Source organism: Haliotis cracherodii, unplaced genomic scaffold (assembly GCF_022045235.1).
Source record: "Haliotis cracherodii isolate W230 unplaced genomic scaffold, xgHalCrac1.p SCAF_5, whole genome shotgun sequence".
NCBI lineage: Eukaryota > Metazoa > Mollusca > Gastropoda > Lepetellida > Haliotidae > Haliotis > Haliotis cracherodii.
Window position 1 is genome coordinate 64,032,774 of NW_027266308.1, and position 117,014 is coordinate 64,149,787.

A 117,014-nucleotide genomic window follows, 5' to 3' on the forward strand; every position below is an offset into this window, starting at 1 on the left:
GTTTAGCATCGAGTTTGTTATTACAAAATTTTAGTTACGTTTCTTTCTTTCTTTCTTTGTTGTTGCACGTCGCACTAAGCAATATTCCAGCTATATGACGGTGGTCTGTAAATAATCGAGTCTTGGCCAGACAATCCAGTGATTGACATCATGAGCATCGATCCACGCAATTGGGATACGATGACATGTATCAATCAAGTCAGCGAGCCTGACCACCCGATCCCCTTAGTCGCCACTTACGACAAGCACAGTCGCCTTTCAAGACAAGCATTGGTTACTAAAGACCTATTCTACCCCGGATCTTGATGGGTCTCCAGTCACGTGAGCCTGTGGAGGAACACATATCCACGCTACCAGGTCAGGCTTTGTAACACCCGATCCATATTTGATAGGCATTTCCCTTTCGGTATCAGGCATGTTTCTTAGACATTTCACCACAAATCTCCTCTGTTCAACACGTTCATTTCGACATTCGGATACCCTTGTGTTCAAAGTGTTCTCTCGTCATACTGAACACCCGATGGGTACTTTGTGTTGTCGTCTATGGAGGACCATGAACATGTGTTACTGCATCTTCCCGAGGCAAGGGCGTTAACTGACCATAAAAGTCCAGTTTCCACCCTTGCCGAACAAGGCTAAAATTTCCAGGCTCGATCGCAGCGTCACCAGTGGCCATTACGTGTTGTGGCGCTATTATGTCCCTCCTATTGACCAATCAGATTCCTCATATCTCTCATATCACTTGCATTAATTTTGCTTCAAACGACGATCTGATCGATAAACAAGATCTATAATGTTATAAAACGGGTTTTACCCCGTGACCTTCATCAAATCAAGTGAGTACCTTGATTAAAAACATGAAAAGATTTGCAAAATATCTGCACACATGCTTTTCAAATCTAGCAGTCGACCGAAATCTGCACGATGAAATCCATGTTGTTTACGAACCGGTTGTCGAAATCGTTACGCGATTTTGATTTGACTATGCATAGACTCGTTAGTCCAGCCAAAAAGTAACTACGGAATTAAAGCCTAGTTCGCCATGGTGGAAACTGGACTCGTGTAGTCAGTTAACGTCCTTGCTTCAGGAAGATGATGTTACTGGTCAGCCAGTCGGCCTAGGAATTCACAAGTGGGAATGACCCACGAAGTCGTATACTATTGTGTTAAGAAACGTGTAGGGCTATACCGGCAGCATGGAGCTATATTGTGTTTCTGTAGGACCAGCTGTTACCAGGTGTGGATGTATGAAAAGATACATTGTCTACGTGGTCCTGATGCAAGATGTCCATCTCCAATTACAAAATGCACTGTTCCAGGCGCGTCGAGTACAATGCTTTTCCCGCTTCAAACTACACGAAAATGACAATGTATGCTATAAGGAGATTTATATAGATAAACTTTGCAACCACAATGCAAATCTTATCTCTGCTCAATACGTTATGGGGATAAGTTACCACAGTGTTCAGTGTTAATCTTTAAAGACGACAACTGCAGATTACAATATACATAGCCGATGGAGCATTCGAGTCACCAGTTCACGTCTCTCGTTCTGTTCATTTAGTACTTGAATGCATCTTTTGTTCAGTGAATATCATATTTCTTGGATGGGACACAACCTATTTGTTCACAATTCGGGATCGGAGGGTCAGTTTGAATTACTCTTGTGCTGAAGCTGTGATGTCGTTAATGTCTGTATGCTAATGCTGTCCCGTCTGCCAAAAAAAGCCTTCCCCCATGACATGGCCGACAACTGATCTGGCAGGAGATGGTGTTGAGATGCCTTGAGTAAATCCACCGTAAGAGCTTACACCGAACCCGAGCCGTTAGCCAGGCCAGTGATCAAACAGCGGTGTCTGAGACAGGGTGGGTACGACAGAACTGCTTATCTCATCAAGGGTATGACGAAGCACGTTAGCGAGCTGACACTCACCGGCGCCAATTTGAATTTGCAAATTTTGTTGTGGTGTACCATGGGGTGAAGTTACGGGTACATCCACCCTCGGTCGCTAGGATACCCGGACAAACGGGTGTGAACCCGATGAAGCTTTTTCACGTGGCTTGATTTGTCTTGAATATACGGGTGAAAACAACCGTCTTAATTCCGTCTTAATTGTATGGTATCAAATAGTCGAATTTGTGATATCACTAATTATTTTAGGATATCATAATTCAAATTTATGATATCACTAATTAATTTTGTGATATAAGTAAATGCATTATGGATGTAGAAAATCAGAAATAAATAGTAAAACGGCGCCTCATAAGGAGTTGCATCTGTTCATGCATGCCTATAGATAGGGGGGGTGTCGTGGTCAGCGCCGATTGTAAAGCCCAACAAATATGGACGAATTAATGCATGGACAGTCGATACGCTCACGTACGGGATCCGTTTTAACAGTGATAATACAAATTCAAATCCAGTAAGATGAAGGAACTGAAAGTATAAAACGACAAATCTGTTTTAAGAGCAAGTTCTCACGCAACAGAAATGACGAGCTCCGCGGGCCTACTGAGTACCTGCCGTGATAACACAACACGTCACGGGTGTGGCCAGTTAAATGAGGTGATTTAACCAATTAGAAGTAAGTAAATTAAATTAAAAAGATTTTAAAGTAACAATTTTGTAAAGGTGGAAGATTCCCCTTGCCACTCAGAAAAGAAAAAATGCTGTTACATCCACGATATACACGATATATCGTAGATATCCTAAAGCTAAGAGATGCAATAGTGAAGGGCTAACTAACTCTATTTCTTAAAGATGGTCAGCTACTCGAACGTCTCTAAATAGAGCAGCCAAAGAAGTTCAACCAATTTCTAAAACAACAATTTATATCAATACGAAAATTCAAATCTTATCGATACAAAAACAGAAATCTCATTGATACTTAAAATACCAACAGATTATGTACCTTACCACACACAAAGTGGGACAGGCAGAAGGCGACCTCTTAGAGGCCCCAATGCTATTATCGAGGCCATATATGCTTTTGATATATCGAACTAATTATTTTAAATTATAAATTTACCATCGCGCTGTTGTTTGCCGAGAGATACGAATTTAATCTCAGTTAAAGATATCGGTGATGTTAATATAGAAATCTTCTGACTCATGAAAAAATGTACATAAAATAGGCATCAGTCCGGACTAGTACAAGTAGCCATACGCATGCAGGCATGCACTTCGCTATACAAGTGCAATAATCTAGGACGCGACATTAAACCCTATTTCACCTCACCTCACAACTTATGTAGGTATATAAACAGAGGGGGGGAAAAGAAGGTATCAAACAAGAATTGGTTATTCGATGGCAATGTATTTGATACGAGTATCACACATGTAGTTGTGGTTTGGGCCTTAAGTTTGACTGTTTTCAGCTTAGTAGGGCGGTGGGGTAGACTAAAGGCCCAGGTTCGATTCCCCACATGGGTACAATTTGTGAAGCCCATTTCTTGTGTGATATTGCCCGCCGTGATATTGCTGGAATGTTGCTAAAAGCGGAGTAAATTCCAACTCACTCACTCACTCACTCAGCTTAGTAACGTTTTGATAACGATTATAATTTTTGGGTCAAATCAAATTTTCATGTGTTTAATTTCTTTTTTCCCAGGCAGTTTATATAGATCACGTTTCTCCCATATCCCATTTTTTATATTGCTCATAATGAAATCAGGTTTACGACTAAAGAGGTTCACAGAATGTGTTATACGCGCTATAACTGTCTGACGACATACGACTTACTAAATGAAGTACAAAAGTGGACTAATCCCTATTGAGTACGATTATACGATCACATTACTGGTCTGTTTAGTAATATTACTAACTCGACGATCAAATAATATTATTATATGATATATTTTAGTTATATTACTGAATCAGGTAAAATTCAATTGATACCAAGGACTTAATTCATGCAGCATATTCAGTTCCAAATGCAATTTTGCGCGTTTAAATCCTCGGCTACCTAGCTCTATATTGAAAACATAGTATTTTTATCTTCTGAATGCCTAACGACAATGATTGAGAGAGAAATACATTTCTATCAAAATAACCTTCCGCGAAGATGCGGCCGTCATTTTCAGCTGCTTCAATAAGAGGTGGTTATTGTAATTTGAAACCTCTGATTAACCAACAGGATCGCACTTTCCAGATGTATGGTATAATACCCTATATCAGTGTCATGGTATAATACCCTGTCGTGATAATGCAGGAATATGCCCCATCTTAAATACTCAATCTTACTCTTCTGTCGAATGCGCCCGTAAAAGAAGAAAACTTCGAACACAATAACGAGATACACAGGTGCTCGTTGTTTTGAATTGTTGTGTTTAATGCTAAATCAGGGTGGATAAAGTGACACCCAAACACTAATTCGTCTCTGATACAATTTATTGTTCATGACAAGATATACTGTTGTTTGCAAATGGTGCTGCTGTCTTTATATGATTGACACGCCATCGTGAGGGAATTCGGAGATTTTACAATGCTTCAACGGAAGCGGAAATAGAGAGTTATCTCCCATTTTCATAGACGGCGCTGTGTGGTGGGAGTAAAGGAAGTGACGTGAATTTCGCGATGTATTTATGCCTCTAAAAGACCATTATTAAATCTGTGATATATTAAGATAAATATAGGGGTAACATTGACACAGTTGAGCAGACAAGATGGGTGACGCAGAACAGAAAGGAATTATGTTGATGCAGGAGGCGGAGAAGAAACAGAAAGGGGCGAAAGGTTTCTTGGGAAATTTGTTTGGGTAAGGCGATGAACCTCGTCACATCTTCATCTGTCACTCAATCACGTTTTTTCGTGATATGTATGTCTTCTTCAGTGTGTGTTTGTTAACAGAACTGTCACATATTTGTTTATCACAATATGATAATTATGTGATGCTAGATAAAAAAAAAACCCATGTTGTCATAGACGTGGTGTCACTGACTCATACAATGTCATATGGGTATCCAAATGATACCATGGGATATGTCAAATCCAGGTTGCTACTGACTGATCTTGGCTAAGCCTGAAGGAAATCGAATTTAGCTATGGCACTGGTGAGCATAAGATAGAGATGAAAGTGAGACATGAAAAAGAGATAAACGAGAAAGGAGAAGACCGTCCAAAATGTGTTATGAATGTCCAAACAAATTGGTTCTTTTCTATTAAATTTTGAATGGAGGTAAGGGTAATTCCACTCCAAAAACATTCCAGAGACTGTATACTTATGAGTAGCCGTGACATACCACATCAAGTCCTCTATTTGATCAAGCAATGAAATATCGAGCTTAGATTTGCATAAGTAAACAGGGGTGTGGATATATATATATATATATATATATAGAACCTGTGATAATATAGAGTCATACTATATACCCCAAACTTCAATTAAATGCTATAAAAATAAATACATATGCAAAGTGTCTCTCTTTATGATATTTCCCTGCATTGAAAAAGCATGTTTTAGTTTGTTTGTTTGTTGTTTAACGCCGCACTCAGCAATATTCCAGCTATATGATGGCGGTCTGTAAAATAATCGCGTCTGGACCACGCAGTTGGGATCGATGACATGTATCAACCAAGTCAGCAAGCCTGTTAGTCGCCTGTTAGTCGCCTTTTAGGCAAGTATGGGTTGCTGAAGGCCTATTCTACCCCGGAATCTTCACAGGTCTCATGTTTTAGTGGGGTTGGTGGGACTGGCAGTGGTCTTTCCAACCTAGTTTTAATCAGGACTTCAGGACAAACTTTTGTCTTTAAAAGTGTCTGGATTGACAACTTCTTTCAATTTCGTCTGGATTGAGTTTGGGGTTACTCTGATATTTATGACTTAATTGAAGTCTGTTTCATCATGTTCATTCCCCATGTTTGAATACATGGCATACTTTCCCTTTCCCTTTGGTGATGATAACATTAGGAAATGTTTCTGTACATATAATGTACTACTTAGTAGAAGTTAATGAACACCCAATGTTTTGAAAATATCCAGTGTTCTGTAACTTCTATTGAGTAGTATATATTCGATGGTGAGTAATAGGCTTAATAAGATTGATGACTTGATCATGTTTATTGTGTTAAGTAGTTAATTATCATCTTGTTTAACGATGTTGGCTTGATCATAGAGGTCATTGTTAGCTTGACATCAGTTTCAGTGTCATGACGAGGTGGTCATTTGTTCATTCTCTGTTTGTTAGTGGCTCAAGCAAGATAGAAGAAGCAGCAGAACTGTATGTGCGTGCAGCAAATTCCTTCAAGATGGCCAAGAAGTGGGCAGGTAATCTTGGTTGATTCCTCATGGTGTTTCAGAACATATACTCATGATTAATACCGGTAGTATTGCTAAAGAAATAATCAATCAGTCGATCATTCTGGAAAGTTAAGAAGATTGTTGAAAGGTATAATCGATGTAGAATGTCGTATGAAATAAAAAACACAGTCGTCAGGGCTGCAGTTACACTGGGCATGATTCAAACATGTCAAATACGATTTAATAGTTATACTAAATACCAATTAATTACGACAGATTCCCATGATAGGTTGCAACCGTGGTTACAGTGCTACTGCTGACTCATTACAACACTAAGTGTTGCTGATATCCCTGTTTGAAGCTTCAATGATCTCATCTTTTTCTATGATCCTTCATGTATTATGTTTATATTGCATCTTTCATAAGTGTGTCATTTATCATGTTTATAGTATACATGCCAGACATTGATTATCATAGGATTGCGGTAGACAGAATCTACACTGTATCTTGTCAGGAAATGATAGTTGACAGTTTATGCGACTGTTATGCTGGACTTTGTCCCAGTTGCATTATGTTGACAAATGGGGCGCTTGTTATGACCATACAGAGCAAGTAAAATTTAGTTTCAGAGATCAAGTGGTAGTTAGCACACTTAAGTGGTTGAATGACATTTAGAAGTGATGAGGAAGAGAATTTATGGATGTCAACTTCTTTATCATGTTTATCATGAGGAACACAACGTTTCTGAGTATATATACTTACAGTAATCCATCATCAGTATGTATGTACCTGGAAGAACAACAAATGCAATACGATAACAATTTATAAACAAAGGTGGAAACTTAACAAGGGAAGGGAAGCTAACAGTTAATTGGTGCTGATAGGTGATAGTGATGGACAACTGGAAGCCAGGACTTAAATTAACACTGAACAAACTTAGTTCAACTTTGGTGAAACAATTTTGATAATAGTTACTAGGCAGATACCAATCTGCCCCTTCTGCGTTGCTGTTTTCTGTAAAAAGAAATGTGTAATATACACAACAAAATACAGACTGTCATGTGTTGGAGCAGGGCATTTTATACAGTGAATATGGTAATCAACGCTTGCAAGAACTGTAGACCAGGTTCCCATTAGAATGGAATACTATCAGTTTCAGATCTATTTGTTTGGCATACAGCTAAGAAAAATATTTTGCCATCTCATTGACACTTTCTTAAAGAATTTGAGCAGGAAGGTTTGTGATCCAAATAAGTAATATCTAAGGTTGAACTGAAGTAGACTTATTGCTCACTCCCCATGGGTAGCCTAGTGGTTAAAGCGTTCGCTTGTCACGCCGAAGACCCGGGTTCGATTCCTGACATGGGTACAATGTGTGAAGCCCATTTGTGGTGTCCCCCGCCGTGATATTGCTGGAATATTGCTAAAAGCGGCGTGAAACCATACTCACTCACTCACTCACTCACTTGACAGGGCGTCACACATGATCCATGGCGTTTCACAGATTCAGTCCAGACCAGCATAACTGATTCTGATAACTGGTGTCCAGGGTATTTTGCTCCGTGTACAGCAGGTACAGGGTACAGGGGCACTTTGCCAAGATTCTCTCAGTAAAAAAAGATGTCTTATGTTTGTTTCAGCTGCTGGTGAATCATTTTGCCGAGCAGGCCAACTACAGATAGAACTCGGCAGCAAACATGAAGCTGCCACACATTATGTAGACGCAGGAAACTGTTACAGGAAAGGGGATCCTAATGGTGAGAAGACACATCGAATACATACAGTCAACACTAGGGCTGAAACGATACATTGGTACACCGGTGCATTGTGGGTTTTCATGTCACGATACAATACATGATACATAATTTTCTGTATCGATACAAGACGAAACACTTGCTGAATGAATTTACTTACTACTGGTATAATAACACCCAAAAATTTTGTCAGGTAAATATCGCGAAATGTGTTGTATTTAGGGCTTCACATTCACTACTATAAATAGCCGATACGAACATGTGTCTACAGCTAGCTTTACCTTTTGAAGCTGCTCAGAAATATTTCTTGTCCATAAGTTTCCACGTGATTTGACATAAGTCATATTGTATCGTGACCTATATATCGTGATATGTATCGTATCTTGACCTTGCTGTGTTGTTTCACCCCTAATGAAAACACTGTGGATGCATATTACAGTACACTAAATGACCTGCATGCTGGGTTGGCTGAAAAGTTCTGAGCCTAATATTGAAGGATATCAGTTGGCATGTATTAAGTACACGTGCTTACGTGCAGCATTTGAACCAATTACACAACCAGGCAGCATATTTCTGCAGGCATCAAGGTGATGAGGTATTCTCTGTTGATGAATATGGACAAAAGTGGGTAGAATCCTGTCATCAAGTATCTCCAACTGAAAGGATGAGTGCCAACAGTCATCCATGCAGACAATGTGTCATTTAGCCTTGCTCCAAGGCTGCAATGAAAGAAAAGTCCATGGATGTGTAGTAATTCTATCCTCCTAATAGGCAATTCTAGGTATGTGGACAGTACTAAGGCCTCCAGTCTCTTATAGGGACAACTTGTTATTATTTACATAATGTAGAACTTGATTTAAACATAATTATTGCCAAGACACTTGTGCAAGTCTAGGTATTCTTTGGCAGAAGTATGTGGACCGCGGAGGGGATTATGTTGAAAAACAATCAACACAGTCCATCACAGTGTGGCTCAAAACGTTTCAGCCATCTCTCATAGTACTATCTGCCTGAAATTCAATATTCAGATGAAAAAGACAACATTTGGCCTCAACTGTGAGTTCTGAAAGTTACTTTTAATGTATGTCCATAATATTGGTATGATTGAGGCTAATGACCTCATTATATAATGTGTTTCTGGTTCTTGGTCACTGTTTGACACTGACCATAATTTGTCAGTGGTCCAAAGGACCAGCACATGGAAAAGTGTTCTGGTCTTGTTGGGCCTCTGACCAAGAAAGGTTTTTAATCTCAGATGCTTATCATGTTCATACAACAAGTGAAATTAGATTGTGAAACCAGTCAAGAAGGTAACCACTACCATGCAGGGTTGTAAGGCTGCTGGTGGTGCTTAGAGTTTAGAGTCAATCCATTGCTGATTTAAAATACATGCAAACTTTTACTCCCAAATAACACAAGTCCACTGGACCAGCATTTATTTTATTTTACTGGGCCTTAAGGAAATATACCAGACTCCTACCAATGTTAGTGTCACTGTTAGTGCACGGGTGGCCAAGTAAGTTGCCATCTTGCCAGAACCCTATGATCATGGGTTTGAATCGCATATTCACCCGATTATGTTTCTTGATTTGTCAGTACCATATTATCTGTACAAAAGTGGGGACAGTTTGTTAGCCCAGTGGTTAAAGCATTTGCTCGTCACCCTGAAAGCCTCGGCTTGATTTCCCATGGTACAATATGTGATGCCCATTTCTGGTGTCCCCTGTCGTGATAAGAATATTGCTGAAGGTGGTGTAACTATACACACTCACTCACCAAAGTGGTGAACACCTAACACCTGCATCACTTATGGCTTCCCTCCCTGACCAATTGAATGACAGACAAGAAGTCGACATTGGCCAATCAGAATGGCTAATAGATGGCCTAGATTGTATGGCTTCAGTGGTAGAGCCACTAACTGGCATTCTGAATACTCTGTGTTAAATTTTTCAAGGTTGCATGATTGGAAAACATTTTCTGACTGTCACTTTCTTGATCCGGTAAGCCATGCTGTGATTGGTAGGATAAATGGTCATTCTGACGTGACCCGCAATAGGGTGTCCTCAGGTCTGTGTTTAGTGGTAGCGAGAATTAAGGTTTGATTTAAATGATATTGGGATTTAACCGAAATACTGTCCAACGTGGAGGCATTATATTTCTGCTCTAGTTTAACATAAATTATACCATGTGTATACTGACACATTTTTTCACACTAATTATGTCATTGGAACAGTCAACTTGATTTTACTTACAATATGACAACTGTAAAATATTTTTTTCTTTCAGAGGCAATCAAAAGTTTACATCAAGCAGTAACAATCTACACAGATATGGTGAGTGATGAAGCCAGTAGAATGTCATGTAGACATTCGTGAAAATGTTACCATGGCAGTTACCATGGCAACACTTGACAGTTATTTGATGTTTTGTGGGATGGAATGTATGTTTATTGTGTGATAACAGTGATTATGGTTATGGAATCCTGTGTGGAATAAATATGTCGTAATTCATGGAACATGTGACATGCTTTGGCTTACTCAGTGTGGAATATTCATGATGTGGATAATGGTCTGGATCTAGTTAGCACTAACCTTTTATGTACGTTTCTTATGATTGATTCACAGGGGTCGATTAAACTGTTGGCCCTTTGGCCTGTGGCCAGTGCAAATTACAAAGGGCTTGCTAAAACGTAAAGTAGATGGCCGGTCCGGCTAGTAAAAATTTCACCCCTTCTCCATGCATGTTTAATTTTTTTAATTGGACACTGCTCTGGAATTTGTTACTTCGATGAGAAAATCTTAGGGGGGATGAGGTCATGTGAATGGTTCACTCAAAGAAAGATATATGTCGATCCTCTCGGTAGAATGACAGCCAACTGCTAATCTGTAATGTTGTGTGCAATAATATCTATATTTGCTCATAAATCAGCACGATATGAAGCAAATGGAAGCCAAGATTTATTCTCAGAGTGTAGGAAAAGTCGTTTCAGGGCGGGGAGTTTTAGAATGTTCAGAACACTGCTAGGTGGTATAGTGACCTCAGGATTAGCCACTTTGCGGCCTCCGACATTTTGTTGTAGGCCAGTTTGGAAAAGGGCCAGTTACCATGGTAACTGCAGGCTACATATAAGTTTGTTGTTAAATCAACCCCTGATCCATGTAGTGATGTACATGTTATGGGTTGTTATTGCACTCTTTGATCAATACAAAGTCAACACAATAACGTAACCATGGAAACTAGGCAAAAAGTTGTCACAAGTTTTTTTATCACAATGTCAGCTGCAGCTGCAGGGTTTTGATAGACATTTGATTTTTGCTTCGTTCTTCAAGAAACTACAGTATCTGAATATGTTGCCATGGGAACTGTGTTGGTATAAGCTTACTCACTGTTTTTTCCTTTGGCCCATAGTTTCACAGTTTCACCTACTGTACGTACTGGTCGTGCTGATCATGTATGTTTTACCTTGAGGTGGAATAAATATAAATGCTAGTGCATTCTAGGTTCACTCTTTTTTTTTCTCAAGGTTGTCACCTGTGAAGATCTGGTTTAGAATTGACCTTTAGTGACCTGTGCTTGTCGTAAGAGGCGACTAATGGAATCGGGTGGTCAGGCTTGATGACTTGATTGATGAATGTCATTGTATCCCAATTGGGGTGATCGATGCTCATGATGTCAATCACTGGATTGTCTGGTCCAGATATATACCTGGAATATTGCTTTGTGCGGCATTAATCAACAAACAAATTTTTTATCTGATATTCTGACAGCTATTCAACACATTCAACAGAGTTGTCTATTTTACATTATTTAATCATTGTTAAGCACCTCATTTTTTTAAAAGAGTCAAATGTTAAATGTTTTAAGTCATTAAAAGGCATTTTAGAAGCTGTAGTAACAATGAAGATGGATGTCAACTTGTTATATCGTATTTCAGTACAGATGCTCATTCATCAACCTGTTTGCTAAAGGTACTAGCATCTGTACCAAAACATTGCTTTGAAACAATAAAAGAAGTAAATCCATCACCTCTTATTTATTAAGTTGATTATTCATCTTGTTGATTCATTGTCTAAAAACAATCCCAATCTCTCCTAAAAACACTGGGCATTCTTTAACATGTTTGACTTGTTTTGAATAGTATATTTTGGATAAATGATTCAGTGGGGGTGGGGGGATGGAGTATTGGTGACCCAGTCGTCTATGATTACTGGTTCGAATTCCGGTTCTCCATGATTATGTTTCTAGGTTTGTCAACACCATTACATATTTGGATAAATGATAGAATGGAAAGAAAAATTCTAATTTTTTTAAATACTTTAAGGGGGAGGCATTGGTAACCCAGTCATCTATGATTACTGGTTTGAATCCTGGTTTGCCACTATTATGTTTCTAGGTTTGTCAGCACCATACCCATGCTTGTGGGGTAAATATGTAAGACCTGCAACACTTCAGGCCTTCCTCCCACATCAAGCTGACATGTCATGATATAACTGGAGTACTTTTAAAAGCGGTGTTAAACCCAACTCACATAATCACTATGATACATGAATGGGAACAAAATCGGTTAGCATTTATTTTCATGTAACATTTATCATGTGTATGGTAATTACAATAATCTTTAATGCTTTGACCTGCTACAGTCACTGTCTGTTTGCAGGGGAGGTTTACGATTGCAGCCAAACACCACATCACCATTGCAGAGATCTATGAAACTGAACTAGTCGATATTGAACAAGTGAGTTGATAAATGGATCTTTTTCTTTGAATTCAATATTGGGTCGTGTTAAAAGTATCAATTGATTTGTCATAGCTCACATTTCAGCATTAGCCCGAATAATTCACAAGACATGTGTCTTCATGTAGTTCGCTGTGACTGGTGGTTGTGATTCTACAATAACATGAGAATTGGAAAGAAAGGTGTCAACTTTAGTCATAGAGTAACTCTAAGTTGATGGTTAACTGTCACTATAGATTAGGGCTGTTACGATTCATTCGCGTGGTCGGTGAATCGAACCGTAATCATTCATGAATTGAATTCGTTATTCATGGCCACTAGAATCGAATATTTATGAATATGCAATCATTTGCATTCACATATCCTGTACCTAAAAATATCCATAAGAACATATATGCATAGATTTCTTCAAAGATAACACTCATATAATATTTAATTTGACAGTATTGTGGTCACTGGTCATTGTCGCATTTGAGCAGATACTAGTACCTGGATAAGTGCAGTATATAAATGTATAATATATTAATAGTTAACAAACCATGTCATATAATTTATGTTATTGTTTCACTGAATATAACAAATAATACATCAGCTGCTGACTTGTTATTGTATTTGTGAATTAATATTCATATTCGTTACCCTATATTCATGATATGAATCATATTCACCTCATAGTGTATTCGTTGCAGCCCTACTATAGATAGATGTTCGCACTAACAACACAACATGGTTCCATAGTATACTTGAACTTGTTGTTACTGAAACCTACGTTATCAACACACCACAAAACTAAAATAATAGTTATAGCCTTTATTTCCGTAATACAACGTCACCAGAAAGTCTATAAACTATACATTATAGAATCAAAAGAAATAGAACAAAATGCACCAACAGGAAGTGACGTCAGCAGAAGAAACGTATTTCTTCTACTGATAATTATTATTTTGTGGTGTGCACTAACTACTGTCAGTACTTCATACCTTTGTTTGCTCTACAGTGGTTAGGCTTGCACAAGTCTCTAAGGCAAAATTTATTAGTTTAAGTCATAATTTCTAGATTATATTAATAATAAGAGCAAATTGCCTCTATAAGATAATGGCGTCCTTAGATGAACTGTGCGCTTATCTAGGCTTGCCTATCCTTAAGATAGAATTATAAAACATCCATGGACTTATCACTCAGTACAGCCTTGGAGCAAGGCTATACTGGTATGTTGCTCCTTCACCTATGAATACATATCCTCTATGCGGCGTGGCAGTGACACGTGTCTATTTATAATCAGCTGAGGAAATAACGATGTTAACTTCAGTTGTGACCTTTGTGCGAACCCTATCTTGACACTAAAGCCATGTGTTTAAAGGCGGCCACAAGGCGGCCATAGCACTTGTTGAGTACATCCTGAGAACAGTGCTGTGTGAGTTATGTAAGCTGAGTGCTCACTGGTCTGAGCTGCAACCAAATGATCATCGTGGCTTGATTAGTTGGTTAACAGTACAGATGACACTTCATAGCGACCATGTATATATTCTCTATATGATGGAGGAACCTAGTGCAAATGTTACAGTCAGCGTGTAAAATGATGAAAATTTTCTCTTTGGTTATATACAAAACTCCACAACATTTCAGTCATCATTTTTTTATTCATTATATTATGATAACGAAATTCCAAACATTTTATGCTCTATTTCATCACCCAGTGATGGGAGTGATAGGCTTAACAGAAAACGAAAGTCAATGTATATTTTTTTTAAATAATTTTTTAATCCTATCATAATCATGATTATAAGTCTATTGTGATGTCTTAGGCCTTTTGAACTTATTAATAACTTTATTTACAAAACTCCACAATATTTCATTCATCATTTTTTTATTCATTATATTTATGATAACGAAATTCCAAACATTTTATGCTCTATTTCATCACCCAGTGATGGAAGTGATAGGCTTAACAGAAAACGAAAGTCAATGTATATTTAAAAAAAATAATTTTTTTAATCCTATCATAATCATGATTATAAGTCTATTGTGATGTTTTAGGCCATTTGAACTTATTAATGACTTTTAGTCAATCTGACGGAAAAATAATTGTCAAATGACTGAAATAATTTAGCGTTTTGTAAATTGCCTAAGTGAAAATTTCAGTCATTTTACACATGGACTGTAACATATACAAGCCCAGAAAGTATTCTATGATGACTTGAACTGCTTCATCCGCTGATGTTGTGAGTCTGAGCGTTGTGTTTCTGTGGCAGGCCATCGCCAACTATGAGCAGGCTGCTGACTACTACAAGGGAGAAGAGTCTAACAGGTAACATGGCCACCTCAAATAGAATGCTGTTGTCATTTGTCATCAAAACCTTAATTATCCATATATATTGATAACGACACAGCAACAATATTTTTTTACATGTAATTTTTCTTCTGCTATATACCGGGTATGCATGATATGCAGTTTATACCTGAAATGTATATTTTTCTTAAGCAAGTTTTAAATCTAATGTAACAGGAGTAAGAAAGTATCAAAATAAAGAACAGTTTAACCTGTTTCCCCGTTATTATCAAAGTGTCTGTTTGTCTTTCAGTTCCGCCAACAAATGCCTATTGAAGGTTGCACAGTTTTCAGCTCAATTAGAAAATTATGAAAAAGCTGTGGAGATTTATGAACAGGTAGGTTGTGAGATTCACGCTCCGTCTCCCCAGCTGTTATATAGCCGACTAACGACATTATATATCACTTCCTTGTAGATCCAATTAATTGATCATTGCAACTTAATTTGGTTAAAAGCATATGACAATATCTGTACCAAGATCTCAGGAAACAATAGTGTAGCACCTCTCTGTGGTACTGATGCCATTGTGTTGTCATGGTTACAGGTTGGCATCTCGGCAATGGACAACTCTTTGTTGAAGTACAGCGCCAAAGACCACTTCTTCCGTGCAGCGGTGTGTCACATGTGTCTGGACCAGGTCAATGCCCAGATATGTATTCAGAAGTACGAGGACATGTTTCCAGCCTTCTCTGAATCAAGGGAGTGTAAACTTGTTAAGGTAGGAGAATGGCTTACATGTTTGTTTCTGGCTGGCCATGCTTAATAGTTTGGGTTTACAGACTGTATGGGGTGTACAAATGACAGTGAGACAAAATAATTCTTTTCCTAACTGCTAGTTTGATGTTTCTGATATCACCCTTGGTTATAAAGCTAGTTAACTACGGAATCGGAATTAGTGTCCAAAATACTTCTTTCATTGGAGGGGGCACGAGTGGCCCAGTGAGCTATCTGTTTAGTGATTGCCTCATCTATTCAGCTTGTGAGATAGGACAAATAAATGTGTGGGCAGTTCTGGTTTATCACTTCCGATAACAGTATGGTCTGTCTATTTTCATTAGGTCCGGGGGCCAAAGGTGGCCCAGTCGTCTAAGGCGCCGCGATTCGCTGTGCAGAGTTGCGTCCCTTGGGCACGCCAGAAACCTATGATTGTGGGTTCAAATCCCGGTTCGCCCCGATTATGTTTCTAGGTTTGTTAGCACCATACCCGTGCTCGTGGGTTTCACCGAAGTGGTAAACGTCTTAGACCTGCATCACTTCGGGCTTTCCTCCCACATTAAGCTGACACGCCGTGATGTAACTGGAATACTGTTAAGAGTGGCGTTAAAATCCAACTCACTCACTCACTCTTTCATTGGATATTAAAGAAAGGTTTGTATTTAGGGAAATAAAATTGATGCTGTTCTAGTTAGTTTTCCTTCAGTTACTATTTTTAGAATCAATTGATAGTACAATAAGAAATAGAAATAGTTGACCTGTAGGGATTGGAGCTATATATCATAATATATATCTATTTATGATTGCGGCACTAGTCAGAAGCCAGATTCTTGTAAATAACTGTTCAGTCTACTGGTCTAATAAAGCAGCTTATCACAGGCCATATAAGGGACTAGTCATATATTTTAGGGGTCAGAAGGAATCAGGGAAGGGTCACCAACAATATGACTCTCTAGGGGAGGGTCATAAAAAAAAAATACATGTATTTGGAGAGGGTCATGAAAAAGATCGTCATTTTATGATAAAATATAAAGTGCTTTTGCATTTTGTCTTTTCGGGAGGGTCATGAAAAAATGTACAAGGACATAGGGAGGGACATCCAAAAATAGGACAAGAAATTCAGGAGGGTAATTATTTTTAGTATATTAGTCTATCAAAAACCTCTGCCCCAGACCCTAACAACACTAAAATCTGGGACTTGCTATTGATACAGATCATAGAGATAGATAGTTGTTTACTAATTATCGATAAATATCGGAGAAGTAACTTTGAGCGAATATAAAAAAAAACGTCTGAAAGAAAACAACATATTTCACTCCACTGGTGAGCAGTAACACATTTATGCATGGATGCCTTTGTGGACATTTAAGATACCAGAAACAGTTGCTTTCCGTCTTTGGCAATTGACATGATGGACAATAACATGGCTGTTTTGGTGAATCTAAAATTTATTCATCACAATAATTCATTTAAGATATTATCGATGACACAATTTTCATATCGATAATCGATAATATTTCTTCCCGTAAACGATAACTCTGATAAAAGGTTGGGGGTATATAGTTATACCAAGGTTCCGTCCGTCCTTCCGTCTGTCCGTCCATCCGAAAACTTTGCCCGGGCGATTTCTCTTTAACTGTTCAGTGGATTCATCTCAAACTTAGTACATATAATCTGTGTCATATAGAGGGGTGCAGTCAAAAGAAAAAAATTGATTTTATTAATTTTCCATTTTTTTATGAATTTTTCAAACCGTAACCCTATCCATTATTCAATTTGAAACTACTGACACACTAGGCGGGTTGGGGGTATTAGTCAGCCACGCAGATAATGTAGATATGGTAATCATCTATTCCAATGTAACTTTCCTGCTTGCAGTCGCTGTTGAAGGCGTGCGAGGAGGAGAATGTGGATGCATTTACCCAGTCTCTTCAGGAGTTTGACAGTATTTCCCGCCTCGACCAATGGCTGACCACCATGCTCCTCCGGGTCAAGAAATCAATATCAGCAGAACCTGATCTGCTCTGAGTGAAGAAACATGGCCGTGGTGGCACCCTGATCATGCAATATAGCCCAGCATAGAGAACTATTATTGTTACATAGGTTAGGTGTCATCGTAGACCTATAGCCAATGTCTAGCACACAGCTTCACATAAGGGTGTGCAAGGGGATCATCTGTTTGGGGTGTAGGGGGTGTTACTTAATGATATCAGGATGAACTGCTGCAACGCAAGATCCATGTGATGGCATGTTTGCAACATTTACTGATTTATAGTCTGCAGAATTAGTTTGATTTTCTGTATGTTACTAGGTTTCTTCGGTGGCCCTATCATCTTTTAACTTTAATGGTTGGGTGTAACTCAAAAAAATGAGTTTGATTCCCTACCAGTTGCAATATGAGACGCAAATGCTTGGTGCTCGTACTGTAAGTATGGCTTCTATTTTGCTCACAGCATTAAACCTACATTCTCACTTTAGTTTAATCAAATCTGTTCAGTTATGAGGTCCCATGTGCACCCTTGTTTGTCTTGAACATTTTTGTCCTCTTGGATAAAACCCAAGATTGTCTCAACACGAGACTTTGTTGTCACGAACAGAAACATTTCCAAGGAGGGTCGTGTCAGATGGTTATTGCTGATCAGGTTATTGTGTTTATTTGTATGATTCTGTGAAACTTTGTATATAATCTACATTTCCATATTGCTGTATAATTTATTGATCAGGACATTCATTGCTGCCTGTCACAGGTGACTGTTTTGTGTGTAGATAGATTAGTTGCGTTGAGATTGTAGACTACAGTAAACAAGTACACACTTTGCCATAGTGTGAGTCAATACATTTTATATTGCCAAGTCACGTCTTTTCTTGAATTTGTTGTCTTGCTCGGCACAAAAAATGAAACTGCTGATATGGCAAAACAAACGTGACAGTGATTAATTGGCATTAGTAGAAATCTTTTGACTCAGCTTTTGTTTTTACATGGCAAGGCCGTACTAAATCATATTCTTGTTGTACAGTCCTGGCTCATCTAAATTTTTAGAAAAAATAATATAGGAGTGAAAATGTGTTTTTAAGGATCTTTTTGTTCATATTTTTGTGAAACACACTTCAGGTAGTATAAACATGCAATGAACTAGACAACATGTTTAGTTTTGTTTGTTCTTCTCCTTTCTCATGGCATATCGACCATGTAAATATGTAAAACTAGAAAGGTATTTTGGGTTGGCCGAGTTGATTCTTTACATATCGCATGTACATGTTGTGAAATGTTCCTGTTGGGTGTGCCAAGTGCAGGCACTCTATTTTTGGGCCTTGTACCCAGGTTTAGAATCACATACTTCTACATGCAGTGGCTCAGCTCTCTTGCACACTGGATCTTTGAGACATTGTCCATAAACTATATCACCAAGTGTTAGCCCTTGTAACTCTAGGTACAGATGGCGGATTAGCTCGGTTGCAAGTGGGTCATATGTATAGAAACAGTACTGAAATCTTGCTGATAATAGTCTTTGGCCATTTTCCTCGTTCTGCATGGATTCAACTGTGTTACATGAAACTGTTGGTTAAATGGTAATGTGTCAATATTTCCTGAGGTGGAACGACTCCCAGATGCACTGATACATGACTCATGATATGATGCAAAGTTTTGTGCATGGTGAGATGGTAATAAATTCTTAAACTGTTTCCAGCTCATTTTCACATTGTCCGTTATTTCCTTTCCATGTTACCTGTTGTTAGTTCTAGCTATTGTTCAGTTTTGGCTGGCAACCAACTATTCGGTATTCCAATAGTATGTTTGCTGTTAATGTCAGTCATTATCAGGAGTATGTATCACTGTGGTATTGTGTCCTCAGTCAGATATAGTCCCCAGTTTCCCTGTATTGCTGCAGCCTACTGTTCCGGTATGAATGCTGTGGAGAGTGGTGCCCATGGAAACGAAGGTTTTAATTGACTACGTTTGTGATATTTGATGATCATTGTGATTCGTCTGTAATTGTTATTGAGATACCGTTCTTTACACTCCCATTCCTGACATTGTGAAATATTATAATGGATCATTTTGCATTTTGATATTGATGTAGACTTGCAGATAATTCTCCATCTAGTTAATTCCTCAACGTAAAGAATAAACACTTAAATCTTGCCTCGTGTTTCCAATTCTGTCAAACAGGATGAAGACGGCACTGCAACATTTGTAATTTCTTCACAAGAACATGATATGAAACAAAAGTTTATGAGCAAACCAAGGTTATAAGTCCCCCCTTGCCTGTAAGAGATTACTATTGAGGATGGTTGGTTTGTTGTTTTACGCCGCACTCAGCGATATTCCAGCTATATGATGGCGGTCTATAAATAAGCCATTCTGGACCAGACAATCCAGTGATTGACGACATGAGCATCGATCAAAGCAATTGGGATAGGATGACATGCATCAACCAAGTCAGCAAGCCTCACCACCTGATCCCGTTAGTCGCCTTTTACGGCAAGCATGGGTTGCTGAAGATCTATTCTACCCCGAAATGAGGATGGGGTGCTGACCTATCCCTATGTTTGTTGAGTAATGCCACACTCAACAACGACGTCTTGTAAATAATCAAGTCTGGACCAGACAATCCAGTGTTTGATAACTGTAGGGCTAGTCAACACACAGCAACATTACTGAGCAACTTGTGAGACTTGGATAATTAATACATTTATGAAGACCTTCCTTCCAGTCGCCCTGTAAAAGACACACACAGCCTCGTTTCCTCCCATTTATTCAGGACCATGCAGTACATCATACAATATCCTATACATGATAAGACTCTTGGCTCAGGGTGTACACTGATGTACATATTTACAAAGCAGACATAAATATGTAATTTATACATGACATCTGTACATAATAGTGCAATGGTATTTACAAGTGTTGCCCCCAGGGTCACAGATCACATGGTAGATATCCGACTATTTACAGCGTGACAAGATTCCAGCACATCCCTCCCACTTGTGTAAACCCAATAACAGGAATAATAAACAGTAATGTCTTCATCATAATCATCATCAACATCATAAAATATGTCCACTCCTAGCATTGCCTGTATCTTAAGTTACCTGAATAAATGTATAAAAACTAAGACAGGAAAGAGTTGCATATTTATGAACAAATACAAATGTTACCAATGGTTAAAAGAGAAAACTTATGAAACAATGCACACGATATGCTTACACTCCTGGCAGCCTGTCTTGTAAATGAGAAAAACAGACATGTTTAGTCTCAACCTTGTACAAATTAAGTAAATGAGATATATACTATTCTAAAGAAAATGAGCCATTGTGTGAATCTCACCTCTTGTCCCGTGATATCAAATATATCAACATATGTCAATAACAGTTTAAAATGCAAGGGTGAGACTCTATTTATCATCCAAAATCATTCTTCAACATTTTTAGTTTGTAAACAGTAATAACTTATTATCTTCAGTGGCAGAGATTAGTGATGTCATTTGATTGTGACATCAGGGTAACCGATGGTGTCACAATGGTCTGCAAAGCATTGTGATGCAATTTCATTGCTGGATATCTCCTGCTTGCCATTTTAATCTCTTCCTGACAACAATGGCCTGAAAAGATCTACTATTCTACCAAGTTGTTTTTTTCAATTGCTTAATATCAACTGCCCTTTGAATTTAGACATATTGTTATACATTCTGATGGAATAAGGGCACAGGAAGCAGGAGAATGTTAACTTTTACTTGTGTGTCACAACCAGCCATCATCAGGGTAGAGCACAACGTCATTTCAAATACATGCTTGTTGACACTTGTTCCTCCATCAGTATATACATGACACATTGGGTCAAAGTATTTTTAATGTTCATAAACCAACCATCGACATGATCATGCCAATCTGAATTAGTTTTACAATTTGTGCAACCAAGTCAAAGGTCCCCTATTGTGCAGCCAAGTGAAAGGACCCTCTTTATAAGCTACTAGCACCACCCTACTCATTATAGTGAGTTAAAAATGAATGTCGCATCAGCATTATTTCAGCCACATAGCGACTTCTTATAGGTGAGCTGCCCATAACCATGCATCAGAGGAACATCCTCGTCCATCAGTGACAGCTTACACTGCCTATGGTACAGTGGGAGCTACCTAGTGTTCTGTATCAAGTAACCTTGAGCTGGTACATCAGTGCCTCCACAGACAGTGTTAGTATTAATAGATGTTATAATAAACATAGATATTCAGAAAAATATTACTGATTGAACCTACATCCAGCAGTTGGTTATGTCACAAGCATGATTTGGGATTGAAGATGCTCCGTCCTACTACAAGAAACAGAATTAAATACATTGAAGAATAATTGAAGATGGGCATCTTAACTGGAATCTAATTTAACAAAAAATATACTGAATATGTTCTCAGAATATTCATCAGAACTCCATGTGATCACTGTCCTATGTCTACAATAAAATCTATTTCAGAAATATTGTAATCATTGAATATTTTCTACAAACTGAATACGAAGGTGGAATTAAGGGTTAATCAGTCTGTACAACCCCAGATGAGCACCAAATCACATTAGATCTAATATAGTGAATAGCTGGGAATAATAACTAATTGGCTTCTAGTTGCATTGAACAAACCAGTCTACAAGCTTTGATTGCTCACTGACACGTCCAGTGTGAAGACCTATGGAAGCAGACATTTCAACATGTACACATGCACAAACACTCACTGACCCACACACATTCAAATTACAAGTGACATGGCAAATACTATACAACAAAATATATCTTTTGATCTCCACACAATACATTCCCAGTTATGCATTACTCACATGTCTGTAATTATTCACATGGTACCCCATAATTCACATGGTATCCCGTAATTCACATGGTATCTTTTAATTCACAGGGTATCCAATAATTCACATGGTATCCCGTAATTCACATGGTATCTTTTAATTCACAGGGTATCCAATAATTCACATGGTATCCCGTAATTCACATGGTATCTTTTAATTCACAGGGTATCCAATAATTCACATGGTATCCTGTAATTGACATGGTATCTTTTAATTCACAGGGTATCCAATAATTCACATGGTATCCTATGATTCACATGTTTTATAATTCACTTGATATATTATAATTCACCTGGTATCTCATTATTCACATTATATCATATTATTCACATAATATCTTATCACTGACATGATACATGATACAACTGTGGGTCCACCAATCAGTATTCATTTACAACCCAATAGGTTCCCAATACTTGAAATCCAGTGTCACATGTTCTGATGCATGCGGTACTTCACCCCTTCCAAGGGGAGAGAACTTCAATAAGTTACCAGAAAAGGGTGAGGAGAGAGGTGTTTTAGCCGAGTTTGTTGAAACTCTTCACTGTCTGCCTCATGTGAACTGTGCCTGTAACTTTGCAATGAATATTTACACACCAAGTTTCATAACATCATAAGAAAGGTGCAGAAAGAAACATAATGTTTCTTTAACCTTTGGACAACTTGTGCCACATTAGTAAATCAGAACAACTGAATACGGCAGTGCAGGTCGCGACAATTGTCACTTCAAGGAAGATCACAGTCAAAACAAAAATGAAGTTACATAAGTTTTGTTAATCATTGATTGAACAGCAAGTCTCATTATCAAAACAATGCCTGAATTACAAGTATAGTATAACAGTTTGAAATGAATCTGTCACTAATACAGCAGTCTAAGGGCTAATGATGATGACCTAAGAATGTCATCTTTTCATGTCTTGACCTTTCTTGCTTTGTCTTTACAATCTAGCACAAGCTGAATGTCATAGTTACCGAGCAATACTATCACTCAGCACATCAGGGTACTGGGAGGCTTAAGACAACAGGCACGCTGCATTAGTTACCACGGTTACGGAGCAATACTATCATTCAGCACATCAGGGTACTGGGAGGCTGTAGGCTTAAGACAACAGGCACAGTGCATTAGTTACCATGGTTACTGAGCAATACTATCACTCAGCACATCAGGGTACTGGGAGGCTGTAGGCTTAAGACAACAGGCACGCTGCATTAGTTACCATGGTGACATGATAAGTTTGAACTGTACATCAAATGTAGAGTAGTCGTCTCTCAGGTCTAGGGGTGTCAGAGGAATACATGCAGTGATTTATCAAGACCTGATCGGAGGCCAAATCTGCCCCACGTCTCCTGTGAATGTCAGTAAAAATTCCCAATTTCAATGAATAATTCCCAAATTAAAAACATCCAATACTTAACAATATCACAATGTTTTCCCAGTTTGCCTGCCACTGGCACTGAGTTTGGAATTCAAGATAAATCCCTTACCAACTCCTGGGTAATGGGTCGTCCCCAAGTTGGAACAACAGACTTTTGAACACTACCTGCATGAAACATCATGATGACTGAAATACCAAGTGAGAGCTTGCTTCAAAGTGAACTTCAGCCTTCAGCACACGATAAAATATGTATCCAGAGTGTTTTCACACACTGATCAATATGAACATAGAATGTCTATATGTATCCCTCAACAATTTCATATCTCCCAAATATAATTATCCATAAACATCTACAACAAGCTGAATGCAAGAAGCCACAAGACTACTTCCCTTGCCACTGTTCTTATATGAACAGTGGACATAATATGACCACAGGGATAACTGAGTCCTGTGTAGTACAAGATGATGTGCCGGATTAGGATTAGCAGATACTTTGTGCCTGAGAATCAGTATGTATCGGTGGTCAGTTAACTCAGGATTTAATGGGGTTTACACTGGCAATCCATATGAAACCTTGGCAGGATATTTTTGTGTTAAAGTATTATTTTCAAGAAATTTAATTCAAACATCTCATATTCATGATATGTATGAAATAATAATTCATATTTGAATATAAACAAAAATATTATAACAAGAGAATGGACGTTTTTATGTACACTTCTGAGAGTATTATTAAGATGATACATTTTGTGGGAAGATTTTTAAGATGATACACTTTCTTAATAATATTCTCAGAAAGTGTATGATCTTAATAATATTCTCAGAAAAGGTATCATCTTAATATTCTCAGAAAGTGTATCATCTGAATAATATTCTCAGAAAGTGTATCATCTTAATAATATTCCCAGAAAAGGTATCATCTTAATAATATTCCCAAGAAGTGTATCATCTTAATAATATTCCCAGGAAGTGTATCATCTTAAAAATACTCTCAGAAAGTGTATCATCTTAATAATATTCCCAGAAAAAGTATCATCTTAATAATATTCCCAAGAAGTGTATCAACTTAATAATATTCCCAGGAAGTGTATCATCTTTATAATACTCTCAGAAAGTGCATTATCTTAAAAATATACCCAGGACATGTGTCATCTTAATGATATTCCCAGAAAGTGTATCATCTTAATAATATTCCCAGAAAGTGTATCCTCATATAAATACTTTTAGAAAGTGTATCATCTTAATAATACTCTCAGAAAGTGCATCATCTTAATAATATTCCCAGAAAATGTATCATCTTAATAATATTCCCAGAAAGTGTATCATCTTAATAATATTCTCAGAAAATTTATCATAATAATACTCTCAGAAAGTGTTTCATCTTAATAATACTCTCAGAAAGTATATCCTCATAATAATACTCTCAGAAAGTGTATCATCTTAATAATATTCCTAGGAAGTGTAATATCTTAATAATATTCCCAGAAAGTGTATCATCTTTATAATATTCCCAGGAAGTGTATCATCTTAATATTCTCAGAAGGTGTATCATCTTAATAATATTCTCAGAAAGTGTATCATCTTAATAATATTCCCAAGAAGTGTATCATTTTAATAATATTCCCAGAAAGTGTCTCATCTTAATAATATTCCCTCTAAGTGTCAGTGGATGCCTCTGTTAAGAACAGTATTCCCCTGAAGCCTGTGAACTTCCCTGTGGATATCACAATAATCACGATCAGTCTACCCTGCACCACTATAATCTCCAGGTAGAAGTCAGCAGTGTCTCAGTGGGGGACTTCGTCCGGGGGTTTGGGCTGGTAGTCCGCTCCATGCATTTCAGGCTGATAGGTCAGCAGAACAATCATCACCCACAGGTGCAGTATAACCTGAAACAAAGTCTCACAGTCAGTTTCTTTAAACGTCATATCATTTTCGTGATGAAAACAGTAACTTTGTCAAAGTTAGTTGTCCCAAAATCATTAACCAAGCCATTTCAGCAAAAACATCTCTCACTCCATATCTTGCTAGCTCTAGCAATGAGTACCGATACAGACTTAGAAACTGGCACAAGTCCTGTAGTCATAGTATAAATTTGCCATTTTTAAGGGTTTTGCTATATGGTATCATTATAAGGACTAGTGGACTGAGCTGTAAGTTTCTAACACTGCAGTAGTGGTAAGTTTGTGTGTCATTTATAAGGAGTAGTGGACTAAAACTTAGTTTCTATTGCTGCAATAGTATCCACAGAGAGAAATGTTGAGCTGGTCCACGGCAATACAACACCACCAATGCACAGCTCTGTACAAATGCCAGCACCGTACTGGCGTTCTGTTTGGCTCAAAGGGAGGTTTGTAATTACACACCATGTGATCAGGCCTTGATTACATGAATAAAGGTTTATCTATGGCATTTATCAAAATCTACATCCCCTTGTAGTTGCTGTGTGCAGAGAAAGGATCAGCTGAGGCTTAACTGCGTTCAATCATCCCTGAAAGATCATCCTCAAAGATACAAGACAAAATTTACACTTTCTTCTATGCAATGCTTACTTTTCTTTATCATAATACATGTCATCAGCACACTAAACATCTGCTAAACATGCAAACATTTATCATATTATTAATGAGAGAATAATCTTTCAAAATTCATCAAGCCTCAATCATTAATTTTGTGTGGCACACCGCTCATATTTCCTTTCTCTTCTCAGAGTGATATATGTGTAAAGAAGTGTCATGTGACCATTTCACTTCATCTATTTTCCAGATTTTATTTGCTCTGTGTCATCATAATTATACATAGAGACAGCTTATTGCAGGGCTGGTTTTCACATATACTGTATAATTATTGTATCAAAGAGATACCGATCACTCTAGAGACCTGGACATGCTACCTTGCACCTGAGATCATGTGAGAGTGGGTTACCTCCCCTCAAGATAATTGTCCTTACCATATATACAATAACAAACACTCTGGCAATAGGATACCTCCTCAAGAAGATGCCAAGACGCACACTGAAGAAAAGAAAAGGAACATTAGTGTAGAGATGGCAACCATGTTATCCGAGATGGTAACAGTATTACTTAATGCTACCGTTGCAAGGCAAAATGTGAGGTGGTGAGGTGAAATGGGGTTTGATGTCGTGTTCAAGATCTTTGCACTTATATAGCGACGTGCATGAATGTGTGCTTGTGCTAGTCTGGACTAATACCATTTACCTATTGATGAAGTCAAATGGGGTTTCATGTCGTGTTCAAGATTATCATGATTATTGCACTTATATAGCGAAGTGCATGCATTGTGCTTGTGCTAGTCTGGACTAATACCATTTTCCTGTTGATGAGGTGAAATGAGGTTTGATGTTGTGTTCAAGATTATTGCACTCATCACAAAGAACTCATGGAAATTCAACTCCGGTGTTTCTGGAATTTCTGGACTGACAACATCTTAGGCTAAAAACACAATTGGTTCTCAGGCAATGGTTTTCAAAAATACAGTGCACATGGTGCAGGCAGGCGGTGTTTTTTAAAAAAATATTTTGGTTGTTCAAACTATAATGTAACCAAATAAACAGTTGTGTACAATCAACCTGGGAAAGGGCCTCCTCCCAACATATATGTATTCCTTGTATTCCTTTCCATATTAGATAGCACTGTTTTTAAATATTGTAGCATTTCACTGCCGGGGTCGTGTGTACGAGAGAAAAAAATGAAACATGTGGCAGACTTTATGATGATGTGGGGGGTGGCTGAGAATCAAGACTATTACTTTTTTTAGCCTGAACATAAAGAACTCCATTAATAAAGCGTCACTGGAACACATGGATCCCATCTCCTGATATTGTACTGACCTGAACTTGTCAATGACATTAGCTGCCCTCTTCATCCTCTTGGTCATCTCGTGGTCAGCTGGGCCCTCCCTCATGAAGCCCGGCAAGCGCTGGCGAACTGAAGAAAACAACCAGGTGTTGATGCAATACATTAAAGAAACTGAAATATTTCAATGAAGAGCATGTCACGTTACATTAATGCAGATATCACCAGACAATACACGATGTGTCAGTGCTGACAACATCCCTCCCCCAAAGTATAAATAAAGACATGTTTCAGTAGTGAGAATGGTCGATCATCAGCAAGCAAATATAGACAGACAATACACAAACTTGAATATTTCATTATGTCCCCCGGACACTTAATGTGGAGCATGTCCCTTCCCTTCATGTGCAGATAAAGTCTGACAATGCAAAAATGTTTCAGTTATGAAAATGTCCCTTACCTCAGCATGCAAAGAGAGACAATTACAAGCATACAGATAAAATCTGACAATACACAAAAGATTCAAGTGTAGACCATGCCCCAACCAAAGCATGCCGATAAAATTTGACAAGACACAAAAGTTTCAAGTGTAGACTATGTCCCAACCAAAGCATGCAGATAAAATCTGACAATACACAAAAGATTCAAGTGTAGACCATGTCCCAACTAAAGCATACAGATGAAATCTGACAATACACAAAAGATTCAAGTGTAGACCATGCCCCAACCAAAGCATGCAGATAAAATCTGACAATACACAAAAGTTTCCAGTGTAAAGCATGTCCCATTAAAAGCATACAGATGAAATCTGACAATACACAAAAGATTCAAGTGTAGACCATGTCCCATCCCATCCATGAGAGAGGGGAGGTAGAGGCTGAGTCAGAGAGGGGAGTGAGGCGGAGTCAGAGAGGGGAGTGAGGCGGAGTCAGAGAGGGGAGATAGAGGCGGAGTCAGAGAGGGGAGTGAGGCGGAGTCAGAGAAGGGAGATAGAGGCGGAGTCAGAGAGGGGAGTGAGGCGGAGTCAGAGAGGGGAGTGAGGCGGAGTCAGAGAGGGGAGATAGAGGCGGAGTCAGAGAGGGGAGTGAGGCGGAGTCAGAGAGGGGAGATGCAGGCAGTCAGAGAGGGGAGATACAGGCAGAATCAGAGAGGGGAGATAGTCAGAATCAGAGAGGGGAGATAGAGGTGGAGTCAGAGAGGGGAGACAGGCGGAGTCAGAGAGGGGAGATAGAGGCAGAGGCAGAGAGGGGAGAGACAGGCGGACAATCTGACAATAAACAAGTTTCCAGTGTAAAGCAAGTCCAATCCCAAGCATGCAAACAAAGATGGACAACACACAGAAATGTGCTGAGTCCTCCACCGACATGCAGATAATGAAGTTCATTGTTACCTATCTTACCTTCCTCATCGTCATTGACATTGACGACGGTTGGAGTTGACCGAACACACTCCTGTATGTCCCGGTATTGTTGCTGAAAATATAGCAGTGTATAAACCACCATCCCTACATAGCGAGCATCGGGCAAACAAAACATCCACAGACAGGCAATATTGTACCCTTAGTAATGTCATGATGACAACATGAGCATCCATCTACACAAGTGGGATACGTTGACAAGCATCAACCAAGTCAACCAATACTAACCCAAATCTCCACAGGGTCAACATTAAAAAAAACACATAAACATGGTTGTGTCTGTTACACAAGATTTGGTTGGTTTGTTTGTTGTTTAACGCCACACTCAGCAATATTACAGCTATATGACGGCGATCTGTAAAAATCGAGTCTGGGCCAGACAATCCAGTGATTAATATCATGAGCATTGATCCATGCAATTGGGATCGATGACATGCATCAACCAATTCAGCGAGCCTGACCACCCAATTCAGTTAGTCGCCTCTTACGACAAGCATAGTCACCTTTTACAGCAAGCATGGGTTGCTGAAGACCTATTCTACTATTCTTCACAGATCTGTTACACAAGAAAATATGGCAATAGGCAGAATGCAGATTTTCGTCCTGTCTTCAGACATTTTGGGGGACATTAATCTGTGAGACAAGTAATCAAATTGGTCCTTATGTCTATACCTTAGTTTTAACCTCACAACACTGGCATTATGTGTGTGAGTAACGTTTTACCGCTTTTAGCAATATTTCAGCAATATCATGGTGGGGGACACCAGAAATGGACTTCACACATTGTACCCATGTGGGGAATCGAACACAGGTCTTCGGCGTGAAGAGCAAATGCTCTAACCACTAGACTACTCCACTGCCCAACTGGCATTATGTCTTAAGTTTTTCACTCCATGGTGATGACATGAAAACCAGTGTGGACGTTAATCCATCAACAGAGATAACTACCAACCTCCATCCTTTCCAGCTGGAGGACCAAGGAGTTCTTCTCAGTACTGAGAGCCTCCAACATCGTCTGTTTCTGTATGAGACTGTCAGTCAGGGCTCGCACTCGTGATTCCAACTCGCTCTCAGATGAGCTGCTTATACTCTTCGTCATCAGCTGTAGAGACATGTTTGGGTCACATAGTGATGGGTTGATTGTCAGGAAACAGTCATATTCAATGTTACTTATGGCAACTTAAAATTCTTGGGCACTAGGTGCCGAATTTTCTGAAGGTCCATGATTCTTAAATTTGAATTAATGATTGAAGTATGCAACTTCCTGATAATTCAATGTCATGATACAATGCATCATAGATCGACCTCCACAGTACCTGGATAAAGCAGACGCATTCTCAATCATCAGTTATCAGAGCGATATAAATATTGGATAGTCATCAATGGTGACATTCTGAAAATCTCATACCTCATATCTAGGTTAATAATGGTATACAAAAGAGGATGTAACACACATGCAAGATGGCCTGAGGTTCATTTGAACAATCTCTTCACTGTGAAGTGACAACTATCACATCAACAAGATATGGTAGGACCGTCATGTGGACACGTTAATGGTATGTCTGCTAATGGTTTAATAAATCACTATAAAAATGAGCATTTCTGATTATCATGCAATGTTTTTATACTTACCTGACGCTACACCTATAGGACTGTGTAGCTTCAGGTAAGGTAAAAATATTAACAAAATTATCTTCTTCAAGTTCTTAAAGCCCTAGATCTGTACCTGATTTCTCAGCTTCTCAATTTCTCTTTCTCTGTCACTGACTCGACTTTGGAAAGACGTCTTCTGTTTGTTGATCTCATCTATTGCATATTGAAGTTCCTGCAAATAAAAGTCAATAATATGTTAACGAAATTGGATGACTTCACTAAACACAAATACCTTATTACTTCAACAAAATGTGAAATGTGACTTGGATTTATCAATGAAGAACTCAAACTATCTAATTTCAAACGTTTAATTGAAATTTTATTTGTACATTATTTCCTTGCACTCTCCTTTTTTACAATAAATCAACATTTTTCCTACAAATTACTACCATTCATGCAATTGTGGAAAAGTACATTGTTGAATGGCAGTGCCAGATTATGGTATATTTATGACAATATGGGCACTGTGGTACCTGTTTCTGCTTGAGCAGCTCCTGCTCTGTGTCCTCCTTCCTGGTCTTCTCCTCCAGGATCTGCTCCTCCAGGGACTTGATCTGCTCACCAGCCGAGTCACTGTCCTGCTGTAGCTGGCCCTCCAGGTCCTGAGAGGGAGATAGAGTCAGAGTCAGACAGGGGAGACAGAGGTGGAGTCAGAGAGGGCTGAGAGAGGTGGGGGGAGTCAGAGATGTGGCGTCAAGAGATCAGACAGAGACTGAGTCAGAGAGGTGAGACATAGGCGGAATCAGAGAGGTGGCGTCAAGAGAGGAGACATAGGCGAAGTCAGAGAGGGGAGACAGAGGCGGAGTCAAAGAGGTAGCATCAAGAGGAGAGAGACAGGGTCATAGTCAGAGAGGAGGAGTCAGAGAGGGCTGAGAGAGGTGGGGGGAGACAGAGGAGAGACAGGTGGAGTCAGAGAGGACTGAGAGAGGTTGGGGGAGACAGAGGTGGAGTCAGAGAGGGCTGAGAGAGGTGGGGAGACAGAGGGGAGACAGGGGCAGAGTCAGAGAGGAGGAGTCAGAGAGGGCTGAGAGAGGTGGGGGGAGACAGAGGGGAGACAGGGGCAGAGTCAGAGAGGACTGAGAGAGGTGGGGGGAGACAGAGGGGAGACAGGGGCAGAGTCAGAGAGGACTGAGAGAGGTGGGGGAGACAGAGGGGAGACAGGTGGAGTCAGAGAGGACTGAGAGAGGTGGGGGAGACAGAGGGGAGACAGGGGCAGAGTCAGAGAGGAGGAGTCAGAGAGGGCTGAGAGAGGTGGGGTGAGTGAGGTTGGGCGAGAGGGGAGACAGGTGGAGTAAGAGAGGACTGAGAGAGGTGGGGGGAGACAGAGGGGAGACAGGGGCATAGTCATAGAGGAGGAGTCAGAGAGGGCTGAGAGAGGTGGGGTGCGAGAGAGGGGAGACAGGGGCAGAGTCATAGAGGACTGAGAGAGAGAGAGAGAGAGAGAGAGAGAGAGAGAGAGAGAGAGAGAGAGAGAGAGAGATACTTTGTCAGAGGGAGAGCAGTGGAGTCAGAGCGGGGAGATAGAGGCAAAGTCAGCGAGGGGAGAGAGGCAGTCAGTACAAAGGTGTTAAATGTATGTTACATGGCTCATCAGGCACTATCCCTTCAAGCTTGTGACACAGTGAATGAGGACTCAGTAAAAATAAGTTCAAGTCATGATTTAGGATTGCTGAGGTTAAGACTGTACAAACATTAGAGAGATGTGTCTAGTTTGGCAATACTGTAACCACTGACAGTATCTGGATAACTGACTGAGAGACTTACCAACATCTCAGCACGGAGATTCTCGGAGACCATCTTGGTCTGCTGCAGTTCATCCTTGAGCATGTCCTTCTCCTGTTTCACAGACTCATACTCCAGACTGGACACGCCCCCTGCGTCGCCTGTGACTCCAGAACCTTCCCGCAGGCTCGCTATCAACCTCTCCTTGCTCTGCAACATTCACAAACACTATCAAGGTATCAGCCTCTTATAACTGTTCTTCTGAAAGAATGATGAAAGTGATCACTTTAAGCCACATTATACTTACAAAATATATTTCAGCACAATACAAAACAAAAGTATCACTACTCTTGTATTCCATAAGAGTGAATAAAATTGTGAGAACTGCACTTGATATGAAATAGTAAGATGGGAAATTATCTAGAAAAAGATAAGTCGTAAAGATCTCTGAAAAAATATACCTGTAAAATTCTTGAAGCCTTCTCTTTGTAGTCGGTGAGTTCTAGCCTGGCTGAGTCCACACTGAGCTTTGCTGTCTTTAGCTGGTTGGCGATACCAGTAACTTTTCCTGCAAGCAACAACGCCATTACAGGAACCTTCTACAGAAATGTTTCCTGTGATGGAAGGCCAGTGATTTTTCGAGGAAAGCACTAGTCAAAACAGAATTCTAAAACTAAGGCTTTGAAGATAACAGACATTCCTTTGCACCAATGTTGACTTTTGAACATTATCCATGCTCTGAAACTCACCTTGATTTCTGGGTTTTTGCAACATCAAAGAATAAATTCTCAATAGAACTGTTTAAAGTTCCTCTGGAATTACACAAGCACTTTTTAAGACACCTTCACAGCGATAGAGAATAACTGTTTTAGTCGAGTAGTCCTTATAATGATAACATATAGCAAAATACTTTAAAAAATTCTACAAGTCCTTATCATACCTGAACTATTGGGCAGATTGGCAAGGACTTTGTGACTAGAGCCAATTTCTAACGCTGCCATCACTGGTGCCATTCATTATTCAAACATTCATTTACTTAATCCAAAAAGTATGTTACACAGAATGTTTACAAGTGGGACGTTTTACTGATGTGACAGAATTCTAGTCATATAGCAACTAGCATGACAGTATAAACTACATACCTCTTTCCTCTGTAAGTTTCCTCTCAGCAGCTGTTAGAGCCTCCGCCATTGTCCGCTGTTCCTGTTCCAGGCGACTCTGCCTTCCAGATGCTTCTTGCTGAGAGACAGAGCCCAGCAGTGAGTGAGTGACAAGACTTTTACCATGTTATTGCCTTTTAACAACATTACAGACATACCACATATGGGCGACACCATCACTGGCAAATGCAGTGCTTCAGGACAAGGGTTTGATATAGGTACAAACCTATAGGTATACCTGCTCATTATCCTGTGATCAGTATTTGCCTCGAGCTAGTAATTTCTAAAGTCTCACATTCCATCTGGTACATTTTAACTGGTACCATATCCAAAATGGAAACACTACTTGAGCTTGTTGTTTGTTTGTTTGTTGTTTAACGCCACACACTATTCCAGCTATATGATGGCGGTCTGTAAATGATTGAGTCTAGACCAGACGATCCAGTGATTGACATCATGAGCATCGATCCACGTAATCGGGAACCGATGACATGCATCAACCAAGTCAGCAAGACTGACTACCCAATCCTGTTGGTCGCCTCTTACAGCAAGCATGGGTCACTACTTTAGCATTTAAGACAATAACATATAACAGTTGTGTTGTAAATGGAAACCATACTATTTTGACAAGCGTTATTCAATGTTTGGTGCATATCTGTTTTAGATGTGTGACACAGCAGCAACACCTGAAGCCTTCTGGTTCATCAACATGACCAAGGCCAGACTGGACTTATTTCATTGTCTGTACAGTTCCATTACATCTCACAGTGTAAATGTCTACAGACAACTTTGCCAAGCTTTCACGAAGTCTACTTGTCCTGTTTCACTTCATACTGACACAAGTACTACGATCTCTACCAATAGTAAACAACGTTACTAATCAACAATAATAATGCAAAAACAATCTACCAAGAATTTGAAAAATACTTGATTCTGATTGGTGAATCGGACGATTTGACTGCTGCATCACCGTGGAAGCTATTACTTGGAGAATTGCACTTCTTTTAGTCATATACAGTCGGTATATGTACAATTATAGGCGACAAATGCAAAGTTGCAGTTACTACAATATTCACAGGATGTTCAGAAAATATTGTACATATCATGCAGAAAACACGATAGAAATCTACAAAGAGAATGTATTTCAAGTTTTGAGGACAACAGAGCTCACTATTTGGCGCTTCTTCTACATACGTCTGTGACGTCATATCTTTTGCATCACAATGAGTGATATGACATCATAACAGAGACTTTGCAGAGTAGAATGAAACATTTGCAAGGCTTGCTTAATTTTCCTTAAGGGTCCCCACCTCATGTTAGCTTACAAAGTTGCCATGCTACATGCTTTCAGTGCATGTCATAAGTTGGAGTGAAGTATTACGGTGTAAACACACTGCTGAGCATACAGAGCACCATATTTTGATTAAAGGCTGTTGTTGGTGATTCCGTAAATTCTGATCGACCATCTACTCAAAACACGCTGCCTCACTTAACATGCTCAATATATTTGCTAACAAGAAAGATTTGGGTTTTGTTTAGTCATGATAGAAGGGCGATAAACATACCTTGTTTTCAATGTAGAGCTAGGCTACCTGTAGATCTAACCTCGTTCAGTTCCACATTCAATTTAGCGCAGTAAAATCTACAGGTATCTGAATTGAAAACACAGTACGTTTACCTCCTAATTACTGCACATTTAAACATGAGCAGGCACAATGTATTTTCATTCTCTGAACTGCTTAAAGATGAACATGAAAATACATTGGGACATCATAAAGAATCATTAAAGAGTTGGGAGTCAGATCATGTCTCACTTGTGCATGCTTGAAGGCATCCTGTTCCCGTCGGAGGTTGGCCTCCACTTCAGAGAGCTTTTCCTTCAGAGAATCCAGAGCCTGGCTGTGCATGCCACTAGAATCAGTGTGGTCCCTAAGGATTCTGAAACCACCAAAACATTTATAGAAATACAGTACTACACACTGCATGATCATAAACAAAGTTGAATTCATTCTTAATTGAAAGACCTGCTAAACAGCCCAAGATTCATAAACTTCCTAATGCTTGACCTGTATATCCAAACATCTGGGGCAATGGTGAGTTTCGCATATACAGTCTGTGACTCTAGCCACTAGTCCGAAGCCTGAGTCTAGAAACACTCTGTACAGTCTAGCAAGCACAGCTATAGTAGTCCATATAACCACAAAATCTACATAAAATAATACTAAGAGCCAAGTTCAGGCTAAGAGACAAAACATTTTTGATCGTATACAGTGTCAGCAATTAAGGGGGCCCTGCATATTGGGGTGCTGCTCAAGTACTTTCATCTAAGGACTTCTTCCATCTTTAGTGTGTAACATTAGGGTTATGACAAGAGCTCTTTTCATGGTTAACTTAGAACACTGCATTCAGAAATATATCTTATTATAACAACTATATTAAATTTTAGGTCACTCAGTAAATCCTGCAGTATACAATAACAGGCAGATGTAATAATACAATAATAGACCATTTACATTGCACAAAATTCAGAGGCATGCTGAAAGCCCTTTTATTACCCCGGACTCTGGATTAGTATGCACTCAAGAATCCTTCTCAGCTCCTTGGGGAGTATACAACTCAACCTATCCAACTGGGTACCCATTCACTGCTGGATGAACAGAAGCACTTTTCAAACAAACTCAACAAACTCAACGAGACATCACATGTGTTACATGTGCTTCAGTGTGTGGCAGGACCAAAGCCCTAGAAACTCTCAGGAACCGAACTGCCGAAACATGGTAACCCATCCAAGGACTATGCACGATCATTTGCTAAACTGTATCTGATTTGTGACCTGTGCACTGTGCACACGACCACATGCCACCACAATACTATACATGCCATAATCACCATACAACAGGCCATTATTTACCAGTAACAGTAGGCCCACCTTTCTCTGTGTGACTGCAGATCCTCAATTTGCTTCTCCCTCTCTTTAACACTGCGGTCAGCCTCCTCCAGCCTTACGCGCAACACAGCCAGCTGGGAGTCTTTTGCTGCCAGTGATTCAGAGAGGTCCGATTCCCTAGCCTGCAGCTCCCGCACCAACTGATCATGCATTGACGCAGAATTGTGATAATCCTCCAGTTTCTTCTTTGTCTTCACCAACTCTGAATTTGGATGAACGAGTAAGACATGTTGTGTAAGACCTGCCTCCCTCCCTGGATTCAAGGCAACCACACTGCAAACCTTTCATAGCTATAGCAATTAGCATGTTAGGCAAGGCCAGTTAATGTTGGTCTTTTCTGGAAGTGTCTAACGAAAAATTGTCTGATACAAAAATAAGCTCTTAAAACATCTTTTGGTTTGAACAAATCTTTATTCAAAATGTCCTTCGGAATCAGTAGTGACAAGATATATTTTTGCTTTTTTTGCCTCCAACATATAGAACATGAATACAGTAAAATATGTAAACAAGCAAAATAATTGGTCAAATTTATCTTTCTTATCATGATTATACAGTACATACATAACATACATGTTGAATGTTCTAATGCTACATCAATTCCAGTCTTTTGGGGGTTTTTCAGTTTTTATTACCTGTCTGGGAATCCTTTGCCCTCTGAATCAATGAAGCCATTTCTTGATTCAAGGATGCAATCTCATTTCTTAGGAGCCGGTTCTCAAGTTCAAGTGATGATAGCTGAGAGTTATCTCCCTTCTCAATGTCCCCAGCACTACTGTGTTCACTGTTTGCTGGAGATTCTTGCATGGCATCAGCCAGGGCTTCAATATCAGCTGATGCATTAGAACCAGTTGGACTTTCACGCTGAGATTCTCCTTCTAATAAAAATCAAACAAGATAAGTTTTGACATACCTGACACTTGACATAACTGATAAACATGATAAATGGTGTAATGATTTGTTTGTTGATTAACACAGCACTCAGAAATACGTAAATAATCAAGTCTGTACAAGACATTACAGTGGTTAATATTGTGAACAATCCACAAGATAATTTACCAATGGGTTTCATGTGTATTGGGTATCCATAATTGTTATTTTTTTACCCACATCTTTCTTTACACTTGGGTATTTCAACTTGAAAATCTGTTTCGTAACAATCCCTGTAAATCCTTTAAAATCAAATGAATAGTACTATACTGTTTTACCAAATGTAACTGTCAGTCAGTGAAGTTCACAATCAGCTGATATGCAATTTTTTTTTCTAACAGTTGTAATATACACATAAGTTTTATTTCAATAACATATTTATAGTTCTTGCTGCATATTTGATACTTTAAGGAATTGATTTGTCTGAGTATTTCATTTGATTAAATGCGTATTTTCCGCAAATATGCAGCTAATGTACAGCTCTGATGACAAAAATAACATAAAATTCTTAAGCTATCCCATTATTCCAAGGCTAATGAAAATCATTCAGGACACATACAATGCACTTGGACACAATACCATCCATACACTCATCTAGTAGTACTTTTCCCCACACCACTTTCTTTCTATTCTTAAACATGTTAAACATGCTAAGAAGATATTTTAACCCAACATGCCCAATATGTAAATCAGTTTAAATTCATTTTACAACCACAAACACTAGGGCTGGCTATATGGCTGGGACGGGTTACTCGTATACCTGGGTCCGGTGGGTACTGAGTAGGACCTGGGTACCCACAGGACTACCCAGACCCGTGGTTAGTCACATGATTATATTGTTTAATGGCAAAAGTTATCTAGAACTCTAGTGATTACACTAAACAGTGATAAATATTCACATTTCTTTCTGACTTTGCACACATTCCTTCTGACTTTATTTGTTTGCATAATATGAGACAACATCAGTCAACTTCAGTGTATGCATGACCAGATCAGTTTATATGTGTATCTAAATTTATTTTGACAGGAGTATGTTCAAACTATTCCCAATCGAACATGTTTTGCCTATCTCTTGAGACCTACAGCGGGTACCCGGGTAGTAAATTTGGACTCGTCCCAGCCCTAGCTGGCTATCAATATAGATCGAGATCAATTATCAATAAGTATCGGAGAAGTATCCATATAGCAAATGTGCCTGAAAGTCCCCAAAAATCAACATAGTTCACACCACTGGCGAGAAGTGACAGATTTATGCATGAATTACTTTGTGGACATTTGAAATAACAGAAACAGTTGCTTTCCATCTTTGACAACTGACATAATTGAGAATAACAAGTCTGTTTCGCTAAATCTTTAAAAAGTTATAAGTTATTATCAATGAAAACAATTTCATATTGATAATCATTAATATTTCTTCCCTTTGACAATAATTCTGAATATTGATCTTCTAAACACATGCTTACGACATCATGGATAGTGTGTTTGGGTTCGTGAAATATCTCAGTAACTGCTTTTATCAAAGTGGTCACAAGTCTTTATGGCCAAGACCAGTACAAAAAAACACTCTGCTGTCTTATCTGAAGTCAATATATGTTCATTATGATCTCCTCCGTGGTCCAGTGGTAGAGCGTCCGCCCGGAGAGCGGAAGGTTCGGGGTTTGATCCCCAGCCGCGTCATACCAAAAGTCATTAAAAGATGGTACTTGTTGTTACCCTGTCTGGCGCTCGGCATTAAGGGGCTAAATCAACGAATGGTTGGTTCGGAGTCAGTATACTGTGTCTGAGTGGGGTATTCTGTTAAACTGCAGCATGGTATCTCAGTGAGCTAGCACTATAAATCGGCATCAGTCCGGACTAGTACAAGCAGCCACACACACGTACATGCACGTCGCTATATAAGTACAATAATCTTGGATGCGACATTAAACCAGTGTTCCCGCTGGCTTTGGAAATTGCCAGTGCTGGTTGACTGGAAACTCTAAAAATTATCAGTCCCCACTAATTTTTGTCAGTCCCAACTTTCAACAAATAAAAAACGTATGAAAATTACCTGGTTTTAATTCCTTCAACATCATGTTCAATGCAATGCATCTTGCAGTAATTCAGTTAGATCTACACGTCATTCACACAAAGTCCAGTCACAAATTTCTCCTTTTTAAAAATATTTTTACACTAAGTCGCTAAAAATGCATATTTAACAGATTTAACCTCGTAGCAAGGCAAAATTTTATTTCCTTCAACTAAAATTGACAAGGGGAAACCCTGATGGTGATAGACAAGCTGACTTCATTCGAAAAATATATCGCCGATGTTTTGTTCAACAAGAGAGATTTATAAGGTATTCTAAGTCCAAGCTTAATTTTACCGGTTAAAAACTGGCAATTATCGGTAGACAGGAACACTGTAAATCCCATTTTACCTCACCTCATTATGATCTACCTTTTGTTACAGTAATCATGGTAATATGATAGTTGGGTTTTTTTCTACAGTCAGCAATAAGGATGTCAATTGTCATCTTATATCGATGTATAGGTATATTTCTAATGTTGATACTGTATCAATTCAATCTAATGAATAGCAATGCTATATTAATCATTTATAATCAACAACCCGGGATCTTATACGTGATATAATATCTACCTTGTGTCTGTTCTGTAGAAACAACTTCAACTTGACTTGTGACCTCTACGACAGGAGGACGGACGTCTTTGTGGGAGACATTCGATGAAGTGCTGGACTGTCTGGAGTGATGACGACTACTCACTGGCGTTGCAGCTTTCTTCTTACTCTCCACTGGGTCCTTGCTATTGAGGAACTCAAACAAAGCCTCATCAGAATCCTTCTTTTTGACCTTGGTGTCGCTGGCACTGGTACTGGCAGCTGCTGGTTTGGGTGGTGCAGCTGTTTTCACTGGAGTCTGTTTTACAGGAGAACTGACAAAACCAGAGGAGGGGTTGACACTTCCCTTCAAGTCCTTGAGACGCGAGGGAACACTCTGGGAAGGGGACAGAATCTGCGAGGAAGACTTGGACCCTCCAACAGTGATCTGCTGTGTGGATGGTGTGGTGATTTGGGTTTGAGGCTGATCTGGGTGATGAAATGTAGTGGCAGCAGACTGATCAAGCTTGTTTAGAAAGTCCTCAGCTTTCCCAGTTACAGCTGACAGCCACGACATTTTCGGTTTTCAACCGAAACCTGTAAATATAAACAAACATTTAATCTGATAGTAGCCATGGACACTACAGAAGCACTACCATGACTACAGAAACACTTCAAGGTTTCACATGATATGAATATATCAGTATTATCAAACAACCATTTGACCACTGAATATTGGTATGTAGCCCCACAGGACCATATTCTATCATTCTGTCTATGAGCAGCACATGACACTAGCACATGCAGTATTCGAAATAAGGAGGGGTCCAAAGTTCCTTGAGAATTTGAATCTAGTGACTGCCTAAATGAAAGTAAATCTTTTAAATATGTCATATAACAATAAAGGATGACTTGACTTTCATGCTGTGGTTATGCAAATACCATGTGAAAGAAGAAAATGGTCCTCTTTTGATGAGTCTGTCTAACTGTCTGCAACATGTACAATCAATTATTGAGATGTATGTTTGATTGTTGTTTAACGGCGCACTCAGCAATATTCCAGCTTTATGACGGCGGTCTGTAAATAATCGAGTCTGGACCAGAATATCCAGTGATTGACATCATGAGCCTCGATCTACGCTAATGGGATACAATGACATGCATCAGCCAAGTCAGCGACCACCTGATCCTGTTAGTCACAACAAGCTTAGTCACCTTTTACAACAAGCACGGGTTGCTGAAGACCTGTTCTAACCCGGATCTTCATGGGTCTCAATTATTGAGAACAGAAGTTACTTCCCAATGTAATAAAGAAAATTTAGTCTTAAATATATTCGTTAAAATGCATTGGGCCAAAGGCAATGAGATGAAATAGCACCAATTGCAATGGTGAGGATTTATAAAACAAAAAGACGGCTTCTACTCAATATATTGCGTGGTATTTTGTCCAGTTCAGAGATTGTTTACGTTGTAGCTCTTGTTTATTATGATCGCAAAACTAGGCCTTATATCTACTGGCCGCCACTTCTAAGTATAGACAGAGGGGCAAGTGGATCTAGGGTTCAGTAAGCAAAGTAGCTGAAGGAGCAAAACATATTGTCAATGTTGACAGCTTCGTAAAACTGAAAGTCATGAAGATGTGTTGTGCTGTCATTGACTTGGAAAGAAGGAAATGCAGGGCAGGTCCTGCTTCGTTGTTTACATTCATCAAACTGATGGACAAAAATGTTATACCGATAAACAAACAGTATAAACAAGTCTAGAATGCTATCAAATTACAATAAACGTTACCTATAGCAACTAGATGTGAGATTTCATTGAAAATCAACAACTTCTTGCAACAAACGTTCAGACGTGGAAATCTGCTCGACGCATGCGCCGTTATTACGAAAACTATTTCCTTCCGGTACAAACACACATGGCAGTGTTTTGATTTGAGAGTTGATGATTTTGCGATCAGAGGAACCCACTCACAATGAAAGTCGTGGCGCTCATCAGGTCAGAACACATGTTACACTCTATCGCCTTTAAATGGTTTCGTATGCAGCCTTACGATTTTAATTTATTGTACATAATGAAGCTGTAGATCTATATACTTGTCGACATTGCAGCACAATCGATGAACGAGTTATACTGGTTCATCACTAAAACAGTTCTTTAATAATACGGCAAAGAGCCAGTTTAGCATCAGAAGAAATACAACATGTTTAAACACAATTTGTGGGAGAATCGGTTACTTTACTGTTGAAATAATTGTTTGTGTGGTTTTAGTTTTTAAAATATAAAAAAGTATAATACAAAATTAAGTTTAGTTATTGATTGTTATACCAGTTATCGAAAAAATGAAACAATCAAATTTTGACAGCGAATTTATCCTGTGTGCATATTAATCAGAAACATCATTTTAGTATTCTCTAAAAGCTTATTCATCATAGAATTACGACATGTATGTCATTTTTCAGGCACACAAATGCACACGCTTGCTAATCCGCTGAAAAATGTTTAATTTCTACAAATCGGTGCGTAGCTGTCTCGCGTACAGGTGACTGGCAGTCTGTTATTTTACATGTATATCTTTGTGTAGAGACATATCCTACTTTTACTTGTATGTTTGTGTATTATTATTTTACTGAATTTTGGCTTCCATCTACCATGTTGCCAATACCAGCTAGGCAGTTCAGTTCTGCACAGTGCCGCCTGGCTCTATTTGTGTGTGTGTTTGTAGTGGAGGGAAGGACAGCTGTTACAACATGATGCAGTGTGTGTCGGAAGGACATGACATCGTAGCACTTGCTAACCTGCAACCCAAGGACAGAGGTAGACCGATTCAGTATAAACAAGGAGCATCATTTAATTTCCACAGTTCCTAAGTGACAAACAAACCATATTCTTGCAGCTGAGAAAAATATAATATGTTGCATGCAGAAAATAAAACAATAAAAATGGTATAAGAAAAAAAAAGAGATAAATATTAATTGATTGGTTGCTTGCCACTACAGACATCGAGCAAAGAGAATGAATGTATAATTGCAACATGAGATGTGAAATAAGGAAAGACTTGAATAATTGTGATATGAAAGTTTTGGTATCAAATGCAAATTCCTACTCTTTCAATTAGGCCTGAATAAATTAATTGTAATATTATGAACCCTCCCTTTTTCGGGCTTTGTATCCAAATCGGTTTCAAGTAACCGTGTGGTACAATGACGTAACCGATCAAGTTCTTTCTTTGAATGATGTGATGATGTGGGTGCTGTGTGTAGATGAGCTGGACAGTTACATGTACCAGACTGTGGGCCACCATGCGGTGGAGATGTACGCCGAGGCCATGACCCTCCCGCTCTACAGGAGGGTCATAGAAGGCTCCTCCAAGCAGATCGGGAAATACTACTCCCCTACAACTGATGATGAGGTGGAAGACCTCTACGAGCTGCTTAAAACAGTGAAGGTACACATTTGTAGTGTGTATGTGTTCTAAAACAAATTTGACTGATTGGGGATTGAATGGTCATGCTTGTAGATCTGACTAAAATGGGGATTGAATGGTCATGCTTTTAGATCTGACTAAAATCAGGATTGAGTGGTCCTGCTTGTAGATCTGACTGAAAAGGGGATTGAATGGTCATGCCTATTGATCTGACTAAAATGGGGATTGAATGGTCCTGCTTGTAGATCTGACTAAAATGGGGATTGAATGGTCATGCTTTTAGATCTGACTAAAATCGGGATTGAGTGGTCCTGCTTGTAGATCTGACTGAAAAGGGGATTGAATGGTCATGCCTATTGATCTGACTAAAATGGGGATTGAATGGTCCTGCTTGTAGATCTGACTAAAATGGGGATTGAATGGTCATGCTTGTAGATCTGACTAAAATGGGGAATGAATGGTCCTGCTTTTAGGTCTGACTAAAATGGGGATTGCGAGCCCCAGCTTTAAGATCTGACTGAAATGAGGATTGTATGGTCATGTTTGTAGATCTGACTAAAATGGGGATTGAATGTTCATGCTTTTAGATCTGACTAAAATGGTGGCTGAATGGTCATGCTTTTAGATCTGACTAAAATGGTGGCTAAATGGTCATGCTTGTAGATCTGACTAAAATGGGGAATGAATGGTCCTGCTTTTAGGTCTGACTAAAATGGGGTTTGCGAGCCCCAGCTTTTAGATCTGACTGAAATGAGGATTGTATGGTCATGTTTGTAGATCTGACTAAAATGGGGATTGAATGTTCATGCTTTTAGATCTGACTAAAATGGTGGCTGAATGGTCATGCTTTTAGATCTGACTAAAATGGTGGCTGAATGGTCATGCTTTTAGATCTGACTAAAATCGGGAATGAATGGTCCTGCTTTTAGGTCGGACTAAAATGGGGATTGCGAGGCCCTGCTTTTAGATCTGACTGAAATGAGGATTGTATGGTCATGTTTGTAGATCTGACTAAAATGGGGATTGAATGGTCATGCTTTTATATCTGACTAAAATGGGGATTGAGTGGTCCTGCTTTTAGCATATGTTTAGATCTGACTGAAATGGGGATTGAGTGATCAATGAGGTTTTCCTGGTCCAGACTGGTCCATATCAAAACATGACAACAAACTAAGAATAAATGCATGACAGATATGTTTGCAATGGTTTAACATTATATATTCTCCAGATAGACTGCCATGGTTAATATTTACAAAATTTGAAATGCATTTGTTGTTAATAATTTGTTCTTGCTTCAGACGGAGACTTGTATTGAGGGTGTGTCTGTGGGTGCCATTTTGTCTGACTACCAGAGAGTGAGAGTGGAGAATGTGTAAGTCAAGGCATTTATAAGGAGAAACCTTCCTCTTTGTGTTCGCGAAAATCTGCTTTCTATATTAACCACTTGAAGTACTAATGTTTGTACTAATTTTGTTAACAAAGAAAGATATAAAGCGTATTTACTTACAGCTGTCAGAGACTGGGTCTGACATCACTGGGGTTTCTATGGAGACGGAATCAACAAGAGTTGATGAAGGAAATGATTGATTGTCATGTGGAATCTATCATCATCAAAGTGGCGGCACTAGGTGAGTAGGGGTGTTGTTGCTTTGTCCTGTGTTGTCATGATTTGTTAAAGGTAGACACTGGGGAAGAATAGTCTTCAGCAACCCATGCTTACCATAAAAGGAGACTATGCTTGTCGTAAGAGGTGACTAACAGGATTGGGTGGTCAGACTCACTGACTTGGTTGATGCATGTCATTGTACAATGTTGTATCCCAAATCTCGTAAATTGATGTTCATGATGTCAATCACTGGATTGTCTGCTCCAGATTTGATTGTTTACAGACTGCACTCATGTAGCTGGAATATTGCTGAGTGTGGTGTCAAACAACAAACCAACAAACACACACATCAAAGGTAGACAGATCTTGTGATGACACAAGTATGGTTCAAGGTCAATTTAGGGCTATCCTTGGGGTATCTCTCAATATATTTTGTTAATGCTTCATTTTGTGTCATTGTCAGAGACCAGCTGGTGTTTGTTACAATGTAATGAGGGGCAACAGGTGTCCCAGGTGTCTAACGTGTCACAATTCACTGTGCAGAGTTGCGTCCCTTTGGGCATGCACAAACCTATGAACATGGGTTCGAATCCTGGTTAGTCCCAATTATGTTTCTAGGTTTGATAGCACTATGCCCATGCTCGTGGGTTTCACCAAAGAGGTAATGTTTGAGACCTGCATCACTTCAGGTTTTCCTTCCACATCAAGCTGACATGCCAGGATATAAATAGAACAGTGTTTAAAGCGGTGTTAAACCCCATGCTCACTCAATGTAGTGAAATTATCATATGCACGGAGATACAGGCAGTTATGAGTTTGACGTTAACAATGTATTGTTACAGGCCTTGATCCGAAGAAGCACTTGGGAAAGTCTCTAGCTGACATTTATCCACACATGCTGAGGATGGTAAGGCAACAACAGGAACGCCTGTTATAAGCTGCCACTTCCTTGTTTATACAACATTTCTAGTGTGGTGCCAGGTAGCTAATTCAACCACTCTGACAATGATTACAATGAATATGGTATTGCATTGGTAAATCTTTAGGTTATAACAAAAGGACTTCTATCTGTCTGTAATATGTCTTGTTATCCACTAAAGTGATGTCTATCTATCTCCTATTTTGTTTTTGTTATCCATGAAAGTGACTTCTATCAGAAGGTATCTGCTATGTCTAGGTAAGGGAGTTAACTGACTATAAAAGTCCAGTTTCCACCCTTGTCGAACTAGGCTGGAACTCCAGGGCCCAATCATAGCGCCACCAGTGGCTATTACGAGTTATGTCCCTTCTAAGCCTCTACTATGGACCAATCAGATTCCACATCCCATATCACTTGCATTTGCCTTAAACAAAATGGCGGCCCAGTCAAGACGATCTGATCGATAATCAAGATCTATATTGTGATAAAACGGGTCTTACATCACAAAATATTGACAGTAGCGGGTGACCTCGTCTAGGTGAACACTACCAAGCTGATTGTCGTTCATTTCCCGATGAACGTCAGTATGTCACGTGATTACGTTGTCAATCGAGCGGAGACATACAGAACTACTTTAGGGGAATTCCTCAATGTCTAAAAATAACATTAAAAATCATAAGGGACAACTGACAACATTGATTCAGGCTATGAATTATGCAGGCTTTGAGGCCAGATAGGTCATATATGTCGAAATGAAGCATCCATTCAAAGCTATAACAGAGAATGCTTGACTTACCAAAAGAAATCACTGAGCTCCACAATGTGGTGCTTTGGGAAATCCAACCGCACCGCCTCAAGCGAAAATTCACGTCATCAGCAGCCGTAGTATGACTCAAACAGACACCCAAAGTTCACAGAACGTTAATATCAATCCATTTTCAGCATCAGCCGAGTCTGGATTTCTTTCCAATGCTAACTTTTTCTGGGTGCTCATTTCAAGTGAATGATATTTCCATAGCCGCCATTTTCTACCGTTTGTAAAACCAAGGGATGCCACTCCAAATGGAATGTTTGGGACGGATGACGTCACGACTCTCTGCGTTGATATAGATTGCTTTAAATTATTAAAGTTTGATGTTTATTGGATAGTTTTGTTATGATTTATGTATCTGTCAATATAAGGATTGAAGTTGTATTTGTTGACGTTCATCAGCTGATGAAGACAGTACCTCACGTGAGCAAATTTACCATGGAATTTGCTAACGTGAGTCACTGTCTTCATCAGCTGATGAACGTCAACAAATACAACTTCAATCCTTAAGTGCTTCAAATCATGTGAACACAATGATTAAAAACATGAAAAAATTTGGAAAATATCTGTTGACACTGAGTTGGCGGTGCACATGCTTTGCTAATCCTGCAATAGACCGAAATCTGCATGACAGTCTACGAACCGGATTTCAATTACATTGAAGGATTTTGATTGGACTATGCATAGACTCATTAGTCAGCCAAAATGTAAGTCCATAATACTAGCCTAGTTCGGCAAGGGTGGAAACTGGACTTTTATAGTCAGTTAACTCTCTTGACTCAGGAAGATGTGTCTTGTTATCCAGGAAAGTGACATCTATCTATGTGCTATGTTTTGTTATCCACAAAAGTGATGTCTATCTATCGACTATGTATTGCTATCCAGGAAAGTGACATCTATCTATGTGCTATGTTTTGTTATCCACAAAAGTGATGTCTATCTATCGACTATGTCTTGTTATCCAGGAAAGTGACATCTATCTATGTGCTATGTTTTGTTATCCACAAAAGTGATGTCTATCTATCGACTATGTATTGCTATCCAGGAAAGTGACATCTATCTATGTGCTATGTTTTGTTATCCACAAAAGTGATGTCTATCTATCGACTATGTCTTGTTATCCAGGAAAGTGACATCTATCTATGTGCTATGTTTTGTTATCCACAAAAGTGATGTCTATCTATCGACTATGTCTTGTTATCCAGGAAAGTGACATCTATCCATGTGCTATGTTTTGTTATCCACAAAAGTGATGTCTATCTATCGACTATGTATTGCTATCCAGGAAAGTGACTATGGCCTCCACATCTGCGGAGAGGGAGGCGAGTTCGAGACCTTCACTCTAGACTGCCCCTTGTTCAAGAAGAAGCTAGTTGTGTGAGTACATTCAATCATTGTCTCACTGAGGGATGGACCTGAAGTGGGTTTCTTATTCTCTAGTGATCTTTACTGTATATAATTGATATGTTTATTAAGTAAGAAATTTTTCACTTCAAAGTGTTAAAACTTTTGAATCTGTGTTTTATGCATTCTCTATTAAATTCTAATTTAAAAATATAACTGTTCAGAATATACTTCATGTTGACTCTGCACAAGTGATAAAACATTACTGTTATCAAATCAGAACGTTTTTTCAGCCATTTTAAGACACAATATTCCCAATACATTGATTTCAAAACTAACTAAGATTTTTTTTTTTGATTGAAAATCCAACTGTTATGCCAACACTTGCTAGGGTCAGCACTGAACATTTGATTGGATGAGTAATCTCACCAACAACCAATCAGAAGCAGTGTCAGTTCAGTATACAGTTGTGTGAGGCGACAGAGATGAAGGGTATACTTGATTCTGTATCCGAGTCTTATCTGTATTTCAGAGATGAGACTGAAACTGTCAATCATTCTGAAGATGCATTTGCACCAGTTGCCTACCTCAATCTCAAGAAACTCCATCTTGAAGACAAACCCCACATGGTAAGAAACCATCTTAGAAAAACAGGACTTGACATATCCTGCATACCACACTTGAAATGTTTTGTGCTCCAAGTCTACTTTAAGTTGCCAAATACAAAAGAGTATTTGTTTTAACTGTAGCCACAGAAGCCCAGTGATCTGAAAGCTGCAATTTGTGTGCAGAATTACCTCCCTTAGCTGGCAGGATCTGCAATGAATCCCCGATTCGTCCCAGTAATTACCCTTTGTCGGTCAGCACCATCCCCTGCTTCATCAAAGTCACCAAGCTAGTTACCCAGATTGGATTGTTTACACTAGGGCGTACAAAAATAAAAGAACTGTTTCTAAGGCAATGACTTTTGAAAATATGGTGCCGGCCGGTGTTTTTGTTTTTTGACTTGTTCAAACTGGTATGTAACCAGGTAGACAGTTGGGTACCTGGGAAAGGGCCTATAAAGAAGCATACAAACTCGTATTGCCGCCATGACCATAACACGAGATGCGCAGTAAAGCAGTGCACATGTAAAGGGAAGTAACTGCGGGCAATATTGGATCACATTGTTTTTAAGTATTAGGATTTTTTCATCTTCTTTTTTTTTTGAAAGGAAATAAAAATGAAACGTGACACAGACTTTATGAAAATGCGGGTGGTGCCTGAGAACGAAGACTATTATTTTTTTAGCCTAGTATCTCCAGTAAATTTTAGTAGATTCTGTTGAAAGCAATGATGTACTTTGCTGGTATTTTCCCTGTGTATTTCTTCCTTAATACACCAAGCCAGGTTTACTTTCCTAGGGAAGATCAGAACGGGAATATCTTCAATCCCTGCCAATGACCCGTGGTTGTCACCTCCTGTCGGAACTCTTCACAGAGGAGGAGAGAAAAGAGTTTTCTGAAACACCCCCCTGTCCATCCCAAACAAGCAAACAATCAACAGATAATATTCATGGTAGGTACAGTAAACTATGTTTATAATGAACACGCTTATAATGAACTGGCCGATATAACAAACTTATTTTTTAGTTTCTGCCATTTGTAGTATATATAGCATTGTTATACAGCTGAGTAATTGCTGATGGAACACGCACTCAGTGGAACATATGATACCATCTCAAGTGCTGAGATTCATAAGTGCAGATATAAAGTAAATAAAATGATGCTCTAATGAATTGCCATCAACCGTTGTAGAGCAATGCAGTTACCTCCCCTTGATGGTTGTTATTGAGGTAGTTTAATCAGCAAATTCTACAACTAGTGAGTGTTGCACACCTCTGTAAAGTATTCTATCATAGCCAGGCACCTGTGCATATGCATTTATATTCCTACTGGAATGCAGTGTGTGAAATAGCTTTCAAAAGCACTAGGCAGACAGGCTAGCTAGATATTTTTTTAAACTGCCAAATGAGAAGCCATTTCTCCCCCTTCCCCCCTCATCAAGTACGAGGACAAATATTCATTTCAAATTTCAACAATGTCAGAGGGGCACTGGTGGCACTGGTGGCCCAGGCGTCTAAGGCGCTGCATTGCGCTGTGCAGAGTTGTGTCCCTTGCCAGAAACATTATGATTGTTCGAGTCCTGGTTCGCCCCGATTATGTTTCTATTCCTTTGGGTTTCGCCAAAGTGGTAAGCGTCTGAGACCTCTATTACCTCGGGCTATCCTTCTACATTAAACTGGCATGCCGCGATATAACTGGTGTATTGTTCAATGTGGCCTTAAACCTAACCCACTCAACAATGTTGGAAGTTCACTCTGAGTCAGTCTCAACAGAGCGATAGCCATGGAGTCACAAGATGACAATATGACGCTTCAGATAATGCTTGAGAAAAGTCAACCTCCTTTGTGTCAGCTGAATAACGACCGATATTGGTTGTTTTTTTGTATCAGTCTTGTTTTTAAAGTGAATATTTTCTTTTTGCAATTGAGGAGCAATGTTCCTATATTGTTGGTTACTAGATAGAAAATGAAGCTAGACTGTTGGGCTTCTTGGCCAGGAAGTAAAGTAGCCACAGGCTGTTGGGCAGACGCTTATTTCGCACACTGACGGAAGTTGTTTTTGAAATGATATGAAGATATATGTGTCAGTTACTGAGTCGGAGGTAGGTTTATGGATGTTTATGTCTGATAGGCCACAATCTCATTAAAATCAGACCTCAGTTCTCGCTACCGCTAAACAAAGATCTGAAGACATTCCGTTAGGGGTCACGTCAGAGCGACCTTTCATCCGAGCAATCAGAGCATCGCTTACCAGATTATGAAAGTGACAGTCGGAATGTGATTTCTAATCATGCAACCTCGAAAACTTTAACTCTGAACGATAGTTACGTGTTTAACGACTGAATACATAAATCTAGACCATCTATTAGCCATTCCAGAATGTTCTTTTGTTCAGGTTTCAAATTTGTAATCGAGAATTTTTCAAATTATGTTTCGAATCGTAGTCGAAGTTCGCACAAGGTCGGTCTGACGTGACCCGTAATGGGACGTCCTCAGATCTTTGTTAAGCGGTAATGAGAACTAAGATCTGATTTTAATGAGATTGGATACGCCATGACACACATGGCAGCTCTCAACGGCCATCATTCATGTCTTCTGTTTGTATTTCAGACAGTATTGAGGTTCAGACGTTTGTATGTCAGAAGTGGTTTTATGTCACTGGTCTTGTTGCTGTGTCTACTGACGGAGAGTGTATAGAGGACATCACTCGGACAATCATGGACAAGCTAAAGGGTGAGGTCATTTCTCTACTGAGGGGTCATGGTTAAAAAAATTAAATATATGCTGGAAAAGATCACTTTTACCTGACAAGGGATTCGGGTTTGAGCGAAACAATTTGGAGCCAAATGTGTGTTTAATGACTATTTCTAAAATCCAGGGACTGTTGAGAAACTTGGAAAGAAGATGGTTGACCTGGTGTCTGTCTGTCTGTATGTCCACAACATGGCCGACTTTGCACGGGTCAACTCTGTCTACAAAAGATATTTCACCATCAACCCCCCTGTAAGGTCAGTGCCTTGGAAATGTTGTTTTATGCTATGAAAATCATTGTTTAGTGTGTGGCACAATAACTGAGGACGACAGAAACATAATATTTGTCATTCACCAAATTGGTTATTAGATTATTTAGTATTTGCCATACTTGCATATTCTATTCCCCAGGTTCAGATGCTACTCTCAATTCATCTTCTCCGGGGTTTGTGTTCAGATGTCTTACATCACGTTATATCTTATCCAGGCAGGGCTTGATTTAGCTGTACAGAACATGCACCAGTGCAATCTATTATTGAAAAGTGCAAGGTGATGTTTATGTCTGAATGTACAGTGCATGTAAAACAGATTCAAGCTTGTGTCTGACTTACCCTTACTATTCAACCCAACACCTCACTCATTACCTTTAAGCTTTATGTCAGTTTATCTTCCCAAGGGTGTGTGTTCAGATGCCTAACTGTCAGTTTATCTTCCCAAGGGTGTGTGTTCAGATGCCTAACTGTCAGTTTATCTTCCCAAGGGTGTGTGTTCAGATGCCTAACTGTCAGTTTATCTTCCCAAGGGTGTGTGTTCAGATGCCTAACTGTCAGTTTATCTTCCCAAGGGTGTGTGTTCAGATGCCTAACTGTCAGTTTATCTTCCCAAGGGTGTGTGTTCAGATGCCTAACTGTCAGTTTATCTTCCCAAGGGTGTGTGTTGAGACAGCTAATCCAGTGAATGCTGCCTTGATTCTTGACTGTCACGGATATGTTGCTGATGGAGGTGATGACGTCAAGGACACCATGCATGTTCAGAGCATATCACACTGGGCGTCGGCCAACATCGGCCCATACAGCCAGGCAGTTCATGTGAGTGACAGCTCACGGAGGGAATCCCCAATCTCATTAAAATCAGATCTTAGTTCTCGCTACCGCTATTACAAATTTGAAACCTGAACAAAATACATTCTGGAATGGCTAATAGATGGTCAAGATTATAAGGATTCAGTCGTTAAACCCGTAACAGGGGCGGTCAGGTAGCCTAGTGGTTAAAGCGTTCGCTCGTCACGCCGAAGACCCGGGTTCGATTCCCGACATGGGTACAATGTGTGAAGCCCACTTCTGGTGTTCCCTGTCGTGATATTGCTGGAATATTGCTAAAAGCGACGTAAAACCATACTCACTCACTAAACCCGTAACTATCGTTCGGAATACCCCATGTTAAAGTTTTCGAGATTGCATGATTAGAAATCACATTCTGACTGTCACTTTCATAATCTGGTAAGCGACGCACTGATTGGCCGGATGGATGGTCGTTCTGACGTGACCCCTAATGGGATGTCTTCAGATCTTTGTTTAGCAGTAGCGAGAACTAAGGTCTGATTTTAAAGAGATTGACTCATCCCCAAATTCCCTACTCATTGCTCACAAGAACAGATCCCATGTACCAGATCATTACAACCAGTAGCCTGGTCTCCTCTACATTCCATGTCATTACAACAGTCATACTTATACAACATTCACTGACCCCTCACTTCATGTTTTTCCGTCCTGAAGGAAGTGAGTGAGTTGGGCTTTACGGCACTTTTAACATTATTCCAGTCATATCACGTGTCAACTTAATGTGAAAGTAAAGTAAGAAGTGATGCAGGTCTCAGATGTTTACCACTTTGGTGAAACCCATCATGGGTATGGTGCTGACAAATCTAGAAACATAATCAGGCTGAACCGGAATTCGAACCCACGCCTGTGCTGGATATTTGGAGTGTGTGAATGAGTGTGGACATTGTTTGTTTTGCAGGTATATAACAGAATGGCTGTGGCTGGTCAGATAGCCCTGTGTCCAGCCTCCTTGACCATCATCGCTGGTGGAATAGTGCCGGAGTGTCGACTTTCTCTCCGCCATGTCAGGAGAGTTCTCGCAGCAATGCATCCTGGGTGCAGTCTGTCCAATGTAACCAATGTCATCTGCTATGTCACATCGGCTGAATTCATACCTGCAGCAGGGATGGAGTGGAGACTGGCGGTCAGTAATACACAGGTAACACAGCTGGGAGAAAGGGTGGACTTCCTATGTCTGTTGAGGACTACCTCTGTAGTCTGTGACAGGAGGAAAGGGAGAGGGTGGACCTCCTATGTCTGTTGAGAACTACCTCTGTAGTCTGTGACAGGAGGAAGGGGAGAACCACCTCTGTAGTCTGTGACATCAGGAAGGGAGAGGGTGGACTTCCTGTGTCTGTTGGGAACTACCTCAGTAGTCTGTGACAGTAGGAAGGGAGAGGGTGGACTTCCTGTGTCTGTTGGGAACTACCTCAGTAGTATGTGACAGTAGACAGTAGGAAGGGAGAGGGTGGACTTCCTGTGTCTGTTGGGAACTACCTCAGTAGTATGTGACAGTAGGAAGGGAGAGGGTGGAGTTCCTATGTCTGTTGAGGACTACCTCAGTAGTCTGTGACAGTAGGAAGGGGAGGACTACCTCTGTAGTCTGTGACAGTAGGAAGGGAGAGGGTGGAGTTCCTATGTCTGTTGAGGACTACCTCTGTAGTCTGTGACAGTAGGAAGGGAGAGGGTGGAGTTCCTATGTCTGTTGAGGACTACCTCTGTAGTCAGTGACAGTAGGAAGGGAGAGGGTGGAGTTCCTATGTCTGTTGAGGACTACCTCTGTAGTCAGTGACAGCAGGAAGGGAGAGGGTGGAGTTCCTATGTCTGTTGAGGACTACCTCTGTTGTCTGTGACAGCAGGAAGGGAGAGGGTGGACTTCCTGTGTCTGTTGAGGACTACCTCAGTAGTCTGTGACAGTAGGAAGGGAGAGGGTGGAGTTCCTATGTCTGTTGAGGACTACCTCTGTAGTCAGTGACAGCAGGAAGGGAGAGGGTGGAGTTCCTATGTCTGTTGAGGACTACCTCTGTAGTCTGTGACAGCAGGAAGGGAGAGGGTGGACCTCCTATGTCTGTTGAGGACTACCTCTGTTGTCTGTGACAGCAGGAAGGGAGAGGGTGGACTTCCTGTGTCTGTTGAGGACTACCTCAGTAGTCTGTGACAGGAGGAAGGGAGAGGGTGGACTTCCTATGTCTGTTGAGGACTACCTCTGTTGTCTGTGACAGCAGGAAGGGAGAGGGTGGACTTCCTGTGTCTGTTGAGGACTACCTCAGTAGTCTGTGACAGCAGGAAGGGAGAGGGTGGAGTTCCTATGTCTGTTGAGGACTACCTCAGTAGTCTGTGACAGCAGGAAGGGAGAGGGTGGAGTTCCTATGTCTGTTGAGGACTACCTCTGTAGTCTGTGACAGCAGGAAGGGAGAAGGTGGACTTCCTGTGTCTGTTGAGGACTACCTCAGTAGTCTGTGACAGCAGGAAGGGAGAGGGTGGACTTCCTATGTCTGTTGAGGACTACCTCAGTAGTCTGTGTCTGTTGTCAGTTGTAATGCAAGTGTCAACAGAAACAATGTGTCTGTATTTAATTCATGCTAGTTTCCCTTGGAATGTCAGTTTTTACCTCATTCAAGAATACAGTCTCTTGAAAAACATATGAACATCAAAATGTGTCGTTTGTATGAACGTCAGTTTCTCAGTCTTGTGGCCAGGTTCTCATCAAGTGGAAAAGCTGTATGTTGTGTAAATTGGTCTCCCCATGAACCAGGGACATGTGAGGTTGATACTATGGTTCATATGTTAATGTAAAGTATCTGGTAGGCAGCCATGCCTGGTCGTACTTTAAGAGGGAGACTTGACATCGAATTGTTTAAATCTTTCTACAAGGTTTAGTCAGCAGAGAAGACATGGGCAGATGTCACAGGAGGTCTGTCATGTTTATTCCAGGAGCGGGCGTATGGGGAGGAGGTGTGTGATCATGAACCGATGCTGGGGTTTGTGGTGGTGCCGCGACTGCCACGAGGCGCCATGGTGGAGTGGCAGGTCCAGGCGTACACAGGGACCGCAGTCCTGACAGGTAACATGACACATTCAAACCAACTGCCTATGAAATATAAAGTGTATTGATTCATACACAAATCTTTGTTAATGTTTTGACGTATAATTATAGTGTTTATTGTCATCAATCCATTTTGAGTGAAGTTGATTACTCCAACAAGCTTCCAGTACCAGTGAGTTTCTCAACTCACTCCGTCAATGACCAGTCCCTTTGACATACTCCCCAGCATCTTCCTGAGGCAAGGGAGTTTACTAACTTTAATCGTTCAGTTTCCACCCTTGCCGAACTAGGAATTTGCAGAACATGTGTATGGCAGTGGGTGTCACTATTTTGTTTGAAGCAAATGCAAGTGACATGAGCGGTGAAATCTGATTGGTCAGTAGGGGGGACATAGAAGGTACATAACTCGTAATAGCCACTGGTGGTGCTAGGATCAAGGCCAGAAATTCCAGCCTACTCCAGCAAGGGTGGAAACAGGCCTTTTAAAGTCAGTTTGCCTCGGGAAGATTCTCCTCAGTGAATTAAAACAGTGAATTAAAACTACCATGCTGTCACATGGTGCCATGTAGCCTGCACATATAAGCCATTAGGTTTCTACCTCTTCTCAACCTAGGCTCGTGCTCAGCAGATGTGTTGCCACACTGATTGCTTGCCAAGTTTGCTGTCTTATCAACATGACATCTGATGCATCTGAGGGCTCTGTGACTGCCTTGGACCTTGGCACTGCCGTAGTTATTCATGCTGTGTCATAACAGGACACCATGGTGGCACAGGCACACAGTCCCTGTCCCTGTCTGGATCTGTATCCTTGGGAGAGTTGCAACTAGCTGGTCACTGTCAACACTACTTCCAAGCCTGGGACAGGATCGATGCTTGGGCCTTGCTGGGCTTGGCCCAGGGATACAGGATACAGTGTCGTTAATCACTACTGACCAACTGCCCATGTCAGAGGGGTGGAGCAGCATCAGACCTGTCACAACATGGATGAATGCAGCATTTTTGAAAGGGGTCCAAAATATCAAAATCCTCTCTCCGTCAATTTTACTGCCTACAACATACTACATTTGGTTTTTAAAGGAGGGGAGGGTCCGGACCCCCCCTGAACACCCCTTCCTCCAGCCAAACACACGCCCCACCCCCACCCAACATGCACCCCCAGCCCCACCCCCACATCAGGCTGCCCGAATCTGAGATTGTGTTGCAGGGTGTGGTGTGGATTACCCAGGAATTCCTCCTATTGGTGTGTTTATCTTCTAATCAAAACTGTACTTTGTTCCAGATGGAAGTAAATCCATGCTTCAAGATAATCAAACAAAAATATCTATGGATTATTGCTTCAATAATTCAGAAAACCACTTCTTCTCTTCGAAGGCAACAATAGGTAAGATCAAAGAAACATGTTAGTGCCCCTAGTATAAGACAGCCTGTGTATTTTGAGGAAGTGTTCAGTTCATGCAAAGTTATCTCCCTTTGATTATAGGCATCTTTAGCATATTGCCTGTAGACAGATATCTTCAAAGTTAAGCAGGCTCACCTGACTAACATAGATCACTGCTTTACTAGACAAGGGCCTGTGATACACCTTGACAGGGTTGGCTGAAGACAATGACACATGTGGCACTTTCCACTTGGTAAAAACAGTGCGAAATATTTTTAATACCCAACAAGACAGTCAGGCAGGTGTTGCCTGCCCATATTCAAAGTTACCTGCCCGCATTCAGATATTATAAATTTTGAAAAATCGCAAAAAAAATAGGAGACAAATCGAGTCTTGATTCAGTTGAAATAATTCAAACAATCCCTTGAGAATCTACAAGGAGTTATAAGGAGCTGAATTGTAAGTAGTCTTAAAATTGTCTGCCAGACAACTTGGGCAGTTGGAGGCAAATTCCATGCAGCCCAACAGAAAAGTTACCAGCCATGGGCAGGCGGGCGGGCAGTTATTTTGACCGCTGGGTAAAAGCCATGATCATGGGTCTGGTGATGACAAACCAAGGGGCTCTGTCTGAGATTCAAACACAGGAACAGTGGCCGGATTGGTGAATCTGTTATTGATTTTGGAACATGGACATAATGTCAGACTATTACATGCACTGGGGAAACTGCTGAAAACTACTGTTTTTATAACCAAGGTTAGCCAATACCCAGTAATATAAGGTAGCTACGCAATAAATCACAAAGAACAATGAAGAATGAAGCATGGTTTATTTCACAATAAAACATTGTTCTATCATGACATCATTTCTGGAGATTCAAAGGTGCTCGCAAGTTGATGAGTCGTAATTTGGACAAGATCATTTTTGAGAGGGAAGAGTCTAGTGTGTTGCCACACAGATGTAGATAAATGCAATGGTCAAACAATCGCTTCCAAAATGGCTGAACGATCGCACCCAAAAGTGGGAGAGATATGACAATAGGTATTGGAAGAAAAGATATAGATAAAAAAATAATTGTGAGAATATTTTATAAAAATTTTATTCATAAAATGGACTTGTCCGACATTGCCGTGGTCGGATTCTATTTCTGGGAGTCATCATTAATTGAATATGGGTAAATGATTTAAAGTGTGTACCTTTTACTAACATCCTTAATGAGGCTGTACGTAATGTTGATATCTCATATAAGAAATATAGGGTAGTTCTGTGTGACATCTATGTATTTGTCTGCAGTGGGGGTGGAGAGGAGCCTGTCGGCCCTCCAGCACAGTGTAGCTGGGCTGTGCAGGCTATACACCACAGTGCTGAGTGATTTGTGTCTCGGCCGGGAGGTGGCGCCCATGTGGAGAGTCTTCTACCCCGTTACCCTGGGACACTACACAACAATGACATCAGGTAAAACAAACAGCTACCCAACTGTGTGACAACTCTGTACTTCAACATGACGTTACTTCCAGTTGGACTAAATTATCCACTACACAACAATGACATCAGGTAAAGCAAACAGCTACCCAACTGTGTGACAACTCTGTACTTCAACATGACGTTACTTCCAGTTGGACTATATTATCTGTTTCACACCCCAACAATCAGAATTAATTTGGAGGTAAATTATTGTTCCTAAGGCACAAGAACCATCTGGTATCGGAGGCTGAATGGAGTGACTCACAGACTTGAAAGTCTACAGGTGCAATTATTCAGCCTTGCGTAATACCGGTAGTTATAAATATTCAGGATATATATGTGACTAACGGGTATGAATAATCAATATCACCTGAAGATACTGATGTATGTATCACAATGTCTCAGTGACCAAGGAGAACAGTGTGTGAGTGTGTTCCCTTGCCATGCCATGCTAGTGTGGGCCAGTGATGAGTGTGTTCCCTTGCCATGCTAGTGTGGGTCAGTGATGAGTGTGTTCCCTTGCCATGCCATGCTAGTGTGGGCCAGTGATGAGTGTGTTCCCTTGCCAAGCTAGGTGAGTGTGTTCCCTTGCCATGCTAGGTGAGTGTTCCCTTGCCATGCCATGCTAGTGTGGGCCAGTGATGAGTGTGCTCCTTTGCCATGCCATGCTAGTGTGGGCCAGTGATGAGTGTGTTCCCTTGCCATTCCATGCTAGTGTGGGCTTGTGATGAGTGTGTTCCCTTGCCAAGCTAGGTGAGTGTGTTCCCTTGCCATTCCATGCTAGTGTGGGCTTGTGATGAGTGTGTTCCCTTGCCAAGCTAGGTGAGTGTGTTCCCTTGCCATGCTAGGTGAGTGTGTTCCCTTGCCATGCCATGCTAAGTGAGTGTGTTCCCTTGCCATGCTAGGTGAGTGTGGGCCAGTGATGAGTGTGTTCCCTTGCCATGTTAGTGTGGGCCAGTGATGAGTGTGTTCCCTTGCCATGCCATGCTAGTGTGGGCCAGTGATGAGTGTGTCCCCTTGCCATGCTAGGTGAGTGTGTTCCCTTGCCATGCTAGGTGAGTGTGTTCCCTTGCCATGCTAGGTGAGTGTGTCCCCTTGCCATGCTAGGTGAGTGTGTTCCCTTGCCATGCCATTATGTGTGGGCCAGTGATGAGTGTGTTCCCTTGCCATGCCATGCTAGTGTGGGCCAGTGATGAGTGTGTCCCCTTGCCATGCTAGGTGAGTGTGTTCCCTTGCCATGCCATTATGTGTGGGCCAGTGATGAGTGTGTCCCCTTGCCATGCTAGGTGAGTGTGTTCCCTTGCCATGCTAGGTGAGTGTGTTCCCTTGCCATGCCATGCTAGTGTGGGCCATTGATGAGTGTGTTCCCTTGCCATGCCATTATGTGTGGGCCAGTGATGAGTGTGTTCCCTTGCCATGCCATGCTAGTGTGGGCCAGTGATGAGTGTGTCCCCTTGCCATGCTAGGTGAGTGTGTTCCCTTGCCATGCTAGGTGAGTGTGTTCCCTTGCCATGCCATTATGTGTGGGCCAGTGATGAGTGTGTTCCCTTGCCATGCCATGCTAGTGTGGGTCAGTGATGAGTGTGTTCCTTTGCCATGCCAGGTGAGTGTGGGCCAGTGATGAGTGTGTTCCCTTGCCATGCCATGCTAGTGTGGGCCAGTGATGAGTGTGCTCCTTTGCCATGCTAGGTGAGTGTGTTCCCTTGCCATGCCATGCTAAGTGAGTGTGTTCCCTTGACATGCCATTATGTGTGGGCCAGTGATGAGTGTGTTGCCTTGCCATGCCATGCTAGTGTGGGCCAGTGATGAGTGTGTTCCCTTGCCATGCTAGGTGAGTGTGTTCCCTTGCCATGCCATGCTAGTGTGGGCCAGTGATGAGTGTGTCCCCTTGCCATGCTAGGTGAGTGTGTTCCCTTGCCATGCTAGGTGAGTGTGTTCCCTTGCCATGCCATTATGTGTGGGCCAGTGATGAGTGTGTTCCCTTGCCATGCCATGCTAAGTGAGTGTGTTCCCTTGACATGCCATTATGTGTGGGCCAGTGATGAGTGTGTTCCCTTGCCATGCTAGGTGAGTGTGTTCCCTTGCCATGCCATGCTAGTGTGGGTCATTGATGAGTGTGTTCCCTTGCCATGCTAGGTGAGTGTGTTCCCTTGCCATGCCATGCTAGTGTGGGCCAGAGATGAGTGTGTTCCCTTGCCATGCCATGCTAGTGTGGGCCAGTGATGAGTGTGTCCCCTTGCCATGCTAGGTGAGTGTGTTCCCTTGCCATGCTAGGTGAGTGTGTTCCCTTGCCATGCCATTATGTGTGGGCCAGTGATGAGTGTGTTCCCTTGCCATGCCATGCTAGTGTGGGCCAGTGATGAGTGTGTTCCCTTGCCATGCTAGGTGAGTGTGTTCCCTTGCCATGCCATGCTAGTGTGGGCCATTGATGAGTGTGTTCCCTTGCCATGCTAGGTAAGTGTGTTCCCTTGCCATGCTAGGTGAGTGTAGGCCAGTGATGAGTGTGTTCCCTTGCCATGCCAGGTGAGTGTGGGCCAGTTATGAGTTTGTTCTATATAGATTTACACAGTATGCACAAAATGTTTTTCACATTTATACCTCCATTAACGCAAAAATATTGTAGTATTATTTTAAATTCTTAAGTATCTTCAAAGCTTGTAACCACCAGGAGGTATTCGAGACCATGTATAGTCAAGAGAAATTGTATTCTGATTGTTTGTGTTTCAGTGTTAATGGAGGCCCTGCATGGTGGGTGTGCCCCACCCCCTGTGTTTTCACTTGTGCCAGTGTCAGCTCTACCCACAGAGGACTGTCTACTGTATGTATGCTGCTGAAGCCACTCTCCTGGTCTAGCAAGAGAAACAGACCTGTCACCAGCAACCATGTACAGCACCCTGTGTGACATTGTTCAACACTTACACAAAACAGACAGATTGATCATCACCTCAAGCAAGTGACACAATGGTGGAGGCTGCAACCTTATTTGCGACTTTGTTCAACACTTGAACAAAACAGACAGAGTTATCATCACCTCCAGCTAGGGACACAATGGTTGAAGCTCACAACCTTATGTGTGACTTTGTTCAACACTTGAACAAAACAGACAGAGTTATCATCACCTCTCGCTAGGGACACATTGGTTGAAGCTCACAACCTTATGTGTGACTTTGTTCAACACTTGAACAAAACAGACAGAGTTATCATCACCTCCAGCTAGGGACACATTGGTTGAAGCTCACAACCTTATGTGTGACTTTGTTCAACACTTGAACAAAACAGACATCATCACCTCCAGCTAGGGACACAATGGTTGAAGCTCACAACCTTATGTGTGACTTTGTTCAACACTTGAACAAAACAGACAGAGTTATCATCACCTCCAGCTAGGGACACATTGGTTGAAGCTCACAACCTTATGTGTGACTTTGTTCCAACACTTGAACAAAACAGACAGAGTTATCATCACCTCCAGCTAGGGACACAATGGTTGAAGCTCACAACCTTATGTGTGACTTTGTTCAACACTTGAACAAAACAGACAGAGTTATCATCACCTCCAGCTAGGGACACATTGGTTGAAGCTCACAACCTTATGTGTGACTTTGTTCAACACTTGAACAAAACAGACAGAGTTATCATCACCTCCAGCTAGGGACACAATGGTTGAAGCTCACAACCTTATGTGTGACTTTGTTCAACACTTGAACGAAACAGACAGATTTATCATCACCTCCAGCTAGGGACACAATGGTGGAGGCTGCAACCTTATGTGTGACTTTGTTCAACACTTGCACTAAACAGACAGATTTATCATCACCTTCATTACAGTGTGGGAACGGCCATTACAAGGATCTTGAAATTTGCCCTCTGACCCCCAAAGTTTATACTTTTGTTTGTCATCATAGTTCATTTTGAAAGATTTACGACTGACCATATTTCCCGGATCAATTTTACTTTTGTTTGTTCGAGATTGCAGACGACCAGAAATCAACCCAACTTCCCCTTTCATTTTTACTAGACCAGTTATACCATGATAGTTGAAATGAAATAGAAATTAAAATTTACAAAGAAAATTATTTAGCTGGGGTAAGAGTATTTGGCGTCACGACATTCATCACTTGTTTGTAAACATTACGCATGGTTGTAGCCACCTATCACAGTGGGGAGCTTTAACTGGCGGCAGCGATAGTATAGAGAGCTCTGCAAACATGCTATCACTGTGAGGAGCTTGTGATGTTATGGCAGTGATCATATTATGATGTCATTGGATTGAGGTCATTGATTGTAGTATTGTGATGCTACCACGAGACTGGAATGACATGAATGGACAAAGTGACAGAAATATATAAACTTATCCGTGAAATCAAACTCTCTTGTATTGTTTCGGTGTTGTCATGGCTGACTTTGATCTGTATGTCTGACTGAATCACATTATTATTTGCACAAGACTCTGATAGTCTACTCTTTACTAAATGTGTATAATGTTCAACATTACCAAGATCTTGATTGTTTTTGTACCTATCAACATTCCTTTCATGTTAAGGAAATCACTTGTATACTTCAAATCATGACATGTCCTCAGGTCTTTGTGTATCAGTAGCGAGCATTAAGATCTGATTTGAATGAGCTTCTTGATCACAGCTTGGTCCAGTCTGGTATAGCTGTGGCATAAAACAACATGCACTCACAAACTAACAACATAACTGAATAATAGTTTGAAAATCTGATCCTTTATTTGGTCTGTGTAGAATATGTACAAATGTACATAGCCACGACATACTGGCATTGCCAGTAACTCGGCTGGCTGACGGACAGACAGACAGACAGACAGCGAGTTGACTGGCCTGACAGACATATTGCACTGGCTACTGAGAACTTGATTAGCAATGATGTCATCGGTATACCATCATCACAATAAGAAATATTCATAAATTTCAAAACATTGTCATTGGCCACAAAATATTCATAAACTCAACATGGTACATTTCTGAAATATCCATGATCTTGATCTATGTTTAACATGTATACTATTCAACATTTGCTAAGGATCAACATAGTCATCTTAAGGTGTGGTCCTTAACACATGTTGAGTAGTATACCAGGTTAAATGGTAATGCAGATGAAGTCATTGCTAGGAATAACCTGTAATGATTTAACAAAATTTGGAGTTTACAACAATGTCATGATTTAAGTGATAAATGTGAAAAATGGAAGCCTTATGCAAGTTTCAATGTCATGTTTCATGAACATGTTACCATGGAAACTAAAATGTACAGGCAGTATGGACATGATTTCGAGTTATTGCACTCCTTATTTTGTCAAACTTTGGCGTAATATCTGGAGCGAGCTGTTTTTTGTCGAACTGGTTTAAGACAACCGTTGCTGTAGAAATTCTTAGAAAAGAAAGCGCAAAACAGCTCTTCCACTGAACACTTTTTGTATAGTACTCATCGGAGGCAGTGATATAATATCATTCAATGTCGGAGTAGGGAAATAAACTGAACAAGGTTAGCTGCAGTCACTCACTAGAATTCATGAACAGATGTTAATGAGCACGCAGAACAGATGTTGTGATTTCAATACCGGAGAATAATAAACGGTAAACAATAACTCTAATATGGTGATGACAAATATTGCACAAAACGACGTAGGCCTGTTAAGCTTTTTTCCCCACTCCGACTGTAACAGTGGCAATAATGTGTCTCGAACCTCTCTACTCCATGTATTTCATCTAGTGTTTTCTCCAACTATTTCCCACAGAGTAGACAAATTACACAGCGTTCCATGTTTCCACTCACTTGCACTAAACACCAATAGAAATGTCAACAATTTGAGCTACATGGGTATGAGATCTTTGAATAAACAAAATAATTTTCCAAATTTAAACAAATTTCTAGATGACAAAACACTGTAGATCTATGCATTGACAAATACCCTGAATTTGTCCAAGAACTGGTGTCAATTCTTGTCATTTACACAAACAAGTACATCCTAAGTTGTCAGCAGGAAGCAAGGTCATCATAACTGGGAAGAGTTATCTCCCTTACTCTACACAAAGACAATTTCTTAAACCTGACCATACAGGCAGCTTAATGTGAAATCACTTGTGTAAACGTACCGAGAAAACACTAATTTTCATTAAGAGTATTATATTAAGGACAGGAAAATATCTCTTGTTCCCTGTCATTTTTTTGCATAGATTTGTTATGAGCCATGACGCAGAAATGTCTTTCCACGATCTTTTGACTTTGCCAAACAAATTTGTGCTTTTACAAAGCATTAAATTGACTCCTAGAAGTAAGCTTATTGCACAAAGAGAGTTACTTGGTTTTGTGAATGCAAATATGCCACTCGCATAGCAACGGTCTAACAATGCTGAGAAAACAATAATTGAGCTTAACATTGTTAATCTCAAAAACAAGTCTATTCCAATAACCATAAAACAGCTAAGACACTAAAACGTTAAAAACATGCATCATGTATCTAAAATACATTCATTTTTCATCAACTTACTTTTTCCGTGTAACAAATGTAAAATAATCGTCAAACTTCATAAACATGTTTCCCTTAATTTACAAATGTAACACATAACTTATAACATAGATTTGAATAAAACTATCCCTTGACTAATTTTAAGACTATAAAGGTCCATATAGGAAAATAGATGAAGAAAATACATATAAAGTATAACTGAATTGAATCGTGTCTGTAAATTGCCTAAAGAGCTACATATTCCATTAAGTTGACAGGTTACAATGCTACAAATGGAAGACATGGATGCCTTTGATATAAAGGGACAGACATCATACAATGTTCACTGGAAGAAGATCTCGTTGATTAAGGCATAATTACCGACTTGACACACGATTAATTAGCTGTTGGCACATTAAACATCACAGCAGCTGCAGACTTCCATGTTCCGAGGTGGACTCGACAGTGAATGTCTTTGACAAGGAGTGAGTGAAATACCACTTTCAACAATATTTCAGTCATATCGCTGTGTGTAGGATTTCAGAGCGCAGATATCAACCACAACACTGACAGACATAGGGTCATTATGGGGAGAAAACCCGCAAGCAAATCCTGGTAGCTAAGAGAGGTAACTCTGCTTTTTGAGTTGGAGCCACTAGGTCAACTGGACTCTCCTTGACAAGAAGGGCCATCCCTATTCTAAATATGTTCACATTAAAATATTACTGCAGAAGCTGTATATTGGATGTATTAAAAAAGAACAGTGTTATTAGATGCAAATGAAACCTGTTTCCCCATGTAAAGACGTTTGGCCTGATAAATTCATATCTCTAATTAATCTTTGTTGGGTCAAATTTTTAGATCTAATTATCAAGTACAAAATACATTTATTGAATGTAGACCGATCTTGTTCTACTAACTAATTTTGTCAAAGACAACACTGACATGACCAGCTGAAACATGTGATGCATTCAATGCGTGCTATCTGGAAGCAATTTGGTCAAGTGCATAAAACAAAATCATAACAAACATAAAATATATATGCAGATATACAGCAAATATTAGCTTGAGCATGCAGTGATGTCAGCTATGGTGGCGATGTGTATCTTCTCAGTTTACTGAAAATACCACATTGGTATCCCCAAAACCATCTCTGAATCTATCTAAAATACAAAATACTAAGTTTAGAATTAGGCATGTTAGTAGCACTGTTAAATGAAATTTTAAGAAAACATATCCTTAAAAGACAAATGACTCGTTGTGGCAATCCCAGCTTTCCTCCCTACCATATACAAGTGCCCATATTTCCATGGAGATGCAGAGCAATTCCCGTTTAGGGTCAGTCTAAGTCACCAAGGTGCCCTGACCATGTATATTCACAACTTCAGTATTTCCTCCACCCAGCACTGAGTGGAACATCAGTACCATCTATAGCACCTACAGTGTCGAAACCAATACCATAAGGAAATAACAAATGTCAGCCAGGTTGCTATGACCATTACCAACAAGGTATAAGGATAATATGTTACACAACTGGTACTATCTGGTGTATATACTATGTATACATACTATGTAATAACCCCACCCCCCTATGACACTGAGCATCCTTGCACCAATACACACCCTCTCCAGCAGCTTTCCCGTGCATTTTACAAGACTAAGTAACAAGCAACAGGAGAGATGGTTTAACTATCTACCAAACTCATCATAATCACATCTTAGTTCTCGCTACCGCTAAACAAAGATCTGAGCACATCCGATTACATCACATCAGAATGACCTTTCATCCGACCAATCAGGATGTTTCATAAACGTGACAGTCGGAATATGTTTTCTTATCTTGCAACCTCGAAAAATTTAAAATGGGGGTATTCAGTTACTGGCGTTATGACTGAATGCAGACAATCTTGGCCATCTATTAGCCCTTCCAGATTATTCTTTTGTTCAGTTTTCAAATTTTTAATCCACTTTTGTCAAAATGTTTCGAAGAATAGTCGCCAGTTTGAAACTACATGTAGTGCCATAAGTATTAGAAAGCTGCCTTCTGATTGGCTAATGTTGACTTCTTGTCAGTCATTCCATTGGTCAGTCAAGTTTGTGAAAGGTTGTTCTGACGTGACGGGATATCCTCAGATCTTTGCTTAGCGATAGGGAGAACTAAGATCTGATTTTAATGAGATTGACTATCTACTAATGAGTTAATGAACAATGGAGTATTAACACTTTAACAAATATCTACAAAGTTGTATAAAACTGTACAAGTGCATCCTGGGTGGCTTGTATCCACATCCCGCAAGGTCATCAAGTTCGCATATGTTATTTTGAAAAGGTCATGACCTTCAGTCAGGGTACCCCTGAGCGTGAGTAAATTTATAGTTTTTATAATTCAGTTCCGCCATCTCTGCTGCCATGATTGGAAACATCATAAAAAGTACTGACTAATGCTACTTGCATGGAAACATGATGAAAATTGGTGTGAAAATAAAATATTTTCCAACTATAAAGAGTCACAAAAACAAAAACATTTTCAATTATCAACAAAATCTCTAACTCCAAACAAAACATAAACCTTGGGATAAACCAGAGCAAATAAATTGCACCTCTCCTAGCAAATGCACCTTAACCAACATATTTCGAGCACCTTTAAGAAAACAAAATCATTTAAAACAATTGGTAAGACTCATTTGCAACACTGTAAATACAGAAAACTCCCCCCTTAAATGTTCAGCAATTCCCCATCCTGTCACTCAGCTTCTTCGAGTCACTGAGTAACTGCTTTGAGTCTTTTATACTGCTCTTGGTTGCATCCCCTGGGATTTAGAATCTCAACTCTGTTGCCCACAAAATACACATGACTTCTCACATCAAGACACCCATGGGTGTTCGTCCGTCCGTCCATCCTTCCCAAGCCATGATAGAATTCTCCATGTAATGTTAAATCTCTTCTGGTATCAAAAGAAATAAGACTGTGCTAAAACCTGAATAAGTCATCCTCCATTAGGAAGAGGACGATCTGGCTTTAAAGTCTGTCTTGCTCAACACAGCCCGAGGGGACCGCCTGGGAGAGTGGGTCATAATTCCCGCCAAGTTCAAGAGAGCGTCTGCTCCTTCTACTATCTTCTTCTGTTCTTCCTCCTCCGTTGTTTTACAGTCTCGGAATCGTTTCCGTTGTTGCGTCGATGTTTCCCCATCGACCTCATCCATGTCACTTCCATAGTCATAGTCGCTATGGTAACTAGGAGAGTCACTCTCTACATCGTCATCTGGGCCGAAGTCATACTCATCATCAATGGATGATACGGGTGATGACGGCATGTAGTCGTCTTCGTCAGGAGCGACCGTTGTTGCACTATAGGTGTGATCCTCACTAGGACTGTTGGTGCAGATGATTGGCCCAGATGGCCGGCGACGTATATAGCCATGATCCCTGTGACAAAAAAGAATGGTGATGTCAACTGGAATTTTTCAAAGTTATTCGAAAAATGGGAAATGAAAAAAATTTAATCCACCCAAGCCTGATAAATGATGATAATTATCATTATTTTTATTTTTATTCAAAGATGGCCTAGAGAAATACATTGTATAGTTAATTTCAGTTTATTTACGTCAGAACCACCTATCACCATGAAAAACATGTATTTGTTAGTGTTTTTCTCAGCTAAAGGCATCACTGCATCACTGGATGAGGAGCATTACCTGAACTTTCTCTTGTACCGAAACCTGGGATCCAGGGAGCCCTCGGAGCCGTCAGACGACATCCCAGATGAATCTGAAACAAGACATGACGATGGGTGATTCCAGGACAAGAACAACAACATATGTTTACCAGATAATCATAAAAAGTCTTTACTTTATGATCAAGAAGAACCAGTTTAATTTGATACAAGATATGATTTGATAAATTCCACTGAAATATATTTTAGGCCAATCAAGGGAGATTACTCACTCTTGCTGCTGAAGCCTTTCAAGGACACCAAGGTGTAGGCTACATCTGTAATTTCGCTATCTGGAAACAAAAATATCACAGTTACAAAAGTTATTTATCTGTAGTAAGTAGGAACATATGAAGGTAGGATAAATAGGATCCATCAGAGTCAAACCATCACTGGTTCATACGATACTTCTGACCAAATCTGATAATCAACAAATATTGAGTATGGAGTATTTAAATAAAACTCCTTCACCAACTCATTGTCGCTGTCTGATTACAATTATTTCCAGATCTATGAAAATTTCCTTCCAAATTTAAAATGGTATTTTTTATTATGCTAAACAGAAACCTCTTTCACCAGGGAAAAAAAGGAATTACTATGGAGATTAAAAAATTTCCTTGTAGTTGACTGTAGTGCCTTATAATGTTGATAATGTACTATCGCATAATGTTCATTACTCATTGCCCACTTGGCTCGGAACCACAGGCTGCCATATTACGATGATGGTCATTTGAGCACAATTGTCCTAATTCACTACATGCACAGCAGATGTCAAAGTGTATGTACTGCCAATCACCACGGTAACAGTCTCAGCAACACTGCAGGAAATGTTCCATATGACATAAAACAACATGGATGGGATACAGCTGACTTGTTATGAACCATTGCCTTTGTCGTCGTGGCGACAGTCAACAAGCACTTGACGGCATGCTGAGTTTGCTTCTAGTTTAGCAGAATGGTTTCAGCATTGAATTTACCACCAGAGATTAATGATTATTTTAATACATCAATAGTATTATCTTATCAGTGTGTAGAGACCTAACCAAACAAAGAGGAGATGCAAGCTGCCTCATCACATGTTTATCTAGGGGATGACATTAAGCAGGCTTCTTGCACGAATCTCTATCACAGATCCCATCAGTTTCGGCTGATGATGTGGATTATTCAGTAACCATAGTTACAGGTATACAAGTTTGATATATCCCATGGAAACGCAAGTAGTGACATTTGCAGTAATTATAATCAAAGATGGGGGGGGTGGAGAAGAGGAAAAGAGAATTGCCCTCTCATATTTCAGTGAGAGACAATAACAAGCACTGAGTGTGATTAGAAAGACTGTCACATTATTGTAGGGTAATGAGCTGGAATGCTGAAAATAAGTAGCTAATTGGTCTGTCCACCAAGTGAAGCTGTATTTGTGGTTTCCTACTAGAGCTGGGAAGGGTAACTCAGGTACCTGGGTTGGGTGGGTACTGTGTAGTCTCTTTCTGACTGTGCACCCATTCCTTCCGATTTTTCATATGGTTGAATAAAGATATAACTTAATTCAACTTCAGTGTATGAATGACCAGATTGTTTAATACATGTATCTACATACTTTTGCCAGGGCTATGCAAAAAATGTTCCCAATCGGATATTTTGAGACATCTCCTGAGACCTACAGTGGGTACCCGGGTAGGGTCGGGTAATAGGGGGTGGGTAATCGGGTAGTAAATTTGGACTGGTCTCAGCCCTATTTCCTACATACAAAATAGATTTCACTGATTGATCCTGTGGGGTAGTTCAGAGAATTATATATTTGCCCTGATCAAAAATATTTGTATTAATTCTGAAGTGCTAATAGATCACTTTTGCCATACATCCATCATACAACACAATACACTAAGATACAGCAAACAGAAACTCTACATGTTTGACCCTGAAAAACACCAGTTCTTTTTTTATATTTGTTACAAAACAGCTGACTGGCCAAGATCCCCCAACTATCTATAAGGAGTGAAATGATACAGAAAGTAGGGCTGGGACGATACACCAAAGAGTGCGAACATGAAAACTTCTTACTTCATGTATTAATATTTCAGAGCAGGTTGAAAAGGAAAAGCTAGCTGAAGACACATGTTCTTTCTTTGCGGCTATTTTAAGCGGTGAACTAATAAGCTAATTAAAACACATGTGATATTTGACTGACAAAAAACGCTGAGGTCATTAAACAAGTAGTAAGTAATTCATTTTAGCATGTGTATCGTCGATACAGAAATATAGACATACCATGTATCGTATCGTATCGTTTCGTGTAAAATCACAATGCACCAGTGCACCATGGTATCGTTTCGCCCTTACCAGCTATCACCCTTAAATCCTTCATTACACCATCACATAGCTAGATGACTGACTCACATGGATTGCTTTCATGTCTTTAACTGGACAAACCTAGGACTTATCGACACCCTGTATCACCACCTCCCAGGTCACGTCTACATGTTAGCAAGAGGCTAGTGTCTATTCATTAAGGCTGGGATTTGTCCCTAATTAAAGAGATAAGGATATTAGGTTTTAAGTCATCAGGAGCCCCATCCCCACCCAAGCATTAAGACCTCTTCCAATAGTAATCAATGGGGCAGTCCCAGTGTAGGCAAGTTGCATGTACACGTCCCCACCTTCACATAGAGTCAGGACAACTCTAACAGCATCCATGTACTCGACCATCTGTATAACAGCCCTCACAACAGGAGTGTAATTTAAAACCCAACAAGACAGTTGGGCAGGTGACCCATAAATGTTGCCTGCCCATCTTCAAAGTTACATTCAGAGTGAGTGAGTGAGTGAGTGAGTTGGGTTTAACGCTACTTTTAACAATATTCCAGTTATATCACGGCATGTCAGCTTAATGTGGGAGGAAAGCGAGAAGTGATGCAGGTCTCAGACGTTTACCACTTCAGTGAAACCCATGAGCACGGGAATGGTGCTGACAAACCCAGAAACATAATTGGGGCGAACCGGGATTTGAACCCACAATCATAGGTTTCTGGCGTGCCCAAGGGACGCAACTCTGCACAGCGAATCGCAGCGCCTTAGACGACTGGGCCACCCGGACCCCTTAGTTACATTCAGACATTATAAATATTGAAAAATGGCGAAAAAGAGACAAATCGCAATTTTGATTCAGTAGAAATAATGCAAACAATTACTTGAAAATCTACCAAGGACTTGTGATAAATTTGAAATAGTAGTCTTAAAAGTATCTGCCCCAACAGTAGGGCAAGGGGAGGAAAATTTCACGCAGCGCGACAGAAAAGTCACGGTCATGCAGGCAGTCAGTTATTTCGTACACTTGTCATGCTTAATATAAATGTCAAATGTCAAATCTATTTTTGTATATTTCCTATTTTATATTATCTTTTATTCATATGATAGAAAAAAACAACATTCCCTGTTAATTTTACGAGATGAGTTATGGTATGTGTATACTATTGCATAGTAACTACCCACATACAAACTATCACTCTTTGTTCAAGTCGACATCATCACACGGTTACTATGTGATGCGACGACAACAAACCCAAACTGCTTGGTGAACAATTCCGACCCTTAGGGTCATAACAATTGATTATTTGTTCCTCAATTTGATTCAGGCTAATAACTCAAAATTTGAGTTGATCCATCTTGTTTCACATGCTCTGGTAGTGATGCATATTTAGCCTAGAGGTATTTTTGTAGATATTAACATGTGATATAACTCCAACAAAAAGCAATTAAAAAAATAAGGTATCGATCGCACTGTACAAATAACCATTTTGATTTCTAAACAAATAATCTTTTTATTTCTAAATTTATATCCTCTCTTCAGACTTATGATATATAAATATGCAGCTTGTGCACCTGACACCTACTGGTGACATTGACTATTGCACCATCCACAAGAGTATATCCTGTTTGACCCATATAGCATATAGCGATAGCATGTTCGATCAGTTCATTAAATGTTTTAATCACTAAGGGTGTCACTACAACAAATACTCCTATATACAGACTCCCAGCATACCAGGGAACCTCATAAACCTTTGTCATATATTGATGGTGTAGGCTGCAGACACGATGGCCGCCTCACCGACATAGAAACAGCACAAGGCTCTAACAGTTTTTTGTGCTTTGATGAGGATGGACACTTCAGAGGTTTCTTTTATTGATCTCACATCTATTATGAATCTCAAACACGCAGAGTGCTCATGAAGTCAAGATACTCACCTTGACTCTAAGTCATTTACAACACTATTTCTGCCAATTCAAAAAAGCATTCATGCAGGAAAAATAACAAAACATGAAACAATCTATCAATGAAATTTGCTAAGAAAATCATGTTCAAAAAGCCACATTGTAAGAAGCATCTATTCCTTTTCCACCAGTTTGTCTTCAAAAAACATAATCATATCCATCCATGAAATATGTTAAGAAAATCGTGTTCAAAAAGCCACATTGTAAGAAGCATCTATTCCTTTCCACCAGTTTGTCCTCAAAATACTGAATAGATGACAGGACAGCAGCAGCCATTAACCTCCAAAGGTCTCACTAAACACCTACATTGATTATTAATAACTTCAAGAAATATTCAGCACACCAGCAGTTTTGTACAAGCGTTACATTTACCCATTTAGCTAATCCAGAAGCTATTGGTGTTTTCTGAGAAATGTATTGATTTGTGCATGAAATGCTGTGTCTCCTGGATGGGATCTTCGCAATGATTACGCTTCGCTGGACACCTAAAAACCATTTCCCATTTCATATTTACTCTTTGAGACACCACAAGTTCCCAGTTGGCCATGCAGACTGCAGATGTTTGGGGTCAGATGGCCACACTGTGTGAGAAGCAACTATGTTATTACGCCAATTTTAGCAATATTCCCACAATATCATAGGTCTGTCTGATAAGAGGGCTGATACCCATGTGTGGAGGTGAACCGAATCTACATGACTCCCTACCCAGCCACCCAGTTAGCGATGGAGTGTCCCTCTGTAGGGACATGGTCTACGTGGCTCTCTACCCAGCCACCCAGTTAGCGATGGAGTGTCCCTCTGTAGGGACATGGTCTACGTGGCTCCCTACCCAGCCACCCAGTTAGCGATGGAGTGTCCCTCTGCAGAGACATGGTCTACGTGGCTCCCTACCCAGCCACCCAGTTAGTGATGGAGTGTCCCTCTGTAGAGACATGGTCTACGTGGCTCCCTACCCAGCCACCCAGTTAGCGATGGATTGTCCCTCTGTAGAATGGAGTTGCATGGATTATTGCTCACACAATCAACAAGGCTATAGATCAGCAGCTTATTTGTGTAAAATACATCCCCCCCCCCCCCCCCATATATTCAAAACCCAATTACTTTCAATTAACCTGTGTACAGATACACATGCATTATATGAAATGAAATATAAAAACAGCACACGTAAATACCCCATGAAGCTTTTTCAGCATGCGTACAAAGAAGCTAATTTCCGAAACACAATTACGAGCTAATTTACTTTCCAAATCAATAATATATATTTAGAACTGTTATATACATCTAAAAAATTATTCCATTTTTTGTAAATCTTGTGTACTCATTCTGGGAAAAACCCAATAGAGTGATGAATAGATGAGTGAAAAAGTATTGGTCACCCAATGAAAAATGTAAAAATTCAATTAACATAGCAACCTTCGAGTGAAAATTCAATTGCTCTGTAGCTCTGGTATTGACTAGGTAATTGTATACACAGAAGGAATTTGAAGGGAAGTCAAAATTTGGGTAAGACTTGACGAGCCAGTCCTTAAGGACATTTATGTCCCCATTAAATTCTTGATTCCTCTCTTCAAAAGCCTTTTAATCGAGTTTCAGTTGATATGACACTAAGAAGGTAATGAATGAAAAGTAAAACTGAACGTCAATAACTATTTCCGAGTCCTACATTGAGGAACCATGTGTTCTCCAATATTCCTGTCCGCGATGGACAGATACCCGCCACAACAACCGGGCATACATAGCAACCTTTGCTGTTTCGGTATTTTCCTGCGAATCAATGAAACCGTAGCTTCCAGTGTTTTCACAGTTTCTGACAATCAATAATCACTGATATCATCTGTCGTCATACACAATTTGTGCTTATCATCCATGCGCTACCCGAGGTGTCATCCCGTCTATAATGGCTGCATAGGTCATCAGACGAGTAATGGGGGATACACGTTTGTCATAATTGAAATTGATACTGTTTGCTGTCACACTCAACATGGTACATCCAGTGATATGCCGGATAGAGAGTAATACCTGACAGTGTTCTTTCATCTCAGAATAATGACAACTGTCATCATTTGAGTTCAGTAATAGGTTAGAGGTTAATAAATACTTGTATCAATTGACCAGTGAAGATGTGGGGTAGAATAGGTCTTCAGCAACCTAACCTTGCCATAAAAGGGGACTATGCTTGTTGTAAGAGGCGACTAACGGGTGGTCAGGTTCACTGAGTTGGTTGATGAATGTCATCAATCTCAATTGTGTGGATCAATGCTCATGATGTCAATCACTGGACTCGATTATTTACAGACCGCCGTCATATAGCTGGAATATTGCTGAGTGCAGCGTTAAACAACAAACAAAGTCCATGTAGCTTATCATGTTTCATCATTCAACTGATACATGGTGACTAAGTGACGTCATAACTTGAGAGGAACTTACCAATATCGGAAGCTGTCTGTGCTAATCTCTTACTGAGAAACGGGAAGAGATCTGAAGAAAAGACAAATGCCAACATCTAGTAACAAAACAGGGTACAGGTCTTGTGTGATAGCCACAGAAAAACAAACCAAGTATCACATTATTTCCGATCTTGGCGATAAACATCAGCTTAGGTTGAAGTTGAGAAAATATACAAAACAGAACAATGGCATGCAAGAATATCTGGGAGACAGAGGCAAATGAAAACACAACTGTGTATGGCGCTAAAGCAATCACTACTCTTGTAAAGGAGTGTACCGATACTGCGAGAAAGATATCATGTTCACAAAATAGAGTTGATGCCATTGGAATATATTTAGTATACAGAAGAATTTATGCAATGACTAGCTGTTCAGATAATCCTGCTTGAGGAATAATGGATGCTCAACGAGGACAGTAATTGGAACGGAAAGGTGAGGGCTGATGCCAATGACACCAAGAAATTCTTCATAATCCCAAATTTGATCGTATATTCCTTAGTATTTCTGAGTGTATCAAGTTTTCCCAAGCCAAGATAAGAGACCTATCAAATCTCGTGCATAATTATGGGAAGTTTCATGATGCACATATATTGCCGAAGATCCCTACTGTATGGAGTCAGTGATATGTACCACAATACTGCTGTATCGTTACACTCCTATCCCAGTAGCAGTAGCAGCAGCAGCCGTGACATGACGTGACCTCTACAGTAACTACTTACGAGGTGAAATTGTGTTGGGTGCTGATCGAGGGGACAAGGGAAAGGGCCGATGGCAACTGAAATGAACAAAAAATACATTTTGTATATGCACAATCAGTTTCTAAAAATCATCATAAAGGTTGATAGTTCTAAATGTACCTTGTAAGAAATACAGTAAGCATTTGAGTGAGCTTCGAACAGCATTTCAGTATTTTCAACACTGCGAGCCAAGTTAAGGCATAAGAAAGCCACCAGTGACACAAGCTGTTCATGAATTCAAATGTGGTGCAGACAAACCAAAGATTTTCAGGAAATGGGGTTCAAACCCGGAACAAGTTGTCCTGGCAGCATAGGGATGCAACACACCAACCATTGTCCCAGTAATATATTTCCTGGGTTCTTGACAAAAAAAATACAAAGTTCCTGTAATTAAACTAAATATATTCTTACAGTACGTTACACTAGACCATATTTCATTACTTCTCAGGATCCTCATTTTTCCTAACAGGACCCTTAAAATATTAATTGTGCTTGACCACTAGTTTTGTAGGTCACGGTAAAACCCTGTACTTCCCTTGTATTCAGTGACAATGAGAGTTCATACCTAAAGGCAAGATTTTAAATTTTTGTTTTGAATTTTTATATATTCATAAGCACACCCACGGAACATAATTCTTGACATCTCATAAAATATGTTTGTCTGCATAATCTGATAGTCTGATCTTTGTGATCGCCTCCATTATAGGCTGTGTGGACCAGCCTCCTACACTGTAACTACGCGCCTTCCAATACCACTTAAAGATATTCATAAAATTCAATTACCGCAGTGACATTGTGACGCCATCAGAGAGCTCATTATTAACAAGCCTGCATTGATTGCGTATCTTCCCTTAATCTAGCCGGTCCAAGCCACATTAGGCTTTCCCTATCCCCCTTCGATTGATTGGTCGCTCACCAGACAACAGCTTCACTTCAGTCCAGCAGTAAATTTTGGTATTCATCACTACTGCCATGCTGACAATTGCAAAAACACTGTGCCACATGACGGACATTCAATAAATACGTGCTTCACATCGATGACACTGTCCTGGCTCATATACACACTGGAGGTATTTAATTTTGCAACAGCTACTCCAGCCATGATTGTCTGGCACAAGAATTGGGCAGTGTCATCACCTTCAAGCATTGTGTGGTTTCTATGGCAACTGCAATACCATGATGGGGAAGTGAAATATGTGTATTAAAATGGCAGCAGGTTCCCACTTTCGCTTCAGAAAATTCATCAATAATGCTTCAACCTCCCAATAAAAGAGGCCTGATTACAAACCCTTCATCTCCATGTGGGCAAATCTACATGTCATACATTAGGCCCTGTCTCAAAAAGGCCTGTTCGCTTCACAAACTATCACTAGGAAAACAAAACATAACAAAAAATGCCAGCATATGAACAAATTGAATGTTGTACATCAAAAATAAATATTACAGGGATTTACCTGTGTATCTATTTGATAGTAAACAGACAGTTTTAGAGAAAAATTTTTTTTTTCTATAAGCTTAGTTTGTTCACCCAAATCACGACCAGATTCTCAATCGGAGACAAAAAGACATGGTTTGAATAAAATGGTGTTCTTGCTCCTCCCACAACTATTCCTTGGAGACGAACCGACCTGAGAGTGCACACTTCATGATGTACTTAACCATTGTTAAGTTAACATGGCTATCTTATCTGAGCCTCCCTACACAGTAATGTGTAGCAAGTCAAGGGGTGTTTTATTTAAGGCAAATTGTGAATTTTTATCAACTCAAGTGTTGACTCTACTCCAGAAGCATGCTCATCTGATCCACAGATGGCCATGTGTACAGGCGGACCCAGTTGGAGGTCCTGTACAATGACTCCACTCTTTCGTCAGATACTCTCTATACTGCCCCATGATCTCCTATACTGCCCCATGATCTCAATACTGCACAATGCTCTCCTATACAGCCTAATGCTCTCAATACTGCCCAATGCTCTCCTATACTGCCAAATGCTCTCAATACTGCCAAACGCTCTCCTATACAGCCAAACGCTCTCCTATACAGCCTAATGCTCTCAACACTGCCAAATGCTCTCAATACTGCCAAATGCTCTCCTATACTGCCCAATGCTCACCTATGCTGCCAAATGCTCTCAATACTGCCCAATGCTCTCCTATACAGCCCAATGCTCTCTATACTACCCAATGCTCTCCTATACAGCCCAATGCTCTCAATACTGCCCAATGTTCTCCTATACTGCCCAATGCTCTCAATACTGCACAATGCTCTCAATACTGCACAATGCTCTCAATACTGCCCAATGCTCTCTTATACGGCCCAACACTCTCAATACTGCCCAACACTCTCAATACTGCCCAACACTCTCAATACTGCCCAATGCTCTCAATACTGCCTAGTGCTCTCAAGTCTATCTCCACACTACCACATACTTCCCTATACTGATGTATGTCTCCTATGCCTCAAATCATAGTCTTTTATTAGTTTTAAATGATCTTTAACACGGATCTACTTCTCAAAACTGTCTCAAACATTCCCTTCCACTCTTGGGAGGACATCCAATGAGTGTTCCTGCTCATTCAATAAATACCTCCAAGCAATAATGCTTGTTACAGAAAACAACACTTGAAAAATGTTTTTTTAATGTTTATGATCATCTTGTATGAGCAGACCCCTTAAGGTAAACACATGACAAATACACGGGTAGCCCACAAGCTCTGGGTAAACACGACAGATACAACATGCACGGGCACGTTGGGATGATCTGAATAGAGGTGAAAGATTGAGAGGAGGCAAGGTGAGTCGGGGTATTGGAGTTTGAGGATATATGACGATACACTTTCTAACCCCCTCCTGACTTGTGTAAATACATAGTCCCTCAGCCATGTTTGACAACGATGATGTCTTGCTCTCTCAAACAATGTCGGCAAAGCATTCTGGGTCATGAGATTGTCATGGCAACACATAGTCAATTTTGGCAAATTGTTCAGTAACAAATAGCTGTTTTGCTAGAACCTAACTGAGCATCACGTTTCTTGAAATTTTGGATTACTTTTCAATATTATTTATGACCCCAATTCTTCGTGATTACCAACAGGAAGCAGTGATGTTCACGAGGCTGGCACTTAGTTATGTATGTATCCTGGTTCAAACCAGATCACAAGGTGTGGCCTGGGGACTGCATGTTTGACTGGGAGTGGAAAGAGCATGTTTGACAGATAGGAGGCTGCATGTTTGACTGAGACTTGAGAAGAGATGTTTGACTGTGAGTGGAGACTGCATGTATGATTGGGTGTGGAAAAGACATGTTTGACTGTGAGTTGAGAATACATGTTTGACTGGGACTTGAGCAGATATATTTGGGGAGTGGAGAGCATGTTTGACTGGGACTGGAGAGCACATGTTTGACTGGGAGTGGAGAGTACATGTTTGACTGGGAGTGGCGAGTACATGTTTGACTGGGTGTGGAGAGTACATGTTTGACTGGGAGTGGAGAGTACATGTTTGACTGGGAGTGGAGAGCACATGTTTGACTGGGAGTGGAGAGCACATGTTTGACTGGGCGTGGAGAGTACATGTTTGACTGGGAGTGGAGAGTACATGTTTGACTGGGAGTGGAGAGTACATGTTTGACTGGGAGTGGAGAGCACATGTTTGACTGGGAGTGGAGAGTACATGTTTGACTGGGTGTGGAGAATACATGTTTGACTGGGAGTGGAGAGTACATGTTTGACTGGGCGTGGAGAATACATGTTTGACCACTCAGTTCTGTTCGTCGCCTCTTAAGGTAAACATGGACTGCTGAAGACAAATACTCCCCCGGAACGTTGACCACTAACTGTATGTATACATACCCTGGGGGAAGCACTGGGAGCTGCATGTTTGACTGCGGGGACGACATCATCTGAAGCTGGTGATACGGATGATATGGTGTCTTTCGTAGCGCCTGCAACAGGTTTGGTCGGAAGTCGGGGTCGATGCACCATAGTGAACCTTTACCAATACTCTGAAACACAAAACAGTCAGCATCAGATCACCACCATCAACCGTCACTCATGCAGTGATCGACATGAAGGGACCCCTAAATCTGTAACCTCTAAGATTAGGGGTGTGACATGACGCCTTGACTTTCATGCTGAATTCTGAACACTGGCATGTTGTAAAAAGCCGGCAACTTAATCAAATATCAAAACTCATCAAAATGGCAAATTAGAACTAGTCCTGGTGATACCTTAACTATTGTGTGGCAGCTTGGCTAGGACTATGGGAATAGGGCCAATATCTAACGCTGGGTATAGGTGTATTTTATGCCAATGCCCTTTTGATGCAAATGTATTTAATATCGATACTAACTAAACAATTCACTACCTCAGAAATGTTTATATTTGGACAGGGGGAGAGAGGGGGGGGTGTTCACAGGTGGCATGCAGAAAATTAAGCACATTAAATTGATTAATTGCAGGTCAATATAGATAATTTCATCTATACATTTTATTATCGATATATTTTATTATCGATATATCAAAGTATTGTCACACATCCGAGTCAATCCTAAAATTTCCAATCAATTTCCCTATATGCCACCAATGACATGGATCAGCGCTTGATTTTTATGACAGTTGCAGCGTTTTAAAATATTCACTCACTCAATACGTAAGCATGTCATACTGCTGTAACTTGCTAAGTAATTTCTTTAGCTTCTGGGCCTTCCATGTTTAAATCATCCAATAAACTGTTTTATTCCATTGATACAGCCATACAATGTCTTATAATATATCAATAAAATGTAGTATTTGATAAAAATATAAATCAATGAACACTAACAATGATTGCCATACTTCATTCATTACCTTTTGTAAAGACAAATGGCTTCATTGATTCGGTACTAAACTACATATTCAAATCAATGAATCCCAAGAGAGCTGTTGAATGTATGCGTGCAAAACCTAGGGTTACAGTGGAGGAGACACTCAATAGATCCTCCTCAACTAAATCCCTGCATGTAGGAACAGATGAGAGCTCTGATAAATAATTGATATTTATCCAAGCAAATGTTACCATCAGTAAGAGTTATCTATTCATGACCCTACTACAGGACACAGCCGCACCAGCCATGCGTGACTCTTGACCTATCATCAGTACACCACTGATGGGTTATACTCGACTGCAGCATAACTCGGAAATCAACACTTTAATGACCAATTTATACCACAGACCTGGCAAGTGGTATTGTTCTTGGGAGAGACATTTCAGCATGGTGTGAATAGGGGCACCCGTCTGACCAGCATTCACCCTCAGGCATGATGGTGGCTGCTTAAATATGACCTCTTACGACTGAAGGCTACCAGTTGCCAAGGCAACTACCAAGCTAGCATTTTCTCCCACCTGCCATTTTTAAAATCCATCATTGTCACTTGAAACTGGGCCTGGGGGTTTTCATGCTGGAAGAAAGGCTCATAAAGATCGGGACATAGGGAACGCGCGTGGCTTCGTACACTTTTGTTGAGTAAAGATTCTATACCAGGTGTTGTTTTACGCCTTGTACATGAATGGTATCATTTTCATGTTGCGGGTCCTACTCAATATCACAAATATACCTAGTACCTAGGGTCTGTCTTTTTTCTATATGTAAAAAAATTATCAACAGGAACTAAGTTAGTTTAATCACACAGAAATATTGTTGGTCAACACAAAATTTTCAGGAAACAAAATAAAAAGTCCTCATGTCATTTCGGACTAGTGGTTACGTTACATAACTAGATTTGAGGATAAAAGTCACGGACTAGTGGCTTAGTGACAGTGTCTATCCCAGGGTTTCTCCTATGTCCCACATCCCAAAATAGAGTAAGGTTGTTTTTGTTTTTTTTATACATAACTGCTTTAACTGTAAAGAACTGTTACAAATGTAAGCTAGTTTTATAGAATAAACAAAATTACTAGATGTAATCTAGGCAGGGTGACATGTGCATCTACTATACACATGGAGTAGATGACACAGAACAAATATAGTGCATCCCAGGGGACACACAATAATGTTTAATGTACCAAATTCTTGACAAGAAAATTCCTGTAAAATCTTACCATACAGTTATCTTCACCATTTCCTAACTTCACATGAGCCTTTTGGTAAGGACCCTTTAAATCCAATATCAGGGTGTCCCATGAACACCTAGTGTAGTAGGTCAAAGTAAATTCGGTTTAAGTTGAAAATGCAAAAAGAAACGGTCAGAGGCTGCAGATTAAGGTTAGTTTGGAAACGGGAGGGTCACAAATTTAAGGGCTTCAAAATAACACAGTCTGTTCCCAAAACAGAAAACTTTCTGTTTCTTAATAATAATTAAAGCTAGGATAGATATAAGGGCAAAACAAAATTCCCATCCCCAAAGTGGCTGCCCGCTGACTATGAAGTGTTGGTGTTTAATACTGACACTTGTTGGAATTTTGTTGAGACTTGCTGTTCCTATCCTTCTATTCTAGCAGTATTCTCTACTGATAATTAAGGCCCTTCATCTCACTGCAGCTTTCTCATGTGTGATATGTATATGATAATTTGCCAAGTCATCTCTCATACCAGGGTGATAAGGGGCCTCACAAGAGCTGATTACAAGCAACTATAGGTCGCATCTTGCTTATCCCTCAGAAACATGATCATTCCTAACCCGATGTAAAGTTACACCAGAAAATAGGAACATGAGATAATCTGAGACTGTGGCCTTTTCTAACCTTTAGCATGCGACCTCCGACCCCCTTGTCATAACTGATATATATATATATACATAGAGAGAGAGAGAGAGATGTGGCTTAGTGCACCACACTCAGGTTGTGTTAGGCTACACAGCTACACTTCAGCGCTATTATTCTGATAGATGAGAGAGTAAAATTTATATATATTATCACTTATGCATTCATTGCTACCTACTGTTCAATCCTTCTTTGATTTGAATGAGTGAATGTGACACTCAGTGATGTTTCAGCTACATTTGGTTGCCTGTATTTATAAGTCTGAGCCAGTGATTGATCGTATGAGTGAAGTCCCATCAGGCCATGGTGACACACTATCAATGAGTCGATACAAGTCGATACATTTAGTTGTCTCACACGTCAAACATTGGTTACTGGGGATCATTTCCAAATCCGAAATCACCTCAAGGTGTCAATTAAGATTATCAATAAACTTTTGCAATTCTTACTATGCTGAAGACATTTTTTTTCACCATAATCATGCAACTACAAAATCAAAAATATACTCCTAAAAAAAAAGAGCCTACTTTGTCACATGGCGATAGTTAATCTGTCACAAGGTGACAGATTAACCATAGTCATATGAAAAAATCAGGTGTTCTTAATTTTTTTTGAGTAGTCCATTAACATATAGTAACATTATTTTCCATTTCAATCAGAAATTGGTCCTAACTTCTAATTTCTAATATAATAGATTCTTAAAAATATATATATATATATATATATATATATATATATACCGTATTCGACATAATAAGCGCCCCGCCCTAATAAGCTCCCACAGCGATATTTGCTAATATATTGGCTAGTGAACAATCCCAATTAGCATCCCTTCCGATTGATCAATGTACACATGACTTATTTATTCGCATATAATACACAGTCGTGTGTTATATGCACCCTTAATATGGGCAATTAAATTCTGGAAAAATATATCTGTCGTATAACAGTTTAGGCTGTCAGCATAAACCACGAAATTTATCTTTTAACTGGTTTTTTTTCACCAAAATAATATTCTAATAAGAGCCCCCATTTCCAATTTTGAGAGCGCCCTGGGTGCTTATTACGTCAATACGGTAAGTGAAAAAAGCCTGCAGTAATGCTCAGATTTACTGATAATTCTTCCTTCCCTTATTTAGCTGTTCCCCGGGGATAATTGGGAAATAACATGGGGGCTTAGTGCTTTAGTCTATTGAAAATGTTGATTGTTCTAATTTATGGTGCAACTTAGTCAGCAATTAGACATACAGGTAAATCAATTGTTCACAATGGCTATTAGTGTTCACAACACTCAACAGGAACGCTCGGCCGTGTGCTTCAGATATTGATATGACATTACAACAACAGGGACCAATCGGCAAATCTTACAATGTATTTCCGTTTGGGCCACTCAAGCTGTCGACAGCTTCCTGACACTTCCACAATGTGTCAATACTGACCACGTTGTGAAACACGGACTTTGATTGTGACTAGTCACCCATCTACAATCACAGCATGTCATGTCACCAGCATGCTCCCTCGCAGAACGCCTATGTTCCTCATACAGCCGAGATCACAGTTGCTGAGTAGACAAACTGTTCAAAGATCCTCGGCATGTCTCGATAACACCTCCGAGCACGCTGCCCTGTGTAGTGCTTAATCAATGAATGATGGACAAAGGTGAAAGATTAGTGCATTGATACCCCAGGTATGAGGTCTTGATGGGATAATTGCCTGGATAAACCAGATTTCATGGCCACAATGTACAGTCAATGTAAGGAGAGGCAAGGTGTGTGTGAATGTATACATTTCAGCTCCAGGTATTAACTGCAAAGTATATCAACATGATCAAAACAGGAAGTAGATATTAACCTCCTGCAATTAGCTAAGCCTGGCAATTAGCTATGTGCTAGCTTTCTCTAGTATTTGAAATAAAAAAATTGTCAATCTAGCATTTAAAACCTAGACTTGCACAAGTCTTAGGCAATAATTATTAGTTTAAATCATAATTTCTAGACCATATGAATAAAATAAAATATCAATAAAATATCAATCTTTTAGAATAAGAACAAGTTTTCTCCATAAAAAACTGGCATCCTTGGTCCGCTTATCCAGACTTGCCTATCATAAGGACAGAATTTCTACACAAAAATGGACAGTGCAGTGCAAGGCTACTAAAAACCCTGAGGTGATTGAAAAAACAAAGCATCATAATTCATCAATATTGATACTATGTTGTAATGTGGACGATAACAGTTAAACGCGATTTCATCATCCATAGGCTCTTTAGATGCAACAATAACAAGATACACTACATCAATGTCCACGACATGTTGTGCAAGTCAATGGACGCAGTCAATTGTATCCCATAGCATAATGCCAGATGGCCTTGTTTGTTGTCAAACTCCACACTCAACAATATCCCAGATCTATGACGGTGAGCCTGGACCAGACAATCCAGTGGAAGATATTGTGAGGAACGATCTACATCATCCAAGTATGACACGCCATCAACCAAGTTAACAAGACCGACCAGCGTTAGAAATTGGCACTAGTCCTAAAGTCCTTGCCAAACTGCCACATGGTAAAGGTTTCAGAAGGAACTAGTAGAATTTTGCCCTTTTATGGGTTTTGCTATATGTTATCATCATAAGGACTAGTGGTGGAGACTGTTAGTTTCTAACCCTGCTGACCACCCGATCTATTGGTCACCTCTTACAACCAGTATAGGTTGCTGGGAACCCGTTCTAACCCACAATGGCCTTGACCAGACAGACCGGTGGTTGACAGCATGAGCACATTCTTGCTGGGCATAATGACACAGCCAGTCTGCATATTCTAGTCAAGGAGCCTTTCCACAAATGTGATCCTAATGCACCAAGTCAGACTTATAATTGTCGCTTTGTGGAACTGCTCCCTTGACCCTAACCTGACCATCGCGTATTGCGATATGTATTGCAATATCTTGGGAGCCAAAGTGATTGACATGCAGATCCTATTTTATATTAAGTCCAAGTCGAAATGGTCAGTCGTTGCCATTTTGTAGTCATGGATACAGGGGAGATAATAGTCGAGAGTGAAATCACTTTCACGATTCCGCCGTTTTGATAGTCATTTTCAAGGGAAATATCATTGAATCAATTTTAGTACTGAATTTAGGTCAAGCGATGCAAACGAAACTCATTATATACCAATATTCCAATACGTATAGTTTGAAAACAATTTGCGGTATACTGGTATACTGGTCATACTACGCAGTCTTAGCTGATATAATAATACCTGCATCTCCATATATCCAGTAACTACGTTTATAACGAACTAACGGATATAATGGAATGTGTTTTGGTCCTGCCCATTTGCTGTATATATGCTTAAAACAAACTATGGTTAGTGGTCGCTTTGAGTTTGTTATAATCGTTTACTGTAAATGTTTTTTAAATACCAAAAATGTCAGCAACACTTACCTGACCCTTATCCTTTTCCACTTTTTTAAAGCATTTGTTAAGTGACAAGTTATGCCGCACAGAGTTCTTCCAACCAGTCGGAGCATTTTGGAAGTACGGAAAATGCGTAAGTATCCAATTGTAAATATCCTTCACAGGGAGCCTCTTGATCGGTGAGTCCTCGATGGCCATGAATATCAAACAACTGAATGAATATGGCGGTTTGCTGTTTATATGTTTTTGAGGATTGTATGGAACATGTGGAGGATGAGCTTGTGAAAATCCTGGCGTCAGCTTGCCTGCTTCCCCATTTTCCTTCTGTCCATCCACCTCATCTGCCCCCTCCCCTGCGTTGATGTTCTTCAGCAAATCACTGTCCTGTAACCATGACAAACTTGTCAGCTCGTCATCCTCCTCAACATCTAGTTTTTCGGTCCGCAACTCGGCGAAACAACTACTGCTCAGTGGATCAGCCTTCATCTCATCCTCGGAGTCCGTCAGACACTGTAATGCTTTAGATAGGGCACTTCCAGGGAAACTCTGGCTCAAACTGTTGACAAGTCTCTGCCTCATAGAGGCATCGCTCTCGTCAGCACTCTTGCTGGGAGCCATGATGTTATGTTGTCACCTTGTCTGGCCTGCAACAAACAAAAGCCAATTTTCATCCACTATAAATATAAACACTTGGTACTTGTTTAATTTGATTCTCCGATATTTTTCATGTTTCTCACCTTTAGATAACGTGATGTTATGTCCCCCACCCTTCATAGAGATGTCACACCTTCAATTGTTGTTAATTTTACTGATATCGACATCCGATTCTATTTTCAACAGATGTATTAAAAACAATAGTTGGTCAACCAATATGGAAATGTCTTTTAAAAGATATTTGAAATAACAGTTCATTTTCATATAATGAAAATTATAGAGAAATTATCTGTTGTTGGAAATTAAATTATCTCAAAGAACCTGAATATATCATGGTAAACCAAAATAATGCCACCTGATTGCTTTTTTCATAGCTTTACAAATATTCAAAGTGGTAACATGATTAGTTGATGTTACTAACATTTGGAAGTCATTTATACACTGGGCAACTTAAGCCACTAGCTTGAGCTAGTCAACTGTTTTGGTCACAAAGCCTGAAAATGACAAATGATTTGAATGTTGTGTTCCTCCACACTGGAGAATGCATGTTGTCCACCTAATTAATTAATGTCAAGCTGGTCAGACCAAATGCTGGAATTGGTGAATTTAAAACCTAATGTTTGAGCCCCAAAATTTACTGTTATCCATGTTTGGGAATTCAGGCTCCTAAACCCCATGAAAGCAGCCCCTGGCATCACTGATTTACAGGGACAATATGCAACATGTCACACCTCCTTAGGCTCCAGTGTCCATGTAAGTGGCAGTAGTCCTCCAGCACAGTTGACTGGCTACGGTGTCAGGGGACAGACCTATACAATCTACAGGGCACCTGCTGGTGAAGAGGGATGAGTCTTTCACCTGGCTCACAATGGGGCTGTATGCTCTATCTCCATGGTGACGACCCTTACACAAATACGCTCCCTTACCAGATGCCACCCTCCTGGATGAGATGCTTGGCATACCGGGAGGTACGCTGTCGCACTTCAAGCCAACTTACAAAATACATGACAGGCGTCATACTATCAACATAATTTGAGTCAAACCTATTTTTAATGTATTTTCTGCTTATTCTGACAGCTGTGCCACTCTATCCCGAGATAGTTTACAATTCAATAAATGTCTATGTGAAAACGTACATGCACTAAATGTTGCCATGGAAACAACCACAATCAATGTTATATAAAACAGTCATCCCAATTCAGTTACTGTGGCGTGACTAAAACATCACTAATACCCCGGACCCGTCTAGTGTGTCAGTAGCTTCAAATTAAATAATGAATATGGTTAGGGTTTGAAAAATTCATTAAAAAATGGATAATTAATCAAAACAATTCATTTTCTTTTGACTGCATCCGTCCATATGACACAGATTATATGTACTAAGTTTGAGATAAATCCACTGAATAGTTTATGAGAAATCATAACAAAGTTTTCGGACGGACGGACAGATGACAAGACTGACAGACGGAACCTTGGTGTAACTACATACCCCCGACCTTTTAGGTTAATTACTCATGGGGGAAAATATACGAACCATGCAATACTGAATTTAATGGGGCCACACCTGCAAAGCCGTTCTAGTTTGTTAACATGGCCTAACATGTACATGTGTTGAAAACTGGGTCAAACTTTTAAAGTCCCTTCCCATGGCCAGCAGGCAAGAAAGTTGGTGCGACCTGCACATACAGACACTGCAGCAATATTGTTACCTCAACGTTACACAACAATCATATTTTTACACAACCATCTAGCATCCCACTGCCATACAGTACCAGGGGACTGACCTTTAACACAGAACAAAAGAATCATGAATATTTCGGGGCTATCGTTGGACTCACTACCCCAAAAACGTCCCAAAAACTTTTTATGATTACTAAGATTTTGGTGGAACAGTAAATATTAAACAAAAATCTTGTGGGGCAATATCAGTCAGTTATTATAGAAGCGTGAATCACTGAATATTACCTGTTCCGTCAACAGCCTGATGATAACAATGATGATTTAATACAAGTTTCATTCTTATTTGTAGCTGATAAATTCAAGTACTTGGGGGCCTGCTTAAACAAGATTATCTTCACTCCTCGTCAACTACAAATGCACAGACCTGTTGCTTCGGTGGGATGCCACTCAACAATGATCTCGTATCATTACAGATACGGATAGAGTGGCATCCTGTAGCGTGTCGCGCACACCTGCCCGTGTACCCAGAAACTGTATCACCAACAAGTTGAAACAGGCAGTGTACAGCTAGTATCTTGTGACTCCAGGTTTTAGGTAGTGTTTACAAAAGCAGCTTTTATATCGCCACTATCATATCCATCATTTATGAATCACATCACCATTTAGGAGTATTACAGTATGCATGGCTACACCGTCCACACAAGCTAATTGCAGTATAATTTACCGGGTACATGTGAAATGTGCTGTGTTTGTTGTTTAACACCACACTCAGCAATATTCCAGCTATATGACAGCAGTCTTTCTGATCGAGTCTGGGTCAGAAAATCCAGTGACTGACATCATGAGCATCAATTTGGATCAATGAGTATATAATATGGATTTAGGCAAAACCTTCAAGAGGGCATTTGACTCGATCAATCAAGTGCATTTGAGCGGTTTATAATTGAAAAATGTATAATACAACTTCTTTAAGAATTTGTATAGCACATTTTCCAATTAACAACTGCTCTTAGTTTTCTAATTTGAATTTTATTAATTCTATTTGATTTTCATACTAGTTTGCTGAGGATACAAGTAAAAACTTAAATTCCTTTGGGGCGAAACAGTAACCTATATTAGCTTGTATTTTTTAATAAATGTTAAAATTGACCACATTTAATTATTGATTATTAAATACATAATATTTGCTTATGATGTTTTCAACTTTGTAGATAATTGAATAATAACAGGCAAACATGTAATAAATGTTATATATACAATTGTTCATAATGTTATTTATTGTAAATCTGTATAATTTATTATTCACAACAAAAGCACATGTTTATGCTGAGTGGGTCAAACAGTGTTTCATAAAATAAATACTGTGATTTACTGTGACCGTTTCCATCATCAACCATGAAGTATGTCACACCTGCACCTGACACTGGAGTCAGCTCGTCTCAACTCTTGCCCGCCCATCTAGACATGTGATACACAGCTCTTGTTCTCATTAATTGTACTATTGAACAATTAATTGACCATATTCCACATGGCTCTCCCAATGGGGTCATGCAAGGGAAAGGCATTTGAGCCATTTTTATTGAAATATTGCAAAAGTAAGAAACATTATGACATATTTGACTGGCAATGCGTCATTAGTTGTATAGGTTGCACTAACGAGTTCATACAATAATCTGCACCAAATAACATAACATCATTAACTAGGATCACTGGTCAATACAATGATATACACAAGATATTGTCTTTTGTAATGACAACCCTTAAAATTTCAGGCAAGTGAAGTGTTTCCTCAAACAAGTTTGACATGGCTTCGTGTAAGCCTTTACAAGAACATGTCTGTTAATGTCTATGACATGGATCAGTAATTATTATTTTATTAGCAGGTTTCCAAAAGTCATCTTGACATCACAGATGTATGTTTTAGATTCCCATTTTGCAGTAAAACAATGGTTTGGATGACTAGACACACTGGCTATCATTTACCCCAAAGTACACTTTTTTACCATTGCAAAAGGCATTTAAGAAATAATACATATTATTATTTTATGAAGCCTACCAAATTCACATTAGGTTTCATTTATTTGAACATACAAATTCTTAGTAATACAGGTTAAAACGTTTTACATCTACATCATATTCCTACCTTGTGGAAAAGTTCTGGAGGTGAAAGTCCCAGCGTAAAAACAGTCCAAGTAAGAAATCCCAAACTTTCACATCTAATATACCATTAAGTGACACTTGCACCCTACTGCATGGACTGAAGGGCCTAACTAGCCTTGCTTCTCTACAGTTGGCAACTGAAAGATGTCCCACTGTCCATCCAGATTAGCCAAGGATAGGCAGCCAGTAATTAATGAGGAGGGTAATAGATTATGTAACAGTTCGCTGGGCCATGTTGATTCAGAGCCTAGGGGGCTACTCGGCAGTGGAGTTATAGCTCATTGTGGCCTGCCACTAAATTGTGTCTGAATACCCTGAGACAATATGCTTACTGCCCGGGATATCTTCACACCCTCTAATCTCTGATGTCTGATTATGTTTATATAAGCAGTTAGCTCTATGTTTGGAGGGCAGTTAGCCTCTGCTTATTTAGTAGTTAATGCCATACAATTGGAGATGTGGGAAGTGTTGGATGTGGACTGGTAGTATTTTGTGTCTTTTAATGTTTTTATAACAGATATCATCTAAAGGACTAGGGGAAGACATTTAATAACATGGCTATTTAAAACCATGAAGGTGTTAGCACAGTGATCTGTTCTGGTTAAATAACAATTTATGTGTAGGCCAATAAGTTGACCAATTGGCAGACCATTGAAATGTTTTAATAGCATGACAAGTGCTTGTCAAGGTTACATGCTATTTTGACAACAATTATTATGTAGACTTTCAGATCGGTGAAGTTTCTTGAACACTCAATGGCTGTCATCTAAAGTGTCCTGAAGATTGTTTCAATTTTTGGCATTCTGAATGTAACATCAAATTTTGGCAAAAATCAGGAAATGTCTCAATGCCACTGATTTTCTAGATTCTGTTTTCTAGATAAAGTTATAATCAGAATTTCATTGTATCCCAAACGTGTAGATTGATGCTCATGATGTCAATCACTGGATTGTCTGGTCCAGACTTTATTACTTAGTGACCGCTGTCATATGGCTGAATTATTGCTCAGTGCGGTGTTAAACAAAAAAAAAACATTGTTTATCAGGTCAAAGAGGCTAAATTGACTGTTTATTACTGATATAATATATATTATCAGTTATAATCTTATTATATAATCACTTATATTATTATATTATCAGTTATAATAACATTATCAGTTATAACATTATTATATATATATCAGTGTCATTATTGTACATTTATATGAAGATGGAGTAAGATATACCATGGTTATTTGAAATACATATTGCTAAAGCAATCTGAAGTATGTATGCTAAACATACCGGGGAGAGACTTACATGTTCCTCAATAAATGGCAGATTGCTATCTGACAACTAGTATATATATATAGCGGTCACCCTCTTGTCTATTAACTTAAAAAATAATTGCACATTTATTTATTAAATCCCTGATGCATCTTTCTGTGAGAGAAAAATGTCAGTGCATATAACAACATCCAACAGAGCTCGAGAGAAGCTGCATATTTGCTGATTGGTGATTAAAAAAATAGCGCCTTCCTTCAATGCCTGGCTTTGCAAAAACTGTAACAAACAAGTGCTTCCCGGAGGAGCCGCAACCAAACGCAGATGGGTATACTACTATTCATTTAGTATTCAATGATTTACAGGGAGTGTTACGAAACAGGTTTTCAAGTTAAAATACCCAGATGTCAAGAAACAGGTGGGTCAAAAATGTTTGGGAATACCTTCTAAAAATTATTGATACCCCATCAAACCTCTGGATAAACAACCCAATTGACGGTAAGTGTATCTATAGCTCTGTAGAAATATATTTTCTAAATTTGACAATGACGATTGCAGGCACCCACTTATTTCTGAATTGTGTTTCCCCTTCTCACCTATATTTTATCTTATACCAACTTTTGTACCTGGAAAGCAAAAAGTACTGATATTAGGAAACTATTGACTTTCCTTGTCCACACAGATTTATTATTTGCACTTCTGTTAATAATTCATAGTTACTATGCAATAACTTAGAATGCATTCTGATTTTGTCAACATTTCACCTAGATAATGATAGTAACCATGGTAACAGGTTTACATGTCCTCTCTAACATCAATAAATGTGTTGAGTGTTGTCAGTGTCTAATTCAGTGTTAAACAATAGGAGATACCAAAACAGTGGCCATTCCTGCCTCTAACCCAAGGGGGGGACCAGCTGACTAGGGGAGACTCAGAGGGCTGCAATAGTCTTGGGGGCTGTCACAGTGCAACCTCAATACCAAGACAGCTGTCGACAGAGCCTTGTAAACATTAGCCTACTTTTCTCCCATTGTTCCTACCTTAAATACAACATTCGATAAATAAAACCAGCTTCAAAGATGATGAAGAGATGGACACACTATCAGTCAATGACCTCCAGTGGATGAGTGGCGTGTGAGAAAGTTTTGTCAACTTCGTAGGAGGGTTAAACGATCGGCCACCGTGGGAGGCATGGTATCAGACGTGTCCTTTTAAAAATGGCCGCCACATATACACATACCTTCTCAATGGTCCCTGTCTGCTGTCAAGGATGGCAACAACAAGATGAGGGGATGAGTACAAGCCTGGACGTCATATTTAGCTGGAGGATGGGTATGGTGGGTGAAAATGGCGTCTGGTGACACCAACACAGTCACTGAAGCGTGTACATGACAGGAGTTGGGCTGAAGTGTAGCGAAGCATCCCTGGTATTGTGATAGCCACAGAGCAGCCAGTGAATGTAAGGCAGTCGGGCTATGGACAATCTGGTTGGCTGGTTGGCTGTGTGGCAAGCTAGGTCTATCACTGACTCAGACACCCATGTGATCAGCTACAGCCACAGCTGTGCCCCTTTTCCTGCTAGGCATCCTATTTCCATGGTAACATGCTATCGTTACCCTGGAAACCAAGATGAAGCAGCTAGCACAAATTCAGTTTCCCTTCCCGGCCTCTTATTAGGCACCCTTATGCAGGGGGACTCTCTTCACATGAATTTTAGATTTGAAACAGTTAAATTTCGACCCGGAGACCAAGGATGTGAAAATTATTGACAGATATTTTAATCTGTAACGAGCCAGTGATGAAGATGGCCGTGAAAAGATTCATTGTATTTTGTCTGCAACTCACTAAGACCATATGTGTAATCAATATGTTAATACTACTGCACAGCCCTACACCAACTTCGAGTCTGTAAATACAAAGCCAAGCAATCACATCACCTCCAACCAGCTATATTTATCATCCCACAGCTTCTCATTCCTTCACACTCTATTTGTCATGGACTCAATGGCATGCATACACTGTTTACTTGGCTCCGGGCGGACGGGAGGCGACTCAGAGTTGACATCCATGTCGACGATCAATTGATGGAGATGAAGTAGAGGTTATAGCATGTATATTGTATGACATTACGTGTGTATATGTGATATCATGTATATCATGCGACATTACAAATATATAACATATATCTACATATATGGGACATTACATGTTTATATGTGACAATACTGTGTGTGTGTGTGTGTGTGTGTGTGTGTGTGTGTGTGTGTGTGTGTGTATGTGTGACAATCCAGTGATTGACATCATGAGCATCAATCTCCACAATTGGGACACGACATCAACATGCATCAACCAAGTCAGCCACCGCCTGATCACACTAGTTGCCTCTTACTGCAAGCATAATCGCCTTTTAAAGCAAGCATGAGTTACTGAAGACATATTCTAACCCAGATCTTCATGGGTTTGAAATGCACATCGGGTGACAATACATATGTATATGTGATATATGATCCCAGTCAGTCTAAATAATCAAATCTGGGCCACACAATCAAGTGACTGACATCATGAGTATCATACGCAAATGGGACACAATGACATGCATCCACCAAGATATTGAGCCTGACCACCCGATGCCGTTAGTCATCTCTAATGACAGGCATGAGTAGCTGAAGACCAATTCCAACACAGATCTTCACAGATCTGACATTATGTGTGTAGCACACCAATTTCAACTATGGTGTGCATGATACTGAATGGGAGAAATACACACATACAATCAAATACAGGGCCCTACAAAAAAATATCAAAGTTGACAGGACTCTCGATTTAAAAAAAGTTATTCGAACCTTCTATTATACCATTTATTATACCTGACACATTTTAATCTTGTCTCATAAAGTAATAAACATGATAAAAGTCTTGTAAAAAAGTGTTTTAATATTTGACAGTTTGTCGATTTTTCGCCTTCTAACGTGAAAACTGTGTTACATAAGGAATTGTCACGAAGAGAGTAGTACTGAATCTTATCAAAGAAATTGATCTTGTTCTGTTGTTTGGTTTTTTTTTAAATAACAAATCAAACAAACAGGAAGTCCTTTTCATTCAGTTTGTTTTCAATAAATCGACCAATGCAACAATTTTATTTCATGGCATTATAAAAATAAAAGTGTGCCTGAAGAACCCCAAGGGTCTGCAAACGTGGCGTTTTTCCCAATGTCATGTGGGAAAGCTGCACGGGTGCAGTGAGCAATGAAGGCTGTATGAATGAGGCATGCATTATATATGATCCACCGATGGGTATGCCATCCAATAGAGTAGGTGGGAATAGTGATTAGTGGACAGTGCATATGTAGGGTTAGAAATTAATCTGTATTTTTCTAGTTTGCATTAATGATCTGCTACAGTGTGGTTATCTACCTAATGGTAAAAGTGTCCAGAATGTCACTAGTCTCGGACAAGTGAACATTTTTTTCGAACCCTGAAACGTGACACAGCGTCATCTTTTAGACAAAAGGGAGATACTAGCTGGGGTGAAGCACCACAGCAGGTCACAATTCAATATGTATTACGATACATAGGTCACGATTTGATATGTATTACGATACATAGGTCACGATTTGATATGTATTACGATACATAGGTCACGATGTGATATGTATTACGATACATAGGTCACGATTTGATATGTATCATGATACAGAGGTCACGATTTGATAAGTATCGCGATAAAGAGGTCACGATTTGATATGTATCGCGTTACAGAGTTCACGATTTGATATGTATGGCGATACAGAGGTCACGATTCGAAAGGTAACACAATACATAGGGCACGACTCGATAAGTACCATGATACATGTATACGATAGGTATCACAATACATGGGTCATAATTCAATTCAGGTACCACGATACTTAGGTCACGATTTGATATGTATCACAATACGCATATTTATGTGAAACTGCATTGTAACCTCTTCACAAAAAATAATAGCTGGTTTGTAGTGGCAATTTTTAGTACTGAATTAGAAATGCTAATTACTAAACATTTTTCGATAATTGACTTATATCATCACCAGGGATGAGTGAACGAGAAGTAATTAATTTATTTTAGAAAATGTATCGTCTTGCATTGATACAGAAAAAAACCTTATTGTGATACGTATCCCCGCATGAAAACTCATTTCACCTCCAGATTCCAGATATATCATCAAATTGTTGGTCTTTGGAATGATAGTGATATATTGAGTAGGAATAATACTGATATCACCCTGTAGCTGAATAATATTGATATTTTCTTGTAGCCTGGAGGCAGTATTAATAGTGATATTTCAAAGCTCATTTGGTATATAACAGTGATATCTGGTTGCTGAAGTAGGTTATGATGGCGATATCATATACAGGGTTTTACCTTGACCTACAGAACTAGGGGTCCGGAGCACCCCCAATTACTAATTTCAAGGGTCCTGTAAAGCAATGGTGTAAGATTTGACAATTACTTTAATTACAGGAACTTTATATCTGTTGTTAAGAATTTGGTACAACAAATATTATTGTGTGTCCCTCAGAACGCAATATATATTTTGTTCTGCGTCCATTCTATACATTTGTGCGTACTGGATGCACATTTCTGCATCGCATAACACCCTATATATATCTAAAATTGGGTTGAACAGTGACATCTTGAAGCAATATTCCACCTATATGACAACGGTCGGTAAATAATCGACTATGGACCCGCCAATCCAGTGATCGACATCATGAGCACCGATCTACACAATTGGGATACGATGACATGCATCAACCAGTCAGTGAGCCTGACCACCCGATCCCGTTAGTCGCCTCTTACGAGTGAAGTTGGTAATGAAAGTGACATGTTTTAAGCTATCGATGGGAATAAAAGTGATATCATCTTAAATCTGAATAAGATTGCATCGGTAGTCACAAATACAATGAGGGGCGGTCGGGTAGCCTAGTGGTTAAAGCGTTTGCTCGTCACGCCCGACATGGGTACAATGTGTGAAGCCCATTTCTGGTGTCCCCCGCCGTGATATTGCTGGAATATTGCTAAAAGCGGCGTAAAAACCATACTCATTCACTCACTCACAAATACAATGACCATCTCCTCATGAGTTTCTCACTTTCTTCACTTTAAGAAGTCTCTGAAGGACTTTCGCAGAACCTCAACTAGAACTTGATGTGTCAAGATTATTTTATATTTCAAACACATCAATCATGTCAATGAAATGTTATGTCAATTTAAAATAAAATATGTCTGGATCAGAGTAGATATTCAAATAACAGTAAACGGAATTGACTGATTTCCTAAATCCAAGAGTCTTCCATAAAATTGGGTTTGAAATAATCATAAAAACTGCATTAGCTCAGCAGTATTGTATTTTGGATCTAAAAGACTTAGGCTCCATTCCACAGAGCGATCTTAACACTACGATGACCTTAAGCCAGTGTTGAAGTATGGGAGTTAGGATCACCTTAGCACTGAGATTGCTTTTGGGAGCCATCCCAGATGAACATGAACTGGAACTTCCTTCATACAGGCTCAGTGGAATCTGGTGAGGTGAGTTTTTCATTCTTGGTTGTTCTCATTTAATAGTGTGGACAAATGTAGCATTCATTGATAGGGAACTAGCAAGCAGCACTAGTAGTCTTCAACATTCCACTAGTCGTTTGAAATCTGTACCAGCCACTAGCAAGCTGACCAGCTTTCCTTTCCAATGTAAATGAAAGTGCTGTAAACCAAGGGTGAAAAGGGTTTGGTGTGTGGACAGTTTTTTCTCCTACAGGATCCCCCTTCAGATCCATCCTCTACCCTCCAACCATTACCCCCTCTACCTTTCCACACATCCTCTTCACCCTAAGGCCCCTTCCACCCTCCCTATCCTTAAGGCCCCCTCTACCCTTCAACACCAATCCCCCTCCACCCATCACAACCCCTCCAGCAGTTACCCCAAACACCCACCCTCCTAAAGGCTCCCCTCCACCCTCCCACATGTCCCCTCCACCCTCCCACATGTCCCCTCCACCCTCCTAAAGGCAGGCCGACCCCCATGGCCTCCTTCCACCCTTCTAAAGCCTCCCCCCTCCCCCCACTGCAAGGGGTGGTGTGACACAGGGAGGTCTGTATTGTCACCACTGCATGGCTCCCCCCAGCTCCTCGTCCCCACAGCTGCTGCAAGCCTCTGCTTTGAGAGAGAGAGATGCCGCCATAAGCCATCTGGACCTAACCAGCCACCGAGATACACATCACCATGGTAACAATACACATTATTGGTTTTGAGAACTTCCTGTGACAACGGTGTGGTGGGCTGGTAAACACATCTGGATAGTGAGGGGTCGTGTTTCCCCAACACAGACTCCCAAATACGACCTGTCTACTGCTATGGCAACCAAATAACACATTTCACCAGGAGATATGCGGAAGGATGTTTTTTGTTAAGTTGGGCAAGATACTTGGCTCAGAGTTACTGACGACGGTGTATGAATTTCATGCTCTCTGCTCTGGTACAAAGCAAAGTGAGCGCGCATTGTGTTAGAATAATAGAGGAATATTGAATGAGCTGGAGTCTGCAGATGAAGGCAGGGAAGGATGAATTGACCCAAAGTGGCAGATCTCGTCACACTTGACTGACCACTGGTGTGACAAAACATTTACAACTATCTCCTTTTCACACCATCTGTGGGAGACGACATGGCCTCTAAATAGACAATGTGGCCTCCATATAGCCTTCATATATACAACATGGCCTCCATATAGCCTTCATATATACAACATGGCCTTCATATAGCCTTCATATATACAACATGGCCTCCATATAGCCTTCATATAGACAACATGGCCTCCATATAGCCTTCATATATACAACATGGCCTCCATATAGCCTTCATATATACAACATGGCCTCCATATAGCCTTCATATATACAACATGGCCTCCATATAGACAATATTACCTCCATATAGCCTTCATATAAACAACATGACCTCCATATAGCCTTCATATATACAACATGGCCTCCATATATACAACATGGCCTCCATATAGACCTGTACTGTCAGACAGCATGGCCTCCATATAGACCTGTACTGTCAGACAACATGGCCTCCATATAGACCTGTACTGTCAGACAACATGGCCTCCATATAGACCTGTACTGTCAGACAGCATGGCCTCCATATAGACCTGTACTGTCAGACAGCATGGCCTCCATAGAGACCTGTACTGTCAGACAGCATGGCCTCCATATAGACCTGTACTGTCAGACAGCATGGCCTCCATATAGACCTGTACTGTCAGACAACATGGCCTCCATATAGACCTGTACTGTCAGACAACATGGCCTCCATATAGACCTGTACTGTCAGTCAGCATGGCCTCCATATAGACCTGTACTGTCAGACAACATGGCTTCCATATAGACCTGTACTGTCAGACAACATGGCCTCCATATAGACCTGTACTGTCAGACAGCATGGCCTCCATATAGACCTGTACTGTCAGACAGCATGGCCTCCATATAGACCTGTACTGTCAGACAATATGGCTTCCATATAGAACTGTATTGTCAGACAACATGGCCTCCATATAGACCTGTACTGTCAGACAGCATGGCCTCCAAATAGACAACATGGCCTCCATATAGACCTGTACTGTCAAATAACATGGCCTCCAAATAGACCTGTACTGTCAGACAACATGGCCTCCAAATAGACCTGTACTGTCAGACATGGCCTCCATCTGTCTGTTACTTGACTTTTAGTCAGGTGAAGTAAAATATTGGACCATGCACTTTGTTATCATAAATTGAAACACTGTATATTAAATAAATTCAAAGAGAAAATAAACTAGAGAATATCCTCTAGTATTTTATTATGGGGAAATCTGTATATGGCTTTTCACATCTTGATGTCCAGTAAACAACTTTAACAGAAGTTTCAAGTGTCTGTCTTATGATTGTAACTACATGAGTGACTGTTCTAGTGGTAATTGTTAAGAATGAGTTATTCCGAGTTCACTGCATTCAGACCACCTGTGTATTTCTCTAGTTTCAGACCCGTAAAATAGGCCTTCAGCAGCCCATTCTTGCTGTAAAAAAGCAACTACGCTTGTCATAAGAGGTGACTTAAGGGATCAGGCTCACTGACTTGGTTGATGCATGTCATCGTATTCCAATCGCATGGATCGATGCTCATGATGTCAATCACTGGATTGTCTAGTCCAGACTTGATTTTTACAGACTGCCGTCACATAGCTGGAATATTGCTGAGTGAGGCGTTAAACCATAAAACAAACAAACACTATTTTCAAGAACTTTTGTTTACTGGATTCTAAAAGATTTGCAGCCTGTTCTAAAGGAATTCAGTTTTCCACTGTTATCAAATATAACTGCTGCTGTTTACTTGCAGGGGGAAATATTACCTGGCTGCACTGGCTGCACTGGGTGCAGCCCGACAATAAAAGTAACCTGCACTAGCAATGTTTTACCTGCAAGGTGCAGCTTGGATATAGCGAAATATTTTATGCTTGTTGATGGCTCGCATAATACAATTGTTTCTAACATACATTTATGATATGGATACACCCTCAGCTAATAACCTCTAATAAAAGTATAAAGGTTGCGATACGCTACACAAAACCGTTTTAGAAGAATTTTTAGTCAATTAATGTAAATATGCCTCAAGAACTTTTATATAGACTGGCAGAAAACAGTATTTATAAACAATTTTTGTTTAAAGTTACATCAGTACACCTCATGTATGTACCGCAACAACTTGCGGAGAATCGTTACACCCCTAAATGTAAAACTATTAATAGCCATTGAAGAAGTTTCATATCCATGTTAAGCCAACTGTTTGATATAAAACTGTTAAAAATACACATTGTCTGCCACAAAATTTATATTGTTGCAAGATGGTGTGGTTTTTTTAAATATCTGAGTTCTTACTTTAATAAAAGATAAATATCTAGTCTCCTATCAAATCTCCAGCCCCATACCAATATCAAATGTCTGTCCCTTAGAAGCCTCGTATTGTACTTCATGCCACTGACTTTCAAGTAGTGCTGGCCATCGATATAGATTATAGAGATCAATAATTGCCATCTACATATTGATTAATTATCGATAAATATCGGACTATTAACTTAAAGCAAATAAGCAAGGAAATCCTGAAAGAAATCAACATTTTTCTCATCTTGGTTGAGCAGTGACACATATTTATTTATCACAATATTTTATGTAAGTTATTATTGATGACAATTTTATATCGATAATCGTTGATATTTCACCCATTGACGATAATTCTGACTATCAATATTTTTAGTGAGCCCTAACAACAAAGGCATGGAAAAACTTGAGATGGTGGTTTGTCTCAAAGCCAATATCATCCCCAATGGATGCACAAACATTATGTATTACTGATTAAAGTTGTCATAAAGTACCCATGGAAGCAAATCCTCACAACTAAATTGTTGTTGTATCTATAGGACTTGCAATATTTATATAGTACTTTGTTAGAAATTGACACTAGTCCTATAGTCCTTGCCAAACTTCCCAATAGTTAAGGTATCATAAGGACGAGAAGAAATTTTCCTTTTTTTAGGGATGTTTACATATGTTAGCATTATAAGGACTAGTGGACTGAAACTGTTAGTTTCTAACACTGCAGTAGTGGTAAGTTTGTGTCATTTACGTTATACCGCACGTACATCATATAAGATGGCTGTGCTGATATGAGGTCGTTTCATGACTCCAACGGGAGCCTCATTTCATTGTTATTGTTGCATGGCTATCTGTGAGATCTCAAACCAGGAACTAACAAATACGGAACTTAATTTCAACCTTGACACCTATTTATGATAAAACAAGATCACGAAGAAAACACGACTGTACATTCAGAAACACACAAGTTCCACAGTATGCTGTGATACACCCAGTAAATATTAGCTTCCATACTTTCATTTCCTTTTTAAAATGCATACCAAATGCCTTCCCTTTTGAATATAATGTGTGAGGACCAACTTCAAGTCCTCTCAGATATCCTTTTCTTTAATTTCAGAAATATCAATAATGTCAATTCAACTTGGAATAAAACTACTTGTGTCATTTCTCGTACATGAAACTTCACTTATTCCAACAGCACTATCAGTTCAGTGACTTCCAGGAAGCCATTACCTAGACACATTTGAATTGTTTTTGCTTTGGGCCATTAGAAGTTTACATCAACAAGCCAATACAATGAGGGTTCCTATACGACCTGGGCAGAATAGTCAATAAAATATCTGAATTGTGTCCGGTAGAATTACACCAATCTTGGTCTAAGGCTCAACTAAATTAGAAAGAAGTGTTAACAGCTTACCATTTCGGCGTCTGACACAGCGGCGTCAGTAAGTGTAATAAGCGCAATCACTGATGCCATCTCAATATCAAGTATCCCCATTTCCCGGCGAGACCATTACAGCGCCGCAACAGGGACAAGATAGCACAAATCCTGTTAGTGGCAAATACTTTTACACATACCAGGCCGCCACACCATCTGGTTACCATGGCAACATGATGCCACTGCAGTAGAGCACAAAAACTTCAATTCCATGTCAATTTTTGATTGGAAGGAGTCCAGTGTAAATATTGTTGAAGACATCCAGTGCCCAGAATCCATAACTCTTTGTCTGTCGGGCTATTTGTCAAGTCTCAACTCACCATCAGTTGCCGTAAGCAGCAAAATAAACGAAAGGTTCTTCGCATTTGTTAATAGATGCTCGTGGTGGAGCTTGGATAAAGAGGGTAATTAAGCATATCCGAGCAAGTAGCATCCTGCATCATTGTACTTGCATCGTTGTACTTGCCTACCGCCTACAGCAGGCAGTAAGCTTGAACCGTTTCACTAATCAGTGTACAGGTAAATAAGAGACATCTTAATACAAACATATTTAATCATACATGATAACAAGGCAATTAATTTCAAAGACTTTATGATGATCTTAAACGACAAACACAAAGAGACATGATATATTCCATCAGTCCCAGTGGATTAGTCTAGTCAGTAGGATTACCCGCCTCGCATCATTATTCAGGGAATGAATATGAACAATTGTTTTACAAAATGCTTTCATGTATTTCCTTAACGTTTCTTTTAACTATATGACAGAAAAAAAAACAAGAATTTCAAAATATTATCCTTGATTTTAATTTTAGAAAAGCCTTTTTTTTAGTTTTAATGGATTATCGTGGCCAATATGCCAAGCAGAAAAGAAGAAAGTTTCAAGAAATCGACTTATTTTAGGTTCCACAAAATGGTCATAGAAACACAAAGACAAAGATGTTTTTCAATCCAGCATAGCACTTAACTTATTAAATATTAAGGGTAAACTCATCCGTGACACAAAAGAAAATAAATTGGTTCAGCTGAACAGGACTTTTTCTTGTAACACGACAACCATGTAAACTTGTTTGTTGTGATTCATGCTTCATAAACTAGGCTAAACAAATTGAAAACAAAAACAATAACACAACCACATGAAATTACTGACCTCATTAATGTCTATTAATCCATATTCCAACACGTCAAATGCTGACACAAACGCCTTGAGCAGAGCAAGGCTACAACATTTGTATTCTTGAGAATAAGGTTTCAAGGAAACAAGATCTATGACTGGCAACAGCTTTCCTCATGAATATCTATTCATATTCAAACAGGCAAACATATTAACAGTGTTAGAAATTAACAGTAGCCTGCTAGACCATGGCTAGTAAATGAGTGAAAGGGTTTGTGGAATCTGAAGACAACTATAATCCTTCATAATCTTTTACAGTTATTCAATTCTCATCTTTAAGATTCAGATCTTTTGAGATTCACACACAGTAACATGTTGATGGTGCTGAAACAATATCCCATAAATTTGATTTGCTGAAATCCAGCACAACACTAAATTACTAAATTCAATGATATCATGGAGACAGGTGCTTATTCCCCTGCTTCTTGTGAGAAAGGGAACCCCCAACGGAATTTAACAGGACTGATTCTCAAACTTTTTACAAGTGCCTGTTGCAAATGTCTGAAGGCTCTGCAACTCACCTGAATATTTGCAACATCATACATGAAATCAATTGACTTTTTCACATAACAGAAACGCTCACTCAGATTAAAGTACACACTGATTCCTCAACAGCCATTTGTGGGACAAGAATATATTTGTGAAGTGGTCGATATGATGACCATGCTGAAAATCATCCCAGGATTCTGCAGGCCCTTTTAAGTGAGTGAGTGAGCGAGTGAGCGAGTGAGCGAGTGAGTGAGTGAGTGAGCGAGCGAGTGAGTGAGTGAGTGAGTGAGTGAGTGAGTGAGTGAGTGAGTGAGTGAGTGAGTGAGTGAGTGAGTGAGTGAGTGAGTGAGTGAGTGAGTGAGTGAGTGAGTGAGTGAGTGGCGGGGGACACCAGAAATGGGCTTCACACATAGTACCCATGTCGGGAATCAAACCCGGTTCTTCCCGCATGACGAGCAAATGCTTTAACCACTAGGCTACCCGACTGCCTCTGGTTTAAGAAGATGTAAATAATGTGTTTAACAAAGAGTCATAGGTTTATGCATAAAAAAGGACTGTTTACTAGAGCTATTGGCCAAGTTATATCCAGTTTGGGTAACATTTAGATGATGAAGTCGGCTTACAACAGGGGTCCATCTAGAGTATCTTTCCGAGGCAAGGGAGTTAACTGACTATCAAAGTCCAGTTTCCATCCTTGCCGAACTACGCTAGAACTATGGAGTAATAATTTGACCAGACTACGCATAGTCCAATCAAAATCATGTAACAAATCAACATCCGGTTTGTAAACTGCCGTGCAGATTTCTTTCGTATAAAGGATTTACAAAGCATGTGTTCCGACAACTTCGCGTCAACAGATATTTTCCAAATCTTGTCATGTTATTTATCATGGTGCTCACTTGATTTCATGCACTTCGCGAAGTAAGACCCATATTATAATTACAATATCGATCTTGATTATCGATCAGATTGTCTTCACTGGACGCCATCTAATTTGAAGATTATGCAAGTGATATAAGAGGTTGAATCTGAAGGGACACAACTCACAATAGCCACAATCGAGCCCCGAATTTCCATCCTAATTCGATAAAGGTGACTGGACTTATACAGTCAGTTAACTCCCTTGCCACGGGAAAATGACCCTGGGTGTAACATTGATTGCAAATTTAGTATTGGGATATCAACTCAAAACAATAACATGTATTATTGATACATCAGTAACAACATTTGTTATTTTGAATGTGTATAGTTTAAAGATTTCCTACATACACCTGCAATTAATTAATTTAATGCTGAATATGAAAGCTGATTAATTAAATGTTTTAAATTAACAATTTTTGCCTACTCATAGTCCATCTTATAAATGTTAACATTTGAGGCAGTGAAATATTAATTTAGTATCAATATTTGTAAATTTGTATCGATACAGCATCAACATTAATAATTTCCTGATACATCAAAAGCACGATATGTTCAGACATCCAAGTCCATCTAACACAAAGACAACTTATCCATCACCGAGGTCACACTCATTAGATTTACAGGTTGACTGTTATCTACAAGTTGGAGACTGTCTACACCGAATGATAACTGGATACCAAGCTCCCGATACAGTGGCCCTCTTGGACTCTTGGGGCCCCAGAACAGCCTATTATGCACTTATCACGCTATGTGATGGGGCCTTGTCATCTACACCTAAATGAAATGAAATGGTCATAAACCTGTTGGTGTACTGAATATTTTATGTCCTTACTGCAATCAGCGTGTGATATCATTAGTATAATCACCATTACTACAGCCTTATATGCACCAGCGCTGTGTTTCAAAATCTATGCATGATGATGACATTCGGAAGCAACGTCCACCATGTTCGCACACCAATCATTTCATTACTCTATCGTTAAGTCAACATAACGAGATTCTGTCTCTATGGCGTTAGAGCAAGACCATGACTAACCTAAAACATGGTTGTTTGTTTGTTTAGTGCCGCACTCAGCAACATTAAAGCTATATGACAGCAGTCTGTAAATAATTGAGTCTGGACCACAGAATCCAGTGATTGACATGACCATCAATCTAAGCAATTGGGATACGATGAGATGCATCAACCATGTCAGTGATTTTGTTGACAACCTAATGACAAGCATGAGTTCCTCAAGACCAATTCTAACCCCAATCTTCAGATAATTGATAATTACAGAGGGGTGGGTGGGGGGGGGATGGGGAAGAGAGAGAGAGAGAGAGAGAGAGAGAGAGAGAGAGAGAGAGAGAGAGAGAGAGAGAGAGAGAGAAAGAGAGAGAGAAAGATCAAGTGGAGACAAGCAAAGGTTGCTGAAGACCAGTAACTAAAACTTGTATGTATAGTTGCACTTGATATGTACAATTGCAAAATGTATTGGTAACTTGCTTTGTCTAGATATTTAAAATTTTCTCCAGAAGCCCAACCTGTTACTTTAGAAATAGGAAGGCCATGAAGCATTTAATCTCTTAAGAAAAGTATGCTGTTTCCATCACATCAAAATGTAACTATAAGAATACTTCTTGCATATTTAGTTCAAATAATAAAACAAAAAATAACAAAAAATAAAACCTTAAAATTCCTTTCATTTTTTTAAACTCTGACCTCAATTATTAATCCTGTAAAAGGTGCATCAGAAGTCTCATTCTTAATTACGATCCCAACTCCCTAGACTTAAGTACCATAATAACAATCCCCAAGATTCCCTTTTCGAAGAGCAGGAGACATTTAAAAATACTTCTAGGACAGTTTCTATTCCAAAGTATAATGATTTTTGTAGTAAGTAAATCTGTCAAATCAAAGATTGTTTATGAAACAGAAGGAAATACAATCGTTTTATCAATTATAGATTAGTTTCTACAAACACCATGAGTTACTTCGTAATGTCCCCCTGGAAAATACTGGCGGACAGGGTTAGTCCAGGCTAAACTCTCCAAACATTCCGACACGACAAACGGCTTCTACCAATACAACTGTTTGATCAAAATGTAGGACTGACTAGCCACAGAAGCAGGCCTTTTATGAGGGGCTCTCCTGGAACACTAAGCATTGTATTCTTGGAAATATAGAGAAATCAGGCGTAGACAAACATTTACCCTCTAATTCCATAGGGTTATCTGTAAGATTTGTTTGTTGTTTAACGTCACACTGAGCAATATTCCAGCTACATGATGGCGGTCTGTAAATAATCAAGTCTGGACCAGACAATCCAGTGATTTATTTGTAGTGAGTGAGTATGGTTTTATACCACTTTTAGCAATATTCCAGCAATATCACGGCGGGGGACACCAGAAATGGGCTTCACACATTGTACCCATGTCGGGGATCGAACCCGGGTCTTTGGCGTGACGAGCGAACGCTTTAACCGCTAGGCTACCCGACCGCCCCAATTATTTGTAAGGAGAGGAGGAATTTAGTAGTGGTACCTGTTTCCTTAGTATTGGTTTCTCTCTGTGACATAAAACACTGCCACAACATGCTGTTATATGCCAGTATTGATATTTCATCGTGATAAATATCGAAGGAAACAAAATCAAGAGACTGCTTCTTCATCAGATGTAGCTGGTGCTACTTCATCAGTATAATAACAGGCATTTTAGCAAATGAAATCTCCAAAGTCGTAAATTCCCTAATAGAAGTTTTTGATTCCTTTTCCATCAAACTTTTCCATTTCAGCTCAGCCATGCTAGCATTAGAGAAAAGACACTGAGAAACAGCTGCGATTGTTACGTTGATCTGACGCAAAGGATCTTTCAACCAATCAGCAACTGTGTAATATGTTTTTACTAGAAATTATTGTATCGACCCCAGAAAGATATAAAGATAAAAAAATACGGAATTACGACTTCAGATGGAATTATCACATGCCTGAATAAATCGGGACCAAGTGCAAGTAACTGGGGCTATTTCATCGGCACTAGTAGCTGAGGCTACTTAACCAGTGCAAGTAACTGGGGCTACTTCATCTGTGCCAGTAACATATTCCAGCTATACGACGGCAGTCTGTACATAATCCAATATGGACCAGACAATCCAGTGAATGACATCATGAGCATTGATCTACCCAATTGGAATACGATGACATGCATCAACCAAGTCAGCAAGACTGACCACCTGATCCTGTTAGTCGCCTCTAACGACAAGCATTGTCACCTCTTATGACAACCCGGATTATCACAGATCCATTAGAGCAAGTAACTGGGGCTGTTTCATCGGCACTAGTAGCTGAGGCTACTTAACCAGCGCAAGTAACTGGGGCCATTTCATTGGTGCTAGCAACTTGGGTTACTTCATCAGCGCTAGAAACTGGGGCTATTTCATCAGTGCTAGTAACTTGGGTTAAATCATCAGAACTAGTAACTGGGGCTATTTCATCGGCACTAGTAGCTGAGGCTACTTAACCAGCGCAAGTAACTGGGGCTATTTCATCGGTGCTAGTAACTTGGGTTACTTCATCAGCGCTAGTAACAGGGACACTAAAGTCTGATTCACACATTTACTGATTTACATATTAACTATCGACCACAGCCAATTTCATGGTTCTTACACTTACAGCATAGCATTGAGAACAGCACATCTTATTTCTGTTTCTCCAAAAGGAACATAACCAGGTACCTCCAAATGCAAAATAATAAAGCTGTGCAATTATATTCTCATGGATATTTTATACATACTGTCATTTCTAGGCACCATGATGCCCACCCTCAAAGGGAGTACCATAAAGATAATATTTGTGTTCTGTGGCAGTTTTCTTTCACAAAGTTTTCTGAATTAAGGTGGCAATAATTAAGCCAAATTATCATAGAAACTTGAAACGCCGGACTGGGTGGTCAAAATTTGCTCCGAGTTCACCTGACACAACCTTATATGGAAGTGTCCTCAGACCTCCATACAGAGAGGGATAGCATCGAAACAAAATATCTGCTTTCCATGAAATTGTTACACACAATTGTTACAAAATACCATAAACTCACTAAACTGCTGGCAGCTATTATTGTTCACAAAATTAACAGGTATAATAAACTATAACACCTACTTGCATGTACTAGCAGCTAAAACACTTCTAATGCTGCACACTGTTGACGTTCCTCATAGTTCAGCCAACACCTGTTGAACCCTAGCCACATGTTGAATCGAACTCTAGTGCATACATTTCAGTTTCCATGACAACTGGGCCACATAAATGCTAGAGAAAGGCTGTATACATATTTGACCATTGATTTTCCAAGCAGGCAGGAATCCATGGGTTAAAACTGCCAGGTCAGGCCAGAGCCGATAAACTTTGGGAAATACCAGTTGTTTCAACTTAGCAAGGCACCAGGTCATTAAGACAAACACCTGTTATCTCAGCCTTTGTTTCACTGAATGTTGATACAGATAAACCATTGCCACATCACACAGAGCTTAGTCTTTCATCAATGAAAAGGATAATAACCAAATGGTTCTGCAGTACTGCTAAAAGTAATAAGCCACTTCTTGGTGGCTGGTCACACAATAACAATTTATCAAAATATTTTGCTCAACTGTGTTTTCTTTGCAATCGCAAGGGATTCGAAAATATAGGGCAACAAGTCTGAACGATCTGTTCACCATGTTATCAGATATTTGATTAAAAAAGATCTGCAAGAAATTGTACTATATTGTCAATTATGAATATATGCTGAAAAATATGCTTTTATTGTAGTTCCTGTTATTGATAGGTTTTACTTTGAACTGTACATTTTGTTTTACAGTTAACTATGGTTATAACAATCTCAAAGGGACCACTAATTTTAGTTTGTTATAAACATAGTTCGTTGTAAACATTTCATTATAAGCATGTAAGTTATAAATGTAGTTTACTGTATATTGCATGTGTTATTTTCCCAACTATTTCACTGTAGTTTTTTATGAATGCAGAATATGCTACTGTCACTATGGCTGAGATATTGCCGAAGCTATGTTAAATGTTAACTCACTCACTCACCCAAACCACTTTATTATAAAACAGTAATTACGCATTTGATGATTTGAGTCCAAATGCAGCTGAGAATGTGACATTCATGACACTGTGAACAGAGAGGGCTATATTGATCCTAGAATAACCAGTCTCTGTAAAAATCCATTCTTGTGCACTGCAAACTGTTTTTTCCAGAAAAAAATAATGTATGTTTTAGCAAATTATACAATTAAAGATCCCAGTATCTATTCCCTAATTCCAAAAAATGGATTAAGAGTTTTTTATAAAAAATATATTCTAAACTAAATGAGATTTTAACGTGTTTAAGGTGTTAAACTTTCTGCTCTTATCTTCAATGTTTCTGTATGCTGGCCTATCACACTGATATTCAATTATTCATTCTAAAGAGTGACAGGATTGAGCTATTTTATTACTATAAGTAAAAGTGTGTTTACATATTCTACTCTTAAGGTGTGATTAATTACTCCCTGCAGCTCACGAGATGTTCTAATTACTCCTCGATCAGTAGCAATGGTTGCCTCTATCGGAGCTGAATCTCTCGCCTGCAACAGTGATGTCAGTAATCTGCAGATCGGCAAATTAAACCCCACGCCTCAGCACTGCACACAACACATTTCTTCCCCAACTTAAAGGCCTGTAGTGTGATTGGACCTATCCATCAACCGGTTACCATGTCAACAAACAATCTTCAAGAGGTTACTAAGCAACCAAATCCTGCATTTTGATGGAGGCACTGGCTGCAACCCTATCTTCCACTATGTCGAAAGGAGCTGTCGATGAAGCTTGTCACTGCCATTGGGGACAAACAGCCCACCACAGACATTGTGTTATCCATAATAATCTTAATTGGCAATAAAACATTTTATCATCAATTCCGATAATGTCCTCAACGATTACCTGGCCAATGCTGTCCACATTAATGCTTCAGCATTGGTCAGACTACACAAATACTCTCACTATCTGGTGAGGACTACTGCTATTAACGGAAGAAACTGCATTTTATGACGAGAAGAGTACTTCAAATGCTCGGAAAGCCGCCATAACATGGCAGACATTACATACAACTATTACTGATGCTGTGGCTGCACTCAAGCTGACATTCCGTTTGTGGATTGACCTCATAACATTGAGGGCTATTCCGGCGCGCGAGGCCATCAAGTGTATTCAGTGTTCATATCAATTCAAGAAATATTTGAACACTTAATTCAAAACGTTTTTATGGCATTGTTAGAAATAAATGCTTGCATGTTTTTTTTTTTATATCTAAGACATGTCATTACATATGAAACGCAACATACTGACTTAGTGAGAACTAGAAACAATGTGTTTGTATGCTGGGTAGGCCTTGGATGGATAACTCGGAACGCAGGTCTGGCCAGTACTGAGTAGGACCCACGTACCCACAGGACTACCCGGGCCCGTGGTTAGTCACGCGACATATTTAATGACAACAATTCACTACTATAACTCCATGGTTACCTACAAGTCGCTAATGTACCTATATCTTTCTGACTATAGGAGCATTCCTTCTTACTTTTATATGTCTTGAGTAAAGATATGGCTTCAATCAACTTCAGTGTATTCATGGTCAGATCGTTTTTAATGTGTATCTAAAAGCCTTTTGCCAGGGGCCCAGGAAAACAATTACTAATTGGACATTTTGAGCCCAACTCTTGACACCTACAGCGGGTAGGGTTGGGCAATACTAATAGGTGGTCGGGTACCTGGGTAGTAAATTTGGATTCGACTCTGCCCTTATGCAGGATCATTTTGTTATTTTATCACTGTTTATTCAAACATTGATTATCTTAATTCACTGACACTAAAATCAAGTTTTGGTAAAAAGGAGTACATTCTGTTTTGAATAAGGGCTGTGTAACTTGTGAAAATAGATCAAAACAATAAGCAGAAAGTGTACTGCAAAAGATTCCAAATATGTAAATATTTGTACTAAAACAACTTCTGGGAAGGTGTTACCATGGTGACCATTTGGGCCTTTACAGGGAAGTTCATTTCCAGTACCTTCTCACAACCCCATTTCCTGGCCTTACCTGACATGTTGTCAAGGCCCAACTCATCTGCCATTTCGCAGGTTCAGTGATTGCTAGGGCAGTTTCAGTGTGTTAGGCAGGTAGCATCATCATCAAAAATTATACATAAATATGAATCATCTTTTCACTTAATTACTTAAAACAATATTGCAAGTAGTGATAGTTCAGCACACACGATTCCCACTGGTAATAAATGCAATGCATCCATTATTGGACCTTTCATTAATTAATACTGGTTGTGTCAAACTTCATGCTGCATGCACTCACCCTCACTTAGTGATATGGTTCAACGACCATCAGGTGCTTATTGCTTATTCCCACTATAGGAGTGAGTGAGTGAGTTTGATTTTGATTTTACTCCGCTTTTAGCAATATTCCAGCAATATCACGACGGGGAACACCTGAAATGGGCTTCACACATTGTCCCCATGTCAGGAATCGAACCCAGGTCTTCGGCTTTAACCACTAGGCTACCCGACCGCCCCGCACCCCACTATAGGAAGACACACGGTAGGTGTGAAACGATACATCAGTGCACCATGAGTTTTCATGCGACGATACGATACACAATATGTATTTTTCTGTATCGATACAAGACAATACACTTGTAAGATAAATTACTTACTACTCGTTTAATGATACCCAGCATTTTTGTCACTCAAATATCATGAAATGTGTTGTAATTAGGATTTCAAGTTCACTACTAAATATAGCCACATCTTCAGCTAGCTTTACCTTTTGAACCTGCCCTGAAATAATTACTGTCAAGAACTTTCCTTGTGATTTGACGTAAATATGTGTATTGCTATACGTATCACATCAGGACATATGTGTCTAGATCCATCGACAGATACTAACATTTTCAGGCCAGTAGTCCTTAAGATGATAACGTATAGCAAAACCTGTAAATATGGCAAATTTCTACTAGTCCTTATGACACCTTAACTATTGGTCTGTTTGGCAAGGACTATAAGGTGGTTGGTTGGTTGTTGTTAAAGCCTCACTCACCAATATTCCAGCTATATGACAGCGGTCTGTAAATAATCAAGTCTTGAACAGACAATCCAGTGATTGACTTCATGGGCATCGATCCACGCCATTGGTCTACGATGACATGCAACAACCAAATCATCAGGTTAAGTGGCATCTCTGGATACATCAATGCATTGACTGCAAAATGTTTTGTTGGGCAGTTGAATATTTGAAATAAACATTTGATATAAATTAATTTAATCTCCATAATCAGTTATGGACACTTAAAATTGATCATAATAACTGTACAAGGACACTTGCATATGCAGTGGGTCTCAGCTTACTTCAATCATAAGGCTAGGATCTGTGGCCCAGGAAAGGTGGTTCACTCAACTTCACTGCAAAGGATATCAATAACCTCAACAACATGATATGAGACACGTCATTGTGTATTGATATTTAAACCATTGTGCTGTTGTGTTATTGTTGTTGCAGTTGATTCTGAGCCATGAAGTCATTGGCCACTCTGACTTTGCAGTTTAATAAGTAAACTGATGCAACCTTTGGTCATTAGCATCAGTGTCCGAATTAGGGCTTGGACGGGTAACTCGGGTACCTGGGTCGGGTGGGTATTGAGTAGGATCCAGGTACCCATAGGACTACCGGACCCCTGGTTAGTCACATGATAAGATTGTTTAATGACAAATATTATCTAGAACTCTATGGTTACACTACAAGTCACTAATATTCGCATTTCTTTCTGACTATGCACCCATTCCTTCTGATTTTTCATATGGTTGAATAAGGATATAATTTAATACAACCTCAGTGTATGAACAATGACCACATTGTTTTATATGTGTATCTAAATACGTTTTGTCAGGGCTATGCTAAAAATGTTCCCAATCGGACATTTTGAGACATCTCCTGAGGCCTACAGTGGGTACCCAGGTAGAGTCGGGTAATAGGGGGTTGGGTACCTGGTTAGTAAATATGGACTCGCCCCAAACATGGCCTGATCAATTCTGCAGCTCTTTGATCTGTTGATGTGAAGTTCTTTATTCAGCCTAATACAATGAACATTAAACTCAGAAAGTGAATTCCCAAAAAAACAGCTTTTTATATGGAAGATACACTAATGTGTCCAAAAAAGGCGATTAACAGGATCCAGTGGTCTGGATCGCTGACTTGGTTGATGCATGTCATCTTATTCCAATTGCGTAGATTGATGCTCATTATGTCAATCACTGGACTGTCTGGTCCAGACTTGATTATTTACCGACCCCTGTCATGTAGCTGGAATATTGCCGAGTGTGGCGTGAAACAACAAACAAACAAATCATATATAATATATGCATTAAGCAGGTAAAGATACATTCTAGAAATAATTATCAATAACGTTTAAAGAAATTTATTGTGAGCATTAAGAATTATTGTTCAAACAGAGGTTCATCTAATATGCAAACAATAATAACATATATAACATTAATGACTGGTCTATGATCTTTGCACACAAGCAAATAAAACCGTTAATAGATCACCGTTGTCACGAATTTTGTAAACATGCTAAATATGAAATAGAGTGGATCTCGAGACTTAGTATTGTGGAGTGTAATGCATATTTTAGTAGTGTTTACTTGGTGGCTGAGACTGAAGAAATTATTACCAAGGGCAAGGCTGTCAGGCCTAATAAAGAAGATCCGTTGTATGACGTAGGCTATATATGTAATGACCCACAAAAATCACGACATGATATCATAACAAAATTACATAGTACGTGGTTTATTTCCTTGGAATTAATCATCGTTTTACACAACACGTGACAACAGTACCCCCATGCTTGTACTGCCTATCACATTAGGTTGTAAACAAATCACTCGGGCAAAGAGCCAACATTATTGCGGAAGTGGTTGTGTGATTTCCCGCGAAATATACCGTTCCCTTTAATGACCTAAATATTACTGTAACAGTTAATTTCGGACGTTACGGTTAACAATGAATAACTGTTAATGTTTAGTGAGTGTACCGTTGTCCCGAAAACATGTTTACATGGTAACATAAACAAAGCCACGTAATAAAACTTACCAGAACAACGTGGTCATGTGTCCTAATTTATTCTTTAGTGTAAATGCAACGGAAGTGACGTTGTTAACACGTGATGACGCTTTCCAGCTGCAGCTGCCGCCACCCCCATTATACCGCGCTCCTTGGGGGGCATCAACAAAATTTGTTCTCCATCGGTTGTTCGTGTTATATTTTCAAAGTGTTATTATTCCGTACACCTGCGTACATGTTTTCTTTTTCTCAGACCATACCATTACGCCGGATAAAAAACAACAACACAAATGCCTATATTGTTTAAACATATTTTATTGATAATGAATTAGGAAAAAAACTGCAAGAGTTTTCTCGATCCTTTCTTTTTTAATAGTATTGAATTATCAATAAATCAATATATATACATGCAATCAACTATTTACAACATAACTAATTAGACACAAGGATATAAATTAGTTTAATCTTTTAGTTGACATAAGATATTTATGTACAGCTTTAAAGGGGAATTCGAGGACACTGGCATTCGAGTTTTATGTAAATATCAAATGTTATGTCAAAGTTAAAAATGTATGTAATAGTCATTACCGAGATCTACTGTCATTACGACATTCACGGAAATTACTTTGAGTCTGAGCCACAAATACAGATATGGTTTACGGTCAGATTTGACTTGAAAAAGTCGGCTTTAAGATTACTGCATTCATACCTTGTATAAATAATATTTCCTTCCTGTTTACTGAAAGAAAAACGAAACAAGGCACGGTGTTTTGTTTCTGGCTTACTTTTTGTTAAAATACTTGCAATTAACTTGCTCCTGTTACTATTGAATTGGGTTTATTCCACATATAGTTGCCATCATAAATAAAGGATTTTGCAGAATAGTTGTCCTTAATCCGGGATAGTCCTGCACCATGACTGTGGAATATATTTATTTTATGAAAATAAAATCGAGAGACGCATACAAAAGCAAGGCTAGACAGCTCTAGCTAGCTCTATATGAAATCAGCATTGAGAATTTTTTGTTTATTTTTAGAGTCAAGAAGACTATTGTGTAATATAAGACTTAAGAGACTAAATGTTAGTCTAAATCCGGGGTCGCAAGATTAAATTTGTTTCGTAGGTTATAATCAGTTAACGTTTCACTTGTTGAAAGAATTAAAAGATAAAGATAATCGGGAATATTGTTCTTAACCAGTTTGTAGCCACTCTTCCTGCTTCCAACTGCACCATTTTAGTCTACCAGTTATTTCTACAGATCAACCATCCTTTAGATGAGTCTTCTAGAATAGGACGTAAATACATTTGGTACATGTTCGATGTTTCAGTAAGTATACATACTTAATTTTCTCATGAATGACACCATATTGACGTTGTTTGTATCACGCCATGTACATGTCGCGGCCATTTAACATTATCTGTCAATATTACACCAAGATGTTTGTGAGTATTTACTTGCTCTAAGTGTTGATTATTGAAAATCAAAACATATCTCTAGTCAATGTTACGGTGACTAAACATCACATACTTTGTTTTGATTTAATTGAATTTTACTGAGCCCTATTAATCTTCCAGCTTAGTTAATCACTGATGAGCTCTTCATGTATAATCTCTACACATCTTGCAGGAACACCGACATATTTGACAATGTGTTAGTTTAATCATTAATG

General features: G+C 39.6%; 4 protein-coding genes across 9 annotated transcripts; 2 read left to right on the forward strand and 2 right to left on the reverse strand.

Annotated features, from left to right (window-relative positions):
• Window positions 1-4,546: 4,546 nt before the first annotated feature.
• LOC139443166 (alpha-soluble NSF attachment protein-like) lies at window positions 4,547-20,049 on the forward strand. Its single transcript, XM_071224125.1, has 9 exons — window positions 4,547-4,757; window positions 6,187-6,266; window positions 7,880-7,996; window positions 10,280-10,326; window positions 12,651-12,728; window positions 14,981-15,036; window positions 15,311-15,395; window positions 15,603-15,776; window positions 17,651-20,049. The coding sequence occupies exons 1-9, from the start codon at window positions 4,666-4,668 to the stop codon at window positions 17,798-17,800; spliced, it is 879 nt and encodes a 292-aa protein (XP_071080226.1). The 5' UTR covers window positions 4,547-4,665; the 3' UTR covers window positions 17,801-20,049.
• A 468-nt stretch (window positions 20,050-20,517) lies between these two features.
• On the reverse strand, window positions 20,518-42,112 carry LOC139443163 (golgin subfamily A member 5-like). 2 transcript variants are annotated; one of them, XM_071224123.1, is made up of 15 exons: window positions 42,031-42,112; window positions 40,282-40,836; window positions 37,347-37,589; window positions 36,697-36,916; window positions 35,582-35,705; window positions 33,750-33,846; window positions 33,069-33,175; window positions 32,650-32,817; window positions 31,359-31,487; window positions 30,959-31,057; window positions 30,185-30,334; window positions 29,215-29,287; window positions 27,851-27,947; window positions 26,951-27,014; window positions 20,518-25,889 (listed from the first exon to the last, which is right to left on the reverse strand). In XM_071224123.1, exons 2-15 carry the CDS (start codon window positions 40,814-40,816, stop codon window positions 25,788-25,790), a joined length of 2,208 nt encoding a protein of 735 aa, XP_071080224.1. In that variant the 5' UTR covers window positions 40,817-40,836; window positions 42,031-42,112; the 3' UTR covers window positions 20,518-25,787. The 2 variants fall into 2 exon arrangements, with proteins under 2 accessions (XP_071080224.1, XP_071080223.1); XM_071224122.1 differs by having other exon boundaries at window positions 29,206-29,287.
• Window positions 42,113-42,151: 39 nt separating this feature from the next.
• LOC139443164 (uncharacterized) lies at window positions 42,152-61,793 on the forward strand. The gene is made up of 17 exons (XM_071224124.1): window positions 42,152-42,237; window positions 42,965-43,056; window positions 43,503-43,687; window positions 44,965-45,038; window positions 45,176-45,294; window positions 46,115-46,179; window positions 48,288-48,379; window positions 48,879-48,975; window positions 49,750-49,903; window positions 51,561-51,683; window positions 51,829-51,958; window positions 52,630-52,789; window positions 53,721-53,960; window positions 55,736-55,865; window positions 57,127-57,228; window positions 58,517-58,678; window positions 61,415-61,793. Exons 1-17 carry the CDS (start codon window positions 42,215-42,217, stop codon window positions 61,519-61,521), a joined length of 2,055 nt encoding a protein of 684 aa, XP_071080225.1. The 5' UTR covers window positions 42,152-42,214; the 3' UTR covers window positions 61,522-61,793.
• Window positions 61,794-66,969: 5,176 nt separating this feature from the next.
• LOC139442027 (forkhead box protein N3-like) lies at window positions 66,970-115,418 on the reverse strand. 5 transcript variants are annotated; one of them, XM_071222781.1, is made up of 8 exons: window positions 115,375-115,418; window positions 86,509-87,125; window positions 80,179-80,330; window positions 76,310-76,365; window positions 75,571-75,621; window positions 69,105-69,164; window positions 68,855-68,927; window positions 66,970-68,585 (listed from the first exon to the last, which is right to left on the reverse strand). In XM_071222781.1, the coding sequence occupies exons 2-8, from the start codon at window positions 87,097-87,099 to the stop codon at window positions 68,156-68,158; spliced, it is 1,413 nt and encodes a 470-aa protein (XP_071078882.1). In that variant the 5' UTR covers window positions 87,100-87,125; window positions 115,375-115,418; the 3' UTR covers window positions 66,970-68,155. The 5 variants fall into 5 exon arrangements, with proteins under 5 accessions (XP_071078882.1, XP_071078884.1, XP_071078883.1 ...); XM_071222783.1 differs by lacking the exon at window positions 115,375-115,418 and adding an exon at window positions 109,343-109,363; XM_071222782.1 differs by lacking the exon at window positions 115,375-115,418 and adding an exon at window positions 102,605-102,696.
• Window positions 115,419-117,014: the final 1,596 nt, after the last annotated feature.

Excerpts from the sequence above, each read along its gene's own strand:
- LOC139442027 (XM_071222781.1), bottom strand. The coding sequence starts at position 87,099 with ATGGCTCCCAGCAAGAGTGCTGACGAGAGCGATGCCTCTATGAGGCAG. Across the intron at positions 80,331-86,508 it reads TGGAAAAGGATAAGGGTCAG|AGTATTGGTAAAGGTTCACT; the intron begins GTAAGTGTTGCT and ends TTTGTGTTTCAG. Across the intron at positions 69,165-75,570 it reads ACAGACAGCTTCCGATATTG|ATAGCGAAATTACAGATGTA; the intron begins GTAAGTTCCTCT and ends TTTTGTTTCCAG.
- LOC139443164 (XM_071224124.1), top strand. The coding sequence starts at position 42,215 with ATGAAAGTCGTGGCGCTCATCAG. Across the intron at positions 48,976-49,749 it reads TTGAAGACAAACCCCACATG|GGAAGATCAGAACGGGAATA; the intron begins GTAAGAAACCAT and ends TTACTTTCCTAG. Across the intron at positions 57,229-58,516 it reads CTCTTCGAAGGCAACAATAG|TGGGGGTGGAGAGGAGCCTG; the intron begins GTAAGATCAAAG and ends ATTTGTCTGCAG.
- LOC139443166 (XM_071224125.1), top strand. The coding sequence starts at position 4,666 with ATGGGTGACGCAGAACAGAAAGGAATTATGTTGATGCAGGAGGCGGAG. Across the intron at positions 6,267-7,879 it reads GATGGCCAAGAAGTGGGCAG|CTGCTGGTGAATCATTTTGC; the intron begins GTAATCTTGGTT and ends TGTTTGTTTCAG. Across the intron at positions 15,037-15,310 it reads AAGGGAGAAGAGTCTAACAG|TTCCGCCAACAAATGCCTAT; the intron begins GTAACATGGCCA and ends TTTGTCTTTCAG.
- LOC139443163 (XM_071224122.1), bottom strand. The coding sequence starts at position 40,816 with ATGTCGTGGCTGTCAGCTGTAACTGGGAAAGCTGAGGACTTTCTAAAC. Across the intron at positions 35,706-36,696 it reads CTGCAGTCACACAGAGAAAG|AATCCTTAGGGACCACACTG; the intron begins GTGGGCCTACTG and ends TGGTGGTTTCAG. Across the intron at positions 29,288-30,184 it reads TCCAGCTGGAAAGGATGGAG|CAACAATACCGGGACATACA; the intron begins GTTGGTAGTTAT and ends CTATATTTTCAG.